Consider the following 121,896-nt stretch of genomic DNA (forward strand, 5'->3'; position numbering starts at 1 on the left):
AAGTAGTTTTCTTTAATCTAACTTGGTCTACTGTCATGCAATGCGGATATAGAAGGCAGCGACTAATCTATCATATTTGGGGTCAGCTAAAAATGGGAATCAAAACCAAACTAAATGAAAGTAAGGTGCAATAATTTGAGGACATGGGGGTGCAGAGTAAAATAAGTCTGATGCACCATTGCCAATGTACGTTAATACGAAACGATGCATTTATGGATATAAAACGAAGGTGGAAAAGGGCAAAACGGCAATGTGTGGGTACGAGAGGCAAAGGGGCTCAGAGCTGCCGGAGACCACCGCTTATACTTGATGTTTGTTGTTCAAGGATCACTGTCCGGAAATTTTACCACTTTCCCTTTACGGTTGTGCCGAACATATGCCTCAGAAATGCACCCCCCCCCCCCCCACGCACACACACACACACACACACACACACACCTACACACACACACACACACACACACACACACAATTCCAGGAGGTATGAACCACAACAAGTGCCTCTGTTTGAGTGAAGCCATATGGGCTGTACTGTAGCGCACTGGGAGAGTCTGTTAATCCAGAGCAGACCTGCAGACGGGAAGGCAGTACAGTTGCATAAGGCTCTGCAGTAGAACCCAAGGCCTGGCTCTCTGCCTCCCGCCTTCCCACTCAGCCAGAGGACACATGGCAGGAGAAGAAAGCCGGCGAGCGGGCTCTCCAACAGATGCATTGTTTGTTTATTGAAAAAAATAAATCAGACATGGGCCAGGCGTGCCCTGGCTTTGATCTCCTGCGGCCTTCCTCTTCGCTGTTTTTCAGTCCCACCTACCGGGCCACAGCTAATGGCAACTCTGTAATGTTTAGGAAAGTGGGATCGCTCCAGCATACATGGGGAGGCCCTGTGGGGGTTGGGTGCTCTGCTCCTATGAGGACAATGAAAAATTTCTTTGGAAAAGGACAGCAAACGACTCCTTCTCAGCAACTTGAAGCACACTCCCCTTACAAGCATTTCCCTCCCCTCTTTTTTTTTTTTTTTTTCTCCCTCGGGCAATCCATCACATTTAATACGGAAGCTGATGTTGTATATTTAGTTAGCAATTAGGGTTCCTGAAGGGGAAAGTTGCTTTTTTTTTTTTTTGGTTGTGGATTGTAAAGACAGACAACAAGCCTCGGTGCTGGAAAAAGTGTGGAGTCGTTGAGCAAGTTTATCTTTGGAGAGATGTTTTCTAAAATCATTTGACTGATCTCTGGCAGGTGAATCAGGAATTCAATTAGTTGCTGGAATCTTTTTTCACAGAAACCATCTGGAAAAAGGCAAACGCCTTCAAAGAAATACCAAGCAGGTCATTGGATGAAGCATCTATCGAAAGCACAAGCAGGCCGTGGATCTGCTGCTTCACCTCCGGGACCGTGGAGTTAATAAAATCCTTATTTCAATTATGGCTTCAAATGGTTACATAATCCTTTTTTTTGCATAAAAATGATTAAAATCTAACTAATTTTACTTTCAATTATACTCATTAAGTTTTTATTTAGCGATCGCTGCAAAGCAAACAACTCCATCCAAGCAGCCATCACTGTCACTACAAGCTAACTCAACTAGTTTGTGGTAATTATTCTGACTTCCTTCGTTTATTCCAATAAATAAGTCATCAGTTTGATGTTTTTTAGTAAAAGTGTATGTAACAAAATTTTTATCTAGTCATATGTTTGGTTATTTTGGAGTTTGCAGTTTACTCGTGAGACTGGTACCACATAAACTGCTTTAACTGAATTATTTCAATATAAAATTTTAAACATTTTATATTTTATATTAGCACCACTAATGCAAATTTTGTTTATGCTCCAAACTGGTTGTCTAAAACCTTGCAGGATAGATTTTCTAGGAAAGAAATGGAAAAGAACATTTTATAGGTAAATGAATGATACAAAAAGGCATAAGACATGTATCTACATCAAGTTATACTAAAGATTAAATCTTTAGTATAACCGATTAGCATGCTAAAAGGCTAGCCAGAGGAACTGTTTGCATTCAGCAGTGCAGACTGCAGGCTAGCTGACAGAAGTTAATAGCATGTTAGCTGTGACGCTCCATAAATAGCATATTAACTTTAAAACCAATGATAAATGCAGCTATTTTGTTTTTTACCACTTTGTACATCTGTTCTGAAGTAAAAATGCTTCATTTTAAAGTAATAACGTGTGTGTGTGTGTGTGTTTATATATTTATATATATATGTGTAAATAAATAAAAGTTAAATAAATAAATCTCAGAAGAGATGACTTTTCTGATTTTTATTTATTTTTTAATTAAGATAATTTATGCCGGGTTAACGAGGCAGGATAACATGCCCGACTTTTGCCCTGCCCCAATCTCCTTCCGACCCTGATTATCTGGATGGATCCTAATATAATCTTATTAGATATTTCTGCCTTGTGTGGCGTGTTAAGGGTGATCTTGTCCTCTCGGAAGAACGTCAGGACCACTCTGACCTCAAATAGGGCATATTCAACATGCTGGATTGTCTTGCCCCGATATCCTAGCGTGTGTGTGTGCTGTTCCCCTGAGGACAAACAAGCAGGCAGGTTGCACATAGAATGTCCTGGAGGGGGGGGAGACACAACTATGGCCTCTATATCATAGTGTAGAAAACATAGAGCTGCTGTCTCCACTCCTTCAGCCAACGCCTTTTTGTAATGTTTTTCTTTATTAAAATTAGTCCACAAACTATCGCCATTGTTCTTCCTCATCGGCCATGTTTGTTTAATCTGAACTCACGTTGGAAACTGTGATTTAATCAATATTATCTAATACTAATCAATATTATCATGTGATCTGAATCTTATACCAGCCAATGTCTAAATACAAGCGTTTTTTTGTGTTTCAGTAAATATTAAGAAGTAATGAACATAATGTTAGATGAAAACTTCAAAATGTTTAATGGGGAATGTTTCTGAAAGTGACCCACCCTGTGGTTCAAGAACATCTTTGTACTGCACCCCATATGTCAAGTGCTCATAATTATCTGCTCACGTTTGCTTTAGCAGCATGAATAATGACCATAGGTAACAGTAACAACCTTTTTTTTTCTCTCGCTGTTAAGCTTGTCATCACAATGACTATTTCAGTTCTTCAAAATAAGCATTTTCTGCTTTGTTTATTAAGGAATTCAATATCAAGTGTTCATTTATAGTTAGTAACTTTATCTTTGAACGTAAATGCATATTTTTAGTAGGTTAATATACCTTACTACTTTTTAAAGCACTCCCTGCAGTTCAGAATAACAAACATATTTAATATATTAAACTAGTTTTATGGACAATGATTTGAATTCAGACCCTATAGCAATTCTGTGTTTTAGGCTGACTAGATGGGATGGATTCATGGTTCCAGACTTGAAGAAATGATTTGTGAACATCTGTTATCTATATGCGATGGAGAGAAAGCAGCACATCCAATAGGAAACCTTGTGTGTAATGAAGAGCTGTGTGAATGTGACTGAATGGCCCTGGAGTCAAGTTGACTGGCATAATTAGTACATCTTGCAAATTTACATTTTTTCTTCTAATTTTTAGGGTTCAGGATAAAGGTTTTGGCAAAAGATTTCAAACATTACAGAGACTAGTGTAAACTATAAAATGGAAGCTCTCCATCCATCCATCCATCGTCTTCCGCTTACCCCAGGTCGCAGGTGTAGCAAGTTTTCCAATCAAGTGTGTTGCAATGAAACTTAAGGAAACATGGATGAGACTCGGTCATCGATCCAAGCTGTATCAGAAATATAAAATTTAATTTTTATACATTTTCCCCCATGGTCTGGTTCAGAAAGGCAACTTTAACTTGGCACAACTCTGACTAGTTCCTGCAGTGCAGCACATCTCAGTAAAACCAAACTTTGTGGAAACAAAGCCCGCATGTGAGGATGAGATAATGATGTGAGCTGATTGCTGTTTATTTTTTCACTCCCAACACCTGCGTGCCGTCATCGGTTGGTGTTTGCAAGTTCTCTGCGTAGAGGTTCTGGTCCAAAAAACTATGCAGAACACAAAAAACCTGCAAAGTGCCATCACCAGATGTTTTAGGGAGACAAAAACTGAGCTCTCAAATGGGTCGGACTTGACTCAAAGGGGTTATTGTGATGCGTTTAATGGTCAGTAGATGAAAAGGATGCTTCATATTCACATTACAGCACATCCTGTCCTCCTTAATGTGGCCATTCTTTTAATTGGACATTATTTTTTCCTCCTTTGGTTTAAAAAAAATCCTATTTAGTCTATATACATTTTTAGTTGTGTATATAATGTTCTAAAGAAGTCAAATCTGACCAAATCTAAACCAGTTTGAGCTATATTCTTCCAAAACGGTAACAACCTGTTTTATTTGATGCAGATCACCATATCTTTACAGTTCTTGACTTCTTTAGCAAATGTTTGGAAATTAATGGTAATAGAATAAGAACAAAGTGAGCGGTTTCTACCTCAGAAAGCATTGTGAGTTTTTATAGGGTCACTAAAACCTTGGTTTACACACGGAGAGCAAATGCAGACCCAGGAATTTTGCAAAGTGTCCTTGTTGACGCCCGTGCAGCCAGGTGTTTATTTCATGCTATTGCCGGGCGTGCTATGCATAGAGGTATCGTAGCAGCAGTATGTGGGGGGCACCAGCATGAAAATCGCCTTACTATGTAACGAGCCCACTGTCTCTGCTTGGACGGTAAGGGCAGAAGTGTTACGGTTCTGCAATCATTGGCGCAGATAACTTCACGCACACATTGGTTGCAAAAGCCAATTCATGCTACAGTGTTCACCTTATTTATTTATTTATTTATTTTTTTGTTTAGTGTTGACAAATTCTCAATATAATACACCATATCTCATGGTTTTAATGTGGTAAAATGTCAGGATGCTAGGAGTTTTATTTGGGGTCTGTTTATTTCTGGCAAAGCATTGACGTGTCAACGATGGATCTACCAAGGTGCAGTTTCTACAGTTTACACTGTTAGAAGACAGTTATGATGACGAAGAAAAGATTAGACAAAAGTGATTACAGACTTATATTTCATTTACACTTATTTAGTCAATTATTAGTTTTAGACGATTTGAGAGGAAAGGTGCTTTTAGGTGTGGCTGTTACCCAAGGTAGCGGCACCTTAAAAATAAACTTCTGCATTTCTCTGTTTTCCAGAAGATCTCAGGATGCTTAAAGTGTTGCAACAGATCAAGCTTAGGATCAACAGCCCATTTGTCGTTTGAGTTGATTTAGCGTGGCCCAGATTCAGGCAGAGGTCACCGCATCGGCGTATTTGCCTGGGAAGCGCAGACAGCAGTTGTCTTCTGCAGACTATGAACCACTGATGAGGTGGCGGTGCGTCTGGGTTTTGGCTTTTCTCATCAGTCTGATGGTTCAGACTGCGTGAGCTGCTCTGACCAAAGTCTGTCTGGTTGTTTCGTCAACTTACCAACAAGTCCCAATGTTTGAACAAGACCGTGCATGACTCTTGCTGCTCCAACGCTAACCAGTCGTTTACGTGTGTGTGTGTGTGGGGGGGGGGGGGGGTTGTTTTAACTGGAATTCTTTGGAGTGTTTTCACTTTATTTGCATTGACGCTTCTAACAAGTAGAAAAAATTTAAAGTTCACAATTGAGCTGTATTAAATGGAAACGGCAGGCAAAGAGGTGACAACTTGCGTGTCGGAACAGGAACTTCAGTAATCCATTTTTGCCTGAATGTGTTGATGAGGGACATTAATGTTGGCTCGTGTAATTAAGCACTCTGTGTCTGGATGTGGTCTGCTGTGGAAAGCTTTCAGAGATTAGCCTTTGTCTCATAGTTGCGTGTCTGTGTGGACGTGAGCGAGATGGTTGCTTAAAACAATGACGGAGATATGACTTTGCTCTGTGGGGATGGGCACTGTGTGTGTGTGTGTGTGTGTGTGTGTGTGTGTGTGTGTGTGTGTGTGTGTGTTTGAAGTAGAAAGGTGTTGCATGGGAGGTCACGTTTCCCCAGATAAGCCTTTTTTTTAACCTTTTGCACCACGTTTTTCTGCCTGATCAGTAAGTTATTTTTTGACTGTGACACTTACCTCCACCCTGAATCAGCCACACTGACAATCACATCTCATCTCTTAGTTAAACAAAGTTCATTATAAAAAACATCAGCAGAAGTGTTTACTAAGTAGTTTTAGTAAACCTTTTCCAATATGACTTCCAACAGAGAGGCTCAGGTATACAGATGAACGCAGCTCTATAACTGTGGGGGTGCATGTTTAACCAATCGGATATAGTGTAAAGTTTTTACCTTGTTAAAATAGTTTAATTTTTATAACCTATTTGTTTAAATGCAGTTGTCAGGTCAGTAAAACAAGTCGCTTAGTGAAATGCTATAATTTCACAAATGAAGTTTTATTATAAAATCAACCCACTATATTCCAGTTTGGTCCTGTCTGAAATAATCCGTTTAAAATGCAATTGACAAAACGGTAACTACATCTCTTGTTGTGGTTTATTGGAATCTACAAACTTCTTGTTTCTCATCTTCCCGTGTAGTTAATGAGCTCTTGGCATGACTTATTACTGTTTGAGATCCTTTAGTCTACTTCACGCTGTCACCCAAACACGTTGTGTTTGGGTGATTTTTATGATTCTAGAGGTCTAAAAGTAATCAGGCCTGGATGTGCTCTCAAGATAATGTAGTTAATCACAAATGGTTCATTATTTAACAAGAAGGGGAATTATATTTTTTACATGTGGCCAGGGTTGTATGGATAGCTTTATCCATTATTAAAATGTGATTTGCGAACATTTTTACTGCAACTATCTAAGGATGGTTAATTTAAAATGTACACAGAGTCCAAAGTGTGAACAAACCTGCATATTTATTTCTTGGCTTACCCACCAGGAATTATCCCTCATGGATAAACATGATTCTCCAAAAAATGAAGCTATTAGCAGAATACACTAATGCTTGCATTGCACTTTATAACGCCCCTTATTAAGAATAAGTTGTGACAACATACGAGTGAAAAGGTCACCAGAAATGTAAGATGCTTCTTGGAGTCACAGGACAGCGTTGCCTGTGCTTGACACGCTTTAATAAGTTGCATTTTATGTTTGCACGAGGCGGAGTGGTCATGTTATGCTTATGTTTATATCCGTGTATAAATGTGTGCGTTATTCCCTACAACGTTGTAAATAATCCAGTACCAGGGTCTGGATAGCAGGTGTGAACAGCTGAGGTTTTTCAGTGCTGTGAATCTCCGTCCAGGGCGACATCTCATTGGGGAGGCACAAGCATCCTCAAATGTATATTAGTGATTTTCTAAGAATTATTTGCATATTTGCCATATGTCCAGCCAATTACATTTTCTTTCAGAATTTTTTTTAGTAGTTTTACAGGCTCACCAATACCTATGTGGTATATTTTGCTTGTGTAAAATGTTGGCAGTCTAAAAAATTAACAGTAATTAACATATATCTGCTTTAACATTGGAAGCAGCCAAGATTATTAAGTTATTTTTTTATATATCAGTACCAGTCCCATATATTTACCCTATATATATATATATATATATATATATATATATATATATATATATATATATATATATATATATATATATATATATATATATATATATATATATATATATATATATATATATATATAGCATATATTTACTTCCGTCTTGTCGCTGTTTTTGTGCGTGTTTCGGGAAGAGAGTAAATGTGCATTTATATGGGAGTTTGTTGGGAGGTGTAAAAGCTGCCATCAGGCGCAAACATCATGGGGTTCTATAGCATCTGGGTCACTATTAGACTATTCTTTTATTTTGATTGGTTTGGCCTGACCCGTCACAATATGTATGGTTTAAAACATGTGAACCAATCAACTTCCTGCAAGACCACAATGTGACCCTTCCCCTTTTCAGCTCCATCAGAAGTTGGTAATCTCTTAACAGGTCCATGGAGCATCCTCTGTCTACTGAGGAATTAGAGTTTTTGGTTTATTTCAGCAAACTCGCCAGCTTTTAGGGAAATGGGTTCTTTAAATCAACCATAAAACATCACGGAGCGCCTCATATTTATGGAGTTTTTGCAAAGGGGGGAGAAAAAAAAAAGAAGAAAGGAGTTGGTTATTTTTTCTTATCTCCGAGAAGATGCATTCCTTAAGAAATCAACCCCAGCGGGTCTGGTACCGTCTGCTGTTCGTGATGCATACTCGTTCTGTTACGTGTGCTGTTTCATAAATGCAAGGTGAACTCTAGCGGGACGTGCTGTTCCAGAGAAGGCTGAGCGAGCGCAGAGGAGGAAGTTCAGGCGGACCACGGATTCATAAAGCAGAAAGCTGTGGGCCTTTTCAGCAAAAAATTAAGAAATAAAAAATGGAACAGGGCATGGCGAAGCACACTTCCTCAAATTTCTCCTGTAATTGCTGGGCCTTATCTGAGTGAAAGTTTAAATTTATATGTAGCCCCTGAGCCTGAAGACATACTGGCAGCAGACTTGAAAGCTTGTGAGGCAACCTGCACGAACTCACCTAGAATTGCCCTGAATAGCCAAAGGTTTAATGGCTGCGAGGAGGCTGCAGCCAGATTTAACTGCATGGCTGTTTTCTTTTTTTTATTTTATTTTACACCAACAGGATCCATCCATGGTCATAAATCATTTAACCGTGCAACACTCTCCCCACTAATCCAGGGAGATCCAAGAGCTGGCACGCAATGGGGGGACACTCAGGCGTCACAACTGCATGGCACGTGTTTGTTTCAACGCACGTTCCTCCCCTCATGGTGTCAGCTGGCCTGCACCCCTCCTGCTTAATGCACACGAGAAAAGATCCAGGAATACTTTATAAATGCTTGATCAGTTGGCTTTCATATGAACCAATCTTTATTTTAACATTTAATATATATCATTTTGAAAGAGAGAGAGAGAGAGAAGATGGTCAAAAATGTTCATCATAATGACAGATACCAGGAAAAAAATGCAACGTTTCCTGTTTTATGATTCTCTTTAGCAATTTAGCTAAAAGGATTGATGAGGTAGTAAAAGGAAATTAATACAAAGTCAAGATGAAAGTAAGAAAAATGAAAATAGCAGTCTAAAATTGGAGAATTTCCCCCGAACAGTGCTCCATCCATTTATTACTCCTTTTTATAGTAGGATGTCAATCAGAGGCCAACATTGAACAGAGTTTACACACATTCTTAATCAAAATCTTGCATATTGTATGATATTAACTTTCTCAATAGAAGAGAAAACGGGTGCAGGAGGGAAACCAAGTTCTGGGAGATCCCAAAGCCTAAAGGGAGGTTCTGAGGAAGCATCCTGATGAGATGCCTGGACCACCTCAGCTGACTGAGAAGAACTGCTCTACGTTGAGCTTTCCTACAGAAGATTATCATTTCAGCTGGTTGTCTCCAGAATCTTCTTCCTTTTGGTCGTAATTAATATGCTAGGTCCATAGGTGAGGCTCAGAACATGGACGGAGCAGTGTCCTTTAGCTCAGCTATTTCTGCACCACGGCTAAATGAAGTCCATCTATTCCCCTCCATCCTACCATCACATGTGAATTAGAGATACTTGAACTTATCCACTCTCACTAATAGGGCTTTGAATGATCAAGCACATGCATACAGCTCAGTTATTTACTTATTTTTTGTGTCCCTAGCAGGTCCCCAAGGTCATGTGACTAAGAGCTGGTGGTCGTACCGCAAGCAAGGCTGAAATGTGGACTAGAAAATCAAATTTCCTTTGCCCTTCAGCAATTATGCATGAGAAAATGTCTGGCATTTGTCCTTTTTAGTGAAACATTGAGACACTCTGCTCTTCAAATTAATCCTAATTTCAGAAAAAGTGTTTTTACGGCATCCAATCATTAGGCTTTGGAGTCTCCCATCTCTGTAACAGTCTTGGTTTAACAGACCATACCAGTCCTTCAATTAAAGTAAACTCTTAATTCCCTTCTTTTTTTATTCTTTGGTGCTCCAGAAATGATGCAACCCTTTCCAGGGGTTTAATTGATGGATCTGCACAAATGTATGATTTTTAAAATGATAGGAATGTTCGCTGTTTGAACATTTTAAACCCAGCACTGACAGGGGAATCTTCTCATATTTTTAATAAGTCTTTCTCTTGCTTTGACCTCCCTGAATTTGGCTAAAATCTTCTTTTTCCTCCAGCTGCTTCTGTCCTGACAGGAATGTGAAGCCCTCAGTGTGATGCTATGTGCGCTGTATATGTACGCTCTCCTAAGTTTCCCTCTGTTATGCTCACCTTTCTCTGCTCTGGCAGTTTTGTTGACAACCGACCAACCCTGTCAGATGGGGGACTAGCTAAAAGAAGCGGCTTTTTGAGACACCATCAGGATTAGTTGTAACAGACTCCTGTCTAGTTTTTGATCCTTGGAGGATGATCTGACATCAGTGAGTCAGTTGAAAGAGAGAAGTCCTTTTCACCTGCAATTTGTTGAGCTGCAGTAGTTCAGGAAAAAAAAGCAATGTGCTGCTCTGATTGTGCATAATTACAAAAATTACTACTATCTGGTCCTTTTATTACTTAGCTTTTAAAAGTGTTTTTTTTTTTTTTTTTTACATGGTGTTGTGTGGCATCTTGTTAGTTTTAGCTTGAATCTGAGCTCCTTCACAGACTCTTCTTCTTCTGTCTTAAAGGGGACGTCTCATGCTTTTCAATTCTTCTTTTGTACACAGAAATCATTCCATTGTGGTCTATAGAAAGTAGAACTGCAGTGCTTTGGTCTGAGTTCTTCATTAATTCACCCCTACGTTTCCCTCCTTTTGACCTCGTTTTGGGGTGTGTCTGAGAGCAACACGTTTTGGTGCCGTCTCTTTAAATCTAAATGAGCCACTTCACAATCCGCCCTCCTCCAGGTCACAGAGTGTTCCTCTCCACCCCATTCGGCCATTTTGCGAGTCAAATCTGGCTCTACAGCAGGGGTGTCAAACATACGGCCCGCGGGCCGGATCCGGCCCGCCGATCAATTTAGTCCGGCCCTGTAGCTAAATGCATTATCATTATATTAAAAAAAAATAAAAAAAATGTTTTCTTCCAGTGTCCTGTCTGGCAATGTGGCAATAAGATGCCACAAAGAGCTCATCATATTTGACTTTCACAAGTGGGCAAGATAAAAGGAAGAGAATGATAAAACAATTATTGAAAGAAACATGTACTTCATTTACATGAAGTACATGATTACTCCGTAATTGAAAATATGCAGTTCCTATATTGTCCACGAGGGGCGCTGTGTTTTAATTAGCAGATTAAGCTTCAGGTGTGGAAAAATTCAAATCATTTCTTAATTTTTATCTGTTTGATGTATTTTGTCATGCAGGACAGTGTTTTTAAGTTCCAAAAAATGTGAATAAATGTTTTTCAACATTGTATAATCACTGTGATCAGTTCTTATGCATAATGCACAAGTAAATGTTTAACTGAGTAAAAGTATTGTTGAAATTGCACATACTTTTCTTAAAAACGCTGAGGTTATTCATAATATATTGTGTAAAAGTGAAATTAACTTAATATAAAAATCAACAACAAGTCCACATTTATTAGTTCTATTTAATCTTGCAATGAGTTAACTCGTGTGGCCCTCTTGAGATCAGATTAAGCTGGATGCGGCCCCTCAACCAAAATGAGTTTGACACCCCTGGTCTACAGCCTTCCGAAATTGACCTACAAAGTGTGCGCCTCTTTCTCTCCGGACATTTTTGTTAATTTCTGAGAGTTGGGCTGTGCTTATACGGCATGTCACGTAAAGGATTGTGGGATTCCTTATAGCTCCTTAGTGCCAGTAAGGGGCATCGCTAGGTTCCGATGCTAAATTAGCCGCAGGAGGGAGCGTACAGGCTAATTTTCCTACCTCCTGCCGTACCGACTGTACTATTCGGACAGTATTTATCACAGCGACCCCTGACACACTTCCACTTTGCCTAAAGAGTCCTAACTGAATAAGGTTATCTGGATGTACCCTTGTTGTGCAGCTTGTCAGCAAACACTGCGACATGATTGTTAAATGTAACGGAGAAAACTGAACAGGTTGAAAAATAGCTAGAAAATATATTTCCACAGCGCCTGTACAGACTATATTTAAAACTTCAGGCTTATAAAGTAGATGTATGATGCGTCCCCTTTAAAGTTCACGCCGACAGTGGCGTGACCCGGGTGCGGTGACCCTGGGCGTGTTGGAGGAAGTGAGAAGTCTGCTGCAGGAAAGGACCCTGGCTCGTGCAACCCAGAGCGGGCCTTTAATCTCTGCTGGACAATCAGATGGCTTTGACAGTGTGCAGGCACTAATTAGGTCTTACGATTAAGCTCGGGCTTTACATCTCCCTCAGAGCTTCTGGGCGGACTTTTCATTCTCCCTCTGAGGTTTCTGTCTTCACGTGGGACTCTAGCCCAAACATGACTACTCCCCCCCCCCCCCCCTCCCAACTTCCTTCGTCATTTAGTCATTTCTTCTCCAGCTTTACAAACCGCTCCCCCAATTTGACCTGGTGACACGTTAAAAGCAGCCTATAACCTCACATGAGGCACACTGTTTTGCTTCGACAGCATACTTCTCCTGAGACGAGGGAATAATGCTTGCAGGATTGGCATCTGCCTGGTCTCCTTTTGCCTTACACAAGGGCTTGACTACCTATTTTATGCTGCAATCTCTGCTGCACACACACACACACACACACACACACACACACACACACACACACACACACACACACAGAGGCACAGACACACCCTGCTCCTCCCGAGTACAAGAAAACAATGTCAGGAAGTACATTAGCAGGACCTCCATTGTATCTCCCCATACATCCCTTGCTTCCTGAGCTGGGAGTGGGTGCTGCTTTGCTGGGACACACTGAAGAGTCTACTGGTGCTGAAGTGGTGGACAAAGCTTGGGGGGGGGGGTGTGGTTGGATATGTCTGGACCAGAGGCAGACAGACCCTTTTTTAATCCTGCAGCCTTCTGCTGCAGCTCTGCAGCTTCTTAATTGGGGCCTGTGGCACACAGCATCTCCCAGTTGCTGACTTGGAGCCAGATCTGTGGTTTGGGCACAGGGCCACAGCTGCTGATTATGTCGGGGTGAGCTGATCCCAGACCAGCGCACGAGGTGACTTTAAGCTAGTTTGTTGTCGAGCCTCAAAGGGGCACAGAATGGTGGGAGTCGCCAAGCCTCAAGGCTGCCTGTGGCGGCCTCTGTGGTCGTTTTTAATTGTAGCAGAAACAATAGTGGAGCGACGAGCTGTTTATTCTGAAAGCGTGTGACCGTGATGGCATTTTCACTTTGGCCCTGCCTTAATTTTTTTTTCTTTCTTTAAACACGTCTCTGCTTCACTGTAAAGATTCTGTGCGCGGCAGCTCGCTGACCTCTCGTTCGTCTGTGTTCAGGTTTGCCACCACCCGGACTGTCAGGACCTGAACGGCAAAGGCCCGCTTCATCTGTGTGAGTCATGTGACTCACGATGCCATCCAGAGAGCGCCGACAACATGCACTTTGACCGACACCCTCGATTCGACCTGCAACCTCAAGGTAGAAGATTTCTTTATTTGGTAATCCCACCCCCCCCTCTCCCCCTGGGAGGGGGATGAAGTCATCCACCATTACCTCACTACAGGACCTTCTCTGTGTAAATATCATGCATGCCAGGTCTTTATCGTTGTCTATATAAGGCAGGTGATGTCAATCATTTCGCCTTTTTGTGCCTAAACAGCCTGATCGTTCACGTTAAGGACGTTCTGATCGGTCCTGATAGCCGTTGCTTTGCTTGAATTAGCGGTGATGCTACTCAGAGTCATTTAGTGGAAAGCACTGGAAGCAGCAGCAGCTGCAGGATGCTTTCAGGAGGAAACGCAGAATGTGTTTGTGACACAACAACCTGTGCAGACACATAGTGCTGTTGGCCCATTCACATAAAGCTCTGACTGGTCGATGACTTGCCTGATCTGATTAAATCTTCCACAGAGACGATCCCAGTTCCCCGCTGAACCTGCGAGCAGAGGGCGCTGGGCTGTAATCTGAGGATCTGGGGCTTGTGCGAACTAGCCACTCAGGGCGTTTTTTTTTTTTCATCCGCAGGTGTCGACATATTTAGGACATCGCTGCTTTCATCTCATTGCCGTTTTAACAACATCACTGCTGGTTCTGAGGAAAATATACACGAAGTTTATCTACACATGAAAACAGTTGCTTGCCGACCTTTCAAATTTACCATCTGTTTTACTTCTAGCCAACTTTTTTTGATAGGGTTCCAGAAATTAGGCCTATTGAAATTATTATGCACCTGAAGTTGATTTGTTCAACAAGCCTCTGAATGTGAATGCACATATATTGCAGAAACAAGCATAAATGTGTAAAAGCTTTCACTCCAGCTCAATGCAATAGGAAGCCTAATCAGTGACTGTTTTATGTCTTAAGGAAAAAGTGTGTGTATATGTGTATATATATATATATATATATATATATATATATATATATATATATATATATATATAGATATATAGTATATATATATATATATATATATATATATATATATAAAGACCACAGATTACACTGTTGGCATTTTTTTTAAATGACAATGAAGCAAAAATAAAACCTACTTCCTGTGTGACTTTATCAGTTTATCAAACAGAAATTGTGAAAGTCTGGCTTCTTCTTTACCACATGGCTTTAGTTTATTGGAGTTTGTTTCAGTGTGTGTGTATATATATATATATATATATATATATATATATATATATATATATATATATATATATATATATATATATATATATATATATATATATATATATATATAAATAATAAAAAAAAAACATCTCTGGACAGGATTTCAGTCAGGTCGAGGCGTGCGCTTTGACTAGGCCATCGCAACACCTTGATCCTCATGTTTGAGTTTTAGATTTGCGTTTGTGCGGATATGCTGTATTCTGCATTTACAAACCTGAGCTGTAGTGCCATCTTCTTTTAGAGAAGAGAAACTTTATCCAAGCCACACGTGCCCAGTCTGACATGGAGTTCTGATGTCTTCCCATTTCTGAGCTTTTCATGGTCTGACCTTGACATGAATTTGTCGGGATGTCCACTCCAGGGAAGATTAAGAGCGGTTATATATATTCTTTTACAGTCTTGTCATTGTATGTCTTGACATTTCTGGAAATGGCCTTATAACCCTGCCCGGACAGATCGGCAGCAACAATCGGTTTCCTTCTGAGCGCTGTGTTACCACACACCTGTGTGCCCCGGAGCAGCAAACTGCCACAACTCCTGCTTTAATACAGACGATCACAGCTGCTGATCAGCTAATTAAAATGCTTAAAAGGAGCTTTCTCACTTAAACCCTTTGCTAGGATGTATTTTGTTTTTTTCCCCCCTCAGAACTTTTTCATCTAGGTTCATATTAGTTGAATAAATAACGACATAGTGGAATCTCTAGTGTTTTGAACTCATGAGGTTACATTCTTTATGATTAGCCGATGCATAAAATCACAGTTGAGTGTCTGCGTATATTCAGAATCTATCTGGAAGACCACACAGTTCTGTTTTTTTTTTTTTACGGGTTACCACAGTTTGTTTTTGTGTGTGTTTTAGTCATTTGTGTCAGCTCGTTGCAGCGTTTGAGGTAAAATGAGTTGCGATCCGAGGGAACAGAGGGAGTGACTGCTGTGTTTTCTTAACCTCCAGCTTCCATCCTGGCTCGGAACGTGTCCACGCGCTCCTGTCCCCCACGCACCAGCCCCCCCTCCGATCTGGAGGAAGAGGATGAGGGGAGCAACGACCGCGGGTCAGTAACCTTCCTCTCGTGTCCTGCTTGTGTTTATACACTCCCCCTGCCTCTCAGGCTCTCCTCGCTGGACTGTTCAGAGCCAGGAGGAGTGCGTCTCGTGTTTTTTAGGTGTCGGCGCTCACGTTTAGCTGGTAGTGTCTTTGTTTTGAGGAGCTTGGCGCATGACTTCTATCATGATTTGTCCTGGCGACTGTTTTACAGAGAGCGTAAAACGGTGGGGATGAAGTTGGGAAAGAAGAAGCAAAGGAGACGACACACTGACGTAAGTAACCCTCCACGATTTAATGAGACGGCAGTTTTTGTCCAACAGTCAGCAGGTTCTGAAATAACCAGCCCGGTTCCACACGGCTGTTCTAAAAGAGGGAGCCCCCCCTCACCTCTGTAGCCTTAACAGCCCATCTGCTCTCTGCAGGACCCCAGCAAGGAGTGCTTCAGCCTCAAGTTTGACCTCAACGTGGACATCAACACAGAAATCGTGCCTGCCATGAAAAAGAAAACACTGAGGTATAGGAGAAACAAAAGGGGTCTTTTTGTTAAACGCGTTTTTAAGAATGTTTAAAACCCGCTTTGTTTCCTGTGCGTTGTCAGAGAGGTTTTAGGTCCGGTGTTTGAGAGGAACGGCATCGAGCTGTCACAGGTCGACTTGTTCCTCGATCAGTCCAATACTCCACTGGCGCTCCACTTCGAGGCCTATCGCTTAGGTGGACACTACCTCAAAGTTAAAGGTAAAAACAACGACGACGACACCTTTCTTTATCAACCAGTCCTCTGTCTGACCGAGTAAAGTAGACTTGTATCACAGAGGAAGTTTTATCATTCTCTTCCTTTTATCTCTTCTTTCTTTCACCTCTTCTTTCTCTTTTTTTTTCTCTTCTTGTTTTTCTTTTACTCTCCTACTTTCCCATTGTAGTGTCCATATAATTTGAAATTCTCCCTGCAGGAATCACAAAAAAGAGGAAAAAAAAAAAAAAAAAAAAAAAAGACTTGTATCACCTTCCAAGTCTGGTTAAGTAGTAAAAGACGACAATTTAGTGCATAAAATACACACGTCTAGAGGACTTTTTAATCAAGGTTAGGCGTTTATTGTTTCTCATTTTCATGAAAAATTTCTGACCATAAGAATTTCAATGTATTGTGGCAACGATAAACTGCAATTCATGTTTGAAAATTCCCCCAAACATTACAGCATGGCTTGGAATTGTTATTTTCACCATTTCCACCACCGTTCGTTCTACAGGAGCATCAATAAATATGAGAGAACTTGGAAATGGGATTGTGTGCAGTTAACTTTTTTTATCTTCACCTTTGGTATCACAACAAATATCAAAAACATATGAGAAAATTATAACTCCCTGTTGTCCACCCCCATTTTTCCATGATTTATATTCCCTTAAGATTGAAACTTGCGTTTTGTTCCAACTCATTGATAGTTTTGACTTTTGGAGGTACTGAGAACCCACAGATAAATCTTTTGTCATTAAAAAAATGTAAAGAAGGAAAAAAATTCATTTCATTGTTGTTTTGAGCACTTAGACCCTCATAGGTTAGGGTTTCAAACTTGAATCTTGGGTCTTATGCTAGAACTTCTATTAAGCCTTTTTTGTTCTTTTTGAAGGAAATGAATTTCACAGATCACAAACTCTGCTTTAAATTTTTTTTTAAATTGTAGGACAATAAAGTCCAGGTTTATGATGGCCTTTTACCGCTCTTCCAAATCAGTAGCTGTCTCCAACATTGTATTGTTTCATGATTCTTGAAAACACAGATAATTGGACCGACCTAATTAACTTTTTTTAACCAAAATGTCCGGATTGGTCCTTGCTGGAAAACGTTACCCCCTTTTTTTTTTTTTTTTTTCTAACCGGATCCAATGTGAATGTTTTATGATTTGTGGAGCATACAGATAGTAAAACCAAACCAAAGGTAAATGTTTTATTCTAAAATGTCAAGAATGTTATAAAATACTTTTGAAAAATCTTTCAGTGTGGAAATGTATAAACTTTTGAGGTGGAAATATTTTGTAGCAACCTTGGATGGAACAAAATATTCATGGAATAATTTATCAGAATGTGCCAAAACACTGGTGCCAAATGGAGATTATATTAATTAAAATCGGGTGCTTTAAACAGATTTTAAACATTGATTTTTTTTCTTCCTTGTGATACAGGGATTATTGCACACATTTCAACTTGTTTTATATAGCAAGCATCTTATTGAAGCAGGTTCATGAATTGTTTCGACTGCTCACATTATTTTTTATTAATTTAATTGCAGTTTATCTATACGGGTGCAGAATTGCACATTGTATTTATTCACATCTAAAGTCAGCAAGGCTTCCTAATTGGTTATTTTTAATTGTTAATATAATTTAGGTCAAGTGCAGTGTGAATAAATAAAACGTAATGTTGGTAGTAACAAAGGATAAACTCTGCCATTTTGTCTTGTTTCACTAATTGGAACGCAGTTCAATTAAGATGCATTATTTAAAAAAACAGTGCCTTATATTTCCTCCTACCCCGTTTTGAGCATAACATTGAGCTGTTGTCCTGTGAATAGTGGGACATTTCTCATTATACGTATCGTTTTATTTTTCTGTTCCCTTTATTCTTTCATTTTTCCGTCAGGTTCAAAATAAACTATGTAGGATCTTGGACAAGCCCCAGAAAAAGATGGCTATACATAATTGCTCAAAAGGTTTTGTTGATTACAAAGTGATCAATTAAGCAGATTTAAAGGGTATTTTAGATTCTCTAGCTTGTTAATTTGTTTCTTTAAATGGATCGACAAAGACAAACTAACAAAGTTTGTTTAGAGTCAAAGCTACTGACTCAGAGGATTAAAGCGGTAGACTCTGTATCAGACAGCAGTGGTCAGAGCTGGAGAATGTCGCTGTTCTGCCCTAGCTGTAACGAAATGTAGGATTGTTTTTCTTATAGAAGACAATTGAAGCTGGTGCATCTCAGCAGACATGCTTGATTCACGTGTTTTTTTTTTTTTTTCTTTCCAAATATGTTTTTAGATTCACATCTTGCATAATCATTTATATATTTTTAACACCTGTTTTCTGTTTTCATACGCCTAGCACGTCCCGGTGACGAGCTGAAGGTGGTGCAGGGTGTGAAAGACTTCCGATCGCACAGCTTGCCCATCATGAAGCCCCCTGATGGTCAGAGCCCCTACATCCTCACCCCGACCAGAGAGAAGGTGGCCCACGAGTCTCTGGGACGCCGTGAAAGCATGGATCTGTTGGTGAGTGTCGATTCCCTCCACGCCGTGTTTTTATTTCACGCGACACTGCAGCTCGTCACAGCTGAACCTCCCTTCTCCGGCTCCTTGTACTGAACTTTCCCAGCTCTCCAAAAAAACATACACTGAACCCAACCACAAACACTCCCAGCTTCACTTTTTTCTGATTTTTTTTCCATAACTTCACTTTTCTTCCTTCCGTCCCATAAAACCTCGGGACTGTTGAGGAGCTCATTTTGATCTCGTCATGACCTCATGGTTTTCCATTTTCACTATCCTTGCAGCTGAATTCTGGGAATTGATGTGTAACTTTCCATGAACTTCTGTGCGTGTTCTTTAAAGGTGCCTTCAGGGAGGAACATGATTGGCTTTTCTTTTTCTATTTCTTTTTTTTTGTTTTTGTTGAATTTCTTCTTTTTTTTATTGCTGGCTGTTGTGATTCCTTTACTCTGGAACACTCGCTGCTACTTCCACGCTTCCTGCAGCAAGAGGAAGTGGTTGTTTTGTAACTGATGAGAGACACTAATAGGCTAACAGAGGCCTCTTGATCTACTTGGCTTCAAATATAAAGGTTGGAAATGAGGCAGCCTGCCAACGGGTTCAAGCCGTGGCATGTAAGGACACCAGGAGCTGAGTTGTAACACTGAAACACTTAAAGGAGCAGCACCAGACATCAGCATCAAAGGCACAAAGAGGAACTTCAGTTTCAGAGAACTTTCTTAAAGCTAGGGTTACCGATTTTTTTTGTTTGTTTGTTTTTTATCTGAAGTTTCCAAAGTCCCTTTTTGAATAACTGCACACTGTCTCACTGCTCTTCAGGGGGATCTCGTAAAAAAATTCTACCAAATCCACTCTGGTCTTATTTCTTTTTACTGAGGCCTTTCTCTTCTTGTCATAAACTTGAACATGCATGCTTATTGTGACTCTCAGCCATGTTCAAAGTGTACGGTGAGAGCAGCGGAGCTGTAATGAATGGCTAACCTAGCCGCTAAGCTAACGACCAACCTAGCCGCTAAGCTAACGGCCAACCTAGCCGCTAAGCTAACGGCCAACCTAGCCGCTAAGCTAACGGCCAACCTAGCCGCTAAGCTAACGGCCAACCTAGCCGCTAAGCTAACGGCTAACGTAGCTGCTAAGATAAGATAGGCTTTATTGATCTCACATTGGAGAAATTCACTTGTCACATCGGCTCAGTAATCAATAATCAACAGAAGCTAACTACATAAACACTAGAAGTGCTCATGCACAGCCAGCAAGCGGATGCTATGAGGGAACGAGTACGGACACTGGTGTTACATGAGCGCGTCAGAATGATTGCCATGTGGGACAACCAACAGATAAGGTGACTTGATGGACAGAGGGGGGTTAAGTTTATAACCACTATGAATGAGAGCAAGAACAAATCTTTGAGAAATTCTTTGAACCAAACGGTTAGTGTTTACATGCCTGCAGCTCCCACAGAGAATTTTTTTTTTTTTAAAACTCCTTTTTGTGAATACATAATGTATTAACTAGTTTCAGAATGGAAGGACCATTTTACCCAGTATAATGGTGTTTCTGAACAGGATTACCACCTATAGCTTTAAAATAGCCCTGTGCATACGAAAAAAATGCCATTTGCTTCAGGTATTTTCAGACTTTCACAGCTGTTTTCATGGCTTCTGTTCAGCTCAAAATCCCTAGCAAACATAAATCGTAAAACTATTAACTTTTTCCATTTGCTAAAAACACATAAATAATGTAAAAAATATAATAAACACAAGAAAGCCCCAAAATAATGAAATAAAACACAAAGACCAAGGCTATTAAATACCTCAAACTACCCAAATGTGGAAAAAAAGCTTAACATGCTCCAAATTTTCATCAATTCTCCTATTATCATTTTCATCTGCTGTTGGAATAATCCCAACATCTAGTTTGGCTCTTATGTAATCCATTATTGAAAATAGTTTTCCTATTGAAGCTGCTACAGTTAACTTCACACTTCTCTCATGACTGGCTCAAGTTCAGGCTAATCAGGCCTGTGATCTAAGCTTTTTAAGAGCTTTAAAGCAAAGTTGTTAATTAAAAGTCAAGAGCTATCTACCCAAAGGTGAGGTGGATTTTGCATTTACGTGTGCAAGTTGTAAACAGATGTCTCTTGCCCTGGGCGAACAGGTGGAGGCTCGGTAAAAGTGGTTTCCTGCCATCTGTGGAGGTAAACGGTCAAGCGTTAGTCATTGAGCTGAGACGTAAACAGTGGAGGTTGCCGTGCAAAATGTAGTTTGGTCACCATGTCTCATCTGTTAATTTGTCTCATCAAGGAACATGTAGTGGTTTTGGTCAAAGAATGTCGATGTGCCTCGTCAGTGTTCATGTAAGGACTTGTCAGCTTTACCCATGGTGATGTGGAGCTTCAGTCAGAGATGATTCCAGTTTATTCCTCAGGGTGGCAGTGATGGTCTTCTTCTGATAAACTGAGACAGGCTGGCTGTGATCTAGCAGAAACCTCAATCTGTTTGGCACCACAGAAATTGTTTAGCCAATTTTCTTTAATGTTGTTGGGGCAAAGTGCATAATTAAAGTTTGCTTTAAGGAAAAAGGTACATGTATAATGAAGCAAAATGTTAGAAAAAGACAAATTAAGCTGGTAAAAGCTGAATCTACTGGATAAAATGAATATTTCTGTTGAAGTAAAGATGTGCAAACTCATTAAACTGCAGATACAACAGAAATTAGCCCACAAATGAAGAGTTCTGCCTTCCAATTTAATTTAGTTCTACTCAAAGATAGAAAAACAATGTACTTTAAATTTTTCTCTTTAAATAATCCCTAAAATAAACGATAGCTTGAAGGAAAATATTGTTGTGGACTTGTTCATCAGTGCATCAAATAGCTTTACATGGCAAATAATTTTTTTTTTACGTAACTAGAACTTCTGAAACATTTTCCAATGCTATAGTTTAAACACCAACAAGACCAAAACTGATTATTTTTGTTTAGTGATGCAGGACATTAAAAAAACATGCACCCGGGCTTTTTTCCCCCCAACATTTCAGTAATTATTTAAATATTTTGTGCTGAATATATTACTTAAAAGCAAAAGATTGATGCACGGATCGATGGCACTTTTTAAATTTCGTTGTTCTTGTGACAATGACAATAAAGTTTTCATTCATTCATTCATTCATGTAGAATCCTGTGAAATATCGAAGCCTGAGTAGTTCTTTGCCACACTGATGTTGTGCAAGGTCATATTATGATAGCCATAAAATCATTTTATTGTGAATGCCTTGTCTTAATTAAGCTATTAACTAAACCAACAGTCTTTTATGGTCACATTTATGTACAAAGGTGGCCCTACATTTACTTGTATTATATTTAATCCCACCATAAAAGCACGAACCATGATCAATTAGGATATTATAATAATATGCTTGCCTTCAGAACTGCCTTCCTTCCTTTCGGCACATGTTCAGAAATGTGGCAGAAACTTGCCTCACAGACTTTGCTCCATACTGACACGATCGCCTGTCAAACTTGCAGCATTTTTCGGCTGGACGTCCATGATAGAAATCTCTAAAGAGTGCTCAGATGGTTTGAAACCTGGTGCCTGTGGTGATCATTGGAGTACAGTGAACTCACTTCCATGGTTCAAGTGAACAGTTTGACAGAGTCTGGGTTGGTTACTCATTGCTTTATCCAGCTGGAAGGACATCAGAAGATGTTTACTAACCCCACCCCTTACTTTATTCTTGTCATATTTTCATTGTACTCTGGATGTTGCAGCTCAAATGAAAATTTGTCCGCCTAGACAGCAGTGGCTCAATCTCTTGCTGTAAATTTTTTGGTGCCACAGTGTGAATGTCAGGCCTCAGTTTGCCGTTCAAAGTCTGCAAACCTGAGACGTGGTCATGAATAAAAGTCCCAGAAATTCACAGTTTCTGAAATACTCTATAGGCTGTCTGACCCCAACGATCATGTCATCTTCAATGTCATTAAACTCCCCTTTGTAATGCTTTGAACAGCAATCGTCTTCACATCATCGAGATGCATTGAGTTGCTGCACTCTAGTTCACTATTTCTGTTCATAATCACTTGAACTAATTTATCTAATGCAGTGGCAGTGAGTGTTTATGGTGAATTTCATTGAATTGAGCATAAAACATTATTGAAAATTCACCCCCTGTTGAACCAGAAAATGCAATGCTTTAAATATTTATAACCTCCTTCGCTAAAACTACAACCCACCTGTCCCATGGATAAACCCATGCAGGCCTTTAAACTGAAAAAGATGTAAAAACACTTTATATGGAGTAAAATTAGTCTCATTTTCTAAGCTCCAGAAATAGTTGAGACAATTGTGTTTATGTTTTTATACATCCTGTCTAAAGTTAGTTGCGCCTTGCATTCCGGTTTTAATAAAATATAAAAAAAATAAAATAAAAAAATCCCTTCAGGAAAGCGGTGCTTGAAAATCTCAGACAAATATCAGCCATACATGACGATAAACAAATGGCTCCACTGGGGATCAATGGAGCGGGAAAAGCTCAACAGTTTCCTGTTAGTTGTCTTCACTCTTTGGCCAGCAGGGGCCGCTGTTTGTTCAGTTTGTTTCCTGGTGATTCTGCTAAATGAGCAGAAACAAAGTAAATGTGACAGTTGCATACAGCTTAAATCAAGGCTTCTGTTTGTATTTTTATGTAGATTTTCTTCATCTCTGCCTCAGCATCCTTCAAAGATTTCCCTAGCAGGAAATCGCCAACTTGCTCCAGGTTTTAGAGGATGTGCTCTTTTGGAATCTGCATTTCAGTTTTTTTTTTTTATTTTTTTTTTTTATTGTATGGATGTTACAGTTTATAGTCTCTGTCAGTGCTGTGATTGGCTACTGAGAGCTCTGTTGATGCAGCCAAGTCCTCTGATTGGTCAAAAAATGCATTCCTGTTCTGCTGATTGACCTCGTAATGTGCTGCTGACCCTTTGTGCCTCCGTTGTTAAATAATCCATCTTTTGACACCGTCTGTGTTGTAGCAGTTCATTCATTATCTATGAAGGAACTCATATTTGAACTTTAAAGCCTTTATTCTCTGCAGTCTGACGTCTAATTAAAGAATTTATTCTAATGTCCACCACATTCATCAGGCAAAAAGGTTAACGTGGCTGGCCACGGCTACGCATAGCTTTGCCAAATGGAGAAGCAGAGGCCCAGTTCTCCAGACACAGAGCAGGAGATGTAACACATCTGTTAAAGTGAAGTCATTAACCCTATAAAACGTTTAGTTCACACCACTGGATCAAACGGATCAGTTTATATACATATTTGGAAGGGATGGATCAGTGTCTTGTGTATTCACAGCCCGCAGTATACAGTATCCTCTGCACATGTAAATATATCTGTCTTTGCGCTAAAGAAGCATCATTTGCATTCGGTACATTTACCCAGCTGGGGAATTTTTTTTAAATTTTTTATTTTTTGTAAAGCTTAAACTTAATTGACCTAAGCCTAAGTTTTTATTTTAGGGCAGTTTTTTTGAAACCTGTCTTATTATCCATCCTCCGTACTGGAGGCAAGATAAACCGGGGTTGTCTTTGCCCAGCCTCATGTATCTCAGAAATGTATTAGTTCTGAATGTAAATATATTGGTAGGTTTATGAAGGAAGTTCTTTGTTGTAGCTGTTTCCTTATACGGTAGGCGAAGCAGTTGTCTTATAATCGGAGAGTTGAGGGTTTAATTTCAGCTCCTCCCTTTCGCATGGTGGTGTGCCCCTGGGCAAGGCACTTTGCTTGAATGGAATGTGCTCCTGTCTTTCCCGTTTTGAATAGTGGTTAAGAGAAATGTGTTTCTGTTCCATCGTCGTTATATTAAACTTAAACGAAAAGCCGATAAATTAGGTTTTGATACCGTGAACAACTTAAGAAGTATATTTAGGCAAAATTTTTATATATATATATAATATAATATAAACACACAAATAAATCAAAGGGTGGATTTTTTTTCAGTGTCAGAGTATTATTGAAGAATGGATTAAACGGATGAAGTAAAGATGTTTTACACAATTGTTAATGATGCCAGTTATTTCCCTGTTCAAGAAACTGAAACTGAGTGCGCTTTATAGTCGTCATAAAGATAGCTCAGTCGTCTGGAGCCCAGGGATGGTTAATAAGCGTGTCCAGTACATTGATCTTTGCTCTCTCTCTCTGTTGGCTGGCTCATAAAACTCACATCTATCAGTTGCCATGGAGCAGTTAGCAAAAACATGAGTGGCTTCTCCTTGAGTCTGCCATGTAAATCAGGCATCTGCCAGGGTGGTGGCTGTAAACCCACAGTGGCATTATTTGATCCAGAGGTACGGATCACAGTGATCGGGCTCACGTTACGGGTTCAGTCGGAGGCTTTTGGCGTTCCCAGGAGCGGCTCTGTCGTTTAATGGATCTTCCATATGTGTGTCAGGGTTCAGACCTTCAATAAATCACTTTCCCCTAACACTTGGGAAAGTGTTGCATGCACTTTAGCTTAATACTTTTTGGTACTAGTGGAACCTCTGAAGAACTTCGGTGTAGTTTTGATCAGTAAGATATAAACTGTCATGCCAGGCTGTCTGGACTGATCTTAGTTTTTTTTGTTGGGGGGGGAAAAAAATAAACGCCATTGTTCTTTTGTTTGTATGACCAGTAGTTTGTTTTTTCTGCATAACTCTGTGTCTCAGTCACAGTTAAGGAATTTGGTCTCATTTTTTTTTAAGCTGTGTGAAAGACCTGATGCATCATGTCAGTGAGGACCAGGACTGGGCTTTGACTAGGCCACTGCAACACCTTTAATTATTTTCTTGAGTCAAATTTAGGTCATTTGGCCACATTCATGTTGGACAAAAGGGCTTCCTCTTGGTAACCCTTCTAAATTAGCCAAAAGTCTCCAGTCTTTTTAATTTTACTGTCATGGACTTAAACACTTAATGTACCCTGCAGTCTCTGAGCATTGCATGGTCTGACCGTCCTGGTAAATCCATTCCTTCTTCTTTCTTTTTTCTCTTATTATTGAATGATGGGCTTTAAATTGTTTGGAAATGGCAATTCTTGGACTAATGAGCAACCAAATTGCTTTTCTAAGGTCATTGCTGATGTCTTTCTGCTTTGTCATTTTGTTATAATGTACCTGTATACTCCAAAGTAACAAACTGTCAAAACCCTGGCTGCTAACCTGTCCCTTAAATTATATGAAAGCATCAACTATTTACTCCCAGTGACTATACTAAGAGTCATAAAAGCTTTCTTTCTCTCGTGACTAAGTCTTCAAAATAAATAATCTGTTTCTGTTAAGTTAAACAATGAAAGCTCTAAGTGATGTTGTTCTTGTGCCTGAAAAACCTCTTTATTTGCCCATATTAAAAAAAAAAAATCAATAGTTGGGTGATGATTAATAATGATTAATAATGAATTGTTGCCTCCTGACACCACACAATACTGAAACTCGTGGCTCTGCCTCAGGGCTGGGTGAGTTTGGTGTGTAACAAACAGGACCGGTAGATACTGTTGCTTTTACGTGACTGTACTGGGGAAATTTTTCAGTTGTGACAAAAGCACCTAAAAGCCTTCAGGGCTGTGAATGTACAGTAAAACAAAACACCCAAAGCAACAGTGGATGTCAACAGATGACACACTATAGTTTTGTAATTTTAAAGGCACTTTATTTAGCATTCATGGCCTCTGTTTGCTCGGCCTGTTTAGCCTTCTGGCAGGCAGAAGACGCTGGCGGTGGCGTTTGTTATTAATTGCCTGCTGTTACTGGATGATGGACTGTTTTCACGCGATACATTACACCAGGGGGGTCCAAACTTTTTGGCTGGTGTCCTGAAATTGTACTCGAGGGCCAAAAAAAGTATTAAAAAAAGATCTGAAAAATGACCAAATCTATATATAGATTTTTTTAAATAATGGGATGTGTTAATAATTGTAGATCCAAAGTAAAAAAAAAAACAGGTTTTGCTTATTTGCTTCATTAAAATATGGTCACCCATTGTGCAAATCATTTTAGGCCCGGTTGAAAAAAAAATAAAAAATTATTTCTGGTCTGGCAACATAAAGAACAGGATTTATGCCAGTATTTCTTTGAAAACACTGCCTGTATTTAGCTAATTTTAATAAATGAATTCACAATGCACAAGCGTTTGCATGTGAGTTAAAGTCCTCAGATATAATCCTATTTACTATGAGATTAAAGAGAATCCAAAAAGTGTGGTTATTGAAGGATGAATACCTTGTGTTGTAGCTAACATTTTCAGTTATAATATCTAACCTGGTAATAATTTATGCCACAATAAAAATTAAAAGTTTCCATCTGCATCAGCTATCTGTGCTGGTGGACCAAACCTTTCTTGGAAAGCAGTTGGGGCACAAAAAAATCAGTCCAGGGGCCGCAAATGTCCTCCGGGCTGGACTTTGGACATGCATGCATTATTCCATATAGGTCAGTAATGTGTCTCACATGGGCCTCCAAGTGACACTTTCTCTTTCTGCAGCCAGCAACTTGACTCACTCGGTGACCTTAAAAAACTGGGATGGATCCGATTAACGTTTATTCAAGGTACGATTGCTCAGCCTGCTTCGGTCAGACTGCACCAGGTTGGTGCAGATGACTTGAAGATCTTTACTGAAACACAAGGGGTCCCTCTCTGAGTGCTTACACAGTGCCATCGCAGGTCCTTGCTTTTGAACACAGTCTTTGCCGATAAAGCTGATTCTGATTTACAGCCTCATTGACAGGTGGGCTGTGCTTAGGGTTAGGGTCTCTGTTGGTTTCGTGACCTTTTTGTTTTCACCCTTTTTCCTTTCACCTAATCCCCTACGAATATGTTTGGACGCTACATTCTGTAACTTCTTCAGCAGTAGCTTTGGCATATAACTGGCTTGGGGTTTTCATTAACTGTAAGCCATGATCATTAAAGCCAACTGAAAATGAGATGTAGTGTTGCCGTGAAGATGAGGTTATATGCATCCTTGCAGATTTTTTTTTTTTTTTGTCGCACACGCAAATGTTTCAGATCATCAAACATAATCAAAATTACCAATAGCAATTTTCAGATCACTCATTAATGAGCAAAAGGCTATCCAGACTAAGCATAATGTTGGAAGTGTGATGGTCTTGGGCTGCTTGGAACCATGACTCCTCCTCTCTACCAGAAAGTCCTGAAGAAGAAATTTCAGCCATCAGTTTGTGGTCTTTAGCTCAAATGAAGCAGCACAATGATCAAAAGCACACCAACTCCTCCACCCCTGCTAAAAAAACAAATAAATAAAAGTTTTGGCTTGGCACGGTTAAAGTCTGGAATCCAGTTGAGTTGCGTTAACAGGCTATTAATGCTCAAAGCCTCCCCAATGTAGCTGAATTTAAACATTTTAGCCAAAAAGAGTGGGTAAATATTTCTCCACAGTGGTTTAAAAGAGCGAATGTTGGTTTTTCCAAATGCTAGATGGCAGTTGCTGCCGTCAAGGATGACAAATAAGATTTTAAAGTTGTTTTTAATCAACTTAAACTATCTTTGTCTGATAAAATTTGTCCGATCTGAAACATTTGAGTGCGACTAAAAAGCAAAAATAGAAGAAATCTGTGATGGGCAGACACTGTTTCACTGCACTGTACCGCTGGTTGACTCTGTGAAAAACGTAAAAACAAAAAATGCATCCCTAACGTCTGCTCTGATTTATGTAAAACCAGTCCAAAAACAACACGGCATCTTTTTAAATAGATTTGAACAAGGCGTGTTAACGGCTCTTCGTCAGAACTAGACACAGATTGTCATTTGTAATTATTGCTTTCTTGTAAATAATGGATTGAAATTCCTTCACAATCCAAAGCATTGGGAATCAACCCCGTCATCGTCTCTGTTTGGGTCTAAAATTGGATTCCCTTCACTCGTTTCTGCTTTCAGAATCCAGTTTGTCCAGTCACTGCTTGCGTGGGAACGGGTTAATGACTGTTTGGTAGCTCGGTCTTTCATTACTTTAGTAATGGGAAATGCATGAAACTACCTCTGCCTGCTGACATCTAATTATGTTTGGTGTTAGTAGATATCTGTGTTTTTTTTTGTGGGAGGAGCTAAACAAAAACACAGTTGTGAGTGCTTTTGTTTGTGTGTATTGAAGGGAAAGAGCCTGGAAGACAGGCTTTCCCCTGATGCCTGAAGGTGGAGATTACCGCAAGGCTCAAACACACCTTTTATAATTGTTTGTGTGACCGTTGACCTGCAGCACACCTTATCTCCACGCTCAGGTAAACCAGCAGCCACACAGGCGAAGAAACAGCACTACCTTACAGGGCTCTCCTCTCTATGCACTTTCCTGGACACATGGGTTTGTCCTGACTTATGGCGTTTGCCTTGATCTCGGAACATCTAAATAAATCGAAGCCTAGGATTCCATAGGATTTTTTATTTATTTAATTATTTCTTGGGAAAATGGTTCGTTTTAGTCGTCTGACATCCTGGCACAGCTGGGACCTGCTGCAGCTGGACCCAGAGATCCCAGAGTCGCCGCCTCAGAGTCCCGTCACAAGACAACAGGCAAATGACACTAAGGTGAGAGACTTGCAGGAGTGCTGGTCATTTCACGCATTGGTATAAAAAAGGCATTTGTTTACGTGGCATTTGATCCTGACATTGCTTTTATTGGTACAAACTTTAACAGATAACTTATTTTTTTTATCTTATAGTCTGCTGTATGGAAATGTGGTTGAGTGTCTCTGTGTTATAATATCTACCAGAAAGGCATTGTTTTATTTGGACTGGGGTCATATTCACTGCAAATGAAAATAAGGCAACAGGCAATGTCTTCCTAGATAAAAGTTCTATTAAATTGGTTTATATTTCAAATTTGGCGGTATTATATTTATAATCCATTAAGCCCATTCACTACAAAGAAAAAGAAACTGACCACTGACTTCTTAAATTCTACAAGGAATTAATAAAATATTAATGTTGAATTGTCCCAGAGCCAATTTGCAGACACTGTTTGACCAAGCAGTACAGGTGGAAAAATGCAAGAAAAACTTCAGTTTCTGTCGTAAGAAATCCCTTTTTAAAATTTCTATAATAATACAAATGGGAGCTTGTGAAATCTAACTAGTTTAGATGACTTTTTGCTTTGTTGTGAGCTTTAAATGTACTGCTAGTGCTGTTCTGCTCGTCCTGTACATATGCAGACTAATTGGGCTTCTTAGGGTTCCAGTTTCCTGGTCGTCCACTCGTAGCGCGTACGTGTGGATGTCAATGTGGATCTGAGTTCTCAGGAAAGTCACTGTCGCACTGTTTTCCGATCGTTAATCACCCCCCCATGATCAAAGCCCACTGTTATCAGTTGACTACCGTGAAGGCAGGGAGGTGACAGGCTTAGAGGGGGGGTGACAGCCGGAGAGTGAGGGGATAGCAAGAGGTCGTAGATGGGGGTTGAAGCAGATTTCTTTTCACCACTTAATACAATCTGGTCTCTCTTTAAAGATTTTTTTTTTTTCTTTTTCCAGGCCAAGGTTAATGCCACAAACCACAGCAGATAAGATTAGACTGTGGGTGCAGTTTGATATCGTTAACCAACACACTACGACCATGGTTCTCAAGCAGTACTAGTGACACAACATATAATCTGGTCCAAACAAATAACAGAACATTTTGGTTATACCTGGACATCTTATCGTGGTACCCGAATGAGGAAAAATTGGTGCAGTTTGCAAGATGATTGCAAATAAATGCAAATAATCTAACTGGGATGTAGAGTTACGAACTTCCAACGACCTAAACTATGATTTGCTTAAGTTAAAAGAATCGTTTCAAAATAGCGAATCAGGGTGGAGGAGGAAATTTGCAGTACAAACTGATGTGGACAGCAGTGGAGCAGCAATGCCTGTTGGTGCCTTTCACGTTAGACATTGATCTGGGATTGATATAAAATCCCAATTTAAGGTGCTCCAGTCAACATTTTGCAAACGTCATGGTTCCCTGTGGTTGCCTTTTAGTGGTAAACGAAAAGCTAGCCGCAGTGCTGGGCAAAAACTGGCTTGAGCAAGACAAAAAGATGAGTTGTTTGAGCACACTGATCCACCAAATAAGATGGCTCTAGATGGCAACAAACAATTAGGTCTGCAGAGAAGACAATCAGGGCCGACCTGCCCCGCTTCTTGGACCTGCACAGGTCAAGGGTCAGGAAGAGGGCAGCTAACGTCTCTGCAGACCCCACATGTCCTGCACACACACGGTTTAGCCTTTTACTTCAGGTCGACGCTACAGAGCAATATTTGCTAAAGCCTGCTGCCACAGAGACGGTTTCCTCCTACATGCTGTCTCTCTGATGGACACTTAACAGACTACCTGGATTCATACATGCTTATTTGCACCAATCCAACCATCTCTTCCTCTTTTGTTGAAAATGCTGGTGAAGATTCTCAGTCATCCAGGTCATGGTCATTCCAAAATAAGTGAAAAACAAAGCAACTGGACTTGTTTTCCGTAGTTGAAGACGTTTCGTTTCCTCTCCAGGAAGCTTTCTCAATTCAATTTTGTTGAAAATCCATATGTTGATATTTACAAGAAAAATATTACTTATAGGAATATTATAGTACTTCAAATGTCTACATTGAGAGCACAGCGGAACTGAAGTCAGATTCCTTGTTGTATGAAGCCACGTGCCGATTAAATCTGATTCTGATCGATTGGAAGCTAATCAAAGGGATAAGAATTTGTTTTTGTTCATATGAATAACACAAACAAATAAAAAAATCCAAGTCATTTTAAGCTGCAGGTTAACAGACCAGGCTAACTACTGTTAGCAATGCAAATGTAGATCTCTGCATGTTGTCCCTTCAAATACTGAAATATAATTGTGTGATAATGTTGTTTGAGTAGGGCTATCATCATGTTTTCTATGGAGGCAGCCATGTTGGATTTTGAGGTCGGTTGGTGAGAAACGTCCAACTTTCCCACTAAAAATTCTGGTTTCTGACCTTCTTGTTAATATAATTAACTTGGACATTTCAGATTCTGAGTATAAATTAAATACATGAATACATTCTATCCTTCAACCATTTTTCCAATGCACAAGTTTTTATTCTTTTTGACAACAAACAGTCATGGTTTAATTCCTAAAAATTTAGTTTAAAAATTGTGGACAGTCAGAGTATTATTTGGCAACCTTAGCATATAGTTAAGTGGTTCTTACAAAAAGTGAAAATCACTATGCTAATATTAGCAATGAAAGCTAATAATGTTGTAAATCCCCATGTTCACAAAATAACATAATTAGTAGGATCTTCAAAAACGATGTAAAGAAAAGTATTTATCTGGATTTATCACCAAGTTTTATATTATATTGGATTTCCAGGTTAACGTTTTTAAGAGGCCGCCTGCTTTTCTACTCAGAATTCTGACTTCAGGGAATCGTTCTGGTAAATTTTAAGCTAAAAATGAATCGCACAATAATCTAGCTCATAATTGGCTGCCAATGGACAAATTGTTTTTTAATCACATAACCAAATGGCTCACAATAGCCAAGCACTGTGGCACTAATGCATTAATTGTTAGTAACTGGTAGCATGGTGCTTTGAGAACCACGGGATTTAAATGAAGAAAACTTTAGGATTATATTATCCTCTGCTCTGACTGACAGGTTTACGCTGTAGACTCAAAACAGGCGTGAAGACGGTCGCTTAATGTTAGTTCAAGAGGGCTCATGAGCTATTGAACATGCTGACCCAACGAAACATCCTCAATAGTTTGAAGAATATGTCCATGCATATATTTGAGGTATACTGCTGCTCTTCTCAGCTCTGGAAGGCTCTCAGACTTCTCTGCTGCTGATGGAAGACTTGGGGAGCTCATTGTGCTTATCTATTGTGCTTCGACAGTCGATTAAATGTGCTGAAACAAGTAAACAAAGGGGGTTTCCTGTTTGGCCATTACTTTGGAAATTTCTTCCCTTGTTTTTGCCGTCTAGCGTGGCATTGTTCAAAGGTCTCTTAGAAAAACAGGCAGTGCCGAGAACAAAGAGTGTTATGCCTCGGGGTGGACGTGTCATAAAAAAAAATGACATGCTCAAGCCTGTGAACTTTTTTTTTTTTTTGAGTTTCTTCCTTGAGGTAGTACTCATCTTGAAAAAATGGAAACAGGTCCGTTTTACAAGAAGCAGGCGGCATGTTTGCTCGTTGAACGTGCCAAACGGAGCATTTGTCATCGTCGGAAGCACCGGGATGGCTGTTTGAACCGGGGAGCTCCCTGCAAGCTGTCACTCTGACTCCGCCTCCAGATTTTAAGATCAGCCTCCTCCAGAGCCTCCTTTTTCCTGGCCAGCACAATGAGGCAGGATCCTCCAGGTTGCTATGACTTCAGGCCAAATGTAAGCGTGCTGTGGACGGATCAGTGAGCAGGTCTGACGTCTGATCGTTGGGACAACCGGACAGGACGCAGATTAATCGGGGAGAGGAACTGGACTGGGCCTTGTCATCTGGAGCGTGTCACCTCTGGATCGAGCCACACTGAAGTGTCTTTAGGGAAATAACAGGACTGTGTCAGAGTAATCGGTCGCCGTCACAAGAGCTGACCGGGTCGCCGTGGATGTACGCGAGTCCCGACGGTGGAAGTGGAACAGGAGGAGACGAGAGGCTGAGTGAGAGCAGCAGCTGGTGTAAGGATGTGCTGCAATCCATGAACCCCTCTGCAAGATTAGGATGGTTTTTGTTACTTTTGACATGCCTCTGGCTTCAATGGTAAGCGCTATTACTATGGTGGGAAATGTAACTTTTCTCCTCTGTTTAATTACAACTTCCAGGCCTTGGCTCAATCTGTGGAAGCCTTTTGAACTCATAGAAGAAAATGTGTTGTCTCCATTCATCCGTGGAGGAAATGGTGGTTTAAATGCTATGATCTCACTGGGAAATGGTCCAGATTTTTTTGTCTTTCACACCGTGTGGACTTCCTAACACCTGTGTCCTCTCCCACTTGTTAAAAGAAACCCAAAAGTGGCTCAGCTTGGTTTCCTTGTCACTGAATTGGAAGCGAATGTTCTTTTTTTCTGTAACTAGTAAGAGACGGACCGTCTCTTACTAGTTACATTGTTCCTCTTCTTTGGGAATCTTTTGTCTCAGTTGAAAGAACATAAGGTTGCATCATGGTCCAGAAGATCCTCTACTCACGTTTACTTTATTGATTCAACTGTGTATGTAACACTAGTGCAATCAATCCACCAGTGACCGATATTGACCGCTTTTTCCCTTCATCTCTAGAGATGCACCCCCCAGATTTTTGTGTCCAATTGCTGATCCTTGGTTTCTGTAAAATTTTGATCTGGCTTGGCAATTCTTCTGCCTGTCATAATATTTTCTTTAAGAATAATCTAAGAAGATGGCAGCATTCTGCGTTTCTGCCATTCCAGGTCTTAGTTATTTACACCAGGAGCAGACTGGGCCGCATACGTTGTGATAGCGAGCTGTAGCTGCACAAACTGGGTTCATTATCTTGATACCAAGCCAGGATCAGCATGTACTTCACCTGGTTTTGCATATTATGGTCATTATTACAGCAGCTGCTAAAGCACCAGTAGCATCTGTATTTTCAAGACGTTTACTTTTACCTAAACTCTTTACCTAGACTCCCTACGTTTCCAAATCCAGCATATTCTAAGACACACAAAGGCTAATAGTTTGAACGGATTAATCTAATACCTCTCTCTCTCTCTCTCTTTTATTTTTAACATTTCTTCAAAGTGGAACGTCCTTGTTCGCGTGCACGATTCTGATTCCAGCAATGCACTTGCACAACTGGTGCACTAAGACTGGCTTTGTGATGATCCACAAACTTTATTTTTAGAGCCGTTTTATGTCCGTGTGGGGCTCTGGCTGTATGCAGGGAAAGATCCATTACCAGAGAAAGCTATGATGAATTTTTAAATATTCTTTATCTTCACTGTTACTATTATTGCAGTGAGGTACAAATCATTAGTCCATGCTCTAAACACCTACTTTTTTTCACTCCGTAAATGTGTCACCAAGCTGCATGGTCTTTGTTGTTACTTTTAGCAAAATAATGTAAAACTTAGGGATGTTTGCTTTGATGCTTTATTTCAGATAATCTTGTTGCTCCTTTATTTTCTGTTGGAGCCCAATATTAATGCCCCTATTAAGGACCCTGCAGCACAATTAAAAAAAATGCTCAATTCTTATAGCCCTAAAAAAAAATTAGAACCTGTAGGTCACAATTCAGAAAAAAGGGAACATTTGGACTGGTTGGTTTAAAGCAATGTGTGAAAAACAAGAAACTTTTAGATTTAGTTCTCTGCATTGAATTCTTAAATCCTGTTTAATTACAGATTTGCAACAGTAATTTAAAAAATAATGTTCTTAATTGTGTCAGGCGTGATGCTTAAAGCATCCCTTCATGTCTGAGGGGGTGGGGGGGGGGTATTGTATCCAATGTTTTGACTGCATAGTGTGTTTGCTTGTGAGTGTTTAGTCATGGGGGGGGGGGGGGTCTGTTAAACAATTTTGTTGGAATGGCCGGCCGGTTTCAGCTACGGTGTCAGTGTCCAGGAATGTAAAATCTCCCCATAGTTTGTTTGATGGGGTGAGGGTCATTGCCTCCCCCCCCGCCACACACACACACACACACACACACACACCGCCACCAACAGCAGATTCCTCAGCACTGACACTCCGACAAAAACAACTGCTTCCTTCGATACCGAGGTGGGCCCTGTTTATTTGCTTTGCTGCGGCTCGTAAAGTGGACAGAGATTGCCGGAGCGGGACTTGCAGCAGGGCCTGCTGACAGGGTAACAATGGACGGGGGAACAATGTCCAGACTCTGTCCGTCTGTTCCGATGGAACAACCCCCCCCCCCCCCCCCCCCCCCCCCCCGGCTGCTCCTTGTGATGTCAAGAGCGTTGGCTGTGAGGAAGTGGCAGTTCTTCCCTCTCCTGTTTGTTTCAGACCATGAGGATGGCTTTAGCCGTCCCGTTGATGTCATCCTTCGCCCCCCCAAAAAAATTCCCCTCGATTTCCTGCTCATCCTGTCTTTGTGTATTTTTCTCATTCCGCCAATGTCTCCTTCCTTGCCTGACTGGAATCTCTGGTTTTCTCTGGAAATGACACAATTGCAGATAAGAAATCAGCTCGTTTCACTTTCTCTTTGTTTGTTGTACATCATGCAATTTTTTTTTTTTTTTTTGTATTTTGTGTGTCCCTCTCAGGGTCAGGCGCGGCGGAGGAAGAACATGACGGAGTTCCTGGGGGAGACCAACATTCCCACCCCGGACGCCCTGGGACAGCTGGGCGGCTCGCTGCCCAGCGTCGGGGCCGGGCCGGACAGCTGGAAGAACCGCGCCGCCAGCCGCTTCAGTGGCCTGTTCGGCTCCAACGCCGGCGCGGGGCCCTTCGGCAAGGTAACGCTCGGCCCCGGCGCCTGAAACACGAGAAGGTGCGCCTGCCGGTTTGACCGAGGCAGCGCGCTTTCTCTGCCCCCCCCTGAACTGAGTCGTTAAAAGCCGTAAGGACCACGTCCGCTGCCCAGAGGTGTCTCACGTTAGGAAAGCGTTCAGAGGCAAACAGAACGGTAGCTGGGCTGCAGAGGGAGGAGGTCAGAAGGCCACATCCCGCCTGCCCTGGTGAAATCATTTCCCTTCAGAGTCCCCTGACTTGTTGGCTTGCTTACTTTCCTCCCAGCTGCCGTGGAAATGCGTAGGTGGAGGGGAAGGCAAGGCAAGGCAAATTTATTTATATAGCACAATTCAGTACAAGACAATACAAAGTGCTTTACATGATTAAGATATACCAAAATAATAATATGTAGATAGAAAATAGAATAAAAGCAAGTAGGGATAGAATGTAGTAACAAAAAAGAACATTAAAAACAGTAAAACTGTTTAACTAGAACAGTCAAAGGCAATTTTAAACAAATGTGTTTTTAATGTTGATTTAAAAGAACTCAGGCTTTCCGCACTTTTACAGTTTTCTGGAAGTTTGTTCCAGATAAGCGGAGCATAGGAACTAAATGCTGCTTCTCCATGTTTAGTTCTGGTTCTAGGTATGTGGAGTAGACTGGAGCCTGACGACCTTAGTGGTCTGGAGGGTTGATACACTGATAACAAGTCTGTGATGTATTTAGGTGCTAAGCCATTTAAGGATTTATAGACTAACAGAAGTATTTTAAAGTCTATTCTCTGAGATACAGGGAGCCAGTGCTCACTGGGTTTTATCCAAAGGATGTTTAGGTTCAAAAAGCAAACTCAAGAGGTATTTACGTTTACAAAATCATATTTCTAGATAGGTCATTGTTTTATCAGTCCTCTCCATTAGATTTGATCTGCATTTAAAACCTGCCTTGATTCAAGTGACGTATATTATTAAGATCTAAGAACGTGCAGCCCAACCCGCCGGTCGCATCCGGCACGTCTGCAGATGTCGCACGGAGACACTCACGTCAGGCATTTGTCAGTCTCAGATTCAAATTATTTTAACTGATTTGCCCTCGTTGACTCCCCCGGGACCAGAACCTGGACCCCTGTCACCCTCCGTGCTGCAGGGTTAAACGGCCGTCAGTCGCCCTGTCCAAAAAACCAGACAAATAAGCCTAGATCTAATCACGGTCTCTCCAAATCTGCTGCCTACTCTTTTATAATTAGAGACCCCAGAGGCACTGCTCGGTGTTTGCCCAGCTAGCCTTCACCCCCCCACTCCCCATGTCGTCTATTGTTAGTGGTCTCAATGCACCCAGCTCATTTTCATAACTGTGTAAAGCCTGCCAGCTTGGACAAAGAGCTGAGCAGCAGCTACAGTTGGATGGTGAATATCATGGCGCCATGAAAGCTGTGTTATCTATGCCAACCATCCAGCAGATCCTCTTTAGACGTGGGTTAAATGTAATGATGAACTGGGATGAAGAGCCCTGACTCAGTGTGCCTTTCTTTCCCTGCTGCAGGAGGGGGACCGTCTCGAGCAGCTCCAGAGCAAGCTCCACTCCTACTCGTTATTTGGGCTCCCCAAGGTGCCGCGGCAGCTCTCCTTCCACCACGACTCCTGGGAGGAGGAAGAGGAGGAGCCCAACCTGGTCATGGAGGACAGCTGGCAGACGCTGCTGGACAATCCTGAGGTACACCTACTGTTGCTCATGAATATGTTCCCACAGTCCCTCTGTGTAGCGTTTCCCTTCGTCAGGTTTGACCAAGCAATGCTGATGTTCTAATTCCTGGTATGCTCCTTATCTTCCATCCTTGGCTTTTCCCCTCTTACCTGTATTGCTGTAATAAAGCCTACAGAGCAGGTTGCAGCCGGCAGGAGCTGTAAATGGCTTTTGGAAATGATAACATCCATCTCACTTCGTCATCTGCTTTCGCCTGTTAATGTGTACAGGACTGATCAGATTGTTGCCCAGCTGCTGTATTTTCCCTTCCATGGGACGTTTGCTGCTGAAGGCTGGCTTACGTAAGCTTCCATGTTGGTCCAAACAGTCACAAATTCCCAGTATTACTCGAGTCATCCTGCTGCTGATTGGAGGTGCTGGAAAATACCAGAATATTGTTTGCAAATTCCAGATTTATTTTATATGGATTTGGACAGGGGTGTCCAAAGTGGTCCAGGGGCCAAATGCAGCCCCTGGTATAATTTTGTGTGCTCTGACTGCAGTTCAAATCTCAGCAAAGGTTGCCGATGCAGATTGACACTTCTACCTTTTTTGATTTAGATATTCATTGACGAATTTTGTGGAATGTTCTTGTTGCTGGGATAGACTAAAAACATTTTCTAGACCAACAAAATGGGGAAAAAATCTGACTCAAAAAGTTAGAAAACGTTCACATTTCTATTTATTACAGGGGCCTATTATGCAAAATTCACTTTTTGCACATTTCTTTACTTCCATTTGGGTCTCTACTGCTTCTAGAAACATCCAGCCATTTCTTGGCAATGAGTAAATGTTTTGTTGGTGTCTTGAAAAAGAGCAATCTCAAAAACCTCCCGATTATTGCGTCACAATCGGCGGGCACTGCCCCTCGCCTAGCGACCCCAGCGGAGCTCCGCCCACTTCATCAGCTGGTTTTACCACTGAATGTGCTGGACAACAGCTGTTGGGGATGAATATGATTTGTCATTTAGCACAAGCTAACGCTAACAATGTGTGTAGGAGGCGCCACTTCTTCAGCTTCTAGGTCTGACTCAAGGTCAGACACAGAAGCGTATTTGCTTAAATGTGTCCTGAAATTCAGCTCATTCTGAAATATATATATTCTATATATCTATAAAAATAGGTGGATCTGAGGAGAAGAAATCTCATTATCTGAGAATAAGTTGTTTTGTATAGCCCAGTGGTCTTCATTTCCGGTCATAGACCTATACCAAGTTGTTTAAAAGGAAGCATAATAGGTCACCTTTAAGGCTAACCTCACAGGAGACCTTTTTTCAGACTTGTTTTCTTTTTGCTTTGTTAAAAACTGCATCTTTAATTTAGTGCCGTGTAGATAAAAAGAAAATACTTTGATGTAAAATGATTCAGCTTTTCAGTTGTGGGGGTGGAGGGCATATTTTATGGTCCCTGCGTGGTTTCTGCTATGTGATTTTGGCGCAGGGAGCCAAACACTTGGAGACCGCTGGCTTAAAGGGATTATTTGGACTCGTTTAAAGGAGACATTCTAGGACAAAATATATTACATCCTCAGGCCTTAATGAAATGTTGAAAAAACAGAGAATCAGTTTCCACTACTTTTCAGGACTGTCTCTATTTCTTCTTTTATGACAGCAGATTCTTGACTGTCTCTTTTAATTGTGCTCTTATGTGACAGATCAGATTTACCTGTTTTAATTTTTAACTATCCCCATATAATCAGAGAAAAAGATGATTAGTTGAGAAGGAAGGAATGTTTTGTGAGAGAAATGGATGGACCTGAATAAGATGCATTTAAGACATCTTTTGGGGGTCACCATCCTGGAGGGATCAATAGGTCAAAGGATGAATCTGCGGTCGTGTTTTGTTTCGCTGCGTTTTGCCTCATTGTCTGGAGAGCATAACCCAGGCCCTAATGTTGTCGTGAATAAAAGGCTACTGCCGTTCAGAGGTTGCTGCCCCTTTAAGCAACATATTATGTCTCGTTAAACCAACAGGAAGTGGTAGAAAAACCTGGCAGCACCAGCATGGGAAGAAAATATGAACTTCTAATTTTATTTACTGTGATTCTGGTGTTTCATGTTAATTCATCAGCATCACTCCTTAACACAAACATAAAAAGTTAGAAAACAGATATCATGCCAGGCTATTTTAAATGCTCCTAAATTAAATTAGAATTCCTTTTTAATGAAAAAAAGTGGAAAATCCTTGTTGATGCAAAGAAAACCGTCACATAAAAAGTTAAGTTGGTAGAAATGTAGTTAAAAAGGAGACTGGCTCAGTTTATTGGGACTTTGTGTTTCCTGACACTTTTGTCCTTGTTAATTACTGCTGGTCCTGATTAATGAAACTAACAGGAGGGTTAAGAGCGACGCTGTGCCTCTAAGATAGCATGTTTAGCTAAATGTTTGGGGAGCTAGTTTTCATGAGGTTTAATTAGTCACTCCATGCTCCTTAACCTTTCCGCTCATGTCGGGACTGAAAACGTTTTCTCTTTGGTAATCTAAGACGATGCTTAACCCTGTCAGGATTTTTTGTTTTCTCTTCTTCCTGAAACTCACTGGAACTCAAGTGAAACGTGTTTCACTTGTAAACAAACTCTGCCGGTAAAAGCTGCACTTCTGGAAAAAGATTAGGCGCGGTCTGAAATGTCACACTTATCAGGAAAACCTTTGTGTCGTGATATAGGCGCTGACGAGGCGACAGTTCCACCAGCAGGAGGCGATATGGGAGCTGCTGCACACAGAAGCCACCTACATAAAGAAACTCAGAGTCATCACCGATGTGAGTGCAAAGAAAGCCTTTGTAATCTGCCGCCACACATATAGATTGCATACTGTTTTTACGGGGTGTTGCGCAACGCGTCATGACTGTATTCTGGCAGAAAATATGCACAGCAAACCCTTCATGGAGTTACAATCATAAACTTTCATGGTATTTTCACCAGCTCTTCCAGTCTGGGCTGCTGAACCTGCAAGAAAGCGGCTTGCTGACGGATGTGGATCCCACCAAGCTGTTCAGCAACATCCAGGAGATCGTGCGGCTCCACACCTCCCTGTGGAACCAGGTCATGCTGCCGGTTCTGAGGAAGGCCAGGGAGGCCCGGGCCCTGCTGGACCCCACTCACCTCCACGACGGCTTCACCACGGTCAGTTGTAGTTCGACTGTCCTGTATAATGTGTGTGTTCTACTTGCAGTAATGCAACAATATAATGTTTTAAAATGGTAATAGAAAACAGATGCAAAGCATTAATAAAACCTAAAGAAACAGAAGGCGAAAGGAAAAAACATGATCCACTTATTCAATACAAATTATGTTCTTTATCAATTATCACATGGTTGGTCTTAGGAAACAAAAGTTCATATTTTCATTATTCATCATCTACATTTTCTTTAAAACATGACAGTGGTTTCATTTGGAGGCTTCTTGTCCAAGATCGTCATCAACAGATTATATAAAGTATGCGGCTCGGTGGCTTGTTTCATGTCGGTGCTACTTGTGACAGAGATCACAACAAATGTTCAATGTGAAATACATAATGCATGAAAATATTTACAGCATGAAATGAATAGCCTCAAATTGTTTTAAACAAAAGCAAGTCTCTGAACATCAAATACAGAACAGATGCGTTGTCCTTTCCAGCTTCATATAAAAGGACATCATCAGCGTTCTGCAGCGTCTGGGAACCTGTATTAGGACAGGTTTTTCAAAACTAAGGTGTCACTTGCCAAGCCCTGTTCTGTTTACAGCACGTGTCAAACTTAAGGCCTGCGGGCCGAAGCTGTCCCTCAAGAGCCAAAAAAGTCATACGTCATAAAATAGGGGCATATATCCTTTTTAATTTGTATTAAATGGCTAAAACTGTGCCTCCTGTAGCAAATGTTGTTGTTTTTTATATATGTAATAACAGCATCCTGCCACTAGATGTCAGTTTCCCCATAATACATTAAAATAACCCAGAAATGTCCAAAAAGAGAAAGTGATGCAGAATGATGAGAGTTCAAAGTGTAACTCACCCAACGTCAACTTATTTTTGCAGATAAACTGTATAAACTGGGCCTAACGGTGCTACTTTTATGTTTCATTGTTTTATATTTCTATTTGAACTGAAAATAAATTATGAAATCATGATGGCAAAGTGGCCCAATGTTGAAATTATTTGACTGCCCTGGTTTTGCAGCACCTGATTTAAACCACACAAGATTTGATTGTTTCTGAATAAAAACTGGATTAATCTGTCTTTTTTTTTTTTTTTATTAAGAAACATAACTCTAACCAAGTGTCGATCTGTTCAGTAAAGAAGCAATTAGGAGTCTCCCCACCTCCCATTCTGATGTAGTAAAACATTTTATTCAACCTAAATTTGTACACTGAGATCCAAGATCTCATTTAAAAGAGAAACCTTTTGATAAAATAAAGTTACAATTATCTCACCTGCATGTCTTGGTTTATTTATCTCAGTTTGGCTCGAGGTTCCAGCCATACATCCGTTACTGCATGGAGGAGGAGAGCTGCATGGAGTACATGCGCACGCTTCTCAGGGACAACGAGCTCTTCAGGACCTACGTTACGGTTGGTGCTCTTCTCTCTGTCGCCGCTGATTCCCGATGGCCTGACCTGACAGCCTAATTTTTTTCCATTGCTTTATTACCAGTACTTGACTTGCTGTCTTGTGTTTTGTTCTCTTCAGTGGGCAGAGACCCACAAGCAGTGTAACCGTCTGAAACTGGCCGACATGTTGGCAAAGCCTCACCAGAGGCTGACCAAATATCCGCTCCTGCTGAAGAGCGTCCTGAAGAAGACCGATGAGCCGTCGGCCCGCGACACCGTTAACAGCATGGTGAGGGTCCCCGGCGGAACCGAACGTTGCTCATCCCTGCCGGGCTGCAGTCGCCGAGAGCGTGCGATTTGAACGTGGCCGTGTATTTGTGTGTCTTAAGCTGGTCACGGTGGAGAGATTCATCAACAGCGTGGACTCGAAAATGCGTCAGCGTCAGGAGGAGCAGAAGCTGGCCACGATCTCCGCCCGCATCGACTCCTACGAGGCTGTGGAGGGCAGCAGCGAAGAAGTGGAGAAGGCAAGAAGCTAATTTATGAGACTCTAGCGCAGGGGTGTCAAACTCATTTTGGTTTAGGGGCCGCATACAGCTTAATCTGATCTCAAGAGGGCCACACGAGTTAACTCATTGCAAGATTAAATAGAACTAATAAATGTGGACTTGTTGTTGATTTTTATATTAAGTTAATTTCACTTTTACACAATATATTATGAATAACCTCAGCATTTTTAAGAAAAGTATGTGCAATTTCAACAATACTTTTACTCAGTTAAACATTTACTTAAGTGCATTATGCATAAGAACTGATCACAGTGATTATACAATGTTGAAAAACATTTATTCACATTTTTTGGAACTTAAAAACACTGTCCTGCATGACAAAATGCACCAAACGGATAAAAATTAAGAAATGATTTGAATTTTTTCACACCTGAAGCTTAATCTGCTAATTAAAACACAGAGCCCCTCGTGGACAATATAGGAACTGCATATTTTCAATTAAACAAAGTACATGTTTTTTTCAATAATTGTTTTACCATTCTCTTCCTTTCATCTTGTCCACTTGTGAAAGTCAAATCTGATGAGCTCTTTGTGGCATCTTATTGCCACATTGCCAGACAGGACACTGGAAATTTTTTATTTTTTTTTATAATGATAATGCATTTAGCCACAGGGCCGAACTAAATTGTTTGTCGGGCCGTATGTTTGACACCCCTGCTCTAGCGCTTCCAGTTATGAGACTGCATGTGAGCGCTTGCTTCATGCTTCTTTTTTTTTTCTCCTTCCCCTGTTCAGATCCTCAAAGAGTACAACCGCTTCGATCTAATGACTCCCATGAGAGAGACGCCGCCGGAGGAGACTCGACAGCTGCACCTCGAGGGAGCCCTGAGGATGAAAGAGGGCAAGGAGAGCAGGGTAAGACCGAGTCACGCGACCGCCTCTGAAAGCACGACTCGCGGCGCTCTTTGAAGTCACACCTGGATTCTTGACTCTTGCCCCGCAGATGGAGGTCCACTGTTTCCTGTTCACCGACCTGATGTTAATCACCAAGTCGGGGAAACGCGTCGAAAAGAACAAAATCATCAGACAGCCTCTCCTCCTCCACAATGTCGTCTGTAAGGAGCTCAAAGATCCCGGTGAGCGCTCCGCCGTGGATCATTTCAGACAGAATACAGCATTTAGAATCCAAATGTCTTGTTTTGTCTGGAAAAGTGAACTGGAGGAAAAAAAGTAGGAAATCCTCACCATGGAGGAACTGCAGCAACATTTGTGCTTAAAATGCCAAAAATGAGCAGCAGAATAAAAATCTAAGTTGCTTTGTATGTCTGTAGTGCTGACATTAGTTATATCTTTGTTCTCTTAGGTTCTTTTATCCTCATCTACCTCAATGAGTTCAAGAGTGCAGTAGCAGCCTACACTTTCCAAGCCAACAGCGCCGCCCAGGGGCGAAGCTGGATAGATGCAATTTGCAACGTCCAGGTCGGCAAAAGCATTTTTAGGTCTCCGTGTGATGCCGGTTGCTTGTGTGCGTTTTCTTAACGTTGGTACGTCGTTGCCTTTTAGAACCAGCTACAGAAGCTCCGCAACCAGGAAGCCCTTCGGCAGCAGGACATTCAGAAGAAATGCACAGCCGAGGAGGAGGAGGAAGAGGAAGACGAGAGCAGCAACTCCACTACGAGCTCGCCGGTCCTGCGGCACAAGGACGGGCAGAACTCAAGGTACCGCGATGTTCCGCGTAACGTCTGTAAATCTTTACCCATGATTATTTAAACGTAATTGTTTGGTCAGTTAAGCTCAGTTTAGTTTATTTATGTAGCACTGCTTCACACCAAATGTCGTCTCCAGAGACGAATATACATAAATATATAGTCGGTTTATCTTAGTTGCATTTGTTGCAACTTGATCCTAGTTATTCAAAAACAGTCTTTTTATTCCAATTGGTAAAATGTTTTCCATCTAAGCAAACCCAGCCTGATCTGATTTGCAGCATCCACTCCTCCTAGAGATATAAACTCCTGATAAACATTAGTTTCTTCCTGTAAAGGAAATGTATTTATTGAGGCTAGATAAAAATGGTTGCTTGTCAGCAGTGTAGCTCATTTAATACTCATGAACTTCTCTGGAGGCCTTCCTGCAACTCTCACCCAAAAAATAGACAAATATTCTAATTATGATGGGACCGAAAATTAAAAAACGAAATATCTCACTGAGCAATGGACCTGATTTCAATGTTGGCAGTACACAGTTACACCTTTTAATATGTCATTTTAATATGAGACAAAGATGATGTGAGTACATGCAGAATGCAGTTTTTAAAATCTTTATTTTATTTAATTTTTTGTTGATGGGAAAAGTGCAGTTCAAACCATAAATCAGATTTTAACTTTCATTAACCACATTTACTGAGCTTCAGTTACTACTAGACCAGTACAATCAAGAAATCACTTACTATATAATATAATCTGATCCAATCTGTATAATCTGATAGAATTTGACATTGGAAAGCGCTTTGAGATGACATGTATCATGAATTGGTGCTATATAAATGAAATGAATAGCAATAGCCAGTAACCATCAAAGCTAGGAAGCAGCGTTGTGAACGGATCTCTGCGAGGCAGACAGAGAAGTCGACTGCATTCATGAGTTAATTTGCATCTACGTTGATTTTTCCCTATATTCTATGGAGCTGAATTAAAGATGCTGTTGGCACTGAAAAGGTTGAGTTTGATCTCAATTCATTCGACGTGTTTTTGTGAATTTGGGGGGGAAAAAAAATCTTGTCTAGGTTCAGACTGCCGAAAATGTTCGCTTTAGAACGTGTTTCATGCTAGACGCTGAGGAACATGTCACACACAGTTCAGACATTTTGTCGACCCAAATAATGCTCCCTAGGTGTGGCCTTTTTTTAACACATTTCTTTTAAACTGGCTTTAGCTGTTTGTGGTTTGCAGTGTTTTGATAAACCAAAGAAAAGATTAAAATTGTTCATGTTTGACTAGAGGCCCCACGTCTGGCTAGAACCAAACATGGCATATGGGCACAAGGCAGCCCATTCCAAGCACGCGGGCAGAGAGGTGATGTTTCAGGCTCATTTCACGCCCGCAGAACCCTAATGGGGGTTCTATAAGCTTCATATTTATGGGATGTATATAAATATTTTACAGACAGCTTCTGCATTTTGTCTGAGTTGGTGCTGAACCAGAAATGCCAAATGTGCAATAACTAATGTGCAATAATCTAATTAATACACTGTCCTACAAGCCGTGCAATAATCCTGATGTAGTGACTTCTGCTGCTATCAACACCTGAACATAAGTCAGTACACATGTATATATGTACCGGTATGTACAAATGTATACAATGTATATGCACATATATACGCGTAGGTACGTATGTATGTAGGCGCATAGATATAAGTATATAGATATGTTTATATAGACCACTAAGAATGTAAATAAGACATCATATGCCCATTCCTATTTCCTTTTTTGTATTTTTTGGTATTCTTTTTGATCCATTGTATATATGAAGATTCACTGTATATAACTGAATGCACCTTCCCTACTCTGCACCTTCTTGAATGAGCCGATGTGACGAGTGAATTTCTCCATTGTGAGATCAATAAAGACTATCTTATCTCTTATCTTATCTCTATGATCTCACCCGTTTATTTTAGGTCGTACCTAGCTCTTTGTTCCTTGGGACGTTTTTGGACAAATGCTGTCGTGTGTATGTGTGTGTGTGCGCTTGTTAAAGTTCAAAATCCTTGTCTTTACAGCCAGTCGGACGGCTCGACTGAGACCCTGTCTGTGATGGACGTCGACGAGCCGGCCGAGCACCAACAGTCTCCTGCCTCCAGCACAAACTTCGAGGAGAGCTCCAGCAAAGACTCGGAGCCTGACCCGGTTCTGCTGTCGGAGAGGTCCGAGCTCCAGCAGCCGGCGCACCGAGCGTATCCCAGTGTTTACATCGAACAGATCCAGGAGGAGAACGAGGAGCTGGACCCTCAGCGTCGCTCCCTCTCCATGGACAGCGCTTACGGTACCCTCTCTCCTGAATCCCTGATGCAGCTCCAGCCCGTCCAAAGTGAGGATGTGGAAGTGGGAGAGCGGGAGGTGGAGTTCGGCGAGCCAGAAATCGAAGAAGTGGATGAAGAGGCGGTAGAAGAAGAAGAAGAAGAGGAGGAGAACGAGGAGGAGGAGGAGAACGCGTCTGTGGGGTCCCAGCTGTCGGTGGTGCAGTCGTCCAAACCTCGCCGTCGGCCGCATGTGCACTCCAGGCTTGAATGCATGCAGAGGCTGTCCCCTTTAACCTTTTCTCGCTCCGAGGACAACCTCCTCCAACGGGTCCACCACGAAGACCCCGTCTCTCGCACGCACTCCCTCAACTCCGACTCCCAGGAGCTGGACTGCGAGGACATGGACATGTCCTCTCCGGCTCCGAGGAAGAAGAGCTTGTCGCAGCTGCGGCGGAACGGCCTCAACCGATCCGAGGACTGCCTGAGCGTGAGCATGCCCGCCGGGAAGCTGAAGGCCATCCTGAACCGGGCCGAGGCCATGGACAGCCGGCGCAGCCCCGACGGGCCGCGCGAGGGCCCCGAGCCGGAGGAGCAGACGGTCGCGCCCGGCAGCTCGGACAGGAAGTGCGAGACGGCGGCAGACGGTAACTCGCCTAGAAACAAAAAGAGGAAACCTCCGGCCCAGCAGCACAAGAAGCTGACCCTCGCTCAGCTCTACAGGATACGCACCACTCTCGTCCTCAACTCCACGCTAACGGCATCGTAAGTCGCCGCTTTTGAGATATCAGAAAAGTTTGCATCGATAGAAACACGCCTGCTAATGTTTGTGTCTTTCTTTCCAGGGAGGTATAACTTCTCTTCCAAACGGCAGACCGGCAGTTCGCGGACAACACAAGGGTTGACGCTTGTTTTGTGTGGATGGACTGACTTTCTATAGACACGGATATGCACTCTCTGTCATGCTGCCCCTCTCCCTTGCAGTTGCTACTTTGGAAGTTTTTCTTTTTATTTATACAACAGCAATCCCATATTTGTTTTTTTTTATGGTTTCTAAATTCCTCGATTTAAAAAAGGGAGGGGCAGAGAGACGTTAACTGCCTGCACTTTGCAACAGAAGTAGCACTGGAGGGCTGGAACCTGCAGCGAGGAGGCGTCCAGGCGGAGGTCCGACAACCTCGTCCCTGCACTCCAGACAGGAGGCGTCGCGACTCTGCGCTTCCTCTCACTCGTGAGTTGAAGGCGGAGCAGCAAATCTTGAATGCGCCTGTGTGTATTGACAAGAAGCAAAAAAAAAAAAAAAAAGATTAAAAAAAGAAAACTTTGACACTTGTACTGCTCCCGATTTTCTCCAGCAAACGAAGCGATTGCGCCGTTTTCAACACTAAACGGTGAATTCGTCAGCCGTCAAATCAGTCGTTTGCGTTGGAACGTCGTCTTTGACGCGTTTTCGAGTCTTGACTGAACCAAAACTGATCCTCTTCTCCTGTCAACATGCAAACCCACCCAAAGATGGGAGGCCTATGTAGCCCTTCAGGGGAAAAAAAAAAAAAAAAATCACATTTCAGCTTATACATTTTTTCCCCAACTTCTTGTTTACTGTTCACGATTTTTTTTGTTGTTGAACTAATGACTAAAAATGGGTGACTGAAGCCGTTTCGTTATTTTTTTTTTTCTTTTTCTGCACTATACGTGTTCCAGCTTGAGGCGCACACGAAAAAAATGACAACAGATTTACGCGAAGAACGGAAAGTCGCACTAGCACGTGTTTCTTTCTCTTAGTAACGCTAGCAGGTTGGAGAAAGAGGTTTGTGGTGATTATTCTGCAGAGCTTTAGCTGAACAGCTTTCTCCAGGAGATTGTAAAAAGCTTTCCAGATTGGTAATTCACTCCAAACATTGCCCAAACCAAATACGTAAATAACATTGTTTACTTCAGTTTTTTTTTTTCGTTTGTATGTAATATTTATTACCCCTGCTATGTTTTATATATAAGATATTGTTTATATTGTTTGCTTTCAGGATTTGTAAATGTCTTTTTTTTTTTTTGTTAATATTTTTTTTGTCTTGTCAGACATTAATGTGCTATGAACCAAAATCATGTCTTTTCTTTCAGGAATGACGAGAAAGTGTCTTATGAAATAATAAAAAAAAAATTACAAAATAAATTCCTCTTTCTTTTCTATATTGTCATGTATAGACATAGAGAATTATGTCAATCCATGCAGCTATTTTTAAATTATTTTTTGCTTATTGTAGATCGGGGGTCATGAGGGGAAACTCCAGCTCATTCGACGCATTAACAGACCAGAAGAGCTTTACTGCGCCATTCACTTTTCTCACAATTTGTCACATTTCAGCTAAAAACTTTGTTTTAATCTTCCCAGCAAAATTCAGGGAAGTCTTTTGTTGTGAAGAGACATAATCTGAAAAAGTTTAAAGAGTGTGATTTATCATGCAAAGCACTGCAAATGTAATAGCCGTGTCCACATATCTGCCCAAACAATGTAATGTCTTCTAAATCTTTAGATTAGATTCAACTTTATTGTCATTACACAGGTACAGGTGCAATTCAACGAAATGCAGTTTAGGTCTAACCAGAAGTGCAATAGCAGCAAGTGCAGGATAAACAATGGTTTCATAAGTACAGGGCATGGGTTTTTACTGAATAAATATAGAGATGGATACTATTATAAACACAATTTTACTGATAGATTTGTCCTATGAGTATAATATATAGATAACTAGTATTGTGAACTAAATTTACAGCTGGATATGTACTGAATATAATATACAGGTGGATATTACTATAGAGTTTTAGATATGTACAGATGTGTATATATACATAACTAGTATTGTGAACTAAATTTACAGATGGATATGTACCGAATATAATATACAGGTGGATATTACTATGAGTAGAGTTTTACAGATATGTACAATAGCATAATATACAGATAATTATTATAACAGAGTTTACATGTACTATGAATATGTACAGGTGGCTATTACTATAGGCAGAATTGTGAGCATGATATACAGGTAGCTATTACTATAAAATTATGAATAAAGTTTGGACAGAAGCTATTTAAATTAAAGTGCAGTGGAAGGTAATTGCATATTACAGTTAAAGTAAAAAGCTGATTTGTGGGACAGGAGAAGAAACATTACTGTAGCTCTTCTCAAAGCGTTGGGTCAATTCATCCAGAGTGTTTAGAGATAATTTGAGGTTCTGGGAAATCAGTGGGATCACATGTCGAGTACATCTGTCTGTCTGGGACCAGCGTCTGCTCCCCCCGAACGTTCACCCGACCCATCCTTCAGTGCGCAGTCGGGTCGTCGGCGCCGAGCCCGAAGGCCCTGGGCAACGTCAGCGCCAAGGTGTATTTACAGGTGATTATATCAGCTAATCGGTGGATTACAGCATGTTGAGTCGACACAAGCCTCTAAGCTGGGGTGGAAAAAAGACGGAGTGCTGCCGGGGGATTTTGGCCATAATCTGGCCCCAGAAACCATGCGGCCCCTCCTGCTCTCACATCTGGCCGGCTCGGATTTACCGTTGTAATCCATGATTTTTTTTAAACTATTGTATCATGCTTCACTGCTGATATGCTGGACTTTAATTACTAAAATGCAGCTTTTCGTTTTAGATTTGATGTAATTACACATTCTTGTTCTATTAGCCTCTGCTAAGTAAGTAATGAGGTTGTCTCCCTAAGTACGGCCCTGGGCCAGCTGCCTCTATAGATTAGTTACAGGTAAGTAAAGAAACGCTGCCAGATGTAATGACTGCTGCCCTGCATGAAGAAATTTAGTTTACATATTTATTAGAAAGGCGGTTCCTTAGCCCTTTAAATTAGATATTAAAAACCCCTCAAACCAGATGGTGATTTAGCTTTTATTACTTCTGGAAAATAAACCTAAAATAAATGCTTAATATATGGGCAGCAGCACATTTAAGAGCGATACTATTGCTGAATATACCAGTGACAATATCGCTTGCATTAAACCTACATTTTTCTGAAGTTTTCTTTCTTTTAGCTCAATGTCAACAAAAACTCTTTGTCCACTTTAGCATCTTTACCACAAAAAAATATACAAGTGTTGGCATTGAGAGCAGATAAAGTCTCTCCAACTGGTCAAATGTATCGTTTTTTTATGCTAAATTTGCACACTTTAAATCAGGGATCACCACCCTTTGCTAAGTAGAGAGCTACTTTATTGGCACAGTGTCATACAAAGGGCTACCTGACCTTTTGAACTAGAAGAGTCAGGGCTCACCTTAACTTTATGTAATATAAACGTGTTTTTGATGCATTTATCATTTTAAATCTGTCAATACAAGTATGATTAAAAAAGGACTAAATAAAATAACATTTTAGATGCAGCTCACAGGAGAGTTGTGCCATTTTTTTTAACATTCTTGGGGGGGCGCCACATGTGGTTCTTGGGGGCTACCTGGTGCCCGCATGCACCCTGTTGATGACCCCTGTTTTAAATCTTACCAAATGTTGCATCCAAGGAGTCTTTTGCAATTGTGATAATCCACACACTGATAGTATGATAAATAAGGCAGTTGAAAATATTGAGCAGGTCAGTTTTCAATCAACATTTAAGTAAGCTGCATCCCAAAGCATTAAAAATATATTTTTTAGTTCTTTTATACCAATAAGCATGTTTAAACCTCCACTAAAAATGACTCTAAAATGCTTCTTATTTGCTGATGTATTAAGGCTTGTTTAGAAACCACCTTTTAAGAACAGTGTTTCTGCAGGTGGTACTAAAATCCAGTTTTCTTTAGAAGGGATCCCTCAAGGCTTAATTATAGGCCCCTTTCCATTTTCAAATTGGTTTTTAATATTAGGAAGAGGAGCTACAGTGAACATGGCTACAGGGCTGCACAGTGGCGCAGTGGGTAGCGCTGTTGCCTTGCAGCAAGAAGGTCCTGGTTTGAGTACACCCCTGGGTCTTTCTGCATGGAGTTTGCATGTTCTCCCTGTGCATGCGTGGGTTCTCTCTGGGTACTCCGGCTTCCTCCCACAGTCCAAAAACATGACTGTTAGGTTAATTGGCTTCTCCAAATTGTCCTTAGGTGTGAATGGTTGTTTGTCCTGTTTGTCTCTCTGTGTTGCCCTGCGACAGACTGGCGACCTGTCCAGGGTGTACCCCACCTCTCGCCCAGTGAACGCTGGAGATAGGCACCAGCAACCCCATGAGGGATTAAGCGGTTTGGAAAATGGATGGATGGAAGGGCTACAGTGAACTTTTATGCAGATGACTCAATGGTAAGGCTAGGGCTGGTTTCCAGTAACAGTCCATATATCTCAGATGATGCTGGTATTTCTACCCAAAGGCAGACCTTATTGTGAGCACAATTGGATTTTTCTTTGCGTCCTCCCTTTTATTTGCTTCATCCTGCAGGGTATATGGCGGAAACGTTCGCTCGATGCAGCGAGGGCAATGGAGGGTTAACACCACTCCCTGCGGCAGATGTCAAAAACCATGCTGTAAAAAATGTCCGATTAACACAAAGAGGCACTTTGTCAAATCCTGATTAAAGGAGCACTTTCATTTATTAAACTCTGTCAATCCCCTGGACTCTTATAGAGCAAGGGATTAAAACCAGGTAGACACTATTGTCTTTCTAAACAATCCCTCTTTAAGCTGTAGCCGTTTCCTGGTGCTGCAACGAGGCCAGGCTGACTGGCTGTAATCTCAGCGGAGGCTTATAGGTCACTACTACCACTACACATTCCCATTCATCAACCTCATCCCCTTTAAAGGGACTAGGTGATTGGATTTAGGACATGTTCTACAGGGGCAAAAAAAAAAAAAAAAAAAGAGAACAGCACACAGAGTCGTGTTTACAAGTGCTGTGCTGTGAAAAGGCCTGTGGACGAGTGGCAGCCATATGGTGCTGCTAACTCTGGGAACATCTGCCGTCGATCACAGCCGCACTCAGCCATCAGACTGGTGACCTTCACATGGTCCATGGGAACATCTGGCTCCCTTCTCTCTCATGGACCGTATTAAGCAGACAAATGGCATCAATGATGTCAGGGTGGAGTCTGTAAAACACTTTGCGAGGAAGCAATGAGACAACGCCGTTTGATGTAGTAACGAAATTCAATCATTTTTACCTAATTTATTACCTGAACTATGGAACTTGTGTGCTTGTATTTAATTTCTACATACTGTGGCTTACACCATAAGAGTTTTCACTTTTTTTTTTACATTACAATCACAAACTTAAACTGTTTTCCAATTCAAAACTTGAGAAGTGGGGAATACGTTTTCATTTAACTACATTGGGTTAACACTTTGCAGAACCAAATTCTGCTGTTACAACCAAATTACTTTTTGGGTACGACTCCAGCAGCTTTGCACATCTAGACAATCAGAATCAGCTTTATTTGGCGAGTTTGCGCACAAGTCTTTTGACTTTGGTTCCACTTGGCTCTCAATGACAATTCTTAATATATAAATTTGTTTTAGGATTTTTGTGACAATCCTTTGCAAAGTAGATCAATCTCAGATTTGACAGAGAGCAGTTTTCAAGCCTTGACATACTGTCATTTGGATTAAGGTTTGGACTTTGACCATTATGACAGATGGGTATGTTTTATTCTAAACTACTCCATTATAGCTTTGGGTGCAAATGTAAGGTCATTGTTCGAGGCTTTTGTTGCTCTGGCCATCTTCCTTGTTGCTCCTAAAGAAAGGCATCCCCACATCATGATGCTGCCGCCACCATGTTTCAGTGTGCAGAAACTCTACTCGAGGTGATGTGCAGTGTTTGTGTTTGCCAAAAAGTTTAAACATTGGTCTCAACTGACCAGAACACCTTCTACATGCGTTCCTCACTTCCTTTATGGGGCTTCTCATGGTTTTCTCTGTTCCATTAAAGTGAGGCTTCCAGAGTGGATGAGTGTCAACATATTCTTCCACCTAAGCTGTGGGGACCTCTGCAGCACCTCCAGAGTTACCGTGGGCCTTTTGGCTGCTTCTTAGATAATTTTTTTTTCTTATTTTACCTGCCTGCCTAGGTAGATGAAATGTTTACAGTTGTTAAATACTTTTTTTCAGACAATGGATGATACATTAAATTCTAAAATCTTGTTTTGCAGTCATGACATTTTGAAATTCTTAGTCCTGTCTTGTTGTAGGGTAGGAGACCTTCCACAATGGCTCTTGGTTAAAAAAAAAACCATAAAAATAAAATAAAAACAAACAAAAGAGAAACACAAATGCTTTTAAATATAGATATTATAACAAATGCAAGATTTAGCAGTTTCTCAGTTTTGTTCCATGGGATAATTGTATGGAATCTCCTAAACAGAATGATACTAAAACTCTGGCGACATTTTGTGATTTTTTTTTCTTCTCTTTCTTGTCATTAGGTTGGAAATGTTTGTTTTTTATGCATTGTTATTTACATTATTTTGTTATTTAATGCTTTTCTTTATTTTAAAGCTAAGACATAGAAATAAATTACTGATTCATTCGATGTTCAGATTCTGGACCACACAATCCTCTAACAGTGGCAAGCTGATGAATGTATTAGCAGCAGCTGCTGGAAGCATAAATTCATCCCACAAAAACATGGCATATGCTCAATTGTCTTCATCCCTTGAAAACTTGTGTTGTTTCTGAAATTGGAAGGGCATGAAGTCGTACCTTCACACAACAGTGTAAACTCCTCACCTAAATAATTGTATTAGTGTATAAGAAGCTTACTGTAATTACAATATTGTATTTTAGGGCAGCAGTCTGGAGCATGAAACATAAATCTGTCTTTTCTAAATTAAATGGAACCTCATTGGAAGAGGAGTAATACAAGAGGAGGACAGAAGGATTATCGTGTAAGTCCAGTACATTTAATATTTACACTGCAATTGCTCAATTAATCTGACAATGTGTTCTGTGCTTAATACCTGGGCTGACTGGATCTCCAGATTTATCAGCGGTGTACACAGTGGAGGGGGGCGGTCAGGGGTTTGAAAAGAGTGACCCAAATGCAACTTATCTGCAGAATAAAAAGCCAAAATAATGTTGCTTTTAAATGATTTGGGTTTACCTTAGTTTCACTGCGGCATAAGCACAACACATTCATTAGAGGCTTGAAACAATCTGTGCGTTGAAACTGTTTGTATGGGGGATGTCTTTAGCTGTGCACAACTGGATGACCCCCCCCCCCCATTCTTCATTCATCCTTCCTTATAACGCTGCTTGTTGAATGATGTTAATTGACAAACCTCAGATTACAGACGTGCACTTTTTTTTAAATTTGGTTACTTTGCAGACAATTGGTTGCACTGGATTTAATTTAACAGTATCAGAGGAAATAGAGGGGACGTGCATACCGAATTTTACAGAAAAAAAATTTAAAAAAATGTTATCTACATAAAAATTTTAAAAATTAAAATTATTTTTTCCTCCTCATCTTCACAACTGTACACTACTTTGCATTATTCCATCACCCCAAAGCCTAACTAAATAGGCAAGGCAATTTTATTTATATAGCACAATTCAGTAAAGAGACAATGCAAAGTGCTTTACATGATTAAAATATAGGAAAGTAAAAGGGAATAAAAGCAAGTAGGAATAAAATGTAGAAACAAAAAAAGAACATGTAAAATGTTGCGTGACAAAAAATGCTAAAAAAGCTGAAAAGACTTGATGCAGAGCTGCAGAGAAAAAGAAAAGAAAAACTATTCAAATTCAGTCTTACACAGTTCAGCAAAGAAAGCCAGTGAACTAGGGGTCTACCATCCCTGCTGCTGTGCTCTACATCCTTATAGCAGAAAAATGATTTCCTTTTTAAGAGGAAGTGAATTCCAGCACAACCAAACCTGGAAGTATTGCCTACTTCTTTGATGGACCGGCGGGTTCAAAATACAGGAAAGGAAACCAAACAAATGCAGAAGCCACAGCGAAGGAAATCTTTAGGAATTTTAGGGAGTAAAGGTCAAGAAAACATTCCAAAGGTAGGCTCCAGACTCACGTAGCACTGCGTTAAGAAGGAGCATTCTTCGTCGTTGATATAATTACTACTTATAAGTTCTGTTTTACAAATGTCGTTTCAAACGTTACTGTTTAAAACAAGGTCTTTGTGGCTCTGAGGCAACTGAGATGGAACATCGGGGAATCGTCAGACAAATTAGTATTCCAGATGTTATCTTGAAAGAAAAAGTTGCCAACAAAGACTGTTTTAAGTAAGCTGAAAAACAAGGGTCTTATAAGATCTTTTCCCATTTTGTGATGACAACATAATATTATGAAAGGAGATGAGACATAGAGATATTTTTTTTAACAAGCCAGAGTACATTTTTCACACTTCAAAGCCACTGCTGAGAAAGAACAGGGTATATGTGGGGTTAGATTGAATTTACAGCAGTCCTGAATTGCCATCAATAAATAATATTTAGGACACCAGTTAGGGACAGTTTTGGACACTACCTCTTCACTGGATGAAACCTCTCGGCACAATCTGATCCGGCCCGTGTGAATGTCTGGTGGGGCCAGATTATGGCTCAGGCAGGGCCGTAAAGTGGGGGTGGGAGCAATGGCACCCCTGGGCCCCCCTATTCCGGTGCCAGTGCTTCACCGGATCTTCAGTTCTCTGGAACTATATGAGATTCCCTCGTGCTTCATGGTACATCATCATCCTGTCCCTTTCAGGGTGTTACATGACTACAAACCTATTGCCTTGATGTCTGTGGTCATGGAATCCTTTGAGTAACTGGTGTTGAAACATCTGAAGAAGATTGGCAGATGATGCAGTCCACCTGGGACTTTCCTTCATTCTGCACCACCTCGACCACCTAGGACCCTCTTTGTGGACTCGGTCTTCAACACCACCCGCCCAGACATCCTCCACCAGAACCTCACCCAGCTCACAGTGCTGGCCCCCGATCTGTCAATGGATCATTAGCTTCTTGACTGACTGACAGCAGTAGGAGGAGCATCTTCTCCAGCACAAGAACCATCGGCACTGGTGACCCCCAATAAGTGCTGTCCCAATGGTGCAGTCAGTGGAAAAGGAGCCTGTGTGTTTCCTCTCGTGGCTAGTTTTGCTTAGGAACCTCACAACGTCCCTTACCGGTGCTAAGAAGCCCTAAGGCTTAAGGTATCCCACAATCCTTTGCCTGACATGATGTATGAGCACAGCCCCCTCCCAGAAATCAACGAAAATGGCCTGGGAGAAGAGAGAGTTAATTTTCGAAGGGCTGTAGGTCCGGATTTGATCATCCATGTGCGCTTCTGTCACGTAATGACGTCGGAGTTAAAGGCTGTCTGAAATTGGCACAGCCGTCCGAAGCTCCTTTCCTCTCCATGACAGAGTTCTTACTGTTGAATCCGTGAAAAGTGAAGGAGCAGGAGTTAGGAGCTATTATGAAGGGTATTCAGATAGAGCCACATTCCCCTTTTCCATAGTGAAATTTCAATTTCATTTGATACAGGTCTGCTTGGTTCAATTTGGAATAAAGTCGACCCAAATTGATTCCACCATTGCTACTACATTACAACTGAATAAGGTGCCATGAGCTGTCAATACAGGAAGGCGACGCAGTGAGACAGAAAGACGATGTGACAGAATGTCTGAAATGAAATTTTGTGCACCTCTTCATTGGATCATGTTACTGATTTGCGTGCTTCCTTCAGTTGGTGCCTTCTGTCACTATTGTGCATGTTTTTAAATATGGAGGGTTTGATTCTAGTTCTGGAGTCGCTCTTGTTACACAAGCAGTGACTCCAGCCCCTGGCCAATCAGAGACCGACAGGCTTCTGACATTGCGTCAGAACCACATTGAAACAGGTACTAGAAATGGTAAATGCTCCATGTAACCACTACCAATGAAAAGGCCTAAAAAGCGATACATACCAAACCGAAACTCCCCGAGTTGGTACTAATAGAAAAAAAGGGCACTAGACGCTGTTCAGAAGAAGGCCCAGCAGAGACAGGACTTCCTGCGGAAACTCAAGACGTAAAACCTTCCACAGGAGCTGCTGGCCATCTTCTACTTTATTATTCAGTCTGTCCTGTGTTCGTCCATCACATATTTGGTTTAGCTCATCCACAAATCAGTACAGGTCTGACCTGCAGAGAGGATCGTCAGGGCTGACCTTCCCTTCATCCAGGACTTACTTACCGTACAGGTCTAGGGTCAGAAAAAGGGCAGCCAAAGTTTATTCAGACTGCATACATCCTGCACACAAACTGTTTAAACAACTGCAGCTCATCCAGAATGCTGCTGCTCGCATTCTCACTAAAACCAGGAAGACAGAGCACATCAGCCCAATTCTAAAGTCCTTAACACTGGCTCCCTGTAGCTCAGAGAATAAACTTTAAAATACTTATGTTGGTTTATAAATCACTGAATGGCTCAGCACCTAAATACATTAAAGACCTGTAGTTGCTGTGTCGTCCCTCCAGACCACCCAGATCTTCTGCTTCTTGTCGACTCTGCATACCCAGAACCAGAACCAAACAGAGAAGCAGTATTTAGTTCCTATGCTCCACAAATCTGGAACAAACTTCCAGAAAAGTGCAAAACAGCCAGAACACTGACTTCCTTTAAATGAAGACTGAAAATCCACCTGTGTAGAGTTGCTTTTGGCCATAATAACAGGAACACTGACCAACATAGTTGATGTGTATTGCTGTTTTCACCTGATAATGTTTGTAACTGGTCTCACAACCGGCAAGCGTTTCAATGTGTTTATGATGTTTTTAGGTATTCATGATGTGAAGCGCCTTGAACCGCCTTGCTGCTGAAACGTCTGATATGAATAAAGCTGACTTGACGTAACCTCTTACCTTCAGGTCAGGGCTGTAGAGCGATATTTGCAAAAATCAGCCGTCACGGAGACATTTTCTTCCACGCGGCTGTCAATCTGACGAGTGGAAGGAAAAGGTGTGATAGAAATGGCCTTGACCTCAACGGGGCCACAACCTCTTCCATGCCATGCTGCTCTGATGAAAAAACACCCAGGCCAATTGTTGACTGTATAGGCTACAACACATGTATGTACTTTTCAGTTGGCTGACATTTCTGCTTTGAAGAATATATTTTTTATTATTATTAATCTTCTGTAACATTCAAATGTTCTTTGCAGGTGAAAAGAAGTTTTGGATTAATTTGTTGCAAACCATAATCAATAATTAGCTAGAAATACTCCGTCTAATGCAGGTGTGTCCAAAGTGCGGCCCGGGGGCCATTTGCGGCCCCTGTGCTGATTTTGTGTGGCCCTCCAACTCCATTTTAAGAAAGATTTGGTCCACCAGCACAGGTGGCTGATGCAAATGCCAACTTTTTATTCTTAATTAGGGCAAAATTATTATAGACAGGGGAAAATCTTGCAATTTAAAATGTTAGGTAAAACAGAGAGTGATTATTTTTAATAACCACTCTTTTTTACATCCTATTTAAGTCTTAATAAACAGCACATCTGTCCAAGGACATTTTCTCAAATTCAGACTTTAGTTTAATTTAGATTTGAATTCATTTATTAAAATTAGCTAAATAGAGCAAGTGTTTTCAAAAAAATACTGACCCAAATCCCATTCTTAAGTTGCTAAATAAAAAAAGAATACATTTTTCCCCTTTGTTTTTTATCAAGCCCAAAATAATTTGCTAACAGGATGACCATCTTTTGATAAAACAAATGAGCAAAAACCCTTTTAACTTTGGATCTACCATGATGACACATCCCTTTCTGGCTGAATTTCTGACTAATTTGTTAAATAAAATGATCATGTTTTGTAGAGCTGGTAAAAAAAAAAATCACATAATTTTTTGGTTGTTTATTCATTATTTATTTATTCATTATGTGGCCCTTGAGGACCTCTGACTTGATGATTTCGGCCCATGTGCCAAAAAGTTTGGACACCCCTGGTCTAATGGGTATACTGTATGAAATTTCCTTTTTTTTTTGAATGAATTGACTGAGATAAATCCACTTTTTTGGGGGGAAATTCTGGTCATGCAGGATATTCGCATGGTGGTGGTGGCACTGAAACGCTCATGAAGGAGGTGTGTCTTTAAAGGGTTAAACAGAAGGAGGCGCAGCAGCGGTCAGCTCGTCTGGGTGGAGTGAAGTTTAGACATGTACTACAGCTAATTAGCCTAACGGAGGACGTTATGGCTGAGTGGAAAAAGCTCTAAAAAGGGGGCCAAAGAATATCGGCGGGAAAAGCACTAGGAGGCTGTGGAGGGTCCGCGGGAGGAGCTGAGATGATGGGCGATGTGAGCGAGGAGTCGCTGCTGGATTATTTCTACTCTGCCGGTGGGAACTCGGGCAGGGTGAGAAACGCAGAGCTGCTGAAGACGTTCAAGCCCTTCATCGGACACAGCGAGCCGCAGTTACGCGGTAAGTAGCGTGAATGTGAGATTACTGAGCTGAGACCACCGGGGGGTTCGCGAAAAAAGGGAGATGCGGTCGCGCGGCATGTTGTGGTGGAGGGGATGGAAGACCCTTCCGTCCGCGTGCGTGCGCGCGTGCGTCTGTCCGCTCACGTTCAGTTTTTATTTTTCTGGAAACATTTTTAATGCGACTGTCACTGTCATTTCTACTAAACAGCCTTGTTCCTACCCTTCCATTGTTTCTGTTTGTAAAACCAACATCTGGTTAGCATTAAAAAAAAAATCTCCCATTCACTCCCCCAACTCCTTTCAGCAGGAATTGTGTCATTTCCTCCCACGAGTCACTGCATTTGAGGACCTATCAGCAAAACGCAGTGTCACACGCATCCCCATCCGCCCCCAAACGCCTCCCAGGAGCGGTTCTGAAGTCATTACAAACAGAACTGATATTAAAAAAAAACTCTGTGTCCTCCCACAATGTCCTCAGGTTATGCAATTCAGTCCTGAATCAGTTCTGCTCATGTTTGTCTGCCAGTAACTGATGGGAATTGTGCAACTCTTTTGGAATTTACCCACAAACTGCAACAGTTTAAGAAATAACACAATTTTCACAAGTTCCCATAGTCTGGTATGCCAGCATAAGTTGTGGGGGGCTAATATGTAAAGGGTAAATACTGACAAAAATGTGGGGGAACTGTTTTTACGGGGCCTCGCAAAAGTTTCCACGTTGCTTGAACTTTTGCCACATATTGTCACGTCATGTAGATAAACATCAATGTGATTTATCGGGATTTTATCTGATGCAGTGACAAAAAGTTACACTTCACTGTGAAGCATAACGAACAGCATGTGATGCATGGCTTTTAGCATCCATCCATCCATCCATCCATCCATCCATCCATCCATCCATCCATCCATTTTCTGACCCGCTTAATCCCTCATGGGGTCGCGGGGGTTGCTGGTGCCTATCTCCAGCGTTCACTGGGCGAGAGGTGGGGTACACCCTGGACAGGTCGCCAGTCTGTCGCAGGGTGGCTTTTAGCATGTTTTACAAAAATAAATAATAAAGTTTGGTATGCATTTTTCCCCCACCCCTGGAATCTATGCTTTGCATATCAAGACACTAAAATTTTTTTGCCCAAAAGTTTGGCTAAAAGTTAGAATTTTGGCTTCACTTTCTTCCACATGTGTGCTGTTTCTTCTGCATACTGTCGCTTTTGGCACACATTGAACTGGATTTCTTCTGGCTGTATTTCAAGACTGCCACTCTTCCATGATTAATTTATAGACTGGTGACTGCTGGAGATACGCTCCAGCAGGTAAGCAGGTAGATGATGGCTGGATGGAAGGATAGACAGATAATAGCTGCCCGGTCAAGAGATTCTCCCACCGGACATGTTGATCTCTGCAGCTCGTCCAGAGTTACTATGGGTGTCTTTTGCCTGCTGCTCTGAATAACACTCAATTAGCCTAGACTGTCAGTTAATTGATTGGCAAGTCTTGTAGGTTATGCTTTTTGTTGTGTCTTTGTATCACTTATGCAAAATACATAAAGTCCAAAATTAAATTAATCATTATTTCTGACCACAGTATTTTTATTGCTTTCTGAAGGTCCTTTAATTATTTTTTTTGTTTGTTTTACATTGGATGCTTTATTACTCCAGTTTCATGAGGCATCTGATTATTTTGTAGTACAATATTGATTTTGTAAACAACCTTTATTAGACACATTGATTCCTTGAGAGATCCCAAAGACAACTCGATGTGAAAAAAGTATTTTGTACTTCTTTGCCTTTTCATCACCAGTGTTACTGTACTTCTCTGCTGTTTTTCACCAGTTTGATCTGGTGACTTTTTAAAGCTAGAATCAGCGATTTTAAAAAAGAAAAAAAAAAAATGAAAAAAATCCACTCTGGTCTTATTTCTTTCTGTTGAGGCCTTCTTCTTCTCATAAACATGAACGGGGTTCACTTTCAACTTTCAGCCATTTTTTTAAAGTATAGGGTGAGAGCAGCGGAGCTACAATGAACAGCTAACACCAAAGCTAACCGTATACACCAACGCTAGAAGTGCGCATGTGCAGCCAGCAAGCGGAATCTAACAAGGAACGAGCACGCAGATTGGCGTTACGTGAGCGCGTCAGAATCAATGGCATGTAGGACAACCAATAGATAAGTTGATACCCCTGGAACTTGAGGCACAGAGGGGGGTGAGTGTATAACATCTATCGATGAAAGCAGGAACAAAACTTTGACAAATCCATGCCCTTTGGACCGAACGACAGAGCTTGATTATAGTTTCTACAGGCATGCAGCTCCCACAGAAAACATTTTTTTAACCTTCTTTTTGTGAATACATAATGCATTTACTACATTTACTACTTTCAGGATGTAAGCACGGTTTTGCCCAGTATAACAAAAAGTGTTTCTGAACAGGATTACCAACTATAGCTTTAACTGTTTAAATGCAGGTTCTCCTATGGATGAGCTCTCACCCAGGTTTATTTATTTCTATTTTGGGGCTTTCTCTTATTGCTGTTATTAGTCGGTACTCAGGTGTTGCTCCAAATGTCTGGAAGAATGCTAGCTGGCAGCTTTTGATCCAAAATCTCCAAGCTGTCTTTACTCGTGAAAATCTTGGAGTCATAATATTCCTGAGGTCTTTCCGTCCGGTTTTAATCCACCTCACAGCACAGAAGCCGCACTGCTCAGGGTTTTTAATGACATTCTTTTAGCTACAAACTCTGGAAGTCACGTCATCGTAGTTTTATTGGAATTAACCCAAAATTTGCAATGTTGCAATGGAATTAGCTACAGTTTACCTTGAAACAATGCCCTAAGGGTTGACGAAGTTTAGCCATAAAGCACAGGAATATGTATGGAGAAAACAAAACCCAATATATCAGCACAAGCCCATCATAACAACTGATGAGCACGACGGTAGATGGGGGGGGGGGGATTTGGGCTTGTTTTGCTGCCAAGTGACCTTGTGGTCATCGAGTTAAAGATTAACTTGTGTACATGAAGGTAATTCCTGAGTCGAATCTAAGAAAATCTGTTCAATAGCTGAAGTTTGGCCCAAAATGGGTCTTACCTACAGGCCAATAATCTCCCACACAGCAACGAATTTACAATAGCATGACTTAAAAAAAACAAGAACACAAGGTTTGGCAATGAAGCAATGTGTTGTAATGCCCAAAGTCCAGAAGTCAAACTATGTGAAATGTGGTGGTGTCCTTAACGAAACGCCCGCAAACCTCATTGAACCGAAGCAACATTGCAAAGAAGAGTGGGTCAAAATTCCTCTGCAACGATGTGAGACTGATGAGGTCACACAGAAGACGTCTACTGTTATGGTATGGTTGCTAAAGACGGCTCTGCAGTGACTGAATCATGTTTATCAGGCCCTGTCACGGTGAAGTACAGAATATTAGGGTGCTTTTCCTTCCCCCGTGAGTTTATTCTCCGATTAAACAGATGGTCCAGGACGTAGCGCTTTATCGGCAAAAACCAACACATGGCGCTTAGCTCCAATTCAGCGGCGCCTTTGCTTTCCACACAGGCCGAAATGAAGACACGCTGTGTTTTAACCCCCTTAAATGATTATCCGAAGCGACCTTGTGTCGGCAGCATGTCCAGTCCAGATGCCGTGTCAGCGGTGCAGTTGTTGACAGAGGTTTTGATCGCTGCCGTCTGACATGGCTGTCCAATTAGAACAAGTGCTTCCCACGCGTTTTAAGTCTGCCGTAACATGTGGCTGCGGCATTTCGTGTTGCGCTTGTAATGACAGTGTTTTAATCATAATTAAGTCCGTGCATGCCTGACTGGATATAGACCTTCTAATGTGGGCGCTTTTTCATCAGATTGCAAAAAAACTGGGGCACAGTGGGAAAATATGTGAAGGAGGGGGGGAATGGATTGTTTGTGCAGCCCTTCGGCTAATAAATAACTAGTTTTCGTGCTGGGTTACTGTGCCGGACAGGAGGTCCTGTTGCTGGGACAGATGTAAACAGCTGCTTCCTCTGGATTTCCTGTTGTTGTGCGAGCTGTGCAACTGTCTCATTGCATGCATTCTTCCAGCTCGCATCAACCAACGGAAATGCTTTAAATGCCCCGAGCTGGAAACCCCGATTTACCGCCGGCATGTAGGGAATACCTACGCCTGCAAAGTTCTCCTGGTCACACGTCCTGCATGAGTGTGATATCTGCTCTGAGGTGTTAACAAAAGGCTCCGTTCGACCGGCTGCTCCCAGAGGAGAGATAAGCTGAAGCTTTTGGAATGACTCAGGTTTTCTTCTTCGCCACTGGGCTGCATGCAGATCAGACCACTGTTTATGTTGGGTGGGAAGATACTTCCTCCTCGTTTAGATTAAGGGCTGTGAACCCGCACAGCAGAAGATGTATACAATTTCCTCTGCGATCGTACACCATGAACCGTTCCACTACAGCCACAAACCTTAAGGTGCTGTATTGGGATTTAATGTGAAAGACCAAGTAGCATGTTATTTTGAAAAGGAAAGAAAACTCCAGATGAAAAAGTTAAAGACTTTGGCGTACATTTACCACATTTACTCTGACAACCCCAAATAAAATCCAGTGTAATCCAATCCAAATTCAGCAAATTAGTTAATAAACGTCTGTAAGATATTTTCAGATTGGTTTAGTTACAGCTGTGGGCTTATTTGAGCTTTTATCCGCTCCCTAGGGACAAAAAGTACAATGAAGACGAAAGGAACACACCCACCAGGTTTGTTATCATGGATAAAGTTGTAGAGAAGTTTAAAGCAGCGTTTGGTTATAAAGCCATATCCTAAGTTTTGGGATATGGTTTCTGTCCAGTACGTCTTGCAAAAATGGAAGGAGTATGGAACTAGTAACTGATGTGGCCGTCCACCTTTAGTCCGGCACTCCACAAATCTGGTGTTATGGAAGCGTCTCAGAAGGACAGCAATTGTTGAAAGACACCCATTAGATATCCCATTTGAAATCAACTGCAGATCTTTGACACAGCAAACATGCGTACGATGGTGCTCTGGTGAGATAAGACCAACATTCACCCTTTTAACCTAAATGTAAAACACTATGTCTGGAAAATGCTTGGTGGTGGCAGCATCATGCTGTGGTTAGAGCTGATGGAAAGAGGGATGAAGCTAAATACAGGGCAATCTCGGAAGACCTGTTAAAGGCCGCTAATGATTTGAGGCAAGGCGTGACTTTTCATCAGGACAACACCCAAAACAGCCAGATACAGCTACAGTGGAGCTGTTTAGATCGATGCACGGTGATGTGTTACAGTGGCTCAGTCAAAGACCAGGCCTATGCGACAGCAGAGGAGTGGGCCAGGAAATGATAAAACCAAACGTTGTCTTTTTGAGTCCTTATTTAATTCCGTTCCGTTTATTTAAATAGCTCCAATTTGCTACAAGTGTAATATCCCGTCACTTTACAAGACAAACAGATCTAATGTATGTATAGAAAGAACTAAAAAGTGGAGCCCAGTCATCTTGACAATTCAGATTCATATTAATTATTTAAATTCCAATTAGTTATAAAACAATACTGAGTCAAGACCATTGGAAATCCAAAGTAAAGTTTAATCACAGAGCAATAGTGAATGATTTCTAGAATTTATAGATTGGAAAAACTTGGAAAATGTGACCCTAATGCAGCAAAATGAATTTATGCAACGTATTTCTGATTATGTTTTTGTGAAAATGCATTCTTTTCTTTTCAGATCATAACTAAGCACTGCTTCAGTTTGATTTATCGCAAGAAATCTAAAGAAAATGCATAAAAGTTTGCGACAAAACGTAAAAAATGAATCAGTGGGAATACTATTGCATGGTGCTGTGTGGACAATATGGTCTAACCGTCATAAAACTTTTGGATGTTTCATACACAAACACCAAATGCATGCTAAAACCTGAACTTTGTTTATTGCACCACTGTATGACCTCACGTCTTCTTTTTTTTTTTTTATCTGCAGCTAAATACAGAGAGGAATTCAAGCTCATCATCGACCGAATCGCTGTGGTGAAGTCAGAGAATGTAAGTGGACTCCTCAGATAAGTTTTTACCTTTTGTGGGAAAAGCTGTCCAGTAAAAAGCTCTCCCATCAAATCAGTGTTTTCTCAGAATTGGCATAAGTTACAGCTAAGGAGTTAGAGGGTTTAGTTTCAGGATCGTTTTTTCCCACAGTGTGTCCTCATTTTAGGTTTAGGAAGACTATTTTTAAGTAATATGTTCCCATAATGATGAATTTTTTTTTTACTGCTCAAAAAGTCAAATGAGGATTTGTTATTATATGTGTATTTATACTTTATGATTTTATAGACCCTCATAGTAATTTCATTACTTTTTTAATTTATTTCATTAATTTTTATTTATTATTAATTTTCTCCATTTCCTGGAGTTACGTAAATAGCACCATTCCCATGTCTCTGACCTTTATAAACAAATAAATCCTGCCACGAACACAGGTTTGTTTTCAACCCGGAGCAATCTTTAGCTAGTTGCATTTACACTGAATGTCATTTTAATGTCAGATGGTTAAAATTTTTACATATCTAACAAGCAACACAGATAAAGTTAATATAAGGAATACATAGTTTGCTTTACTTGTTCAGACAACAGCTCAACATTTAGGCACAAGTAGATTAGTCCAATATGCACAGATGTAAAGCAGAATTTCTAAACATTAGAAATGGATCACATGAGACCATAGCTTTAATTTTTCGCATGATATCATCGTTGTGAAGCACGGTGTTGATATGAGCAGGCAAAGGGATTAAACGTTTGTCATGGAAGACAAGGGTGTGGTATTTAGCCAGCTTTTAAAGTTCACATCTTTGTTTTAGATATGGTCAATGCATAAATCATGCCAGTTTTCCAGTGATCAGCTCTGGATCAGCGACCAGCAACCCTTTTTCAGGATTTCACCTGAAATAAAACGCTGAAAACTTATTGCCAAGCATCGGTGTAGCTCTATGCGCCTTTTTTTTTTATCCTTAAGCGTTGTTGTACTGATGTCCCTTGAAGATAAATGTAAACTGTGTCGGTCACAGGTGATCAATACTCTTATTCAGAAGACAACACTGAACATGTGTTTTTATTTTCCTTTTATAAATGCCATGACGGAGAATGAGATGGCTAGACTAAGGACTGTTTGTCAGCTATTCACAAACCTCTGGATTTTGGTGATACGACAGCAGAGGATAAAACCAAATGTTGTCTGTTTGAGTGCTTATTTAATTCAGTTCTGTTTATTTAAATAGCTCCGATTTGCAACAAATGAAATATCACGGCACTTTATAAGACAAACAGGTCAAATGTATGTAGAGAAAGAACTAAAAAGTTTAGCCCAGTCATCGTGACAATTCAGATTCATATGTAGTCATTTAAATTGTGATTAGTTATAAAACAATACAGAGCAGCTGGGACCATTATATTGTTTTGCAAGTAACCTAGGTCTGTGGTGATTTTATTTTATTTAGGTTTTAAGTCAAGTCTCTTACTGGAACATGTAAGTCCATGTAAAATCCAAAGTAAATTTTAATCACAGAGCAATAGTGAATGATTTCCACAATTTATAGATTGGAAAGTCTTGGAAAATGTGACCCTAATGCAGCACAAATTAATGTATGCCACGTTTTTCATATTATTTTTTGTGAAAATGCATTATTTTGTTTTCAGATCATAACTAAGCACTGCTTTGGTTTGATTTATCACATGAAATCTAAATAAAATGCACAAAAGTTTGTGACAAAATGTGAAAAAATCATCAGTGCGAATACTATTGCATGGTGTTGTGTGCGCCATCATACAACTTTTTAATGTTTACTACACAAACACCAAATGCATGCTAAAACCTGAACTTTGTATAGATTATTTTTAAACCGTATTTGTCTCCTAAAACAACCAGCAAGAGAAAGTTAACTTTAAAAATGTAAAAATGTTAGAAAATCAGTGCAGCTGTTGCATTTGTTTATTTCTGTTGTTTAAACTGCTCTTAATCTTTTATTGAAAAATGCATGTGAAACTAATTTAACTGATTTGACTATTGTTACTTTAAAGGGACACTTTCTGAAATTTTATGTCTCAATTATATAAAGATGTAAACATGAAAGCAATAGATGATTTCTACAATATACTTTCACCTAACTTATAAATGAGCCCCAGGACACACATCAGCTTAATGAATTGGTTACTTTAGGAACATTTTGTTAGTAAATGTTTTATTGTTAGATTACAGAAAACCGTGGCAAGCAGTTCATATTTTCTTTAAACTGGTTTATGGTTAAAGCTTTACAAATACAAAGCTTTCCAGTTTGTTTTCACATTTACTGTTTTCAGAATTTCTTTAAACTAATTACCCAGCTAAAGTCCTGACCCAGTTAGATTTACTGTTTTTTTTTTAAGGCCACACCTCAGCAGAACTACATAATATATCAAATTGTAATATCAATATGTTGGAAATTGCAATTGCAAATAACAGTTTGAAGGAAATAATTGGCGCTTTGAAGCCATGCATTCAGGCTCTGTTGTCAATAATTTACTCGGTCATTTGGATAAACCTTCGGTTCCATGACACAGATTCTAATGACTAAGATGCTAAAGCTCACAGGGAGTGTTATGGATACAGGTGTGTTGGAAAATGTGAGCTAATAAGTTAATTAGTCATTGCAAAATTCTAAACAGTGTTGAAATTATACAATTTACCAATATTTTTCAACTTTAAACCTGAGATAGAACTTTTTACCAAGTCACTGTTGCTTGAAAAATTGCAAAAACACATTTCTCAGAATTTTAGAGTTTGTTAAAATGAAACCCAGTGCTATATTCTAAAGCAGAGTCTAACTAAAAAGTGGAACTGCTCAGTTTTGTTATTCAGGTCTCTTATAGGGTAATTTCTGCATTACATCAGTCACATCTGATGGTGTCCTTACTACAGCAGACACAGCCTCTTGCAGACACGGCTGTGGCCGTCTTAAAGGCCTCTTCCACTGTTTAACTATCACAGGGAGAGAAATACCTCGTCTTAAAGAAGAAGTACAGACACCTGCTGCAGGAGCGTGACAACAAACATCACGGGACGGACGGAGACCCAAAGAGACATCAGAGCCCGGCCAGAACCACAGGCTCTGCACAGCGGGAGGCAGCGGACATCCTGACATCATCTCCCTGCAAGAAGGAACGGCAGGACGAGCCGATGCCATGCGGGGAACCCGAGGAAGAGGTGACCTGTAGATCTCTGTTTAAAACGTAGAAAATAAAGAAGATGCTATGATTCAGGAACAACGGCAGGCTCTGAAACAGTCTCCAATGTTGCAGCTCTGCATGTGTGTTCCTTATGGATTTATAATGAACAAGGCCCGCCTTGTTGGTGCGCTCAGCCTGTGTCAGTCTTTAATGAATGAATGTTTGCATTGATAACCGCTGACAGGGAAAAATAACAAGCTAGTTTGCTGTGGGGAACTCCGGTTGGCCACTCCAAGAAGAGGCAGGGTCCAAGATATTAAGCCCTAATATGAAGGGCAGTGTTCTTTAAGGACAAGGTTTCATTCACAGCTTTTCCCTGAAGGTATTTATGGATGTTGTTTGTGGAACAAAGACAAAGTCTGCCATCATAGGTTTGGAAACCATCAGTGTGTTGCCAGCGTCTTCACACATGATGGTTCAAACCAGAACTAATGCAAACATCTGCTGCTCACACCCAGTTTCAGATTTAAAAAAAGAGCAAATGTTGATCCAGCTGAGTGAGCACACCGGGTCACCAGAGGAAATGAGACGACACGTATTTACAGTCCCGCCGGTCAAAAGCTGACATCTCACTGACATGGATGGCATCAAATTGCAGGCATTAAATTATGCATTTGACCTGTTTTCTTTTTTTTTTCTTTTTTTTTTTGCATGGAATCAATGAACATTAAAAAAGAAAAAAGTGCCCTCAAAGTCAAATTTATTAGAGATTCAACATTATACATACAGGCTCACATACATAGATATGTTCCAACCAACGTTTGCTTAAATGCCCCTTGGCAAGTTTCACCTCAACCAGATATTTTTTGTAGCCATCAGCAGGCTGAGCCACAGCATTATGCAGCCACCATCGTGCTTGGCAGTTATTACAATGTTATAATGGTTTAAGCCTCACCTGGACTCTTCCCACCATTTTTCTTTTCGCTGTGGCCAAACTGCTCAGTCTCTATCACATCTGACTATTAGACTTTTCTCCAGAAGCTATTTGGCTTTACTCTGCAGCCGAGATTTTAGGTGGGCTTAACAGTTTCAAGCTTGGAGCAGTACTGTTTTCCTCTCAGTCCAAAGTGGATTTTAAACTCACTACAATGTGGACTAACATGGTTGTGTCCACATTTACTGGTTCCTGGGGTGTTCCTGAACATCCTAATCTACATTTTTTCCTTCCATCTGAGGCTGGAAGTTCAGGTCAGATGGTTAAAACCTGGACATAAGCACGTCCTCCAACAAGACAACGATTCCAACCAAACATCATCGTTAAGCTTGACTCAACGCCAGTCCTGTAGATTTTTTGACTACTTAAGAATAATAGAGAGTCCAGGCATATTGACACACTATTCACTCTTTGTTTTTCTAATTTACCAAAGATTCTTAGGGAGATTAAAAGACAATTCCAGTGGGTCGCAGGATTACGGTACTATGGTGTAGAAGGTTAAGTATTAACTATAATCACATATTTAATGCTTTATCAGTGAAATACTAGTGTATCTAGGTTTTCCAGTGTCGAATCGTAAGAGCGTTCAAATAATTATAAGCCCAGAAGCTTCTTGAAAAAGTTTTTAGTTTCTCTACTGCATGCTAAGCGAAATTTATTCGTGCCTGTATGTGTACTGTTGAACATGTGTGAATTAATGTAAATGTGGAGCAAATTTAAACTTGTTTCCTAATTCTTTTACTCAAAAATCACAGAGGATTTTTTTAATTGTACAACCGTTCCAAAAACAGCGTTACACATGCATCATTAATAGTCAGATTTGTGCCAATATAAAATAGACCCACCAGCAGTAAATCTGCTCTGCTGTGCTTAGAAATAGATTTAATTTACTTTACTTCACAGCAAAGTTTGATGAATGTGTAATATTTTCAAAGCAAAGACTTGTCTGTGCTTTCCTATGTTGCGTTTAGCTCTTTGTTCCCACTGACTGTTCTCTGTTCGGATGCAGGAGCAGCAGGCGGGAACAGGCAGCGCTCAGCGCGCTCCACACCCACTTTCTGCCGCCCACACCGGCGACCGCTCGGCTCTGAGCAACGGGGAGGATGAGCTGGACAGGGATTCAGCATCAAAGGTGACAGTTTGGCACACAGCGGTGCAGCGACTGAGCTGCTTCTCACCAAGACGAAGGAAACAGTGTTTAACCCTCCAGAGCCCCAAATACACCACAAAACACACAAAAACCAAAGATGGCAGTTTGTGTAGTTAAAGTCTTGTCTTAGCTTAGCAAAGGCTTTTGATGCCAACACCATGATGCGTTTTTAGGACTGGACATCAATGGCAGAGCATGATATGCCAGCGTGTAAAAATAGGATGGGCATTGCTTTAAGTGCAGTTATTAAAGTAAGTACCAATCAATCTGGCTGAGCCCAGGAAGGTTAAACCAATCCTGAGTTCAAATTAGGTCCCAGGCTTCACTTCTGGTGATGTCTTTCCATCAGTTCTTCAGGTTTCAGCTTCAGAGCTGCATGTCTCATAGGAATCCTAAAGATCCTACTTTTTCACATAGGTCCACTGGTAGCTGAGTCCAGAGGGAATGGCTCTCTTCATGCCGTCTCTGGAGGGTTCATTGGAAGAGAATGCAGGTCTAGAGTATTATGCCCACGCATTACACTGAGAGTCCAGCTTTACCTCCGTCTGCACTACAACAGTCACACCTACAGATTGAAATTCTGGCTGAAAGGTTGCGTATAGCTGCATCTACGAGCCTTCCAGTTAAATTATCACTTTGACACTGGCCTTGCGTGCTTTTCACGTCATGAAGCCATTCATCTACGTAAGATGTGTGGGCTTTCCCCCCTGGAGAAAATGTAGTGCTTTGCACACATTTGATGGGCAGTGCTGTGTTACTCCATAGAGTTCGCAGCGCTCATGTCTTTATGAATGCTTCCCCGGGAGGATCAGGGGTTGACCCCGACCCTCCGTTCAGTGTCGGGACCTTTCAGTCGATCACAATGATGATAAAACCCATAGATCCTTTAACGAAATGCTAATCTGAAAGGAACTTAATGCTAAATCGGTAATCTTTGTTAATTTAATGTTGAATCAGCATCAAAACTCCCTGATTAGTTCATGGCTCGAAGCTACCAGTGATCAAATGCTGCTTTGCTTCTGATCGGAGTCCTTTTCCATATTCAAACTTTAGAATGTGATTTTCAAGCTTAAGATCTGAACTTGTTTATGATTTCACGTGCTTGTGCATCTGGTTTTTAACCGTGCCAATAAATCATCATTTGTACAATTAATGCGCTCCCGAGCAGATTTCCTGAGCATTCTTAGAGCAAGATTTACTCTGGAGCTAAAGAACATCTAAAAGAGATGGAAATAAAACTAAGGTATAATATCCACAGTGCATGTATAATATGCAGAAAGGCACTTCCTGCATATTATAATATATATATTCCTACTTTTTGTGCTGATGGCATGGTTTTAGAAGCATCCCATCATGTTGGAAGAACCTCATCATTCTCAGATTTCTGGTCTGCAGTGCACATGTCAAAACAGCTAAAAGCTAGATTGCCTTGATTTTGCTTATTCTATTAACTTCACTAGTCAGAAATGTCATCTATTGAGTGTTTCTAGTGTCAATCTAAAAGCGTTTGAGGCAAGAAAAAGCCTTGAGTCTAAGCCTTGAGTGATTCCTTGGTTTACCCACCAGGTGGTGCAAGTAAATTGCCCAGATCTGTAACCTGCAGCATGTTGCATCAAAGAGAGAGAAGGCCAAGTGAGAATAAAGACTGAATTTAAATTAAGCTGCCTGTTGCTTTGCTAAGCAGCAACACGGTGGAGCGTGTTGGAAAGCGATCTGTGCTCATTACAATTAAGAGAAATTACCCCCAGAAATATGACATGTGACTCGTGGAAACATGAAACACTCTGCTTGATTTAACTCTTAAGTTGAATTAGGTATTTTTATCTATGGTATGACTCACCACCTTTTAGGACCTGCAGTCCTTAGACTTATTCCTCTCCTTAGACTGGGGCAATTTTTCAACCTCAGTAAAAATGCAGCAGGATTCAACATTAGTCTGAAATAAATGGAAGTGTTAGTTATCTCCATATGTTTGGCTTTTAGAGAATAAGAAAGAACTCAGAGATTTACACATTAAAATATCTAATTAGATGATTTACCTGTTGTAACAATGTGTTGCCTAAAAGCAATAAAGATTGATGCTCCCCTAAATATTTCAGTCGCTAATGCTGTTCTGACACATTAAATAAAGATGGAATTATGTGTTGGATTCAGAACTAAGTCCAAACAAATTAAAACTTAACACTTTTTACAAATGCTATTGATTTTTCCCCTTCTATTGTTGTTTTTATGCTTGTTTAGCACTATGACATATTTTAGGTATGGAAAAAATACTATTATTATTATTTGACAGGCTGTAGTTATGGTAAAATTATTATTATGATTATTATTGGTTGCGTACTGCTGCACACATTAATCCAAACTTCACATTATGTGTTCATTAATTTGATGAATATCAGTGCCATAATAAACATAGTAAACTGCTTTAATACAATGAAACAAATGGGCAAAAGTCAGGCTTTTGTTTTAAATCAAGCTCCTGTTTTTTTTTTTTTTTTTGTTTTTTTTACAATTTGGCACAAATAATTTCTTCAAAAAAGAGGTTATTTCACGGATAAAGCATTAAATATGTGATTATAGTTAATACATCAACTTCTACACCACAGTACCGTAATCCTGCGACCCACTGGAATTGTCTTTTAATCTCCCTAAGAATCTTTGGTAAATTAGGAAAACAAAGAGCGAATAGTGTGTCTATATGCCTGGACTGTCTATTTTTATTAAATATGTGTTTTTGTTTGTAGTTTTATTTCTACATCAGCAATCTGTGTTCAGTTTTGATATAGAAAAATAAAGTCAACCTTACATACATAACTAAATATGTCCCTTTATAGTCCCACAGAGGGGAGGTTGGTCTCTGTGTTTAACCCGTCCCGCATTGGAAGGAGACCCAGAGTGACAGACTGAGTTTCTAACCGGTGTTCTGTCGGTGTGGCCTACCCTGTCAGGATAATGCACCGGCAGTTTGTTTTTATATCTCCGTCTGTCACTGTAGGCTGTTCTATCGAAACAGCGTACGCTTGTGAAGCAGTGTGCTGATGGTGCTTGCTAGAAAATACAATTCACGAAGGGGCATGCTGTTTCGGCAGATTTAGTTTCATAACAAATACAGTTTGTGAATTGGAATGCTGCGCTGACTTTGACATCTCGATGAGTTTGGGGCGAGGTGCTATACATTAGCAACTCCATCAAACACCAGAGTGAACGACTTACCTGGAGTTTAAAGGGTTTTCTGGCTTCTCTTGCTGATTTTTTTTTTTTTTTTTAAAAGAAAACTTCAGTGTACATATTTTTCAAGGCATGCAATTAAGTAATGTGCAATTAATACACAATATAATACAAATAAACCACTCGTAGTCGGAGGTGTGCTGAAATGATGAATGGAATTTAACACATGCGCAGTTATGGATGTTTCATTGCAGCGCATGCACATTAACCGAGGCATGCCGTCCTGATGGGTACGCTGAACCGTCAGATCACTGCCGACCTTTACTTCCTTTACTTGTGGGATCCGTGGCTCCTTAGCGCCGGTAAGGGACATTGCGAGGTTGTATGGCTAAATTAGCTGTGATAGGAAGCATACAGGCTCCTTTTTCCAAGCTCCCTCCTTACTAGCTGCACCATTCGGATGACACTTTTCACAGTGACCCCTGACATACTTCTGCTTTAGCCAAAGAGTCCTTACCCAATAGAAGTGTTCGGATGGAACCCTAGGTTGGTATTTTGACTTTGAGAATCCAACCTGCTAACCGTTGCTCTCATGGGACAGGCTAAACAATATTAGCAATACAAGTTATCAATGAAAGCCAAATGTTTAATTTATTTCATAATGTATTCAAACACTGGTAAAACATCCAATGATAGATATGTGCAGTACTAGCTGCACATATCTAAGTCAGTTAATTTCCAATTAACTGACTTAGAACTCGGTAATTGCAGCTTCAAAGGCTGTGACAAATCTAACCACTAGTTGTAACGTAGCAGTGTATTTCTCAGCTTTTAATGCATTAAAACATTGTAGCAATATGTTCACTAATAAATATTGTACAGCTCAACAGTACATTACCGAATGTGTTGATTCAGTCATTTGCCTTTTAGCTTGCATCTCATTGTTAATTTGAAGTTGCCTCCCCATTTGCAGCAATAACAGCTTCAACTCTCCAGGGAAAGCTTGCAACAAAGTTTAGGAGGTTGAGTTTTTGTTTTTCAACCATTCTTCCAGAAAAGCGTTCATGAGGTCAGACTCTGATGTTGGATGAGAAGGTCTGGCTTTGCAGTCTCTGCTCCAACTCATCCCAGAAGTGTCCTTTTTGCAGTTGTTCAACACCAAACTTGCTTATTTATTTATTTTTTTATTGCTTCTTGCTTTGTACTCTGGGGTACAGCGCTGTTGGAACAGGAAGTGGTAACCCCCAAACTGTTCCCAGAAAGTTGGGAGCATAAATCTGTCCAAAATGTTTTGGTATGCTGCATTGAGAGTGCTCTTCACTGAAAATAAGACATCTAGCTCCTGAAAAACAGCTTCAACCGTAATCCCTCCTTCAAAACTGTACACTTGACATGATGAATCTTACCAAACACACAATCATCCATTTGACTGTGATACAATATAGTGTATGTGTATATCTGATTGACTGAGAGACAGACCATCAGACATGCAAATTAACAATTTTATTACCATATCATGCCTGGCAGCCATATTGGATTTTCAGGCCAGGGCTGACGGGGCACCTGAGGCTTTCCAAGTTGGTATTTCAACCTGTGATTAGAAGTGAAAGGCTTTGGTACAATAAACTTTACAGTTTTAGTCCACTTGATCTCCTTTTATACTCACCATTGCTGTTTTCTAAAATCCCCTAATTGTGTTTTGTTTTTATAATAGAAGTTGGTATACCTTTATTTAATAATATGTTTGGAGTAGTTGAACATTTTGCCCTGATTTTGCTGCAGAGTCTTGCCTTTATTAGGTTGTGGGGGTTCAGTTTAGCTTTATTGTGCAAAGAGCTTGTAGGGATTCAGTCCTCATTACCTTGTTGGAGTTTTATTTCCCTGCACATATATATATATATATATATATATATATATATATATATATATATATATATATATATATATATATATATATATATATATATATATATATATATATATATAGTTTAAAACCAACAAACCATGCAAACAAATTAACTCTATTTGTAACCTCCAAAAATTATTGGTATTTTTTTTCAAATATGCATCAAAATTGAAGTCTAATATAAGTCAAATATGTCTTTTTTTTATATTTTAAATAAAATAAAGTGTTTTATGGACACAATTGGGGTCAAGAAATCGCTTAAACATTTTACTTTGAGCCTCGGAAAAGCATGATGGACTATTTTAGTTTTGAAAATCCACATCAAATAGAAACATTTAGAAGAAAATTTTAATAGTTGATGACGAAACTTGTGGGTTTTAGCCAAAAACTATTGTGGTTTATAATAAAATGAGAAAACGCTGCGGGAAAGTTAACGTAAATATCGGAGCCCTCTCCATTCCATCCTTTCATGATCACCAGTGTTATTGTGTTTCTTCTGCCTGTTATTACTGGTCTCTACTAGAAGGGATAAAAAAAGCAGTTGTCAGAATGAAAAAGGCTGGATAAATACCGAGCCTCCACTTTTCGTGTTCAGAGCGCTGACATGTGGCAGTTTGGGTAGCAGACATTAAAGGCCTCACTGTTTTACCATCATCTGTCTGTGTGATCTGAGAACAATTTGCCAGTTCCTCAAAAGAGATTTCCTCTTTTCCATAAATTAGCCTCACGACAGTTTTATAAAAAGCTGGAGTTTTCTCCTTAGGTTTTCTAGACTAAAGAAAAAAAAATGGATCCAAAAACACTTAATTTTTTTCCCCCCTTGTTAATTGTTAATGGGATTGTTATTCATTGCCGCCTACGTGTGAAAGCGTCGCCTCTGCCTCGCTCTCTCATTACCTCCCTATCTGTCTGACACCCTTTTGGTCGCATCGCCACAGTTGGGAAAACATCACAGCAGTGGGACCGGTGTGTGTGTGTGTGTGTGTGTGTGTGAAAGTGGGTGTGCGTCTGACCCCGGTGTCACGGATCAGCTTTTTGTCACATCCGAGTAATGCTCTCGTTTGCTTTTTGTTTCAGTCCGAGTCGGAGCAGGACGAGGAGTCCACGGGCAGCATGGGCTCCGCTGCCGTCGCTGTAAGTCCCCGTAAAGCCTTTCAAACACTCTTCCCTTTGCTTAATATTTGCCAAGGAGGCAAAACACATTAACAGCGAAGTTCACAAAGTCATGGGTTGCTCTACTTTTGTTTGGGACATTCAGAATGACCTCTAAGGTTTGGTTCTTGCAAATAAAATCCACCCCGCCAGAGGAGTCGGTCCCCGTTAAACAAATATAACAGAGGGAAAAACTTTTGAACTCCGCGGCGCGTGATCATGGGTGTCTCCCGCAATGTGTCAGTTGGCTCTGCCGCTTGTAGGAAACGGATTAGAGATTTGTGGTCTCAGCATTGTCGAAAGAATCCCCAACAGGATGTGTGTTTCTGTTGCAGCTGGATCCGACAGAGAAAGAGTGGATCTACTACGCTGCCAGCGCTCGAGTGCCCGACCTCTCCCAGCTGCTCAGGCAGGAACCCTCGCTTGCAAATAAAAAGGTAGACTGGCTTCTAAAGGTCAGCTGGAGTGAAATAGGATAAGTAAAAATGGGATTATCTGGTTTGGAATAATATGATGCACTTTAATGCTGCAGCAGTTTAGTGTAACATAATCTTAATATAACTTTGTAACATAAAACTAGTGTGTTAATTATGTACCACGCTAACAGCTCTGCATGCAGTAGGCCTCCTGTCCAACAGCGAATTTAGAAGTCTGTGACTGGACTTTTTACTTTGCAGAAATTTAATACAGTAAAATCTGGATATTCTGGCTTCTGGGATAATGCCTCTACCTTATAAGTCAACATTTATACATTTACTTTCTTTTTAAGTAAATGTTTCATATGTTTGGGATGGTTAGTTGTGCTGATTTACTGTAGGAACCAGTAGCTGAGAATTTTATCAGTGGTTTTAATTGTTAAACATTAAAATACCTTTTTATTTATCTAGACCTTGTTTGATGTATTTGGTAATATGGACTAATATTACCCACATATACAAAATTACATTTCTCAATGGCAAACGTAACTTTGTGCATTCATTACATTTATCACTTGGGCATTTCAGAAGTTTACTTTTACAGAAGTATTTTCCTGCATAAAATCTGCATAAACCCCAGTCACATTTATTGGCAGCTCTGGTAAAAGATGGGTTGAAAAGTCTAAAATTAAATCAATGTTTTTATGCCGCAAAATAGTTCTGAAATACTGAGAAAAGATTTAAAATCCATCTTTTAATTTTAGACCTTTCATTAAGATAATTGTTTCTGGCAAAACTATTGATGCCACAATTACTGGCAAGCCAAAGAATTCCTAAAACAATAAATGTTATTTTTTATAATTTAGACTTTTTAAAAGTTGGTCATAGTATCCAGGAACGTCTTTTTGTTTCCCTGGGGGTATAAATATGAGGTCAGAAACTGTTTTGATTTGTCCCACAGACTAATCCCGCTGCAGGTGAACTAACTACCAAATTTACACCCGCTCACCCTTCTTAGAAGAGAAGATCGAGTGTTTTTCAAAAAGAAAAGCAGACACCCTCAAAGACCCTAATAGTAATATCCACAAGTGGCAACAATGCAAAGAGTAAAAACAGTGCTACCAAAATGGTTTTAAATGTATGTATTAGATAGTTTATACGTGATATTTTACTGTTACTTCTCAGTTTTTGTTACATGTTGTTGGCTTAAACAAACCTCGTTTCAGAATGTTATTGATTACAAATGGCGACAGCCTGAGGTGCATTACGTCTTCGTACTTTTCCCAGTGAGAGAATCTAAAATCCAAAAGAACCTCAAATCTCATCAGTAGTCATTGCACCTCATGAAATAAAAAAAAAAAAAAGAAATGACTGGAGGTGGAAAAATCAAAGCCAAGTTGTAAAAACGGATGTTTTCTTGATGCGCCTCATGAATACCAGATGTTCCTGGTCAGTTTGTACGTTTGTCTACTATTTCAAACATGCTGACATACAGTTTTGTACCAATGTGCTTCACAATTGTTTATCAACTAATTTATTTTTTGATCAACTATATAGAGCAAAAGAAACATAAAAATGCTAAAATTTTGCTTACTTTATTGTAGATTATTTTTCTGTTGAAATTATATGACCTCCATTTTTCATGACCTTGGACTAAGTTGACTTATGGAAGAATAGGGGATTATGATAGATGGGTAAATCAAAATACTTCGGGCTATCCTCTTGCTTATAGGTATTTATTGAAGCAATGTGATCCAATTACCTTAGAGCAGAGTATGAGCAGAATATTGAAAATTCAACTCGGTTTATTCATACAGTGCCAGTTCACAACACATGACAACTGAAGGTTCTTTACAAAAAAAAGTCAATTCAAACTAGATATTTAGACAGATTACAACTCAATTACAGACATTTCAAATTGATTGTACTTATCAAACAGTGCATCAGTTGATTGAAAATGCCTTTAGGTCATTGGTTATCAATGTAGGCACAAAATGTCCCAACCAAGCAGTAGACTCTTTCACCTGAAAAAGACCTGTAGGAGATGAATAAAATTGCACAAATAATCTCTTAAAATAAATGAAACGTTTCTGTCTTTTCTGTTTCTTGAAACCAGGACTTCACATCTGTGAGTATTTTGGGGGATTTTTAACGTGGTGCAGAGTTATTATCGTCTCTGTATCGGATTTTTGTCTGACCTGAAGCTTTTCACTCCCTCGTTCTGACTCGTCCCGGCGGCTGACTGTGACCATGACTGCTCCTCTCAGGGGGTAAGTTTCAGCCACCGTTTTTACTGAGACCAAGTTGTTAAAAAAAAACAAAAAGCACCTCGTCTCCTCAGGTTCATTTTCCACTATCTTTAACTGTTTTCTTCAGTGTCTCAAAGATGTGCTTTACTTTTCCGCGCGCCGATTCGGCCATGATCCTTCTGAGAACATCCAGATCATGCATTTCAAAGGTCCACTATCAAAAGGATTATGAAAGATAGCTTTTTAGCTCCTGTGCCCCCCTGACAACCTAAATCCCTTTATTTGTCTCCCAGTGCGCTTAAGAGATTTGAGCTCATGTTTGTTGTCCCTCCCCTCGTGTCACAGTTCTTACACCGTCCTGCGGCCGTGGCAGACCACCTTCTAAGAGTCGCCCTAAGCCTCTGCCATCTCCACCGTGGACAAGATAGCCCGGCTGCCATTGAAGTTTTGGGAGGTGGGGAGGCGGTGGGGGGCAGATTAAGGAGAGTCTTATGCCTCACAAAGACTTTGTCCATTTAAAGATAATCTGAAAGTAATAGAGCAGGCTGGGATTAATTGTAGAACAATGCTGCATGTGTCCCTGGGAAGGTGCTAAGTCCCCCTCAGGGCTCTTTGATGTTTTTTTATCCCTCAACCTGACACTGTTCACCAGAGGTGGAGATAACACGGGGAGATACGGAAGATCTAAAAAGCCAAAAAAAATCCTCCTGAACAGAGCATGAAAAACTTAGAGCTGGAAAAAGTGATCTGCGCCTGTCGCTGCTATGTTTTGTTACAGAGAATTTCAGCAGGGTGTGCAGTTCCTTGCTAATATAATTTATATCAACTGAACTTTCTCACATTTTGTCACCTTACCAAACTCTAGTTTGAATTTATTCCAGAGGGGGTGGGGGTTGTAGGTAATAATCCAACTCAAAGTAGCGCATTATTGTGTTATTTCTAAAAACATATACTAAAAATCTAAAATAATGTTGGCATTCAGCCCTCCCGAGTCAACATTTATTGAACCTCCTTTTACTACAATGGTTAGCTGCGAGTCCTTTAGGGTCTCTACCAGCTCTGCGGGTTTAGGGACTCGAATTTCTGCTCAGCCTTCTTTGCAAATTATCTAAAGGTCAGCCAGATCCAACGGAGAGTGACTGTGAGGAACAATGTTTAAGTCTTGTCTTAGATTCTCCATTGAATTTAGGTCTGTACTTTGACTGGGTCCTTTCAACATTTGAGTATGCTGCGACCTAAACTAGTCCATGGCTTTTTTTTTTCCTAAGGTATTTCTAAAGTGTGTGAATATCAGATGTCCCATCAACAGATTCTCCCACCTGAGCTGGGAATCTCTGCAGCTCCTCCAGAGTTACCATGAGCCATTTGACTGTTTCTCTGATTAGCTAAACAAGCACATTTTGGTTGGAAAGTTTAGAACAGTGTCCGGTGGACTCTATTTACTAATTAGGAGACTTCTCAAGTCAGCTGTTGCCCTTTATTTTATTTAGGGAGGTCAGAATAAAGGGAGCCGAATACAAATACAAGCTACACTTTTCAGTGTTTTTAATTTGTGAAGAATTTTGAAAAACAATGTGCGCTTTTTTTGGTGTTTGGTCTATGATGTTAAATACTGGTAAATAGATTAAAGTTTTTGGTTAAAATGTTGTAAAATGTCAAAACCTTAAAGAGTTTGGATTTGTTTTTAACATGCCATAAATGGTTTACCGTAGACTGACTTATCTGATCTGAATTTGGCGTCGTTTCACCGTTTTTTTTTTTCTCTTCCTGTTTTCCATGCGATGTGTGCTTCCATTCCTGCTGTGACGGACTTCCTCCCACAAACAGTTCGTAAGTACATCATTTCCCCATCAATCCTCTCCATCTTTCCTCCTCATCCCGACTAGAAAGGCTTTTTGTGGTCATGCCGCTGTGAGTCCTCTTTGGCTTCCACTTTCTTCGTTGGGAAGTCCGTGGTGGTCAGACTTAGAGCTGCCCCTGAGTGATCAGACACCTGGGTGGGGGGAACAGGAACAGAAATGAGGGAACAAGCGTCCTGTTTGGGGCCTCGTACATCATCCCCGCTCCCCGGGTAACCCAACGAGCCGCCTGTCAAGCAGCCCTTTGGTCAATCTGTCTTCTGATGTGACACTGGGTACACTAAGGATCAGGAGATACTCCAGCCACACGGCGTCTATCACAGTCTGTCCCCCCGACGCGTCAGATGGGGCTGTACTTTATTTCCAAATTCCCTTCAGGGGAGAGAAACAGAAGTGCTTCTGATATTGGCTGCTGGACCAGCCTGTTGTACGAGATTGGGGACGGAGGTTGTAACAGAAAGAGACTCGTTCAGGCAGTAATAAAAGAGTCTCTTTTGTAAAGAAGCACTATTTGGCTTGTGTTTCTCCACACAGGAAGATAAAATAATAAAGACGTCGCCTCACTCTTTATCCCATTATGTTGCATACTATGCAGTATTTTTATGGTCTAAAACTCTGAGCATCTTGGATGGTTTTCGTTGTTGTCGTTTGCAGAACGTTTGATACCAGCAAGAAGTTGAGCTATCAGATTAAAAGAATTCAGACATTTTAAGTAACTGAATTTTGAAAACAAGCCTTTACATTTCTATTTCTTTTAACTATCAAGTGTGTGTGTGTGTGTGTGTGTGTGTATGTATGTATGTATGTATGTATGTATGTATGTATGTATGTATGTGTATATATATATATATATATATATATATATATATATATATATATATATATATATATATATATATATATATATATATATATATATATATATACATCCATTGCCAAATCAACACATAATTTGACCGACTTGTTGTGGTGACCACCAAAAAGAACAAAATGGTCAACGCGAAACGTTTAAGAGGGAATTTGTTTCTATCAATGTAGGGTATTTGGACAGTAAACAGAAACTACACCCTCCTGTAATTCTAAAAATGTATGTCGGGGCAGAATAAAATCCATCTGGTGATAGCAGGCCGTTGTGACTTCTTAGACAAAATTGATGGCAAGAAATAGGATGTTTGTGGAAATATTAGACCCCACGATTGAGGTGCTTGTAGAACCACTTTTAACAGCGATGAGATTCAATAGTTTTTTTCTGTCTGCCATTCCGCACTGTTTTAAGTTTTTTAAGGCTCAATAAATAACTCTCGATCTGTCTGAATATCAGCCCAAACAGCTGATATTGGGACAATAGTTGAAAGGAATGATTCGAGCACTAACGTTGTTTAACAGCAAACTCTGCACACATATAGAATAAATGAGTGAGAACTTGTCTTCAAGTTCAAGAATTTACAGAAATGAACAGAAATGAAATGAACATCAAGAGAACACCACAATGGACTGCTGATGGTCTGAATTACCACTATATTTCAATCAACAAATCTTCTCTACTAGGCTAGTGAAGTTTAACTAAAACTACTATGTAAAATTAAGATAAAAAACCCTAAGGAACTATTTACACAAAAAAGAAATAAAAAAACAAAATAAAATGGTTGAAAAGCATCATCAGAATGATTCAGTGATTACTGGTTCACTGCAAATCTAACTTAAAGAACCAAAGTTCACCTTAATGAACGTGGAATGAGGTTAAATTAGCTTAACTAATTTAGAACAACATTTGATGTGTTCCAACCCATCCGCAATGTAAATCCTAAGTTAAACAAAACATTATTTGATAAAATAATTATTCCTCCGGAAAAGTAGGGGTGCTGTAGCTGTCGGTCACTTGACGGGTTAAACCTAAAGTTATACAAAACACCATTAAAATAACATTATTCTTCCCTGTTAACGATGTACTAATGCTCATAGCACTATTGAACGATGGTGGAGCGAAATGAAAACCAGCATTATGTTTAAAACGAATTGTGTTGACTCTGTGGTAGCACTGATGTCATCCGGGAAGCTAATAGCGCTATGCTAGCAGACATTCAGCGCTAACTTAAAAAGACCATAAGTACTATTTGGTCGTAATGAGCGGACTGGAAAACACAAACATTATTATCCCATCGGTGTATAAAACCCTTTTGGAAAAAAAGTTTGTTATAACCGTAAATCACACTAAACACATCAGTAAAGCTTGATTTCAATGAGGCTAGCGGGAGCTATACCCGTTAGCTTCAGGTGGTTTTAAAAACACGTCTGCTACGTCTTATTTTGCAGAGGATAGGCTGCAGACTTAGCTTCGATCCAGCCTGCATATGTGGCGGTTTTCCAAACTCCAGTCAGATCCTCCGCTCTACAGAGGAACATGAGAGTTCTCCCCAATGCTGCTAGGGCCACGGTTGAAAGAGGGTGGAAAACCTGCACAGCTAGTATTTCTACAGTGAGCCCCCCTGCTGTGAGAGGCAGTCCCCTGGGGCCTGTAAAAGTCTCACATTTCAGTAGCTTTAAACTTTAGCCTGATTGTGTTCCTCGTGGTTTGATTGCGCATTAAACAATTTCTGATATTGTCGAAGAGGAAGCTTGCGCCACGCTTCTTTACTATTTTGTTTAGTTTCAATGAGGTTTGCACAGATTTCTTTCTGTGCTCTTCTATTAAGGTCCAACTACACCACTCAGTATAGGCTGAGGTCTGGATTTGCATTCATTTGGTGGATTTGCTCCTGTCGTTTGGATATTTGATGTTATGACAAGGCTGCACGGTGGGGCAGTTGGAAGCACTGTTGCCTTGCAGCAAGAAGGTCCTGGGTTCAAATGGAGTTTGCATCCCATCCGTGCGAGGGTTCTTTCTGGGTACTCCGGCTTCCTCTCACAGACCACAATCATGACTGTTAGCTCAGTTGGTGACTGTACATTTCATTTAGGTATGAGTGTGTGCATGAGTGATTGTGTCTGTGTTGTCCTGTGATGGACTGTCCGAGGTGTCCCCTGCCTCTCGCCCAATGACCGCTGGAGAAAGGCCCCAGCGCCCGGCCCTGCAGTCTTTTATGGACAAAGGGATAAAGAGGAGGGATGAATGGTCTATTGATAACCCACTTTCAGTCAAATATAAGCTACCTGACGTTTCAATCAACGACACTCTGGTGTACAAAAGAGTTCATGATTAACTCTGGTGCGAGACACTGTGTTCTATTAAAACGATTAGGGTTGTCCATTGGGTTCTTCATTTTTATGAAGCATTTTTCTTTACACCATCGGCTCTAAAGGTCCCAGAGCAGTCTGCAGAACAAAGCCATTCTTCTTATCGGCTTATTGAGCTTTTAAAAATCACTGACTCTGATTGTGCGCCCACAGCAGACAACGACGGATTATTGAATTTTCCTAAACAGATACGCATCATCTTACTGCCAACACTGACGGACATAAGCATCCTCAAGCAATTTAGACACTGCACTTGAATAATCTGCCTCATATGGTTTGAAAGTGACCTTGTAACCCTTCCCAGATTGTTGGGCATCAACAGTTGATTCTCTAGGTTCGTTGCTGTTGTCGTTCCCCTTTTTGAATTGATCCGTTAGCTATTTCTGTATTATTAAGTTTGGCTTTAAACGCATCATTTGTTTCATAACCTGCTTTATAAAGGAGTAGAATTGAAAATAAGTTGCACTTTTAGAGCTTCCATCTTATGGTGAATGAGCTGTGGAGCAGTTTCTCAGCAGCGTGTGTTCAGGCGGTACAGACCACAGGCTTTTTCATTCATCCACAGTTAATGTGCACTTTTAACTGGTTAGTGTTTGATTCGCTGTGTGAAGGGTCAGATCGCTGAGGGGATGGATGTGGTTACCGAGCTGACATTTGCTCCTACACAGATTTCACCTGTTGATAGCCCATAATTACACATCTCGGAGTTTGTAGGAAAAACAGGGGGATCACAGCTGAGGTCCAGCAGGTGGATATGGTTTAACTCGTGTTTTCAGTGGGCCTTATTTGTTCATGTGTGTTTTATTTTCACATCCGAGCGTTTTCGCGCGCCCACGTACGGGTGTATCTGTTGTGTCGACTGAAGTGGGGGGAGATGGGGGGGGTCTCAGGTTTCCCTGCTTGACGTGTGCTGACAGTAGCGCTGTGATGTCTGGGTGGGTCTCCCCTCCCTGGGGTCACACTAACATCATCAATCTTTCCTTCTGGTGACAGGCGGCCTGGCCCTCCAACTGTGGGCACAGTGCTGTGTTGTTTTGTAATTAGGCCGCGTTAGATGGCAGGAAAACCTTCCCTCCTTCTTCCCATCCCTTCATGCACAGACCCCCCCCCCTCCCCTCTCCGCACGCACCTGGACCTCTGCCCTCTGACAGCCAATAAGAGGCGCGGCGGCTTGTAAAAACGCTACAACAGTTATTAGATGTGTCACACCTTTTTCTGTCCCTTTTGCAAACAGACCGCTCTGCACTGGGCCGCCAAACATGGCAACGAGGACATGGCTGTTCTGGTGGCCGACGCCGGAGCCGACGTCAACACTAAATCAGTGAGTTGCTTCTTTAGACGGAGACCGTTGAGTGGGGTGTCATTCAACTTTATGTAAACCTGTTGAATTATATGACTAGATCTGAGCTAAATCAAAGATGTAGGAGACGACAACTTAGCTGTTAATGAAGAAAGTATTACATAATGGAACGCTGTTTTTTTCTTTTTGCTGAAAACCAGCCACAAATGTCTATGCCTGTTATTGCAGTTAAATGGCATAGAACAACGTGACGTGGAAGGAATATGATTTATGATTTTCAAAAGGTTTCTCCAAATGAAAATCTGAAAAATGTGGTGTTTACATGTTTTTAGCCTCCTCTGTTGGCGCACCGTTAAGTAAAATCCAGTGCAGCCGCTTGCCTTCAGCAGTCACTTTATTAGTAAGTAAAGCCTATTTGTGCTTAATTTAATATCCATCAAAGTAAAGCTTAGAGAACATTAGTGAACAAACGACACCATGAAGACTAAAAGCACAGAAGACAGTCGTTACACAATATTCTAACTTCTAATGGAGCTTTGTTTTATCCAGTGTGACAATTACTACTTGCGCATTGAAAGACGAAATCTATCGTTGAAAGAAAGCCTGAAAAAGTCCCGTTTTCAGTTTGCCACAACCTGCGTAAGGAATACAGCAAAGCTGAAAAGTTAGTTTTATGCTGGCGTTGCAAAACCCTGTGTGACGAGAAACGAACACAGCGCGTCCCCCTGAACCCGCCGTGAAACACGGTGGTGGCAGCGTCATGCTGTGGGCGTACTGCTCTGCAGCAGGGACATGGAGGCAAGACGTTGTTGATGGAGAAATGGGAGGGGCCTAAACATAGGGCAGTCCTGAAAGAAAAGCTGTGAGAGGCTCAAAAGCGACTTGAGCCCGGGGCAGAGGTTCACCTCCCAGCAGGACATCAACCCAAAACGTTCATCCAGAGCTACAATTAGCTACGTAGATCAAAGCATGTCCGTGTCTACGCAAGGTACGATCAAAGTCCAGATAATAGTGCATAATCCGTGGTAAGACATGGACATTGATTCTCACAGAGGCTCTCAGTTCTCTCTGACTGAGCTCGGGTTGTTTTGCAAAATTGCTCTCTAGATGGGCAAAGCTGGAAGAGACACACTCCCAAAGACTTGCTGCTGTAATTTCAGCTAAACGTGGTTGTAAATGGAAAAATGCTGCTGCACCACGCGGTTTTCACCTTCCGACATGCACCGTTTTCCTGCTGCATCACGGCTATGCTGTAATTTGTGTGGGTCTATCGCATAAAATACTGTAAAACACGTTGTGGTTGCAGTGTGATAAAAATATTCAAAGGAAGTTCAAGTGTTTTGATTACTTTTGCAAGGCTCTGGATTAGGGGGGGGGGTATTTCCTGACAACACAACTGCCTTTCCAAACATGCACTTAATCACACAACCACAATAGATTCCTTGGTAAATATGCTTGATCTCCTTAAACAGTGGAACAATACAGCGAGTGTTCTCGCGAGGTCAGGTTGTACAGCGTTAATTCCTGCTTCCCACCTCAAATACTAAAGTCAAGTCCAGGCTAAACCGCTTCCCCACCTTCTGCACCTCATGGCTGCGCTCTCTCAGGGTCGATCTGATGGGCCCTGCTCACTCTAAGCTTATAGTCGCTATTTTAAAACAAACTGATATCACCTACAGCACACTTTACCAACATCTGGACACATGAAAACACACGCTGGACATTTTGGGCACTTAAAGCACTGCAAAAACTGAACTAAAAATAAGTACAATTTTCTTAAAATTAGTGTATCTGTCCTTGATTTGAACATGTAAATAAGATGATCTGCCAATGGAATAAGATTTTTGCACTTAAAATAGGAACAACTCATCTCCATCGTCTTATTTAAAGTGCAGGATGTCTAATTATCTTATTTCAGGAGTAAAAATACTCATTCCATTGGCAGATAATATCATTTACCTGCTCAAATCAAGGACAAAAACCCAAATTTTAAGAACATTTTACTTATTTTAAGGTCTGTTTTTGCAGTGAGCGTCTCATCGGTCCCTGACACTGAAGTAACTTAACTTGTGTTTTACATATTTTTAAGAAAATAATTCCCTTATTGTTCCCACAATGGGGAAATTCAGGTGTGATGGTGGCAAAGACACAGTTACACACAATTATTAGCAGTGAAAAAAAAGAGAAGAAACTAGTTAGTTCTAATGAAATACTTATTTTTGTTACATATTAAAAAAAAGGTTTTCACAGATTATTTTGTTTAGGAATGCGACCAAAACTAGAATCGGTCTGTAAGAGAGGAATAAAAGCTGTAATTGCAAAACGGACAAAGAGTAAAGTAAAAGAAAGGAGGAGATGAGGTGAAAATCACCTTCATGACAACATTCCAAACTTACAGGAAGGTTTTAAAAAAAAAAAACAAACAAAAAAAAAACGGTAAATATAATTTACCAGATCCGTTTTAAATAACCAAATCTTTCATGCAGTTTTCTGGCTGTCGCTTCTTTTTTTGTTTTTGAGATTTTCTTTGACAAATGACAACAGGGCACCACTTTTCAGGCTTTGATATCAACCCTTTTTAACAAGGCTTCACTTTATGACACAAGCCTGTATCTGATCAGACATTTAAAGTGAGGAGCATTTACACAGACCTTTCTGTTTAAAAACCACTCGCTGCTGTCGCAGGCTAACAGTAACCTAACTTTTGCTTTTTAAGCCTTCAGCACGTGACCCGTCATGTATGAAAGTTGACAAAGATGCAGCATTTCTGTACATGTGTGCATTTCGTGCTCCTTGCACCGATCTGACTGCGCCGCTCTCCTCTCTTGCAGCACGTGAGTAGCCGGCCCTTCATCTGGCAGCGATGGGGACGTGCGGGTACAGTAGGTCGTTTGACTTGAAAGCTCGCGGCGGTGCCCCCGTGTGATGTAATGCTCTCTAAGGATCGCTGTGAAGATCCAGCTGTGCAAATGGATTACGGCAGCGAGAGAGCGGTGGGGCCGCGGGAGGACGCCGCTAATAAATCATGTCATGTCATGTTAATTGTCTCCCAAAACAGAGTGCATGCAAGTCCACGGCCGCGCAATTTTCAGCGAATTACCGAGCAATTATGTTTTTATCATTATCTGCTGTTTCCATAACCTTTCCTAATTTGTATCTTTTTTTTTTTTTTTTCCATGATGTTTTCATTGGCTGCGTTTGAACGTGGGAAACTCAAGGGGGTAGGTACTAAAACCTTCCATTACTTCAGCAGAATTACTCTCATCTCTAAAAAGTGAAGCTTTAACCAACTCTTTCCATGTAGCTGTTATATTTAGAGGTTTTCCACATCCACACGTTTCAAGCGCCCTTATGAACGTTTTCGAGTTCTGCTCTCTGCAGGGATACACGCCTCTGCACATCGCAGCGTTGCATGGCCATCGGCACATTATCGATCTGCTCATTGGCACTTATGGTAAATGTTAATTGCACTCCAAAGTGTGAATTTGTCCATGTGAAGTTTTGATTAAAAGTAGAAGCTGCTGTCACTCACAGTCTCAGTGTTGCCTTTCCGTCTTCTGCTGTGAGTAACTTTTATTGTTTTTATGTTGTGAAAAACTGCCGGTCCCGTTAGAGAGCGACATCGGGTTTCAGGAAGTGTTGTTTACGGCCGGATCTCAGATTGTTCTGCTAAGCCTCTGGTGTAAGGTGTCAGTGAAGCAGATTATCTGCTGCCTGTCTCCTCTGACGGCTCTCTGTGGTCAGCAGATTTTTTCTTTTTCTTGCGTTATCAGGGGCAAAGGAAAACGTTCGGGACTACAGCGGCCATCTTCCCAGCCGTTATCTGAACGTCAAAGACCCTGAAGGTCCCCACGAGGACTGCGACCTGCGTGAGTGTGTCATGTTTTTCCCGCTGAACCCTTTTTAATTAAGGACAGCTTCAAGTTTTAAAATATAGAGAGAAAATGCATCTTTTTTTATTTTTTTTATTAGTTACATTTTTTTAATAGTTTGGGACATTTTTGTTGTATTTTCTGTGCTCTTGTAACACACCTTGTAACAGCAGCCTTTAGTTTTTTTATTTTTTTGGCTTCACTAAAAAGCATTTTACTTATTCCTGCTACAGCTAAAATTTTATCACATATTCCTATAACGGTGATTGCTATAGTATATATAATATAATATCTGAAAGGCAGACTTTTTGTGTCTTTAGAGCCACGGTTTAGAGCTACATCCAAAAAAAAAATTAAAATTCCTTAAAATAACTGTATCTGTCATTGTCGTAGCTCTTACACTGACTTTTTTTAAACCAAGCTTTCATTATGTCTCTCAACTGTCACACTTATTAACGACCATAGACCATAAACACGTCTACTTAAATATAACTGAAGCACTTTTATATTCATTCATTCATTCATATTAAGATGGTCAAAGTGACCAAAGGAGCTTTTCACTAACAAGCCATGAGGCGTAAATAGGGTGGGACGAGAACCCCCATTCTTTTAGCAGCTCTACAAAATTGGAAAGACAGGAAAACATGCAACTAAAATAAGGCCCGTGCATGTTGGCCTTCCTGAGTCAGGAGGTAGCTGCAGAAAATATCTACTCACCTAAACTTGCCTGTATCTAAAGTCAAAGCAATAATTGAAAGGTTTGAACATCTGTAGCTGAGACCCAGAGGCTTGATGAGGACCCAGTTTTGTTTTTTTATCACCACTGTGCACACAGAGGAGGACGGCGAGGAAGGTTAGAAAACTCTCAAAGCTCACATTTAGGCGGCTGCAGAAACATTTTCAGTCGGAGATTATGCCGCTCCAATACAAGATGTTGTTTTTTATACACATCTTCTCCAGGGTTGCCAGGAAATGTGGAGGCTTCTCTACTTTATGTACAATTTTAAAACCGGTTTCAGCTGTAGATCTTTTGATGTCCAAATGTGAAGTTCTAACTACTGGGAGTCAGTGAAAGCTAAGAAAATTAGAAGATGTTTTAAAAAATATGTACATGGTATCACATGCCACAAACAGCAATATTGATATAACGAAAATGAATCACTTTTTTCTAAAGTAATTATGTATTTCTCATAATATAATGATTTTTTTCATTCAGCTCTTTATCAAAATGACTTAATGAGATAATTAAATGTATATTAGTTAGCTGTGCTATCCTAGGCTGTTTATTAGACAGACAGACATGCTAAGTATCGTAGCTGCTTGACTCCTCTCAAACATGCAGACTACGAGTTTTTGTCTTTGAAAACGGAAAATTGTATTTCTTTTAAACAAACTGCAGCTTTTGCCAGTTGATCGACCACTTACAGCAACATGTGTAGCAACATGAATAGAAGCGTTACTCTGTTGCTACATAACGACATCTTATTTAAAGGAATTTTGAATTGTAAGAACGGTGGGACTGATTTTTATTTTATTAATGACTTTTTCTGCCTTGATACCAGAACCTGGCCCAGGTCTCTAGGATATTATTATTATTATTATTATTATTATTATTATTATTATTATAAATGTAAATTTGATTTAAAATAATGTTTGTCATTTCCATTTAACTTTACTTTTGTTGTCAGGTAAGATTTAAATTTTTCAAGTTGAGATGCTTAAATTTAATAGGATCATATGTAGTCTGGCATTTCAATTCCTTTTAAATAATGGTTCAATTAAGAAGAAAGGTTCACCAAGAAAATAAAGTGACATCATTTAAAAACATCTAACCTCAGATGGCATCCATCACTGTTTTAGGTCCTTTTGACGTTTCCAGTTTAGCTTTTTAACGTCACCTTCTCAGTATCTCAATCTGTGACATTCTGCAGATTGGATCAAAGTTAGTGTTGTTAAGAAAATTAGCAAATTACCCGCAAGCGTTTTGACCAGAAATTAATCTCTTGAGTACATAATGTCCACGTATAATAGGAATAATAATAAGAAGGAATTCCACTGTAGTCGAAATGTTGCCTCTCTTAAAGTGAAATTGATGGAAGATGTCAGGAAGCATTTCAATAACACTAAAACAGAAGGCCGTTTAGTTTTGGTGCCGTGGAAATCCGTCACCTGTGGTCTCCCGCTTCTTTCGGTTGCAGAATTTCAAGTGGCTCAAGCCAGGGAGAGGAACAAGAACAGGAAGCTGGTGTCGTTGTTCCACTCCAAGAAGAAGTGGGGTTCAGCGGAGGAGCTGGCTCCGATAGAGGAGGAGAGGACGGCGTCGCACCAGCTCGCCCTTCCTCCTTTCAGGCCCAGGAAGTTCTCCCGCTGAGGAAAAACACACGACTAAACGCTCCTTACATTCATTCACACACAAGTAGGGACCAGGTAGTACTGCATATATGCTAGGAGCACATGCACGCACAAAATCAAACATCGACAACAAAACGTACCTAGAAACCTAAACCGTTCAACTAGAACGCCATAAGAAACACAGATGCAGGTGCTGCTTTATTCATGTGTACATTATGCTTCTCACTGAAGTGGTTCCAAGTTTGCAAAGTTTTAATGAACGTTACTTAATGTTAGCAATGATGCAACATGCGCTGCAGGGTCACATCTGCTCAGGCCGGATGATTCTCAGTTCTTTTCTTTTTCATTTAGTGTAATTTGAGTGAATATTAGATGTTGGAGATGAGTGAAAAACATTTATGTCTGGACTGAAGTTTTCTCTGAAGATACGAAAGAAAAGTGCCCGTGTTTTGGTTTCTTGGCCTTTTCCAAATGATTCTGGAAAACTGGTCAGGAAAATATTTTTTTACTTTACAGTTTTGTCCTTTTTCAGGGTGAAAGTAGATGAAATTTGTTTGAGATTGTTGAGTGATGAGGGAATGAGCCCAATATATATATATATATATATATATATATATATATATATATATATATATATATATATATATATATATATATATATATATATATATTTTTTTTTTTTTTTTACAGTTTAATGGGCTCATTAAACAAGTTTGTGACTATTTTAAAAACTCAGTGTACAAATATTTGTACATAAAAAATATTATTTTGCAAAAGATTGTGTCCACTTATGCCTTTTAGCTTTACATGCATGACCCGCTAATTTAGTCAAAAGTGTTTTGTTGGGAATTCATGTCATTAAAAAAATAAGGATTTTGTTCATGATAATATATATCAAACTTTTGGCTTATATGAGAATCAACCCTGCTTAACTTTTTATAAAAGCCTAAATATTATTCCAGCTACAGGAATTGGAGCACCATTAAAAATATTTGTTAATCGGTAAAAAATAAAGTTTTACCAATTTAAAACACAAAGGATAAATGGTTCAGCTTTCCCTTATATTAATATTTAACCTTTTTTATTTTACTAATAAAATTAATTATTTGGAATGCATACTTTTTTTATTACTCTGTGGAAAAAAAGAAGAAGAAAATACCACAAAAGTTTTCCTGGATAACAAAGACATGATAAAGATGCTGATTCGGCCCTGAAATGACTAATTATTATATGACTTCATAAACAAATAAAAGGTTTGTTTCGAACAAATTTACTGTACTTTGCAAAGATGTGCAAAAGGTTGAAGATTTGTAGAGTGCACAAAGGCAAAAGTATTGGAAGTGGCACATTTTAATAGTAAATTAGCATTTTTAGCAATCACTGACATTTTTATTTTTCACTGTTGCTTAATGGAGGTTTGTAAGAGATTACATAAAAAAGTTTTTTTCCATGTGCTGTAAATGAATGTTCCTGTTGACCTTTGTAAAGCAAAACCAAACAAAAAACGCTGTTATTCTGCAAACTGATTGTTTTCATTGTTTTAATTTATTGTAAATCTGAAACACCATTGTGTTGCCGTTTGTTTTTAATCGCCTTTTTAATTTGTGTAATCTAAACAGTGTATGCTTTTTCATCACATTCATGTAAAATACAAATATTTTTAAATGAAAAGTTGTTTTGATTGGTAGTCTTTCCGGGCAAAGTTGGATCAACATGATTTATTTTATTCACCTCAGTAAATTGCGGGAGGCCGCTGCTACGCTGGAATTTCGCTGCAACTCCAGATCGCATTGTTACTTTTTTCCCCCTGGTTTCTACCCAATAACTTGAGATTTCAAGCAGCTTTGATCTCATTTTAACTGCCTGACTTTGTGGGCCGCAGATGGAGTAAATATGGCCCCCTCTGACCCTCCATACAGCTTTGAGCTCCTAATTCCTGATTAGCTGAAAAAGAGGCAGCACTTGCTTTTGGATCTTGGATATCAGACGACACAGAGGGGAACAGAGGCAAGTGTTTTTGACGTTCATTTTTGAACCGGGATGTTGGAGGGATAAGAGGGGAGTTTCTGTAATAGATACTTATCTCACTGCCCTCAAGCCCCTCAAACAAAGTCCCCCTCTGAAGAGATTATAACCCAGGGAGGGCACATTAACTTTAATCCCATGCTTTGAGGCCTTGCACCCCCACAACAGGCCTCTGCCCCACTTATTTTAACCCTTCTGTTGTTGTGTTGGAGAAGGGGGGGGGGGCACCTTGTTTCTAGTGCATGTATGTGTAAGTTCTGTGGCTACACACAAAGCCTATGTGTGTGTGTTTGTATGCGAGGCGGGAGGGTGGAGGGAGCGTTTCAGTAGCACGCTGACTCTAATGAAAAGTATTGAGGGGTGCATACTGCTGTGTAACTGATTCCCCTCTCTGAGGAGATTAGGCGCCACATTGTTGGTTCGGTTGCTCATTTCCATGAGAGCGCAGCCTCCCACCAGCGCCTGCTCGGCTTTGTTATTATGAGTCAGGACAACACTGGGCCCGATGTCCCGGGCTTCCTTGTTGCTATTGTTTTACAAATGGCCCAAAATGTAGATGTCACGTCACAGATGCTCAATAAACTCATTAGCTACTCTCTGTGAGGCTTTAGAGGGAAAATAATGGATGCACGAACTTCACTTTGTTCGTATGGTAACAGGAGTCTAATAATGTTTCGTTTTTTCTGTGAAATTCACAAACTAAAACTTGCAGGTTGTGTAGTTTTAGAGCATGCCGTTGGTACTCAGAAATCAGGATCTCCAAGTTCCAGAATGAGCTGAAACTACTCCTGAAGTTGAGCTACGCTATCCTGGAAATCCAACATGGCTGCCGCATATGCACAGGTCCTCTGGTCCTCTGGGTTCCCCCCACAATCCAAAAACGTGACAGGTGAACTGGTCTGTTCAACGTAGCTCTCAGGTGTGAGTGTGTGTGTGCATGGTTGCTTGTCCCGTTTGTCTCTGTGTTCCTGTGATGGACTAGTGGCCTGACCAGGGAGTATTCGCCTCCTGTATGTAATATACAGTATATTATGTTTATAAATTGGATCAGTTTTCCTGAACCTTGCCTTGAGACAACATACGTTTGGTTTTGGTTTTATATAAATAAATTGAATTGAACTGAGGTGGAATAATTATGATAGGAAGGACTTTCTGTTTTTTACTCTGCTACTTTCTCCTACTGCTCTCCATTTATGCATTATCTGCGATTATTGCTGCCATCTCTGAATTTGCCTGTCCTCTAAATCGTTGCAAGTAGTTTTCCGGGTTTTACTGAAGGCTTGTTTCTCTTAATTGTTCCTTTCCACTATCACCACAACCAATGTTCGGAAGGAGACATTGCTGCAAAGTTATTTACTGAATACAAACACCTGGTCTTTCATTTACAATGGTAAACTAACTTTTATCTCTTCTTTCTTTCACCTCTTCTTTCTCTTTTTTTTCTCTTGTTTTTCTTTTACTCTCCTACTTTCCCATTGTAGTGTCCATATAATTTGAAATTTTCCCTGCAGGAATCACAATAAAGCTATTTACACGCACAAATCAAGCGGAGCATTATGGCAAAAGCTGTTTGCTCCACTTGTGAAAGTAAAATCTGTCGAGCTCTATTTGGCATTAAGATATCAATTTTTATTGCCACATTGCTAGACAGGACACTGGGAAAAAAAAAAAATAATAATAAAAAAAAAAAATAAAAAAAATAAAATACAATGGTAAACTAGTATGCATAATAAACTAAACATTATTGCATTTTACTGTAACTAGAGTTGAATTCGACATATGTAACTGAATGTCTCTATATATTTGAATAGTTTTGTTCCGTGTTCAGTATGTTATGTCTGAAACGACGCAACAGGACACAAAAAAATAGTTGGTGGCAATGTTGACTTGCAGCAAGAAGGTCTTGCGTTCGAATCATGGCCTGGGGTCTTTTTGCACGGAGCTTGCATGTGTTCCTCCAAAGCATGAATGGGTTCTCTCTGGGTACTCCCAACAATCCACAAACATACTATTAGGGATTAGTGAGTGGGTGTGAGCATGGTGTTTGTCCTCTGTGTTGCCTTATGGTTGACTGGTGAGCTGTCCAGGGTGTACCTAAGCTCGCACCAGCCCCCCTAAAAGTGTCTGATATGACATGTGAATTGATAGTTTATGAAGAAACTGATGCTCTCAAGCTCATATTGATGCCGTCTTTGTAAAGTATGCACATTACTCAAACATATTCACGTTTTTTCACACAACAACAATCAAATTTTATGTGGCAGTAGGGCTGGACGATATTAAAAAAAGCATATCGATAAAATAGAAATCATATTGATTGATGTCGATAATTATCAACAAACTCCAAATCTATAATTTAAGTGCAGCCCTGATCATTTTATGATATTGTTTAGTGACTTATTTTTAGATACCGAACACACAAACACTGAATTCACACTCAACCCTTTATTCAACCAACTTTTTACCAAAACTGCAAGTTTTTAAAAAAGGAAAAAGAACGTGTCCTCTCTGAAGTCTTTGAATGGGGCGGAGCTTAGTGACAGCGTGCTCCAGGATCTGCGTTGTGATTGGTTGGGAGGATGTAATGACTGTAATATTAACCTACATGACTACAATGCAAAAGGAAGGAGAACTTTTATTCCATTGAGCTACTTATTGACCCTTTTTTCTATCATCGATATACGTCTATCGATAGATGTATATTGTTATTGAATTATCGTCCAGCCCTGTGTGACAGACCGACCTAGTGAATAAGTTTGCAGTGGAAAGGAAATTCGACAAATAAAAATCTAGAGTGTCATTTGCACTTGCGTTCTGCTCCTGTTACTCCGATCACCGTACTAGAGAGCCCCCATTGATGATTTGGAGAAATGCAGCATTGAAAGACCTGTTTTATCACATTTTATGAGGAATTAGTCTATCTTTGCAACATAAACCTGCAGCTGACTGCCATAGGGGGGGGGGGGGGGGGGCTGCAGATAGCTAACAAGTTGATCCACAACAACGAGCACACCAGGGGGATCTACACTGACCAGGCTACAGGAATCAAGCTGGGCAGTCCTGCGTGGAAGCCCCACCTGGCGGGGCCATGCACACGGAGCCTCCAGAAGCAGCACCAGCTGTCACAGCGGCCCTTACGGTCCAAACCAACGCTGGCTGTCACTCACCCAGCGGAGGGCCGTCAATCAGCCTGCACCCAGGAGGGAGCTGGGAGGCGGGCCACTGCCCGGCCCTAAACAAAGACATACTTACATCTCAGTACCTCTACTATTTTCAAAGAATGATAGAGTGGCCCTGATAAGAGTAATGACAAAGGATGAGGAGTGGAAGGGGGTCTGAGAAGAGGGGGGGGTCAAATAGTAAAGAGGTGGGAGAGCTTGATAACATTCACACTTTGCTTACATCTCCCATTTGTGTCGGTACCCCAGGAAAATCCTATTAGAGAGGAACAAGGGAGCAGCTTGGAGAGCAGCATGTAATTAAAGATTACTGATTCAGATGGTTTCTCTGTGAAGAAATGTTCCCACATGTACTCCTTTTTCTTTCAGGGTTTTATGTTCTAAACAACACGGGCCCATCTCAGTAAATTAGAATTCGTTTGTAATTCATTATACAAATGCGATGTATTTATTTATAACTGCCATAGCTCATTTATAGATTTTAACGTTTACAGAAAACCTGAATATTGCTGATGAAAGTTAAAAAAATGCTTCTTTTTTCTTTTTAGATACAGAAATGTCAGTCTACTGAAAAGCATGTATACTTCTACTGTTGAATATATGAGCTCGGTATTTGATCTGGGGTCCTCGTGCATGAATTACTGCACCAATGCAGGATCAGCCTGTGGTTCTGCTGAGATGTTGAGAAAGTCCAGGTTTCTAACAGCGGCCTGCGGCTTGTCTGCATTGTTGGCTCTGCCATAGATTCTCTGTGGTTAGAGCCCAGTTCTTGGCTCAAACCTACCGAGCAGTTATCCCTTTTTGTTTGTACATATTTTCCTCCGACATTGTTTTTTTTTTTCCCACTAAACTTTCCAATTAAATGCTTGGATACAGAACTGTGTGAAGAACCAGCCTTTTGGGCAACATTTTGCGTGGGCTGCCATCCTGATGGAGGTTGTTAAGTCAGCTCAGTTGTCTTTTCCATGATTAAACAGGCCATAACAATAGATTTCTATTAATATATCAATTTTACTACTCTTATAACTTTATTACTCTTATGAAAACACTCCATACATAGGTCCCCCCCTTGGAACTGAGCGCTACCCAGATCGGCACTCTTTAAACCCGCCCCATCCTGTGCCTCACATGCATGGAACCTTGTCATTTTTTCCTTTGATTCGGTATCAACTCCCACAAAAGTAAACTAACAAGCAAAATGTGTCAAAGACTGTGTGGATTCACTCCGAGCTTTTGTTGTCCCGTTCACACCCACCTATGAGCCATTCTAATTGCATGTTTAGTCCCTTTTGTCAGCCTGCAGGTAGGGGATGGCCTTGAATAGAGCTCACACCTCCAGCTATTGTCCTTATCTGCTCGCCGCATCGCTCGCACTGTCATCCTGCATTTTATCCCAAACCCCTGCCTTTTGTTTAGTTGCTCAGAACATGGAATCTGCGGAGGATTTGCAGATAAAGGAGGACGCAGAAAGCACAGTTTCAACACAGCGCCGGATTAAGAGGGTTTTTCAGAGATAAGGCTAATTTCATCCTCTGCGCTATCTCGTAGGATCTCTTCAGTCTCTGAGGACAATCGTCTTCCATTTGGCCACTTCTCTCTCCTGTAAACGACCAACATCCCGGCAGCAAACAGGTCGGCCCAAACCTGTCGGTGCAGGACCAACACCTGCATTGTGGCCGAGCTGCCGAAGGAGGAAGAGAATGAAAGGAGTTCTACGAGCAGGACAACAGCTGCAGCCCTGAGCTGTTTGTGTTAGGAGATGAAGATTACCGATGCTATAAGCCTTCTTCTCTTTGCTCTCTGGTCAACCCATTGTGGCTCTTGTACAAATTTGCTTTGGGCCATGTGGACCCCACCCTAATAAATTCCTCCCCTCCCTTCCCCTTTGCCACTTCTTTCAGTTGCTACCAGAGCAGCTCTTTCTCCTTCGCATCATGGCCTTCGCCCCGTACTTTGGTCTGTGATGTCATAGAAAAGAAAAAAAAAAAAACTCCAGGCCTATAAAAAATATGAAAAAAATCTGATCTAAATAGGAAATCACAACATGCAGGACCTTGATCAAAACCTACTTTACTTTTGACAAAATCTTGCATGAAAATCAACTGGATTTGCTGGATCAGCAAAATCCTTTCCACACTCCTCCTTCATGAATGCTAATTCGTTTCAACCAGAAGGATGATTTGTTTAATTTATTATTTGATAAAAATGGCTCAACACTGACAAATCGGATGTCCATCCAAACAGATTTAAGTTCAACACACGACATGTTGTTAGGACAAACAGACAAAAGATTCAGGTAAGAGCTTAATACATTTTTACAGAATTTCTATTTTTTTCCCACACTACATAAACTTTAAGGTGGGTGAGTTTTCAGGTGTCATTCTAATAAATGTAATTAAATTATTTTAATGAATGAGTCCGTGTGTAATCGGAAGCACTGTTTGAATATTTTTGATGGATACCTTTAAATTAATTATGCAAAGAACCTTTCTCCAAGAACAGATTTTTTTTAAAATAATGACATTTTAGTAGGTATTTTTCATCAAGCCTACATTTCTGTATTAAAATTAGATTTTTTATTTCAGTTTTCAGAAAGAGGTAATTTGTTTTTATTAACTATAAGCAGAAAAATAAGTAACAGGCTTGAAAACACAGGCTTGATTAGTCTATGTAATGGGTTTCACTTAGTAAATTGAGTTACTAAAAAGGCCCTTTTTTAAATGTTCTTATTCATTGAATATGACTGTATATACAGCGACAGCATTTGTTAACTGGCTAAAGAAAAGTTTCTCAGTGAATATATTATTTTATTGTTCTGTTGACATGAAAGAGAAACTCACCAGAAGTGAGTGACAACCAAAGTAATCCACACAGACAAAGAAATGAATTAATCCACCCATGAAGGTAAAAGAATGGTATGAAAACAGGGAATAATAAGCAGGTAGGGGGTGGCTTTGAATAGAGCTGGAGGTGTAAGTATTGGGTGTACTTCCATAAATACTTTATGAAAAAGTTTAAGGTATCAGAATCAGAAATACTTTGATAATCCCAGAGGAAAATGACAGTTAGTGCCATTCCAGAAAAAAGAATGTCAACCATTGCAATCACTTTCAGATGACTACACCAAATCTCTTTGCTCTCCTATGATAAAACAAATGTGTATTTTGTTTCTTTAATTCAATGCATCCATCCATCCATCCATCCATCCATCCATCCATTCATCCATCCGCTTGTCCTTACAGGGTTTCAGAAGGGACTGGTGCCTATCTCCAGAAGTCATTGGACACACAACCCAGCACATGCTCTCATACCTAAGGGCAGTTTATAGAGAACTATAACAGTTGTGTTTTTTGGACTGCAGGAGGAAGCCGGACTACCCAGCGAGAACCTATATATGCACGGGGAGAACATGCAAACTCCCTGCAGAAACATCATCGGGACCTTTTTTCCTCCAGACTACCAAACTGTGCCACCGGGCCGCCCTGCATTGAATGCAGTGCAATTTATTTTCACAGAAAAGGATTCAGCTTATGTCCGTTCACACACAATCCAATGAGGTCAAATCCAGATTCAAGCACAGTTCCAGTCTAATTCAGTCCAGTTATATCACAGCCATTGTCGGGTAAACATAAAAAAAACCGACTCTAGCGAGGAAATCAGCAGACATCATTGATCCAACCCTCGTCCCGAGCAAGCAAAAGAGAAACGTCTCCCTTTTAACAAGGAGAACTCTTCAGAACCAAGGCAAAACAAATTAAACAGAAATCAAAGACATTAAACAGCCATTTCTCTTGCGACCGTGCCTCAAACTGACACCGTTTTGGGTTATGGAGTTAAAAGGTAGCTCTTTGCCTCTGATATGTTGCACCATCAAAGGACAGTGAGCAATCAAAGTTTCTTTGTAACAGAGACTTTGCTTTGCAGAGATGAAAAAGGAAACATCAAGGGATTCTGACTTCAGGACAAGTTGCATTTCAAATGGACGCGCGCACACATGCATTAAAGTTCAAGTGTGCAACGGACAGAAATCTTCTTAAAAATAAAATATATTATTGTATGAAACATAATTTAAAGGTTTTTGATGCATCTGCTGCCTGCTCCTGTCCTGTAAATCGAAAGTAAACAGGGAGACTTTGAAACTAAATGTATTTTCTAATTGAAATACACTTTTTTTCATAATGCAATCTTAATTAATTTTCAGCCAGACACAGAAATATTTATGACTATCAGAAAGTTTTTAAACTAAAATGTTCGAGCATATATGACGTGTTCTTCTGAATATTCAGATTTAAAAGTTCCAAAAGATCAGAAGAAATTAATAAAAAATAAAAATTGGGGGGGGGGGGGGGGGGGGTCACTCTCTGGCCGAATCATTAGTAGAAGTTGTCCTACTTTTTCACAGACGCATCTCTAAGGTTGCTAATATAATAACGCAGAAGATGCGCTTCCTTTGATGATTTCATTCTCAGATTTTCTTTCAAAGGGAGGAACAATAAGTCGAGTAATCTGTTTTCTTATCTCTGACGGACACACACACTTTGCATCTGTTATCTCACAATTATCATATACATTAGTCAACACCTGTTTGGCCTAACCTCGTTTTAATTAGAGCCATTGAAGCGCCATCGACATGCAGAGAAGGAACAAGCTGCCGCGGTTCTTTCATGGATCTGCAGAGACACAGAGAAAGCCATGTTGAAGCAATTTCCCCAGTGCAATAAGTGCGTTTTTTTTTTTTTTTTTTTTTTTTTTTTTTTTTTTTTTTTTTTTTTTTTTTTTTTTTTTTTTTTTTTTTTTTTGCGATACTTTGCTCGGTAAAGGCGCTGTTTCGTGGCTGTTGGTGTGCGCAAGTTTGGTGCCTCTGCGCTGTTTAATCCAATTCCCTAAAAGAGGGATCCGTGGGCGCTGGAAGTGTCACAGCAGAGACTGGCAGGGGGTTGTTAACTGAATTGGAGACATTTTTTCTTGAGTGTTCGTCGATCAGTGCGAGACATGAGATGTGTTAAAATCGTCATAAAACATCAAACGGTCTGGGGAAGGGAATTAAACGCCTTAAACAGACGTGGAGTCTAAATAGTATGAATTCTGTGCGTAAATGTAACCTGGAGGCTGCGGTTTTAGTAAAAAAAAAAAAAAAACAACTAATTTAGACAATCTTTGTGAGTTATGTAAGGATAGATATAGATACGCATTCGTGCAAAATGTTGCAAAAATTTTTTGAATCGCTACTTCTGTGCAAAAATCGCCGATGAGAAGCGCTAAAAGGAACAGCGGAAAGCTTTGATGGGATTTGCTGACAGTGAAAGCTGGATGTCTTTTGAAAGGAGTCGTCAGAATACCAGTGGGACCTCCCCCCCCCCAGTTTCTCCTTGGTGTGTATAAATAGACCCGGGAGGCTGGAGTCCCACACAGACTTTTAAAGGAACAGCTGGGAAACAGGAAAGATGCCCGCATCGCCAACTGGATTTGGACATTTCTTCTTGGAGAGGAACCTCGTAATGCCGGCTGGATATCAGATCCCGGTGCTGGGGTGTCCACCGGGTGTGCAGCAGCAGCAGCAGGCGCACCAGGCGCAGCATCTGGCGGCTATGGCAGCTGGAGTTCCCTTAACGTACTCAGGACTTCAGGGATACAACTTTATCCCATATCCAAACCACAGGCACGTCGCGCACATGGTGAGTTCACCTCTCATCAAATATTCCACGATTCATTTTTGCTCTTCCTTTTCTCTTTTCTTTAAATGCGCAAAACTTGTCCCAGTCTACTCAAATTTGCGCCCCGAACCAACGATTTCTGACCTGTTGCCAAAATGTGCCCAAGATTGTAACTTGTGAGCTGTAACGTCAGCATTTCTCCAGGTGGTCAAGAAATTGCGTAAAAATCCTTGTTTAATAAATCAGGACGCTGTATCATCATCAAAACAACCGCAAGAATGCATTTTTTTTAAAAGCCAGGTGGGGGTTGGAGGACTGAGAAAAACATTATGTGACAAATTGTTTTGACGGTTTGCCAAAGTGTCCGGTGGAGACTCTGGTAGAAGAAATCGCATTTTTTAGTCAGGATGCCGCAGAAGTCCACAGAAGCCCGCTATAGGGACGTTTTTAAGGATCAACATAACCACCAACATCTCTGAATGACGCTTTTTTTTTACTCCATGCAGCCCTGCAATGAACGCATGCAAAACAAACACACAGTGAGCCATTTGGTCAATAAACTCAGGAGTCCATTGAGTTTTTTTGTTGCACCGATGAAGATGCTGAAATAAGACTTTTTTGCCATCAGGGGCGCCATAGGACAATTCCAAGGGCCCCTGACTGAAAGGGGCCCTCCAGAACAAAATGTTATATATATGAGACTTCGGGATGACTTAGATTTTTTGTCATAAGGTCCTAAATTTGTGACGGCCCCCACTGGCTGCCATAAAAGGCTTTGATCTGGCAGGGTTTCCCCCTCCTAATTTGATGGTGTCCTCACTGCACAGCGTTTTAAATAGGATGTATTTACCAGCCAGGCTAGAAAAGTGCTGATATTTAGCAATAATTGCTTGAAATAAACGAGTCTCTACGCAGAGTTCCATCTAAGCACGTCCATGTTATTACAGATGTGGGAAAGCAGGGGAAGACAATGTTTGATGTTTTGCTCACAAGCAACGACAGGACCCCTAATAATCTGCTCAATTTGCGTCACTATAGTCACAGCGAGCATGAAATCTGTCTCCTGGCTCAGACGCGAGCAGCTGGAATAATAAAATAATTAATAAAATAGACCTACTCTATGTAAAAGTGAAGTGGTTCAATGATACCCGGCTCTGGTTGCTTCCACGGTCTTCAACTTGCTCTCATGCTTCTTCTTCCTGTCTTCCAGAGCAGCGGCTTCGACCTGAAGGCCCCCTCTCCTTATCACCATGCCCTCCTGGCCCGCGGCGGGGTCCTCTACCCTCCCTACCGTCCGGGCGCCGCCGAGGACCTTGGCAGGGTTGCCAAGGTGGCCACCCGGGAGAGCACCGGCGCGCTGAAGGCCTGGCTGAACGAGCACCTGAAGAACCCGTACCCAACCAAGGGCGAGAAGATCATGCTGGCCATCATCACCAAGATGAGCCTGACGCAGGTCTCCACCTGGTTCGCCAACGCCAGGCGGCGTCTGAAGAAGGAGAACCGGGTCAGCTGGGCGTCCAAAGGCAAGTCTGACGAAGAGGACGAGGAGCAGGAGGGCGAGAGCGACGAAGAGGAGGGCCCCCCGGAGAAGCGCTCCCTGGAGGAGCGAGACGACGACGCAGACCATCACAGAGGCCGAGCGGCTGCAGGCGAGCCGGAGCCAGAGAGCTCCGCGGCTGCAGAGGAGCGCTTGGAGGTGCAGGAGGTTGGCGACGCCGGACCGGAGAAGAAAGCTGGAGACAGCGATTCCGACGACACGCCCCCGGCTTCAGAAAGAAAAGAGAACATTATCAGTCAGAAACCCAAAATATGGTCGTTGGCAGAGACCGCCACCTCAGAGACGTCGAAGAAACCTCTGGACAGCTTTTACCACCCTGCTGGGAGACTCTGGGCAGACTGGGCTTCACGGACCGGACTGTTGGTTCCGGCTTACTACACCACTCATGAAATAGTCTGATCCGACCTGGTTTAAAGACGGTTTCTGAAAAACAAAGCTTTTTGCACTTTATAAACCTTCAAACCTCATGGACTTCCTGAAGTTTGCTATGAAATGAAAATCTGTCGGGAGACCAAAGAATAAGGATGTTTTCTGTCGCTGTAAATAAATGTAGATGTATTTTTCCACCTGGATGATGTAAATTATATTTCCTTTGTCTAACCATAAAGAAGTATTTTGTTAAAATAAACGTTGGCTTCTTCTAAACTTAAGGTGTCTTTGTTGTTCTGGCGTAAGAACTCGATGCGTGACAGTAGATAGTTTAATAACTAAAAGCACAAATGTAAACGGAGCATTTTATTTGGGCATCAAATCCAAGTCTGCGAAACCTTTGCAACAAGTCGTCCATTAAATTCACCAAAACATTTAAAGTCTGATACATGAAACAATAGCCAGAAAATCATAGATATTACCAAATTTACTTTTTTTGGATGTTTTTCAAAACCATTTTATTAACGAGCACTTTGATGTTTTTACTTTTATGTATCATAATTTATATATTAGACCTTTATGGGTATGTGTTCATCATGTTATTCCACCCAAAGGACTTGATTGGTATGAGAGAAAATAAAGGAAAATTAAAAATATTGCTCACTTAAATAGCATTTATCACTTTTATAAACCATTTCCTTTCATGCACTTTTAACTCAACTTATGTAAGACATATAGCACGATCAATACTTTTACAATATTTAAATGTTCAAAAGTGTAACTTATTTTCTGCATGACTTTATGAAGGACACATTTGGAGGAAAAAAATTATATATTTTTTACATTTTGCTAATTTCTATCTACATCCATGTTAAAAAGGAATTTGTATTGCTGGCATTGCCCAGTTAAATAATTAAACTAATTAAAATTAGAGTTTTGTGTAAAATCAAATTTAACTACCATTTAATTTAATTCAATTTTATTTATATAATTTAATTTCGAAGATTAATATTTTAGACAGACAACATTCTTCTACAGGTTGATGAGCCAGATTTAGGGAGTGGTAAGCTTCAGTATGAGTTTACATCAAACCATCAAGGTCTTCAGATCTTATAAAAGTTCCCACTGCAGACAAATTCAAATTTAGGACTTTAAATGGGAAGGTTCTGCTGTGGTGTCGGGCACCAAGATGTCAGGAGCAGATCCATGAAGTTCTGCAAATTAGGAGGGGCCTGCATTGATCCGACTTGTTTGTCCTGCACAACCCACAAATTCTTGATTGAACTGATATTTGAGGAATTAGGAGGTGGAACATTTTAATTTTGTTCTGCTCCTGAAATCATACTTGAACCATTTGGCATTGTGTCAGGGGGGGGGGGGGGGGGGGGGGGGGGGGGGGGACGATTTGCAGAGATAACCAGCCTAAAATACTTCTGCCCTAAAAGGCTGACCCACTCCTATTGAATATACTGTGTACCAAATCCAACGACCTCACGTACGCAACACTGCAATTGTTACTAGTTTATTCCCACATTCCCATTCTCTGCACATTCTCTGGTATGTTTGTATGTGTGTGTGCATCTGCACAACACTTCCACCTCTGACACGTACATAATAATCACAACAGCGGAGACAATATTTACTCCTGCATCCTCTGCACTCTGCGTTAGTGTCTCAATTTGCCTGCTTTGTTTATAGCGTGCTTGTTCTCTACAACTGATTTCTATTGCTGCATGGTTGTGTTATTGTATTATGGTATAAGTGAGCACATTGAGTCAAATTACTCATCTGTGTGCACACACCAGGCGAATAAAGGTGATTCTGATTATGAGTTTGCTAAGGAGGGTAACATGGAGCATCAAACCACCTCTGCCAACCTAGCTTCTTATTAAAGTGCGTTCTGAAGTCATTGGCCTTCTTCCAGTGCTCCATAGTCCAGTTCTGCCTATCATGTTCCCATCGATGGAGCTTTTAGCATAGACGCCTATGACTACTCTGCAGCCCTGAAGCCCCTGATGAGACAAACTGTGATGCCCTGACACCTTTCTATCAGGATCAGTTTTTTAAACAGCTATAGTGGCTCTAGCCCATGTGGCCTGTTGGATTGGACTGCTTTTGCCAACTATTGCTCCCCAAGTGCACTAATGAGTGCTAACAGATGATCCACAAGAACAAACAAACTCTTGCTTTTGGAGTTTATGCAGCTTGTTTTTAATGCGTTTTCTGTCCAGAACATGTTTCTTGTGTGGTGTCAGAGAAATATGAAAGGTGTGTGCTGCACCGGGAGAGACATGGGCAGACTTCCCAGCCAGGAGCTTCAGTGAAACATGAAATGTTCTGCCCCCAAAAGAACTTTGCTCCTGCTCTCAGAGCTTCAAGTAAAAGAGTCATTTTCTTTGTTCTGCAGGGTGTGCTTAGGCTTTGACCCTGCCGCCAGGCTGTTCCTTCCTCGGACTGCTTCCTTGGATGTTGTTTGCTTTCCTCTGCTTCTAACTAAAGGACAAAACTTGTTGTTTTCTCCCCTAGTGCATCCCACTCACTAACTGGTGGTATAATAAAGAGATAATCGTGTTATTTAATTCACATGTCGGTGGTCATAATGATAAGCCTGATTGGTGGATTTGCATCCGCTCCTACAGGCCGCAGCTCTGGTCCTGGCTAACAGCAAGCCACTTGCGCCGCCTTGTGGATAAAACAAGTAACTGCAAGAGAGGCACCTCCCTTCCCCTTTAAAGGTGTGCAACACATCTGAAAATAAATTCATCTTTTATCGTAGTAGCACACCTCCAGTACCCTGAAAAATGCATTAATTTGGTTTTGTGTGTGTGTGTGTGTGTGTGGGATAACTGTTATTAAAAGAAATAACCTGTGCTACAGTTATTGTAGTTGGTTATAACTATGAACACAAACAATTAAAGCAAAGAATTTAAGATAAATTAAATTTATAGCTCATTTTAATGTCAACCAAAGTGCCCTGGTACCTTTACTCAGAAATCCACAACTTCCTGTTTCCCTGGAATGTAATGTTGCCCAATTTCTGTTATTTACTCCTAAAATGGGAACAACAAGAGAACATAGTAATTAGTTAAGCCAGATGTGTACTGATCCTCGTGAGTCGTGAAACGGCCACAAGAGAATGACTTCTTGACTAAACTTGCTCATATTTTTACATCTAAACTCCAGAAGACAACGCTGGGACGTTTATCTTGGCAGCACCACCATCCACCAATATGAAAGATGCTGAGAGGAAGGATTAGAAATTATTTTAGGCTCCTCCTCCTAGTATTTAAAACTCTTATTAGTCTTCGTTAACCCTATTACTCCGTTTTGCTTTTGTCCTCCAGGCCTGCCGGTCTCCTCAGGTATTATAAGGGAGGTCTTCTGTTAATAACTGAAATAAGAGATACAGTGAAGATCTCCTCAGCAGCCATGCAGGTGCAAAACGCTTCTATTCAGCTGAAATTGATATAGTTAAGCCCATTATTATTCACACCCCAGACGGGTTTAAAATGATCAGTTTTCTATCTGCAAAGTTGGTTTTTAATAGGAAACGAGTCAGGAATCTCTCAAAAGTTAGGAAAAAAAGAGAGCATAAGTCTTGGAGAAAAAGAGGATTGTTTTATTTTTAAAATGTTATTGAAAATGGCAGAAAATGGCAGAATAATCAATGGGAGAATCCTTGTTGGCATTGCAGCTGCTGCCCAGCTGTCTGCATGTTTCCATTCATATTTTCAGGATTTATCTTTGGGGATGAGCTCCAAGTCTCTGAGGCTGGAAGGCCTACTGGCCATCACCCTAATCGCTCCCATCGAATCTTCTCTTCGGGTTCCAGTCAGGATTCTGTCGTTGCCTCTCCAAAAACATTAATATTACTTCCAGTCAGAAGAAACTTGCCTCATAATTGATTGATCTTTTATTTTTTATGTTCCTATGAATATTTTTGTTTTAGCGTGTATATCTTGTTATTAGTTGCTGCTTTGTTTTTAATGTCTAAATCACCTTGTTGCAGATGAAAAGTGCTCTATAGTTGTTATTTTATTGTTTAGTGATTTAAGGGAGGTAGAACAAAAATCCTCAAAGCTCCCTGTTCGAGAACAGCAGCTAAAAGTGACAAATCAGGGTGGCCAAGTCTCCATAAAAACTTTTTTTAAGGCCTGTGCAAACATCTACCCTAATGCTGCCAATAACTATGACTTGGCACTTTATGTGGCAAGATCAAACAATTCTAAGATTTTTTCCACACTAAATGCAGTTTGAATGTTAATCAACCCCTTCCGAAATTGTCTCTTATATTGAACTGATTTTCTACAACCCAGGATGCACTATTAACTGTAGATATAGAGACCTATCTCTATATCTATGCTGTTAAAGCTAACTACAAGTTAATTTGGCAAATTTTACTCCAACTTGGTGGTGGATCCAAATCCACCAATCAACCTTAACAAGTTGCCACCTTGTTTTGTTAGGGAAATTTAAAGTATTTAGAATCAAGACATTTGTCTACTTCATTTATTTGTATTTAGGTCAATTAAAAAAAAAGATGAAGCACAGAAGTCTAAAAAAGGAATGAATTTTAATGCGGTTTACTGTACAGAAACTTATTCCTGCAGTATACAAAAAACATGAACAATAGCATATGTGTGTTTTATTACAAAAATTAAAACATGTAACCATATGACAAAAAAAAAACAAAAAACGAAAAACACGCACGAGATTTCAGACATTATTCAGCATCATTCATGTTGAACCAGCAAAATTTACAAGCACATTAGAGTCAAATAAATACAGGGTGTAGCTTCGAGAAAGTCCGTTCGTATGACACAACAAATCATCTTCAGTTCTGTAACTAGCTGTAGTTGACGGTAGAGGAGGCCGAAATTTGGGATTCCTGACGGGAGAGACATTCATATTTCCCTTCCTCCTCCACGGGACACACAACCTTTCCGTTCTCGCTTCTTCCGATTTCCGGAGAGCACCCCGAAAGGATGCTTGAATCTTCGGTTTCCACCGGAGTCCTTTCCATCATAGGCGTTTTGGTTTCTTCCTCTATCTCGTATTTCGGCACCTCTCCCGTCGGCCCGATGCATTCAACACAGACCTGTGAGAGCACACCAGAAGATCAGTTAGACCTACACATGGATAAAAGCTGTTCCAGCAGATTTATCTCATTTATAGACACTCCCTCAGGGATAAAAACATTTTAATGGGCCTAAGACTTTTCTGTTCTCCATTCAAACTGCATTTAGTCTGCGTTTGTTGGTTAACATTTAAAAGTGATTGCCACACAATTTTACACTTGAAGTGAGTCTTAGTCCTGTAAATATATACACACACAACGCAGTACAATCCCATAACAATTACGTCAATTGCTATGGCATTGTACTGCCAAAACCTGCTTCTTGGCACTCCATGGTTTCTTTTCTGTCTGTTTTAGCCACACGATACACAGGTTAGTACTTAATTGCATAATGATTGTTTTTGATGACAGCCAGCAGGTGGTCTAATAATTATTTCCAGACCTCAACCTCTGTTTTCTGGACTGCAATAAAATAATATAATCTTTTCCCCCCCAGAAACTTTAATGATAGAAATAACTTTCAAAATACTAAAGAAACACCTAACGCTGGTATTTAGATATAACACCTGTAAAACATTTCTAGGGGTAAAAGAATCACAACATCGGTGTCAAATCTCAAGACAAGCTGTAGCAAAAATGTTCAAGCTTTGCAGCGCGGGAGCGTCCCAATTCTCCCTCCACAGTAACCGGCACCACAGCAAGCTATGAATGCATTAGCGTCATCTCAAATGGAAAAGATTAATCTGAGCATATTTAGTCTGAAAAAAGTTTGCATTCTTTTATTCATTTAATCTTTCTAAGCATCTCTATTTATCTATCTGGTAGAAAAGCCAGGAAAAAGTATTTTCTTTCCCACCATCACAAGCAGAATTATGGGGAATCTGCTAAATTCAGCTGGGACTTTAAGTGGGACTCTCGGCTTTAGCCAGAACAGACTCTCGAGGTTGGCATAACACAAATAATGGATACGTAGAAAAGCCCTTCATGCACATTGCTGAGAACGGAGATGGATCTGTGATTCCATGACATTAGGAACCCTTAAAAATATATGAACCTTCTACAAAAAGTGCTTTTGACCAAAAATCTGAGTCTTCAGGATGCTCATCAGATGTAAAATAAACCTTCTTTCAGATATTTCTAAGTCCTGCGCTTTAAATCCACCAGACAACCTGTGTTATGAGCCTCAGGAGTCTGGAAAGAGACTGTGCAAAGAAGGACTTTCATAGAAATACAAGTAAGTACCAGGATACTGTAATATTCTAATGTGTGTGTTTTTCTGTTAAAATTTAAATTCAACAACATATTGCAAAAAATAAAAATTAAACAAAAACTTCTCTCTTTTTGTGTGCTGTAAACATGTCTAGACTAAGGGTCAAACGTGGTTTTAGGACTATTAGGGTATTAACAGCATGGGGGGCAACAAGTGATTTATTTTTCTCCATTCATTTTCAATAATATCCTGTTTTTTTTCCACTGACATAAATATAAAAAATATTTTGTTTGAGGTTATGCTGTTACATCAAAAATAGAATTTCATAAAGCTTTCAATAAAGTTTTAGCGGGATTTTGCTGAATTATCCACAGCTTCCAAAGGGTTGACACCATCTCTAATGTTTTACGATATTCCGCTCATATTATTTGAGCTACTCTTTAATTTCTGTGAACTGTATCGATGCTGAATGTGTGTTCATAGTCTACGATTTTTTTTCCTGTTTACTTCTGTGCAAATTAAACAGAAAGTGTGGCCCGTTGTCACTTAAATTTGTTCATGAGTGCGTTAGAATCAAACTTACATTTACCATTTTTTTCCCGTTCTCAAAACTTGAATTTTCTAGCAAAAAAAAAAAAGAGAAAAACACACGTTAGGTTGTGGATTACCGCCATTTGCAGCATGGTAGGAACAATGAGAGGGGAGCTTACTTCGGCAATACAGAACAACTCCACCTATTAAAGCTAGCAGGAAGATGGCCAATCCTGTGGCAAGAGCTACATGGACCCGCTTGTTGGCCACTGGAAGAGAAGCAGACAGGGATAAGCAACACAGAAAGTCCTATCTGTTTTATAAAAAATACGTATTTAAAATTTTTCGACAGCTGTACACACAGAAGTAATATAATAATATATAGTACTATGTACTAGTAAAATCTGATGCTTCCACGCCCAAGACCACATTACCAACAGGTTTCCAGGGCGGCCTGTGAGACGGTTTCGTTCTGAGCAACACTCGGCACGATTTCTAACCACAGCGGAGGCTGCAGATAAAAGTAAGGTAAGGGTGAGAAGCCTTGAGTCACACAGAACTCACCGCAAACGGTGTCAGATCGGTCCGTCCCAGGTTGTTCAGCGCTGAATCCCAGCGAACATCTGTAGAGAGTTTCATAGAGGTGGAGTTTAATTCCTGCTTTCTGTGGTGAGTCGCATCAATTTCTGGACAACTAGTGAAATCCGAATGAGTAAAATGTAACCATTGAGCTTTGTCACAATTCAACCACAAACTCCAATGCAAGTGGTTGGGATGTTATGTGATAAATCAACCCAAAGGAAAGCATAACTGTCAAGAGGATGGAAAACAATAATTGGTTCACAAAATCTTGCTTTGCATTTTAAACAGGATTTAGGTTTTAATGTCAATCCCTCTATAATTTACCACCTCTGTTGCTTTTCAGCTGAAAGGTGAACCCAGACTCGGGTCTGTTGAAGCCTCTAACAGGTTTTTCTTCCAGGACAGCCGCATACTTGTTCTATGGGGTGCTATGTCAAAAGCCCAGCATATTGCTCTGAGACTTTGCAGCAATTCCTCCACATAAGTGGGGATGTGATCGCACAGTTGTGACATACTCCCTCCCTTTTCAGATGTTGAACAGCGCTGTGTAAAATGTTCAACACCTGGGACACAGCTTTAAAATTTAAGTGTGCTCCAAACTTGTCCACAACTTCATTTTTGACCGGTCTGCTGCGTTCCCTGGTCTTCAAGTAGGGCTGGGCGATATGGATTAAAAAATAAATCTCCGATTTTATCATACCAAATCCGATTAATCGATTTTTTTCCTCCTTTTTGTTTAATAGAAAGAAATTAAAGAAATTATTTTAAAACCTTGCATTTATGTCAACCATTTCGTCAGGGAGTTGACCTGAATTCAAAGTGCAATTAAAAGCAAGCTGTGAAACATGCTTGTAAAACAAGATGGTAGCCGTGCCATTATAAACAATGAAAATATAACAAAACATTTGCTGGTAGTGGTATTACACATTGAGCTAAGAACAGGCTTCACTGCACTTGTGAACTTCAAATTAAGTTAAAAAAAAAAGTAAATAAGTAAATGAAGTACCTCGTATTATGGTAAAAAAAGTTTCCACTTAACACTATTTTGACAATATATTTGCCTAAACATATATCCAGCATCACATGCTGTTCAAAATAAAATCCAGATTTTCCAAAAATGAAATCTTAAAGAATTGTAAATTCGAATTAATCGATTAAATCGATTTATCGCCCAGCCCTATCTTCAAGGTGCCTCTTGTTCACTAATGTTTTCTTGGCACCAGATTTTAATGGTCTCAGAGAGGTGGGTGCCAAAGCCACACTTTTCCCATTTTCTTTTGTAAAATGATCTCAATAGCTTACAGCAAAGCTTTTGGCTGTAATGTGACAAAGCGGGGAAACATTGAAGGACAGGGAATGAGTGGTCCAGCTAAGCACAGCAGCTCTCTGATCAGACACATTTTTTATTAAGTAAAAAAAACACACACTTTATATTTGCTACATTAGCTCAGAGTAGTTATTAAATTATTAACTAAAAGCTAAAACTTTCAATATTCACTGTTGTAAAAGAAATCAGATTTGATATGAAAGCAGACATTTTATGGATTATGAGAACCCCACTAAACCTGGAAAGCATTATTAGTGCCGCTGCCTCAGTTTCTACTTGAGTTGGGCCCTTACTTTGTGTGTTCAACGCAGCTTTTCTCCATGGAGGTGTCATTGGAGAACGTCCCCTCTGGACAGGGTTGGCACACTGTATCCTTGGTTGTGTTTCCTGAATGCATAAGTGTGATTATTTAAAGGAACACAAAAGCACAGCCTGTTCATTGCTATGCAAAAACATATATATTGTATAAGTTTATATTATCATTATATCATTATATAAGTTATTACAAAACAAAACAAAAATGCCCAGAGTTTTTGACCCACCTTTCTGCAGAACTTCCTCTCCTGGCCCACAAAGCTTGTGCGGTACACAGGATGAACAACTTTCGCCTGAGCAGTGGAACCCTTGTTTGCACGTGCAGATGGTTCTTTTTTCTTTATGATGGTCAGGAGCCTCAAAATTTTTATCTAAAAGAAAAAAAGGGACCACACTTATAAAAGCCATCCAATAAAAGAAAGTGCAAACTCGTGTGAACTGTGCAGGGGTCTTACTTGGGTCACAATATGGCTGGAGTTTACACTTTTCTTCTTTGTTGTACGTATCATGATATTCGTCTTGGGCACACGGCTCACAGGTTGGAGAATTACATTTATTAACGTTCATTTTTGTTCCTGCAAAACAAGTTATAGGACAGCGGTTTATTTTCTAAACTGCACATGAAACAGCTAATTATTCTGACATAGAGAAGCAGCAGAACCTGTTTGTACCCAACACTGACAAACTCCTGCCGGCATCTCCTGAGCAACTTAGTTGTTAGTAAAACACAACCAGAGAAACTAAGATCCTTGCTTTCCCCATGGAAAAGCAAGGATCTGCAGAATTCAGCAAAAAAAAAAACAAGCAAACACATCAGCATAATATCGAAGCCCAAATCTACTGTCTGAGCTGGCTAGATTTTGTGCAACTATTTGCTGATGATATTATGCTTTTTATAGTTTTTGGTATGGCTTAAACTGTTATAGACATGCAACCTGTTCATGGTGCACCCCTCATCGCACCCACTGACCAATGGACATAGGCACCAGAGGGGGTGATGGATAATGCATGAACTCTGGCTGGTCCACTACAAAACATTGATTCCATTACTTCCAGTGTGAAGAAATCAGGGGGGGTAAAAAGCTAAATTTGCCAGATATGTATATAATTTTGGGCTTAACAAGCATAAATCCATCCTGCCTTATCTGAACTGCTCAGGCCGCAGCTGGTGGTGTAATGGTATTGGGAATATTTTCTTGGCACACGCTGAGCAAATTAGCAGAAATTAGCATTACATGAGCATTGTTTAATAACCAAAGACTACCCGAGTATCATAGCTGCCATGTGCATCTCTTTATAACCACAGCGTACCCAACTTCTTCAGTCTACTTCCAGTAGAGTAATGCACCATGTCACGATGCTCAAATAATTTTAAACACAATGAAGAGTTTTTTGTACTCCAATGGCCTCCAAAGCCATCAAATCTCAATCCAACAGAGCACCTCAGGCATGTGGTGGAAATGACAGATTCCCATAAGGATTATTTTGGATTGCGTTGCCATCAGATCTGTGGCAACTGTGATGCTAGTATGTCCAAATGGACCAAAGTGTCAGTGGAATATTTCTGACACCCAACCGAACCCAAGGCATAAGAGAGTCCTGAAGGCAAAATGTGGTGTAACCGGTTTTACCCAGAAATAACTGAGATACTCGATGTGCTGTATTACTTTACACGCAGGAGAAATAACTGGTGATTTTCCTCCTAAATACCAGCAAACAGGTTAGTTGTGTTTTATTTTAGTATTTTCAATAAAGGCTATAATGCCACAGGAATACTGGTGAATCCCATATTGGACCATGTCTACTGTCCCTTGAGTCTTGTGTCATCTTTAAAGATGAGTCTGGACAGTTCAGGACCAAATGCCGCTGTGGAAATGGGGAATTATCCAAAGGCTGGGAAAGCGAAAGGAAAGGACTAGAGGAAAAATAAGTGACAGCACAAGTTAAAGTGAGGGGAGTGGTGGCCTAGTGGTTAGAGCATTGTGCTTGTGTCCTGGAGGTTCTGGGTTTAACTACCACTCTGGGTCCCTGAGCAAGACCCTTAGCCCCAGAATGGACCCCGGGCACCGCACAGCGGCAGCCCGCCACTCCCAAAAATGACGGGTTAAATGCAGAGAACATCGGAATTTATGTTGCAGTTACAATAAAGATGATTATATTATTATTTTTATTCTGCTACTGCAATAGCATCATGTTGTCATCTAGTGCTCATCTACAGCATATCATATTTGAACCCCAAATCTATTGGTCAAGGTCACGGTCGAATTGGAAGCCTGTTCCCAACAAGAGATGCCAAAGCAAGCCGGATCTGTTATGATCCTTAGATGCTTGGGTTTCTGTTTTCACCATTTTCCCAAAATGTGTTGCCTTATAAGTTTAGTCCTTTGTGTTCAGTTTCTTAGTTTACTATTGTGTTCATTGTACATTCTGTTAGACTTTTCTCTTTGGTTTGGTTGTTTCTTTGTCTTTGTTCAGCTCCATCCAGGTTAAATAATCTCTCCTCCCTCTGTTGCTCTTCTTATCTTCTGTCTCGGTTGCTCGACGTAGGCCTAACTGTGCGTTTCTTTTTGCCTCGGAGATCGGAACTAACGGGTAGCAGCTTACGTCATTGCCACCTTTTTGTGTTCCAGTTCCCCTCTTGTCAGACAGTCGGAAAAAAACACATATGACGCTCGCACTGTTAAAACAATAACAATGACAATTACGCTGTTCTAGGCGGTATTTTGTGCAGATAAAAAGGAGCTGAAACACGCCGTCTGATGAACACTTAAAGGTAGCACCTGAATGACTGACTAAATGTTACATAAATAATAGAGAGCAGTAGGGTTTACTCAATATTGGTGTGAGTAACAGCCATCCTGAATGCTAAAGTTAGGTACCATCCTGTTGCACCGACTTTCCAGCCCGTAAAACCGACTTTAGGGATCGTTCCAGTTCAATTTTCCAACCTAGAGGTCGAGACTTCATACTACTGAGGATAAAAGGAGCACACTATTATCCCCTGATTGACACACCTGCTTCCAATGTCATTCTCCATTCATCCCTCAGTATATAAGCGCACTGGTTTACATTGTTTGTGTCTCTGTCTGTACCCTATAACCTTGGCTCCTTGTACCCCAAGGATGTTTTCTATTAAAAATAAAGGACTGTATAGCCAATCTGCATGTGGGCCCTTCTCAAAACCAACCATCACGACAAAAGCCACGTTTATGGATCCAAGGGTTTGCTCTTCACATACCTGGTGCACACATCTTGCAGCACACTCCATTATCCTCATACTGGGTGAGGGGGTCGCATAAAGGCTCAGCGGTGCTCAGCACCTGCAAAGCAGAAGACGAAGAAGAAGAAGAAAAAAAAAATGCCCACATTAATTATCACAGCGGTGACCTCATGTGATCTCTGGCGCAGTTTCTGTATCGGCTGTAGCTTCACTTCCTCAGTCCACAAACGGCTCTGCTCTGGCTGGAAAGTCCCAAAGATTCAACCTATTCAGAGCTCCAGAGGCAGCAGGTGCAGAGGGTTTTTTCCCCCCCCCCCCACCACACTTCTTATTCTTTTCACAATGTAAATAACGTTATTTTACGTGTCAGGTTTCTCTCAGACCCCGTGCCGAAAGTGAAAGTAAATGCGATGCCCCCCCCCCCCCCCCCCCACACACACACACACACACCCATAGAGTGAAGGTTACTCAGCATGCATGGGCACAACCCAGCCTAAATACCCCACATTAAAACTAACGCCTTAGAGTTCAAGTTGAATAATCATTTATAAACCTCCTTTATAACAGATATAATAAGCGATCAATGTATTTCGAGCTTCTTCCAATTAACAGCTGTCTCCTTTTAAAACTACATAATACACATATAAGCTGATTATTATTATTATTTTTTTTTTTTGTTTAAATCATGACTCACCATAAGAGCGCTGAGAAGAAGCAGCGATACACATTGTTGATCCAGACATGTTGTTAAAACCCGACGCGGTCCAGCTGGGCTCCTTCCCTGACGCGCCTCTCTGTGTCTGCCGGCTGCTTGTTTGGCTCCAGCCTCTTCACCCAGAAAACACGAGGGGGAGGAGCCGAAACCGCTTCCCCACGTGATTTTTCTCTACGCTTGACCATTTCCTGTAAAAGGCGAGCCGTGTGGACGGGATCTCCCTCAGCGTCCTGCTTTGTTATTGTCTCATCCAAAGCATGGAAGCTGTTGGACTATTGTGTGACGTAATCTTTCCCTTCAGTGGACGCAGTGAGCAAGTACGTCAGGTCATTTAGGGATAAAAGAAATACCACCAACCTCTAAGTAGCAATTTCTGATAATGTTTTAAATATTCACAAAATGTAGTGAAAAAACCCCCACTGTAACTAAATAAAAAATAATATTTTACACAAGTTTTAAATGTAAACCATGGATAACAATATATAAATTGTGCATTATTATCACAACTTCTGTTTTTTTAGTTTCTATTTTTTTTTTTTTTTTGGTTTACTGTATTCTTTATTTAATTGCAATACTGGGATTCTATTGTAATGCTTGTGATATGGACCCCAGGAAGAATAGTCTGTGCAAAGATGGATACTATACTAAATTAAACAAAACTGCATGGCATTGTTTCACAGGAAATACAGTATGAGGTTTTTTTTTCTTTTCTTTGTTTTCTGTCAAACTGTGTTTGATTGTGAGGACAATGGGATTCCCCAAAAACTTTTTAAAACGGGGTTTCCCACCTCCAGCTGGTGTGGAGGATTCCCCTCGGTTCTAGCAAAAAGCTCTCTAAAAAGTATTTCCCCAAATAGTCGGATAATTATCAAGCCACAGCTTTGCCTAGACTGTACTTCACTCTTACTTGTGGTATTGCGTAATGCAGTGGGAGGAACCAATGAGCACAAGCACACAGTCTTTCAGCTCTCTATGGACATTCCCAGTTATTATCCTCCTCTGGCTGTATGTGAGGAATAATAACCTGTGAGGAACAACAACACAACTAAACGTACACTTTTTTAGGACGCATTACATTGATTCTAAGGTCTCATATTAGGTCATGCACAAATGCTATCTATCTATCTATCTATCTATCTATCTATCTATCTATCTATCTATCTATCTATCTATCTATCTATCTATCTATCTATCTATCTATCTATCTATCTATCTATCTATCTATCTATCTATCTATCTATCTCACTCAAACTAGTTATTTAATTATCTCACACTAAACATTTTAGTAAAATCCAACCTCTAGTTAGACCCAATTAATGACAAAACCCTCATGTGTTCACAGGCCAATATAGAGGGACTTAGTCCTTAACTATGAATGCCATCTATCCATAGGGTTAGAGCATTTAGGGAGGTATATTTATCAACTCCTCTTTGGAAAATCACTTTAAACCGTCTATCGTCTCCGATCCTGTCTAATTCTATGGAGTGAATTTTCTCTCCATATAATTGTGTCCTCTATTCAGCCAACAGAGATTATTTGGACATGTTCAGCTTTACTCACTGTTTCTGGAAAGACTGATAATAAGACTCCCCCCCCCCCCCTTTCCCAACATTGTTTCTGTTTCTAAACAATTCAATAAAGTTTATACTAGTCTGGATTGATTAAAGAAGAAAGCCTTTGCGAGGGCTACTGGTGCCCATCTCCAGCTGTCGATGGGCGAGAGGCGGGGTACACCCTGAACAGGTCGCCAGTCTATGGCAGACTTTCATATTACCTTTTACCCAAATAATGAAAAACTACAGACACAGTGACCAACAAACTAAATACATTTATAATATGATTTAGGTGAAAAATATAAAAAGCTTTTTTTATTTTAATTCAATTTGTGTCCAAAAATTTCAGAAAACCAAATGATCCTTTGTCAGCTGCAGTCCTGTGAAAAGAGAGATCAAGGACAAAACATTATCTTGGTCAATGGCAACAAAAGATTGGTGTATTTGTTGCCTTGTACACACATATCTGGGTCTTTATAAAAACAAATATCTCCCTTACATTCGTTTTAAATAATAATATCATTCACATAGGATAGTTTTTTGATAATTTTTCATCCATATGAACCCACCCAAATACGCCACTGAGCGTTGTTTTGAACATGACAAACACGTAGGGGGCGGTTTAGCGCACAGCTAAAACCTGTATCAGCCAATCAAAACTCTTCAAAGAAATTATGTGGTCCCTCTGAGGGAGAGTCGGTGTAAAACAGTTGACTTCTATGCGCTTTCTTTACCTCGCCGTATTGGAGCAGTTGGGCCAAACAAGCCAAGAAAAAAAAGCTAAACCAATGTAAAAATCACTCCTAATCTTGATTTAAAATAACTCAGGCTTTCCACACTTTTACAGTTTTCTGGAGAATAGGAACTAAATGCTGCTTCACTGTGTTTGGTTCTGGTTTTAGGTATGCAGAGTAGGCTGGAGCCAGAAGACCTGAGTGGTCTGGATGGTTGTATTTAGGGGCTAAGCCTTTCAGTGATTTATAGACTTAAGCCGGGCGTACACTGTACGAGTTTTTCCCCTTTTCGGGCCGATTCTTCTTTTGAATCGGGCTTGATCGTAGAGGGGGGGAGGAGGGGGGACTGGCTTTTCACGACTACCTCCCGATCAGGAATCGGACGATCGGTGAAAATCAAACATGTTTGTAACAGA

The 121,896-nt window shown here is 40.5% G+C and overlaps 4 protein-coding genes across 8 annotated transcripts in view; 3 read left to right on the forward strand and 1 right to left on the reverse strand.

The window, feature by feature from the left end:
• plekhg5b (pleckstrin homology domain containing, family G (with RhoGef domain) member 5b) overlaps positions 1-49,382 on the forward strand; it is a 110,831-nt gene extending 61,449 nt beyond the window's left edge. For 3 of the 4 annotated variants that reach the window (XM_012863436.3, XM_021317009.2, XM_012863446.3), the window contains 19 exons: positions 13,391-13,532; positions 15,687-15,786; positions 15,991-16,051; positions 16,202-16,293; positions 16,378-16,514; positions 18,872-19,038; positions 36,236-36,427; positions 37,963-38,133; positions 40,828-40,923; positions 41,087-41,287; positions 42,602-42,712; positions 42,831-42,980; positions 43,081-43,218; positions 43,996-44,115; positions 44,204-44,336; positions 44,564-44,679; positions 44,764-44,918; positions 46,979-47,980; positions 48,061-49,382. In XM_012863436.3, the coding sequence (XP_012718890.2) occupies positions 13,391-13,532; positions 15,687-15,786; positions 15,991-16,051; positions 16,202-16,293; positions 16,378-16,514; positions 18,872-19,038; positions 36,236-36,427; positions 37,963-38,133; positions 40,828-40,923; positions 41,087-41,287; positions 42,602-42,712; positions 42,831-42,980; positions 43,081-43,218; positions 43,996-44,115; positions 44,204-44,336; positions 44,564-44,679; positions 44,764-44,918; positions 46,979-47,980; positions 48,061-48,070 (3,294 nt within the window). In that variant the 3' untranslated portion in view covers positions 48,071-49,382. Of the gene's footprint in view, positions 1-13,390; positions 13,533-15,686; positions 15,787-15,990; positions 16,052-16,201; positions 16,294-16,377; positions 16,515-18,871; positions 19,039-36,235; positions 36,428-37,962; positions 38,134-40,827; positions 40,924-41,086; positions 41,288-42,601; positions 42,713-42,830; positions 42,981-43,080; positions 43,219-43,995; positions 44,116-44,203; positions 44,337-44,563; positions 44,680-44,763; positions 44,919-46,978; positions 47,985-48,060 lie in introns of those variants that run through there. The other variant, XM_021317026.2, reaches the window with a different exon arrangement.
• Positions 49,383-60,277: 10,895 nt separating this feature from the next.
• On the forward strand, positions 60,278-94,014 carry LOC105926911 (ankyrin repeat domain-containing protein SOWAHC). The gene is made up of 13 exons (XM_036147521.1): positions 60,278-60,588; positions 66,567-66,628; positions 69,600-69,815; positions 71,782-71,904; positions 78,074-78,130; positions 78,484-78,585; positions 86,411-86,425; positions 87,141-87,227; positions 90,038-90,040; positions 90,149-90,199; positions 90,432-90,660; positions 90,980-91,075; positions 93,277-94,014. The coding sequence occupies exons 1-13, from the start codon at positions 60,453-60,455 to the stop codon at positions 93,447-93,449; spliced, it is 1,350 nt and encodes a 449-aa protein (XP_036003414.1). The 5' UTR covers positions 60,278-60,452; the 3' UTR covers positions 93,450-94,014.
• Positions 94,015-104,014: 10,000 nt separating this feature from the next.
• irx7 (iroquois homeobox 7) lies at positions 104,015-106,496 on the forward strand. The gene is made up of 2 exons (XM_012863315.3): positions 104,015-104,309; positions 105,499-106,496. Exons 1-2 carry the CDS (start codon positions 104,079-104,081, stop codon positions 106,243-106,245), a joined length of 978 nt encoding a protein of 325 aa, XP_012718769.2. The 5' UTR covers positions 104,015-104,078; the 3' UTR covers positions 106,246-106,496.
• A 4,349-nt stretch (positions 106,497-110,845) lies between these two features.
• cd40 (CD40 molecule, TNF receptor superfamily member 5) lies at positions 110,846-119,419 on the reverse strand. Of its 2 annotated transcripts, none has more exons than XM_012863393.3 (9): positions 119,172-119,419; positions 118,496-118,577; positions 115,713-115,832; positions 115,485-115,628; positions 115,236-115,329; positions 113,598-113,656; positions 113,213-113,302; positions 113,092-113,123; positions 110,846-111,313 (listed from the first exon to the last, which is right to left on the reverse strand). In XM_012863393.3, exons 1-9 carry the CDS (start codon positions 119,172-119,174, stop codon positions 111,062-111,064), a joined length of 876 nt encoding a protein of 291 aa, XP_012718847.2. In that variant the 5' UTR covers positions 119,175-119,419; the 3' UTR covers positions 110,846-111,061. The 2 variants fall into 2 exon arrangements, with proteins under 2 accessions (XP_012718847.2, XP_012718839.2); XM_012863385.3 differs by having other exon boundaries at positions 113,086-113,123; positions 119,172-119,416.
• Positions 119,420-121,896: the final 2,477 nt, after the last annotated feature.

This window comes from Fundulus heteroclitus, chromosome 1 (assembly GCF_011125445.2).
Source record: "Fundulus heteroclitus isolate FHET01 chromosome 1, MU-UCD_Fhet_4.1, whole genome shotgun sequence".
NCBI lineage: Eukaryota > Metazoa > Chordata > Actinopteri > Cyprinodontiformes > Fundulidae > Fundulus > Fundulus heteroclitus.

What these genes read in the sequence shown, in the direction of transcription:
- cd40 (XM_012863385.3), bottom strand. An exon ending in CTGCAAGATGTGTGCACCAG is followed by an intron (nt 115,833 to 118,495) that starts GTATGTGAAGAG and finishes CTTGTTTTGCAG; the next exon opens with GAACAAAAATGAACGTTAAT. An exon ending in CCGATCTGACACCGTTTGCG is followed by an intron (nt 113,303 to 113,597) that starts GTGAGTTCTGTG and finishes CTTCTCTTCCAG; the next exon opens with TGGCCAACAAGCGGGTCCAT.
- irx7 (XM_012863315.3), top strand. Translation starts at nt 104,079, where the DNA reads ATGCCCGCATCGCCAACTGGATTTGGACATTTCTTCTTGGAGAGGAAC. An exon ending in ACAGGCACGTCGCGCACATG is followed by an intron (nt 104,310 to 105,498) that starts GTGAGTTCACCT and finishes CCTGTCTTCCAG; the next exon opens with AGCAGCGGCTTCGACCTGAA.
- LOC105926911 (XM_036147521.1), top strand. Translation starts at nt 60,453, where the DNA reads ATGATGGGCGATGTGAGCGAGGAGTCGCTGCTGGATTATTTCTACTCT. An exon ending in ACAGGGATTCAGCATCAAAG is followed by an intron (nt 71,905 to 78,073) that starts GTGACAGTTTGG and finishes TTTTTGTTTCAG; the next exon opens with TCCGAGTCGGAGCAGGACGA. An exon ending in TGGGCTCCGCTGCCGTCGCT is followed by an intron (nt 78,131 to 78,483) that starts GTAAGTCCCCGT and finishes TTTCTGTTGCAG; the next exon opens with CTGGATCCGACAGAGAAAGA.